This window comes from Globicephala melas, chromosome 8 (assembly GCF_963455315.2).
Source record: "Globicephala melas chromosome 8, mGloMel1.2, whole genome shotgun sequence".
NCBI lineage: Eukaryota > Metazoa > Chordata > Mammalia > Artiodactyla > Delphinidae > Globicephala > Globicephala melas.
The window spans coordinates 23,474,687-23,618,865 of record NC_083321.1 but is presented as its reverse complement, the minus strand read 5'-3'; the positions used below and the strand labels follow the sequence as shown (position 1 = coordinate 23,618,865).

Below are 144,179 nucleotides of genomic sequence, written 5' to 3'. Positions count from 1 at the left end.
CTTCCCACTTCTAGGAGATGGAGGCACCAGCTCTAAAGAGGGGATCTGGACAGATCACCACAGTGCCCACCACGAGAATCTAATCACAGAGCCATACATGTGAATGTCACACAGACACACACACACATACACTCATGCTTTGGGGATTGTGTGCCCCCAAATTGTGTGTTATGCTGATAGGTTCATGCCACTCAGAAAGTTTGAAGACCGCCAATTTAGAGTAGGGGGTACCCGATTGATAAAATGCCCCCTTTTTATCCGTTTACCCCTGCACTTCCATTTCTATCATGGGTCCTATGTTTCAGAAAATCTCCTCCCAAACTGCTGTGCTAAGTAATGCGTTTACTTCTCCATTTTGAAATTAATGATAAATGGAAACAACGCTGGGTGATAGAAACCAAGAGAAGCAACACCAAAAGCAACCTGATTTGGACTCTGATATGATTAAATTTTAGCTACTACAGTGGTTAAGAGTCTGGGTTTGGAGCCTGGCTATCTGGGTTCACATACCAGTTCTACTACTTACCCTGTGAACTTGAGTGAGTTAAATTGCCTCATTCCTGCTTCTTTATCTACAAAACAAGAATAACATAACAACTTACTTCATGGGATTATTGTGAGGATTACATGAACTAATGCATTCAAAGTGCTTAAGACAAAGTCTGAGACATAGTAAACCCTCAACAGATGTTAATATCATGAACCTGCAGTTTGTTTTTTTTTCCCCAGGGAAGTGGAGGCTTTTGCCTTTTGAAACTATTGAGGAGGCCCTTGTATCAGTTAAGATTAGGCTCGACAGTGAGTGACAAAGAATGCAAAGTAAGAGGTCGAAGTTTATTTCCCTTTCATGGTATGCATTGCCACCTAGTATGGCAACTCCATGGTTTTCAGAGACCAAGAATTTTTCTAGCTTGTTGCTCCTTTACCTTCAGCCTGAAGATCCTACCTCATAGTCTGGCATAGCTGCTCGAGCCCCAACCATCACATCTACATTCCAAGCCAATTGGAAGGAGGAGGGCACATCCCCTACCTTTAAGAACATTTCATGGAAGTTGCACACTGGCTTCTGCACCTATCCTGTGGGCCAGAACTTAGTCTCACGGCCAGCCTTAGATGCAAGGGAGGCTGGGAAATGTAGTCTTTGTTCTGGGTAGCTGCATGCTCAGGGAAAATGTGGAGAGTGGTCTTCTGCTTAGGAAGAAGGAAAGAATGGATATCAGGGAACAACTAGCAGTCTCTGACAATGTCCCGACTTTGCTCTTAACATTGGAAGGGCAGAAGGCACAGCCCATTACCTGCAATATTTCACTGATGACTAACAGTGAATCCAGGACACATAGAGCTGTTCTTTCCTTTGGTCTGAAGCTGACAGCTGTGCTCCCTCAGAGCCCAGGAATGGATTCTGCCTGAGCCACCAGTTGAAGGGCATCTCCTCTCCTTGCCCTGCAGGGAAACTCACTCTTTTGGGGACCTCTCTAGTCACCTATCACCCCCCACCCAAGAGCCCTGGACCCCTAAATACGTCTGCTCTCTTCCTCATCCCACCTTTTCCCTTCTTTGGCCTGTAAGCTGGTTTTCAGTGTTGTGGTTGTTCTCCCAGGCTGGGGCTGGAGAGGCCTTAGGACGGGGATGAGGCAAACCTGACCATGGGGGCTGTGTCTCCTACAGCCCCTCCTGTTGTCATTCAGGGTGGTCTCAGTCTCTTCTCTACCTTGAGGTGCTTTTGACAAAAGTCCCCTCTCGTTGGCGTGCCTTGATGTGCACCTGCCCCAGGAGGAGGTGGTGGGCTGTTCTCAGCTGTGTCCTGGAACAGGTTCCACACACCCCCTTTCAGGGACAACTGAGGACTCCAGCTGAGAGCTGAGCATATGGAGCTAGCATGGCCCAAGTTACCCAAGAAACCCCCAGAGGGCAGTAAACTTTATTCCTTATCAAGGCCCAGGCAAGTCCCTGGTCCTGCCAAACTTTACATGACCTTTTCCAATAATGTATTACTACAGGGAACTAATTGTTACTTGGTATCCACTATGTGCCAGGAACTGTGCCAGGGACTTAAATCAGTTCATTGAATCCTTACAACAGTTTTTTGAGATGGAGGGTTTTAACTCCACTCACAAACGAGGAAACCAAAGCTCAGAGAGGTTGAGTAACTCACCTAAGGCTATATATAGGTCTTGAAAGTGGTGGGGTCAGGACTAGAGCTCTGGTCTGATTCCAGACTATGTTCTCCAGTCCAGTAAGAGTTGCCTGTTACTTAAATGCATTTGATTAGTCAGTGGTGTGGGGGGTGGAGAATCAACTAAATTAACGCAACTTATATTTACTGAGCTACTCCTAAGTGTCAGGCATTGGGGAGACAAAGAAGAATAAGACACAGCGGGAATTCCCTGGCAGTTCAGTGGTTGGGACTCCACGCTTTCACTGCCGAGGGCCCGGGTTCGATCCCTGGTCTGGGAACTAAGACATGGCACGGCCAAAAAAAAAAAAAAAAATAGACACAGCCCCTCAAGGAATGTCAGCTTAGCCAGGGAGACAGTCATAGATACAGATTATTTGGAGTCAGTTTATTAAGGGCAAAGCTATAGCACAGGCTATTACGGCTACCTCACCGCATGATCCATACCTGGCTGGGTATTTAAGGGGTAAGGGGTGGTGGGAATCATGGAAGCCTGCCTGGAGGGCGTAATCTCTGAGTTGAGTCTTAAAGCGTGAATTTGATGTAGCCAGGTTAAGAGTGGAAAGGTCAGGCAGAGGGCACAACACATGCAAAGGTCAGGAGGTAGGGCCAACATAACATTCCAGGCACATGCCCCATAGGTATTGGCTCCTGTGTAGCATTCTACCACACACTCAGTAAACATTGTTCACCAAATAAATCCATTTTCCTCCTACAGTGCCTGAAGAAAACCTTTCCAATCGCTCAGTTGATTGGTCGGTCACGTTCTTCTTGAATTTTTCACCTGTTGGCCAGGCTCCTACTTCCACCTCCTCCCCCTACTCCCTAGCTCCTTATGGAAAGTGTTCTTTTTCACCAGCAGACATTTTTTGTCTGGTTCCTGGGACTCCGTCTTGCTTGCGTTCACTGGAAGCCGAATAGATAGTGTACTGCTTGGGGTTCTGCCGAGATGTTGGGTGAATGAAAGCTTCCACCTTGGGTGAGCAAGGTTTTCATAGGGACTTTGACTGACTTGAGAAAGACGGAGCCCATCTGCTTCCTCCATTCTTCTCAGACGTGGTTTCCAGGGAGCTCTCGTGTCCGCTCACCTCGTTAAGAGAGCTTTGCCTTCTATTGGTTCCCAGATTTCAGTTGCCAGGACACCTGAGGGAGAGATGGTTGTCTGGGTCTTCAGTTCCTCCAGCTTCATGTTGCTATGGCTTCTCCGCACCTCCATGGTGGGTCCTAATCTCTCTACATCCCCTTCTCAACTTACTCCAGGTTCCTTCTTACCTCTGCCCACCTGTGCCATCCCCACACACGTTGAAACCTATATTCAGAAAAATATATCTTACAGGCTTCAGTCAGAAGCAGGAATTTCCAAGGGTGGGATTTTACTGCCAGAGTTCCGGGTGATCTTTCCAGGCATTTTCTGGGCTGGTGGCCTCTTCAGACACCCCTGAAATCATAGAAGCCTGTCAAGAAGGTATATAAAGTCAGGAACATGGGCTCTGCCCTGCACAAACCTGAGTTCAAACCTGTGCTCTGCTGTATCATAGCTGGGTATCCTCGAGCAAGTGACTGAAGCTCTCTAAGCTTCTGTATTCTTGTCTGGAAAGTGGGGGTGATAAGAGTTCCACTTCAGTGACTTACAGGTGGATGAGGTGAGACCATGTATGTAAAGCACTTGACATGGAAACTATTATTATAGCACCTCTGGCCAGCTTGTAGACGGCTCGCACTCATATATTGATTCATTTAGCAAATGCTGAATGCCTACTGTGCATCAGGTGTTGTACTAGGCCCTGAGAACATAGGCGTGAACACAATAAAATGACCATTGATTGTGACCATATGATCACAATGGATGAAGACACTGGGAACAGGCTTCTGTGCCTCTGTGGCTAAATTGCTTATAAGAGTGAATGCCCCTACTCTGTGCATAAGCACATAAGAGAAAGTCTGCCCATCAGTGACTCTCCCAGTCTGACCTGGCTTCCTCCTGAGAGTTTCTACAGCCTTTTCTTTAATAGATTCTTGGATACATGAAAAGCATCCTAAGTAAGTTCAATTACATAGAACCATTGGTTCCTGTGTTCTTAGATGTCTCACAAGATTGAGAAACACACTCCTTGGAGCTCAGGAAAATGCAGGACTGTCATTTAGGTAGAAGAAACTCTGATCTAACTGAATGCGTGTTCACCTGGCATAATTATAATAAATACATTTAAAAATTATTCTTACATTTTGTGATTATAAAACCATACACGCTTATGGTAGAATGGTTGAAAAATACAGAATACAAAAAAATGTATAAATGATTTATACTAACAGTTAGTGGTTTAGTGCAATATTCTCAAAGTGTGGTCCAAAGACCCTCTGGGGGCCCCTGAGATTCTTTTAGGAGGTCCACAGAGGCAGAATGCTTTTAATAATAATAACACCAAACCATTATTTGTTTGTTTTACTCTTATTCTCTCTTGAGCGTACAGTGGAGCTTTCCCGAAACTACAGGACATGTCATGACATCATCACTCTAAAAGCTTATGTGCTGGTGCATACCTATGTTTTTAAACTTTCTAATTTTAACTTTGAATATAATAACCATCCATAGATATAATTCACAAAAACAAAAGTTCTTTGTGATAATTTTCAAGAGAACAAAGGGATCCTGAGAGCAAAATGTTTGTGGTTTAGTGATTTTTTTTCTAGTCTTTGGCCTATGAATATGTCTAATCATAAAAAAAATTGGCATCATATTATATGTACTTTGTATCCTGCTTTTTCACTTAGCTAATATAGTATAGATTTACATAAGACATTAATATACCTTTATGTTGTATCTCCTAAACAATAATAATAGCACTTCTGTGAGCTGGGCGCTGTTCTAAGTTCTTTACATAGCAACCCTCTGAGATAGGAACAGTTATAATCTCCATTTTAAGAAAAATAATTAATGTTAATTAACTCTCCCAGGGTTATAGAGCTAGGGAAAGACAAAATTGGAATTCAAACTTAGGCCATCCTCATGTACAGTAGTTCATCATCCGAATGTTGCAGAATTTATGTATTCATTCCATAATTTTTGGACATTTAAGTTTTCAACTGTTTTCAATTTTCCACTAACATAAAATAATACCACATGAATATCCTTGAACATACAGCTTTTCTGGGATCACTGATTATTCCCTTGTGATCAGTTCTTAGAAGTAGAATTATTGGGTCGGGGGAGGGATGTGTATCAATATTTTCAAAATTTTGATACATATTGCCAAATTATCTTCCAAAAAAGTCTGTGCTCATTCACACTTGCACCCTAGATACCTGAAGAGCATTTATCTCACTTCATCCTCACTGATACTTTGGCAAACGTGATAGACGTCTCTTTCCCCTCTAGGGAAGCCGAATGGCATTTAAAATCTTTTTTTGGCCATGTGTATTTCTTCTAGTGTAAATTATCCATATTATGATCTATTTTTATCTAATGAGAGTAACCTGATTTTCATTCACACATTCTTGTGTTTATGGCTCAAAGTAAGTGTTACCAACATCAGAGTGATCACATAGACACTTAGTCTAATGATAATATCACTTGATAAAAAGTATTTGGGACTCCTTTATGGGATTTGCATGCAGAGTAGTTTATAAGCCACAAAGGAAAAGAGGAAATTCTTTGTATAGAGCATTATTATCACCTTTAAAAATGTTATTTGCATTTTAAAAAAACCCCACAATACTATATTGTTCACTAAGCTAATTTACCAGGTTGGATCCAAATAACTTTTTGGCTATCTGCTAATATCAGCTCTTCTCCCACGAGAGTAGGAGTGATTACAGAAGTTATCTGGAGTGGACACAGTCAGTGTCCTGCCTATTTTCCCTTCACCTGGCTGGTGCGCCCACCCCCCAGGTTCTGTGGGTAAAGCTGCCCCTTCTTCAGAGCATTCTCTGCTGACAGAGAGTGGCCAACCCCATAGGTTAGACGCCCCTTCACACCCTGAGGGCAGCCAGTAGCCAATGACAAACATACAGATATAAAAGGCTGACGTCCTTGCCTCAAGGGAAACCCAATTATGGGGTGAAATGCCTGCTCCAGAGCTTTCTGAGGGGCCAGACTAATGCTAGTCTTCAGCTAAGACCATATCCTTACTTCGCTTTTTTCTCTTGCCCTATTCTGTTTCCCTCACTTCTCTTCTCCTGAGAGCACTTTTTCAATAGAGAATCCCCACCTTAGGCTCTGCTTTTAGGGAATCCTTCCTAAGACAGTTGGTAGCAACAGTGGCCGTGGTCTCTGGCTTGCTATAGCAGTGCAATGGCTAAGAATTCCACCTTCGGTGAGCATGAGGATGCAGGAGAAAATGTCCCTGGCATCTGAGAGGCACGGAGCAAAACCGAAGACTGTGAAATTGGGAGGCTGCTGCTAAGTGCTGTTGATTCACTGAAGAGAGAAAAGCAAGGCTCAGATGTGTCAGTCAGCAACTTAAAGCTGAGGGCCTCTTTGGTGGCACTTAGAGACAGTCCTCTTCTGCAACCAGAGGGCAGACAGAGCTGAAGGGCAAGCACAGAACCTAGTTACAAGGATAAGCAGGACTTCCACGTGGGCTGAATTCTCAGCTTAGGAAAACATCCTATGCCAAAGACCGGACCCTGGTAGGAAAAGAACCCTAAAAAGAACTCTAAGGCTTGAAATACAGACACCTGGGGAGATGCACTTGAGGACCTTGAACCCTCAGATTTTGGATTTCCCTGAACCCCCTGGGCATGCATAAATGGCCCACTCCCCATTGTTAGAAGATGGAGTCCCCCTCCCTCTTCTTGAAGATACTACTGAGTCTTAAATGAGGCTGGTGCCTTAAGAGAGAGCGCTTGCTCTTTGCAGGATCAGCTATCATCTTCTTCCTCCAGGTCACCGTACCTATCATTAAGGTCAAATCTCAGCATAACACCGCTGGGGGAGTGACAAGCCTGCAAAGGGAGGAGAGGAATTACATGTTAAAGAAGGTACAGAAACTGGTTAATATGTGCCAGTGGAACTGGGCGAATATGCTTAGGAGGGGGTCATGAGGATGCTGGATGAAGGTGGGAGGTTAAGGGAACACTTGTCAATACAGGGTGAAGGGCCTCAGTAGACATGTTTAATATACTGCTGTGGTAGTTGTTCATAGCTTAGAAAAAGTGATAGGTTGAATTAATGAGATAGAGATGCCAGACTGCCTGGTAACTGCGGGGAAGGGATCAAAAGTCTCAGAGAGGGGCTTCCCTGGTGGCGCAGTGGTTGGGAGTCCGCCTGTCGATGCAGGGGACACGGGTTCGTGCCCCGGTCCGGGGAGATCCCACGTGCCATGGAGCGACTGGGCCCGTGAGCCATGGCCGCTGAGCCTGCGTGTCCGGAGCCTGTGCTCCGCAACAGGAGAGGCCACAACAGTGAGAGGCCCACGTACCGCAAAAAAAAAAAAAAAAAAAGTCTCAGAGAACTGAACTTGCTAGAATGGGTCAACTACATAAGACTGCAAAACCAGGAGCTGACTCTGTTCCTCCATTTACTGAGGTGAAAAGGAATGCACTGGGAGGGGCTGTACCAGAATCACCGAGAAGCTCTAGAGAGGCTGTTTTCTTTAGGCTGCAGCTGATAATAGAAGATGCTATTCCAGAACTAGACTCCCTAGTATTGATGAGAATAATAGGGTCGCAGAAGAGCAGAGGCCAGATGGTAACTCTTAACCATCAGAAGCAAGGTGGATGTAATTACCGAAATGAGCCATGTTATTGGAATGTCACCCAGGGAGGTCTGACCTGAAGCTACCTATGAAGGTAGCTAATAGGTCATGTTGTTTCTAGGGCCAAGATAGACTGTAGTGAATAAGAATATTTGCTTAACACATAAAATCAAAAGAGATCAAGAATGGATGAAAAGAAGGCTGAGGTCAGCCATCCCGGTAGAAAATCAGGATTTCCTGCTCAGTTTCCAGACATGAGTCAATTCTCAGATCCAGAACCCATTGACAGCAAAAGGGGCTGGGTTCCCATGTGAGAAGATACTGCAGCATCATAATAAGTATGTATACTGTAGAGATTCCTCAAGACGTATGGCTATTTACCCAGGTAACTACATATGGGGAAAGGGAAATACCCAGTTCTTTCAAGTGCTATTGGACATAAGGTCAGAGGTGAGACTAATACTGAGAATCCAAAGTGCTATCATGACCCCTTTTAAAATAGGGGCATATGTAAGTCAGGTAATAAGTTGAATCCTGACCCAGGCTTGTCTCACCATTAGTAAACTGAGACCACCGATCAACCCAGCGATCACTCCCCCAACTCCCAAATGTATAAATAGAATAGACATTCTTAGCAATTTGCAGAATAATTACATTGGATCTTTGACCTGTAGAATAAAAGTAATTATAGTACAAAAGGCCTCCAGACCTCCATGTTCTTATATGTCAAATATGTGTAAGTCCCCAAAACTGCACCATTTGTTCAAGATAGTATATCAAAGCCCTGTGCATTCCCTAGGGGGAATGGCAGACTGGTACCGACCTAGAAGACAGAAAAGATGTAGGGGTGTGGCCCCCATTGGATGCTTATTTAATTTATCAGTCTGGCCCCTGAAGATGTGGGTCATTGGGAGGACAGTGTACTGCTGCAAACTTAGCCAAGTAAGACCCCCCAACTGCAGTTATTTCTCTCTAGAGTAGATTAATACATCTTCATGTGTATGGTATTCAGTTATTACCGGGCAAATCCGTGGTTTTAAATACCCGTCAGAAAGAAGGATCAGAAGCAGCTGACGTGTATATGCATTGAAAACTAATATACATTCACAGTTTGTGCCTCTGTCACAGTGTAGTCCAAAGGGACCTAAACCATCTGCCAATTATGCAGAATTATATTGATGACATCGTGTTATCCATGCTGAGAGGTGGCAAATTCTCCGGATGCCTTGGCAACATTCATGTGCTTCAAGGAGTAGGAGATAAAAACTATAAAGCTTCAGCGACTTACCACAATGGTGAAGTTTTCAGGGGTCCAGTGATCTGGGCATGCTGGGTTATCCTATCTAAAATCAAGGTCAAGTTTTTGCACTCTGTAACTTATACAGTTAAAAATAGGCCTTTTGGGGTTTAGGAGAAAGCATATTCCACCAAAAAACTGATCCGTTTATTGGGCGACACAGAAGGATCCTCCAATGTGTGGGGTCTATAACACTCTTCCAATAAATCTCTTATACCAGAATTCCCATCTCAGGCTCTGCATCCAGGGAACGTGACCTGAGACAGGTGCTTCAAATGAGGCCAAGTCGTTCAGAGCCAGAAAACGGGGCACTTGGGTCTTAGTTCTACTGAGTTTTCTTCTGGCCAAGAGATCCAGGCATGTTATTTTGCCCCTCCAGGCGTCCATGTTCTCATATGTAAAATATGGTATTAGTGTTGGTTCAGCATTTCTTAACCTTATTTCATCAGATAACAGACATGACAGAAAAGATTTACATGTATGACATACTCCCAAGGGTGTGCCCCTCAGCACGCATAAGAGAAGCTGCAAGTTATGTGCAATTCCCATTACTGGCTGTAACTCCGTCCCTCCCTCCCTCCCACTCAAGAATCCATATTGGAATGCAGTAGGGTAGATACGGGATAATGTGGTAGGGGTAAGCTTGATGTTGTTCTAATTGGGTTTTTTTGGTTTGTTTTTGTTTTTTGCAGTACGCGGGCCTCTCACTGTTGTGGCCTCTCCCGTTGCGGAGCACAGGCTCCGGACGCGCAGGCCCAGCGGCCATGGCTCACAGGCCCAGCCGCTCCACGGCATGTGGGATCTTCCTGGACCGGGGCATGAACTCGTGTCCCCTGCATCGGCAGGCGGACTCTCAACTACTGCGCCACCAGGGAAGCCCTGTTCTAATTGGTTTTTAAAAACATTATTCACAATCTATAGTACTTTAATGTGTTTTTAAAAACATTTTCAACGAATTTCACAATGTCTTGACAACATGGTTCAGAACTGGTGGTTAAAAATGCTCTTTAAGATTACTTTCCACCTCCAAACTTTTGGATTCTGAAAATGAGTCCCAAAAAGCAGAGTTCCAAAACTATGTTTCTATGTCAGTGCCTCTCTGATACTTGAAGCAAGAGCACTCATTTGTATATAAAAATTTGAATATAAGTTGAATGGACATTTAATGGGAGCTTAGCCTATTGTGACCCTTATATGGAGTCATTCACCCCATATTTACTAATTGCTTACTCTTGTGCTATTTCTAGACTGTAGAAGTCTACATTGTGATGAGTTGATTAAAACTTAGTGTCTTTATAGTAACATTGCAAAAAGTACAATGTTAAGTGTTAAAAAGTGCAAATTAATAAGTGTTAAGAGAGAAAACGGTTCTATGATCAGAGAATTTTGGGTCAATTAGGGATAATAAGATTTCCTTACTGCAGAACTTCTCAAGTCCTTTCATCTAATTTGTTAATATGTCTTGAGAATCTCCAGGAGAGAAATTTAGTTTGCAGTGTTTCCCAAAGATTTTGAACATGGAACTTCATAGAACAGATGTTTCCAGGAACACACTTTGGAAAAGTCTGTTCTACAGCCATACCAGGTTTCAATGGCGCCAAAGCAGTCTGAGATACTTCTGCAGTGACACCATCTGCGCTGGCTTACCCACCACCCAAAGGATGATGCTCCTGAGTGATATACAGTGCCGTCTACTAAATGTGCTTCACCGCCCTTCCCGCTACCTCCTTCCACACGTGTAGTCCGGATTCCATGAAAGCAAATACAAAGGGTATTGCTACCCCTCTGACAGATATTTGTGGGGTAATGTACCAGTGGTCAAAATACCCAGTTCTGGACCGAGCTCTGGCACCCAGTAGAAGGGTGACCAGGGGTTAGAGACTAAGAATGAATGAGATACAATAATTAAAATAACAGTGGTTTTGTTTGTGAAATGAGTTGATTTTTTGTGTGTGTCATTTAATAGGTGTATTTTTTAAAAATAAAACAAAGCACCTACTGCATTTTCAGGCATATGACCTAAGAGCATCTCGAAGATGAGAACCTGGAAAGTAATATTATTAATGGTTCCATTTATGGAACACTCTATGCTTGAACTATGCTAAATATTTTACAATCAGGTCTTTGCTCATAGGCCATCTCCTCAAAGAAGTCTTTCCTTACTATCCTATATCAAATTGTTTCCCTGTCACCCTCCATATCCTAATCAGGCTTTATGCTTTATAGAATGTATCTCTCCCCAACATTATGTTATTTTTCTGCTTATTGTTTATTTCCCCAGCTAGAATTTAAGCTCCATGAGGACAAAGGTTTTGGGTATTTTGTTCTGTTCTGTATCCCTAACATTAGAACAGTCCCTCAATAAGGTATTTAAACAAGGAAGATATAAATGAATGATCTCGTGGAATTCCAACCACAGCCCTGTGAACTAAGTCCTATTATTATCTCCATTTAGTAATTGAGGAGACTGGGCCACAAAGACATTAAGCCACTTGCTTAAGGACACAGGAAGTGGTAGAGCCTGTATTCAGACCTAGGTGTGACTCATGGCTTCAGCCACCAGGCTATACAGCCTTTTAATGAATACAATGTTGTTTCTCAGAAGGTGGTATCTGGCCTCCTGGTGACTCATTAAAATGTAGATAATTGGGGTTCACTCTGATACATTGAAACAGAATGAGTGAGGGAGGGCTGGGAGAATAAAAGGTAGGAAAAGGGAGGAGGCGGAGAGAAAAAAAAGCACATCTGTCTCAGATATCAGTTCCGGAATGGACCAGTCTGACCCCTTGGGACTCTGGTCTGAACCCTCCCAGAGGGCTGAAAGAAGGAGCTGTTTTCACAGGGGCTCAGTGACACCTGGGATGCTTTGTTGCCCAGATAAAAAGGTACTAACCATTTGGCCCCTTTCAGGTTAGCAGCTCTGACAGCACCATGAGACAAAGCCTTGGCCCAGACGCCAAGATTGCATGGAGCCCATGGAGGGAATCTTGGGAACTGGACATCATCAACACAGAGACTGGATGGAAAACAACAGAACTGTATGCAGATGCCTATGGAACCTCCCCTGGGGGCTCCCAGAAAAACTTGGAAGGTGGGCAGCATTTGCTAGGGTCTGAGGTCCCACGTTTAAGTAAGTGTGGGCAAGTGCTAGCTACCTACGATTGAATTATTATTGTTACAGTGATTCCATCAGTACCTACAAATACTATTTTTCCTCTTCTAAGGTTCCTGTTTTCCTTTGTCTGGCTGGACCTCGGGGGTTCTACTCCCTCAGGTCATGCTGGCCTATTGGGCTTTCACCCTGATGTGAACCAGAGGGCACGACAAAAGTTCATCATTGATCTCGTCCTCTCTGGAACTATCTGTAATGCGTAATGCTCTGGTGCTTTTAAACAGGAAAAAAGAGGTGTGGGGAATAGAAATGACATGGGAGGATTCAGAATCAGCTCTGGAGCGCACCTCCTGGCGTCCCATAGCTATGGACATGAGTGAGCTCCAGAGAGAGAAACGAGCCCTTTGTCCTCCACTTGGTCTGGGCCCAGTGACCTTGCTGAGCCTGAATTCCACGGTGTCACAGGATTTGAGTGAAGCTGCCCTTGGTTTCTAGTAGCTGAGCTTTCTTGAGAGGTCCCTCCAGTATTGAGCTGTTAACTCACCCCTCCTTTATTTACATATTAGTTAGATGAAGTACACCCACTCAGATTGTGAAACACCATTCATTGTTTTTGGCGAGCTGCTCTTGTCAAGAAGTCTTATTCTGAGAGATTCAAAAGTGTTTCACAGCAATGTCAACTCTGTAGTTATGACCCTAAGTAAAAACCTTGACCCGAGAAATGAGAAAAACTCCCGACAGGTGAGGTAAGTAATTAAGCAAGGGACTGCATTTTATTGTGTAAATTATAGTACATTTACTGTAAAGCTAAACTTCCAATAACCCTTATAAAGTCCTCACAGGTAATGACTTAACCATGAATAGTGAGTTCCAGGGCTGCAGAACAGAACACGTTTGTCCTTTAAATGCTATTGGGAAAGAGAAACTAGATTAAAATTGAAAAGTGCAGTTTTCCCAGGTTCCAGTCGTTGAAGGTTTGGCTTGGGTTCAGGGGTGGAATCATGGTTTTCCCCCCAAACGTCCCTAGTACTGTATGCAAATCTTAGGTGTAGCAAGAGTTGGGCATGAAATCAATTGCAGTGTTGGAATGTTCGTAACATACACGCGACTTGGTAGAATATTCTCTCTTCTCCTGGACCATTTTGTTTCTCATTTCCCTGGAAATGATAGGCCTGTGACCCATTGCTTTCAGACCCACAAGGTTGCCCAACTCCAGGGGGCACTGTGACCTTATGTGAATGTTGCCCCCTAGAGTTGTGCAAAATGCCAACCCCAATTCCTTTGAGCCATTCATACTACCACCTGCAAACATGGTGTTCATTCCTGCTGGATATTCCATTCCACTCTTCTTTTCTCATGGCCTGGTTCAGGTTAAATGATGTCTTTAGGGCTTCCCTGGAGGCGCAGTGGTTGGGAGTCCGCCTGCCGATGCAGGGGACGCGGGTTCGAGCCCTGGTCCGGGAAGATCCCACATGCCGCGGAGCGGCTGGGCCAGTGAGCCATGGCCGCTGAGCCTGCGTGTCCAGAGCCTGTGCTCCGCAACGGGAGAGGCCACAGCACTGAGAGGCCCGCGTACAGCAAAAAAAAAAAAAAAATGATGTCTTTAGCCTTAGTCTGTTTTTTTTTTCCTGTGCGTCATTCAGAGATGGGACCTTTCCTCCATACCAAGAGATGCGATACACAACACCTAGCACAAGGGAGGTTGAGGGGTGAAAAGGAGAAAAGGTTCTGAGTTGCTCCAAAGAACCTGGAAAAGTTATGAGAATTTGCTCTCGAAGAGGTGTAAGAATTGGCTCTGTGATAGAAACTAATATCTTAGATGCTGCATCTGTTACCGAGTGTTCACAGACTTTGACATGAAATGCGGGCATGGTGTTCCTGGCAGGTGACGAGAAAAGCACTGTGTCCTCCTCACCCACACCTCCCAACGGAAATAGGTTTTTTGTTATTTTTGCAACAGGACTTTACTTACAAAGGCAGTTGGTTCCCTTAGGAAGTATGCATCCAACTAATCCTCCACATAAATACTTGGCTTCAACAGAGAAAATAAGTTTGTCATATTCAGCATAAAGCTTGACTGCACTTGCCTCCAGGCCTTTGAACAAGCCAGGCTGTTTTGCCCATAGGCACCAGAGGCATAGTGCCTAGGCTGGGGCCCAAGAACATTTCAAGAGCTGATTAAAATACCTGAGACCGGGGGGAAAAAACAGAAAAGAAAGAAAGAAATGTTTTGCTTCCAAAATATGGCAACTGTGAAATCAGAATTTTAAAATGTTTAGTGACATTACTGCAAATTACAGCATATGTCAACTTTGGTAATTAAATTCAGTATTCATAAGCATCTCATTACAATTAAAACTTACTTGTGGATTAGATTTTATTACTTAAAATTTCTCATAGGTGCCCAATGATGGCTGAGAATTCATAATCAAGTGTGAATCAAAGGAGTTACTCATAGAAAAGAATTTCAAAAGCCAAAGTAGAAATTATCTTTCAAATTTATTTTGCCCCCAAATTAGGGTAGACGTGAGTCTCTTTGAAGGTTTGATAAGATGTATGTGGAGCTGCCTAGGACTTAAGAGGATCCTCAAGCGGCCCCGTACGTGGGTCATTTCCCCTGCCTGGGATACTCTTCCACCGTCTCTACAATCCTTGTTCTTTCTCTGATTTAAATCTTTAAAGGAAATTCCCTCAAGAACTTTTCTTTGTTCGGCTCCACTGGTCTCCTTGACTATTTTTTCAACAATCACAGATAGAAGGACTTTGTACTTGCTGTGTTACAGACAACTTATATTTCTTTATTTTTATTTTGAGGGCTTTCTTAAATTTATTTTATGTATTGATACTGTATTTCAACTAAAATGAGAGCCTTGGAACGGAAAGCGTTTATTCATTCATTTACTCATTCAAAGAAGCCATGAGGGCTTCCCTGGTGGCGCAGTGGTTGAGAGTCCGCCTGCCGATGCAGGGGACATGGGTTTGTGCCCCGGTCCGGGAAGATCCCACATGTCACGGAGCGGCTGGGCTCGTGAGCCATGGCCGCTGAGCCTGCGCGTCCGGAGCCTGTGCTCCGCAACGGGAGAGGCCACAACAGTGAGAGGTCCACGTACCGCAAAAAAAAAAAAAAAAAAAGAAGCCACCATGTGTTGGGCGCTTGGGAGACAAAATTGATGAAGCGCAGTATCTGGCCCCTTCTTTCTCCACGCTCACAGTCTAGGAAAGAAGATAGGAAAGGAGATAAATGATAGCACGGCTCCCTCCTGGTGTTTTTCTCTCTGTTGCTGAGACTGGAACTGGGTTCAATATGTTTTTATTTATATAATAAACATTTTCTGTGTGTCAGGTACTGTTCTCAACACAGGTACTGTTAACCGTTTTTCAACTATTAACCTATTTAATCCTTAAAGCAATCCTATGAGGCATTATTATTATCCCCACTTTACAGATGAGGACATTAAAGCACAGAGAAGTGAAGTAATTTGCTCAAGGTGAGTTGCACAGCAAATAAGCAGCCGAGCCAGGATGTGAACCCAGACAGCCTGGCTCCAGAGCCCACGCTACTGTCTAGGGTATGAACTGAACCACATGAGATCAGTACCAGAGGGGTTCGTAGAAAATGCTACATAACTAATCATGCACAGGAAGGATGAAACAGGCAGGGAATTCTTCACAAAGGAGATGATATTTGGATCGCTTTGTATGAAACAGGAATTTGCCCATCAGATAAATTTGGAGTACGGGATTGAGAAATGTTTTCCAAGTAGAAAGAAGAGCCTATTCATCATCTATATGTATAAAAAAAAAAACCCAGACAGATCTGAAGACTTGTTTTGGGAAATGCAAATAGCTTATTTGGCTGGAACTTTATGTTCTTGGAGAGGGTTTACAGAGATGGAGTTTTAAAAAGAAGCAAGGGAAACACAGACGTGGTTATTCTGAGGAGCTTGGCTTTTGTTCAGTTCTGCCTTTGGTCAGTTAAATGTTGATGGCCTCTCCCCGCTTCCACCCATTCAAAACCATGAAAGAAAAGCTTGGTAAATTCGATATGCAGAAGAAATGTTTTTAATATGCTTGGAAAAAAATGACACAAAGTCAAAAGTCAAACAACAAACTAGGATAAAATATTTGCACTGCACAGAACGATTTTTCTAACATACTAAGTGTGTTTACAAATCAGCAAGAGAACTACGTGTGATGATGGATGTTAACTAGATTTATTGTGGTGATTATTCCACAATATATACAAATATCGAGTCATTATCTTGTACACCTGAAACTGATATAATGTTATGTGTCAGTTATACCCCGATGGAAAAAAAAATAAGGAAAAAAAAAAAAAACGACCAACACATCGAGACAAAGACCCGAACAGACGGTTTAAAGAAAAGGTATCTAAACATTTGTAAAGGTGCTCTGCCTACTTACAATAAGAAAAAATCAAATGAAATCAAGAGTAAGATATAACTGTCATTGTTGGTTTGGCAAAAATCAAAAAGTTTGGCAAACACTGGCCCTGCCAGGGTTTGGGGAAGCAGCCCTTCTCATACGCTGCGGGTAGGAGGGTAAACTGGCACAGCTTCATGAGGATAATTAGGCAATATGTATCCAAATTACACAAGTGCGTTGTTTTTTTTTTAAGTGCGTTTTTTTTGTTGTTGTTTTTGTTTTTGCGGTAGGCGGGCCTCTCACTGTCGTGGCCTCTCCCGTTGCGGAGCACAGGCTCCGGACGCGCAGGCTCAGCGGCCATGGCTCACGGGCCCAGCCGCTCCGCGGCATGTGGGATCTTCTCGGACCGGGGCACGAACCTGCGTCCCCCACATCGGCAGGCGGACTTTCAACCACTGCGCCACCAGGGAAGCCCCTAAGTGCGTATTTTTTAACCTAACAAGTCCACTCTGAGAAATTTATTCTGCAGGTATATTCACACATGGATATGATGTTGTACATACAAGGACACATATATTACAACATTTTTTGTAATGGCAAAAGGTTGGGAGAAAAGACCTAAGTGTCCTTCACTAAGGAACTGGTTAAGTCCATTATGACGCATCCATACCATAGAATTCTTTGATGTCTTTAAAAAGAGCAAGTCTGTCCTGTATGTATTGATGTGGCAGAATCTTTAACATATAGTGAAAAAAGCGAGGTACAGAGCAGTGGGTTAGATTTATTACCATTTGTATGTACATGTGTGTTGAAGGAAATATATGTGCACGTAGGCTTGAATGTGCATTAAACACTTCTAGAGGAATCAAAAGAAATTTATAACACCAGTTGCCTCTAGGGAAGGAAAATAGGTAGCTGGGGAGAGAGGAATTATGAAGATCTACTTTTTTTTGTACAATTGTGGTGTCTTTGGCATTTTTTTGCAGTGTGTTTCTTTTTTTTTTTTAATTTTTACTGGAGTATAGTTGCTTTACAATGTTGGGTTAGTTTCTACTGTACAGCAAAGTGAATCAGCTGTACGTATACATATATCATCTCTTTTTTGGATTTCCTTCTCATTTAGGTCACCACAGAGCAATGAGTAGAGTTGCCTGTGCTATACAGTAGATTCTCATTAGTTATCTATTTTATACATAGTATCAATAGTGTATATATGTCCGTCCCAATCTCCCAATTCCTCCCACCCCCCTTCCCCCTCGATATCCATATGTTTGTTCTCTATATCTGTGTTTCTTATTTTTAGGGTTTTTTTTTTGCATATCTTATCTGATTTTTAATAGTGAAGTTTTAAAATTTTGGTTGACCGACTCCCACCCTTCACCATTACATTGTTTTGCATTTGGTAGGACGATCAATTGAGATATATGTTTCATAGTTTAATTTTCCATAAAACTCCAAGCTAAGTTATCTCCCTGCAGGAGGGAGGAGAGGGAAGAGCTTGGCCTCAGTGAGCTGGAGCTGCAGGCTGAAGATGGCTCGGGGAGTTGGCTGCTTCTGTCCACTTGGTGTGAGGCCAGATCCTCGGCCTCCCTTGCAGGTGGGGCAAGTGAGAAAGATCGTGTGTGGGGCGTTGGGGGGAGGGGAAGGTGTGCACCAGAGTTCGCTGGGAGTCTTTGGTTTAAACACTTTTCCAAACCCTGGCTTTCTGGTTACTTAAACCCAGAGACAAAGACTGTGAATCTCCTGTCTGGCTTCGGTTTTGGTTACAACCCTGGGTATGTGTTCACTGACACATTCCGGCATGGACATACTCTTCACTAACCTTAATTGGAGCAAAGCTCAATTTTGCTGAAAGGAATGAATTTATATATCTATTTTTTAGTGAAGTATCTGGTACCAATCTGCTTTGCTTTCATATGCTTACGTCACCTCACCAAAGGACTGATTTCCTCAGCAAATAAGAACGAGTGCAGAAGACCCAAGTGCCCAGAGACTGTGTTTAGACCTCTCAAGGTATAATTAATAAAGAGAATAAAGGATCAAAAGTGATTTTCAACTGACAAGGCCAGGCCCTTCTAATTGGTGAAAACTGCCCAACTGCTTTGCAATATTTTCTTTGCCAGGAGACAACTCCTCTCCTAAATGTTTAAGCGACTTCTTGTTGATCTGGTTTCGGAGGATTAAGTTCAGTGTAATTTCATCTTTCCCAGGTGTGAGACACTTGTGTGTGCAGTAATATGATTCTGTACTGTCAGGGAAAACAGTGTGTCTTTGTCAGCACTGTTTGACAGAGTCAAACCCCTGAATCACAACCTCACTCTCGACAGGCCTGAATTCTGTGTGGTTACCACTTGCCCCTCTGCTGAACGCTGCGAGGCTTCGGCGGATTGGCTTGCGGTCACACAGGTCAACGGGGCAGCGGTGGTGTGTGCCGGCAGCCGGGCTGGACTTCAGAAAGCATTTCCTGTCTGATGCCTTTGGATTCAGCGTCTAAGGGCTGAGCGATACTACCTCTATTTTCATCAAGGGTTAAAAAAAATGCTCAGTAATTAATTTGTGCTTGTGCTAGCTAGTAGTGAAGTCAAGTATTTTTCTGATTCTTTGGGTAATGCTCTCAATGATGATTTCCTGATGAATGTTTGCATTTTTGATATGTAATATGCACCCTGATATAAAAAGTATTAGCTACCGTTTATTAATAATAATAGCTAAATTTTATTGAGTTCTAAGAGTCACGTACTGTTCTATGTGCGTACATGGATTATTGCTTTGATGCCCACCACTGTAATTATCATGTCTACTTTACAGATTGGAAAGTGAAATACAGGGAAAGTTAAGGAACCTGACCAAGAGCTCAGGGCTGGTAAGTGCTGGATGTGGAATTCGAACCCAAGAGTCTGCGTTTAGCATTTTAGCACATCACCGCAAAGCTATCTACCATCATTTATTATATGCCAGGCACATGACAACCCTGAGAGGTGTTGATTGTCATCCCCATTTTACAAGTGGGCAAATAGAGTCTCAGAAAGCTTAAATAAGTTACCCAGGTCACACAGGTAGTAAATGGTTAATGCTACCTAGCTGAGATCCAGATCTGAGCTCTTAACACACAAATCACGTGACCAAGAAAGGCAAATCTCTTCTTGTCTTGGTCCACGTGGAACCTAGCACTTGCTATGGACAGACAGAAATGGGCCGTATGGCTATTTGTCTGTACCTGTCCACACAGAGGGGGAATTGGAAATGGGAGACAATTGTATTCTGAGCTGGGGATTACAGAAATTTATTTTAAGTCTTGCTGTCTTACAGGAGCAAGGAGAATCTTAAGGGATGGAACCTTAAATATCATAAGTCAAACCCCACAGTTTCACAGATGAGGAACTAATGCTTCAGAGACAGAAAGCAACTTATACAAAGTCACAGAGGAAATGTTAGTGGCCTTGCTGGGCTTAAAGCCAAAGTCTCCTGACACCCAGCATAGGGGGTCTTTCTTTTACACTTCCACAGAGTTTTCCTGACTCTTGTCCTACAAAAATACTGTGTGGGCCTGGTTCCTCACTGTATGGTTTAAGGTCAGTGTGTTCCTCAACATTGCACATTACAGTTCCTTACCTGAAGTCTCTATATAGGCAGCCCAGTCCACATGAATTTGCTGCTTTTATGATTCAAAAAGGTTGAATTTAGTCAGCTTCTTAAGATTCTACTTAATGGGTTTTCATTGAGAAAATAGCAACTAGCCTCGTCTGCCTTGAACTTAGCACATCAAGAAATCATATTCTCTTATTGAATTACTTCTTTGTCCAAAGGTTGGTTTTGTTCATTCTGTACCTCTAGCACTTAGCACAGTGTGCAGCACATAGTAGTTGCTCAACAAATACATGTTGAACGAATGAATAAACAAAAATAAAACCATAATACTTTGTTTTATTCCTGTCCTCATCATCCAGCAACCTAATGTTAGAATGTTTTATTTAAATTTAAATCCAACAGTGGAAATCTATAGGAAGATCCCATCTTAATACTTTGAGAGGCTCACCTGTCCCATGCCAGCCAATGACCTATACCAGATATCAATGTATGCAGAAGGCAGCCCTGGAAAAGACACACCTTGAAATTTCTTTGTATGGCCTTGAAGCCTGTATGTAGATTTAACTTAAAATTTGGATCTCAAGCTTCAGAGGGCTTTAAAACCCATCAGCTAGACATCACCACAAACATTTGGTCATGATGCTTTCTCACCATTGGGGCGAATATTCCGGCAACTTCCCTCACCACCCTGACTGGCACATATGCACACACAGCAGGGAAAAGGCAGATCCTGTGGTAAATCCAGCTATGTAGACACGGGCTGGTAGAGCCACTCCAGCAAACAAGGGCAGGAGTTGGAAGTGAGAGGAGGAGAAATGGAAGGTCCAGTCTCCCCCAGTGGAGTTAGACCAACTGGGGCACAGTGGAAGATGCTCTGGAATAGATTTGGGACGGGAGCCCAGTACTGTCTAGACTTTCTTTGAGAAAATGATCTTACCCTAGAGTTAATCCAAAGCATGTCAGTGATTTAGAAGGCCAGATCCGCACAAATAACCTAGATGTTGCCATACCTGCATTCCAGAGTAGGACCTGACGTGAAACCTGGTGTCACTGCAGAGACTTTTAGTGATTGTTTATTTGCCTAAGCTAAGGCATAGAAAGAATGATCTTTCCCCAGCTGGAACGAGGACAGTGTGACCTTGCACCATAACTACTCTTAACCACCTTGTAATCTTCTACTTACGATCAGTATCTGCGGGCTGGGCGTACTAGATGTCTTTCCGCTGACATCTCATCAGGGCTTATGACCCGCTCTGCTTCTGGAACATGAGAAAGCCAGGCCCTGAGAAACAGAGACAGATTGCTTGCTTGAGAAGCCAACTCATCAAACAGGACTTGGTTTAAGTAATTGGTCTAAGTTTAGGTTGAATTTGACAACAGCACAGCCAGAATTCTCTGTCTCTGCCTTTTTACTACTGAACTTCTCCAATTAGTGGTCTATGCCTGCTTCTCAAGGCCTTCTCCTTGACCCTCTGACATTAGCCTTCTAGTTTTCAGTCTTCCCCAGGTTTGGCCATCTCCTCATTTGGATCCAGGCTTGTTGGTTCTTTCTACACTTGCCCCTGCTGTTTCTCTTAATGGTTCCCTGCTACTATCCCTGCCTCCAAAGTCTAAGTAAGGGCAAGAGAAAAATACTTTGTAAGCTTCTAAATTGAGGTGAGTCTGATGCTTGTTTTATTCATATGCTGCCCTGGTTATGAGAGACAGAGTCCCATTCAGCTCCAAGTTCTGAGTTGTGAGGGCTACTTTGCTTAAATTCCCCAGCGCTGCAACTGAGCACATCCCCAAAGTTAAAAGGTTGAGGTATTTGGGCACTGAATGGGGGACCTAAATTATTATTACAAATGTCCCTTTTATTGCCCTTCTTCCTACATCTTACCAGACGGGTGCATAGTGGGAGATTCTCACTCTGAAGTACATAGACACTGGAAGGGAAGAACATATTGAATTTTGAAGCTTAAGGACTTTAGTCAAATTTCCTAGAATGCGCCAATTCTCCTTTTTGCCAAGTTCAAAAGTGCCCCCAAAAAGCAAAATAAAAAATGAAACTACTATTTATTAAGCAGTATACTTGACACTTTGCATACGTGATCTCATTTATGCAGTCCTTAAAGGAGGCATTTCCATCCCCACCAAAGGCACATCACCAATAAATGGTGGAGGTAAGACTCAGAGTTATGTATCTCTGAGACTAGAGTTCATGTTTTTAATAATATTACCTACACTTTTTTTAGCAGCAGATATTTTATCTTTTCTCTCCCTTTGAAACTCTCACATCTTAAACTAAATATTATGCTCTTCTGGTTTTCTACTTACTTCCTCTTTTTCTATTTCCTTTGCTGGTTTCTCTTCTCTCTTTTACACTCTAGAATGTGCCCAAAGTTTAGTGTTTCTCCACACCCTTGGAAAGATCATCTATACTCATGTCTTCAATGAACACTTCCATGATACCATCAGAGTCTAAATACCAGGATATCAAAGACAAGATCTGTCTTATTCACCGGAAAATCTCGAGGATCCTGCAGAGTGCTTGACACACGGTAGATGTTCAATAAATATTGTTGAATAAATGAATGGATGAATGGATGGAAGAATCACTGATCTGCTGAAAATTCTCCCATATTCTTTTTCCCAATGTCTAGACCCATATCTCTGGCTACCTACTGGATATTTTCACCATAGTTTCCTGCCATTGCTATGAAATGGCAGTAAGAGTTTGGTGGAGCCGTTGAGGGTTTAAACAATTTTCTGGGGCAGCCACACCAATTGGACTCTCTCATGGTTTACTGTTGGAGGCAGCCGTATTACTGTAGTGGGTTATACACTTTCTACCGGGGAGAATAGAAGCTTGGTTCCTGCCAGTGGTGTGGGTTTGGGCTCCTTTGGGAAGGCCCCAGTGCAGCTGCTGGGTGGAGTCCTTGCTAAGTAGACGTGGATGGAGAAAGATTGCTGTATCTGAAGCCACTTGTAGCTCATTTAAGGGTGACATTGGGTAAATGCACCTTTGTGTTCAGCGCCCAGGGAGACTTAATACCAGGTCAAGTCTAGGCATGGAAGAACAATGAGCTTATGGCCACGAAGAGTCATGATCCTATCAGGGCCTTCAGATCTGACTCTTGTTCCTCTTCCTGCTACAAGTCCTCAAATGTTCCTGTAAACCTTGGCCAAGAGTGCCAAAGTTGGTGGCTGTCCTTAGTTATTACGGGTGCAATCAACTGAAGATTTGTTTAGTGTGAAATAATTAATCAAATGACTTGTGGGAGGTGCTATCAGAGAAGCACATAGAAGCTGGATGACATCTACTGCCTGAGTTGTCCTGTCCACTTAATTGTCTCATACCTGTCCTACAGTACGTGCCCTGTGGTTGGCATTACCATGTGATTCAAAAATCTTTACACTTCATGCTGCTGTCATAGGTCTCTCCTTATGCTTCTACCTCAGATCAATTTGATCCCAGTTTTTCAGTCTTTCTGCTTCAGGCACCTGAGCAGCCAGCCAGGCCATTTGCCACTGCCAGTGAGTCTGTATATATTTTAACCTTGAGCCACTTCTTTTGTCCAAGCAAAGTGGGTGACCACATTCATCACCTGACACTCTCCCCAGGGGAAGAATCTTTGCCTCACCACTATTTTTCTAGGTTACCCCTGGGTGAGGATACAGTGCAGTCTATGGGTAATTTTGACTTGTACGCACATGCTAACTTAACCATACATAAGTCAAGCCCAGGCTTTTTCCTCCTCTGTCAGCTGGTTATGTAACTCACCACGTGACCATAGGTATGAGATAAGGGAGAAGTGCTTGTGCAACAACAAATGTATAAAAGCCTGAGCTCTCTGCTATTGCAACTGCCTCGTGACCTCTAGCCCAGCTCATGCTTGACTCCAGGGGTACCACTGCCACCTTATGAACTGTGGATGTGCCTAAGCGACGACTCGGTGGGTCTGACGAAACCCAGCTCATGATGATGATGGGTGTTCTGGATTCATGGTCACCTGATGTATCAGTCAGGGTTCTCTAGAGAAAGAGAACCAATAGAATGTGTGTGTGTGTGTGTGTGTGTGTGTGTGTGTATACACACCCACACATACATAAACACACATATATATATATATACACATTATACATATACACACACACATATGGACATGGAGAGAGAGATTCATTTTAAGGAACTGGCTCACACAATTGTGGGGCTGTCACGTCCAAAATCTGCAATGCAGGCCAGCCAGCTGGAGACACCTGCTAAAGCCAATGTTGCAATCTTGAGGCCAAAGGTCTCTGGAGGCAGAATTTCTCTTTAAAGCACTTCAGTCTTTTCCCTTAAAGCCTTCAACTGATTGGATGAGGCCCACCCTTATGTGGAGGGTCATCTGCTTTACTCAAAGTCTACTGATTTAAATGTTCATCACATCTAAAAATTACCTTCAGAGCAACATTTAGACTGGTGTTTTCCCAGCCCTCTGAGCACCATACCCTAACCAAGTTGACACATAAAATTAACCATCATCCTTGGTGTCTCTATGAGACACACCCAGGAGCACACTGTGGTTTTTCAAAAGGCAAATAATCCTCCATTGCAGAAGCCCAGGACCCGCATAGTGATTCTCCCACTGGGACTTGCCATAAACTACACATGATATCTTTTTCCACCATGAATTCTCAAATATCATAGGGTTCTGTGGGTCCTATGGCCCAAGTAGCAGGGCTGCTTCCACCACAAGCTGGAGTTGCTGCAGAATTCTTTCCTACTCTGGGTGTCACTCAAAGCCTTCTAAGACAACCAGTGTATGTGCTGGAGTAGTATTCCCAAGTGTGGAATATGTTGCCTCCAGAACCCAAAGAGATCTATGAGGTATTGTGCTTCCTTCTTCCTAGTGGGAGGTATAAGATGCAAAAAATTGTCTTTCACTTTGGATGGAATATGCTAGCATGCCTCTGACCATTGGACCTTTAGCATTTTTCCTCATGTGGTAAGCTCCTGAATCTTCGTAAGATTTATCTTGCACTGGAGCAGATGCTAGTTAGCTAGTTCTTGCTCACCTGGCTCATTTAGCATAATGTCATCAATGTAGTGGGTCAACACGATGTTCTGTGAGATATACAGAAAGTCCAGGGCTTCCCTGGTGGCGCAGTGGTTGGGAGTCCGCCTGCTGATGCAGGGGACACGGGTTCGTGCCCCGGTCCAGGAAGATCCCACATGCCACGGAGCGGCTGGGCCCGTGAGCCATGGCCGCTGAGCCTGCGCGTCCGGAGCCTGTGCTCCACAATGGGAGAGGCCACAACAGCGAGAGGCCCACACACCTCAAAAAAAAAAAAAAAAGAAAGCAAGTCCAACCCTCTTTGGACTATATATTGAGCGAGCGCTAACACAGCCCTGGGTTTGTGATCCTCTTTTCTGATATGGAAATTGATGGCTCCATAACGTGTATCTGAGGCCACGTTCATCTTCTTTAGCAAAGATGCCATATCTGTCATGGCAGCTGCAGTTGGGTTTGTGATAGTCTATTGTCATCCTCCAGGACATATGACTGATTTCTGTAGGGGTCCCAATGGATGAATTAGGTGGAGTTGAAATGGGGATCTCTACCATATCCTTTAGATCCTTAAGGGTGGCATTAATTTCTGTCATCCCTCTGAGGATATGAATTTGTTTTTATTTAATACCTTGGCCGGGAGCAGGATGGGAGTACGTAGCAGTTTCAAAGGCTTCTACTTGGTCTCCTCTACACTGATAGATGGTTTTTACCCCACAGGCCAAGGATCCAGTGTGAGGGTTGTATCATCCCCCAACTATGTCTGTTCCAACTATGCATCTGGAATATACAATGGGCCCACAGTCAGCCAGAGCCTGTCAACAGTCTGTTTGTAGCCGGCTCTTCTGAACCCACTGTAATAGAGGCCATGATACTGTGGGTCTCTAGCTACCAGTGTTACCTCAGACCCTGTGTCCAACAGTGGTTAAGTGCTTGAGTATTCTCCCTTCTCCTGCAAAATAAACCAACTCTCCCATAACCAGTCTCACATCCCAGCTGTCTTTGTCAAGCACCCTTGGAATTCATTCCCACAAAACTCCGATGGCTCCTGCTAGTCTCTGTAGCTCTGTGTTGCAACTCCTTGGGCATCCATTTCCTGTCTAACCTGACCCAGCAAAAACCCTGGCTGGGTTATTCTGTGACTTAACCCTACTTATGCACCTCGTGGCCAGGAGGCGAGGTAGGGACAAATCCTGGGGGATACTGTCTTGAGGGGGGAGAGGCAAGGGAGGAGTGCCAGCTCCTAAAAGGGAGGAGAGTTCACTTCTTCAGGATCAGAACGTTCCGGGTATCTGGGAATTAAAGATTTTCAGGGACATCACTACTGATTTCTCCACTGGATGTGTCGAGGTCCCATTCTTCCCTAACAAGAGCCTTGACCTTGTTATGGCAGACTGGCCTTAACTGCGAGTTGAATATTCTTTGAATCTGAGATACTCTGATAATTAAAACCTGGACCTGTTCTTCAGCTTGCTTTGTTTTGCTACTGCAGGAGATGAGAGTCTCCTGGCTACCAAAGAAACCCTCTGGCTTTCACCGTTGGCTTTCAGTTGCCTATTAATCACTGTCAGCATTTTGTTATCTTTCACTGAAGCAATTATCACAGTAGCCACCCAGTCTCATTGTTATGGTGACTATTTCCTCCATAATTTTCAAATGTCTGATATACCGTGTGTGCTAGTGTTTTCTCTTCCTTGGTATGCAATCCTACTTTACCATTGGTGAAAGTTCACAATTGGACTGTCCCCTTGTGTCAGGGGCTATTTGCTCCAACTATCACTCGATGGGGTCAGCAATGCCAACGTGGTGGTAAGAGATTCAGCTCTAAAACTCTATCTTATACCTACTTTCTCAGATCACCCTTGCTACTAACTGTCACAGGCTGAGTACCACGGGAAGCAGACTCTGAGACTGAGTTTGATGTACAGGATATTTATTGGGTGGTGTCCTCAGGATTAACACATGTGGTTAGGGTGACAAATTCATCCTGGTTTTCCTGGGACATTTTTTATTTTAGCACTGAAAATCCAGCATCCTGAGAACTCCCTCAGTCCTTGGAAAACCGGGACTGTTGGTAACCCTACCTGTGGTAGAGAGGGGGCAGAAGCAGGGTTGAATGAAGGGAGAAGCCAAGCTCTAATCCAGGCCTGATGGCCTCAGCTAACCCCATAGACAAAGAATTCTGGAATTAAATTTTCGCTTCAGACATGTCCAGCATCAGGCTAAAATGGCCAGGCATTTATACTCCTGTTGCCTCAGACATTGAATGTGGGCTGCCCTGGGAAGGGCATGGCCGTGGGTGGGCAGTCTCTGAATGGGGCTGACAGCTAAAGCTATCTGCTGACAGCACTTCTAGGAGTCCGGGCCACAAACCCTTCCATGAAAAGGGATCTGTGTGTTGCATCCCTGTGTCTAATACAGATGTATGTAGATATATTCTTATATTTGCATAGAATATCTGTGGAGGAATGCACAGGAAATTGGTATCAGTTGTTACCTCCAAAGAGAGGATATAGGTGGCCAGGAGAGCAGAGTGGAAAGAGGAAATGCTCTAAGGAGATAGTCCTTTGTACAGTTTGAATTTTTCTATCATGTTAAATGAATACGTACATTGCAAACATGAACTTGAGTTGAAATATCAGTAAATAAATAAAAACTGAAATAAATTAAGAAATAATTCAGAACCTAAGGAAATAAAATGTTTTGTTTCTAAAACACTTTCATTTGGCAGGTATTGATGGAATACCTATCACATGCCAGGATCCTGGAGACCCAAAAGTGAAATATAGACAAAACCCCTGTTCTTATGGATCTAAAAATATACCACATCCCTAGTTAACCAAATGGGTACAAATATTTAATTCTACCAAGTTTATATTCTTATTTTTCAATCCAAACCAACATATCCATTTGGGTTGTATGAATAGTAATATTAATAAACTGGTTTGTTATGGAATTGCCACCTGATTTTACACAAAATCCAAAGAGTATATCCACAACACAGTGTTTTACAACATTCGTTTTGTTTTAGCTTTAACATTAACCTTTGATGTTAATGCCTGTGTTTCTATTTCTTCCTTTCCCTCCCTGTTCCCCCACATCATCTTATTATGTAAATTTTATATGGTCCTGAATCTTTTTCAGAATGAGTGTGGGTATATATAAATGAAATATAAATGCTCTAACACCGTATTTATGGTCCATGCTGTGCTGAATATAATAAGGCATGTGGGATCAACAAGGTTGAAGCAGAACACTAAAAATTTATGGTACCCTGTAACCAGAACACCAGTAAAAGCAATACTACTACTAATAAAAATGCTAGCAGTTAGCTTTCTTCCAGTATTTGCACCAAGCCTCACTGTTAATCATTTACTTCCTTACAATTCCATGGGGTTTAAGACGTAGGCCTTAGAGAGCATTTGCTTCTGAAAGACCTTGTTTTCAACAAATTTAGAAATCTGATCCAGTCTGAAGCCTTCACACTTATTTGTAAGTTTGGTGAGTCAGAATCACTGTAATTGCTAAATGGTAATTCTTATGAAGCTACCTGGGGGAAAAGTATTATCCCTCACATAACACAGCAAGGTTTTAATAGGAATTCTTGGCTGGGAAGGGACACCACTGGAAGTAAGAATTCAATTTTGCTTTCTGGATAAAAAGAAGTAAAGGAGAAAATTACGATAGTTCTGAAATTTAGGAAAATGGAGGAAAGAAGTTTTTTTCAGAGACTTTCTATAAAAAGCACATGTGATTGCTGATATGACATTGATGAATATAGATTGAAATGAGTTTATTCACTCCATTTTGTGATGAGATCACTCACTAGTTAGAGATGCCATGCAATTAAATTAAATACAAACTTGCTAAAAAACAAGGGAATTGAAAGGGCAGAATTCTACGTGACATCCCGTAACATGAATGGCTTTGAAAGTGTCATTGGAAAGTGTCACTTAGGTGCAAATCCTTAGAGGTTGGAATTTAAAAGAGAATGAACACATTTCTAGGTTACATGAGACAGAGGTTATCAGGATCCTCATACCCATGAAGAACTATACAGGTTCATCAACTTGTATAAGTTCATTCTTAAATAACAATAGTAAATAACTATTCAATTAAAAAAAGGTTAAAAAAAAGAAAACAGATAATCAATCTGAAAATGTCCCTATGTACATTATCTTGAACAATTAAAAAATTTAGGAATCAAATGCATATATCTACATTTGCTGAGAGATATTTGTTCATCCAGGTTGGGCAAATGTCACAGAATTTAGAGTCAAAGGCCTAGGACAAATTCCCACCTCTACCACTCACAGGGCTTGGACAAGTTAACTGTTTGGAACTTATGTTTTCATTTGTAACGGGGGAATTCTTCAAGAAACAAACATTTTTGATCGCCTTACTACGTGTGGGCTCAAGGATATGGAAATCCACAAGACATGACGTTGGTTTGCCAGAAGCTTGTATTCTTTGGCAGATGGTGATACTGAAATCACAGGATTGTTGAGATGACTAGAAGAGTGAAAGTGTTTGCTAAACTATAAGATTTTATGCAATTGTTATTAATGAATAAAGTGATTCATAGTTTGCTAATGGGAAGACATAAAAATTAGGCATTTAATAAAGAAATGTTAGATAAACTTTATTGCCTCACAAGATTTTATAATCCTGTTCTTCCCAACCCCTTCCTTTACAATGTAATATAATACTGATTTGTTTATTTATAACTCTCCCTTTCAATTCTGTTCCAAACAGGGATTTAAGACTTTCCCAGTCCTACTCCATTAACCACCATGACCAACTATGTCCATAATATAAAAGCTAACATGACATTCATTCTTCCCAGGCTCAATTCTTTCTCTGTGGAATTGGGAGGACGAGGTGAGGCAGACATTTCATCTTACTCCTAATTCCCATCTGCTTTAATATTGCTGGGATGCGTAGAGTCATTCATTCAATATCTCTTCAAATCTACTTACTATCCTAGGTTTGCAGCAATATCATTTGAGGGGTAACGATTTCCCATTTGGGCAGGAACATTCAGTGCCCTGGGGATGTGTATTCCATTCTCTTGTCCATGGTATATTCTTGTGGCATCTTTTAGGTCATTTATATCAAACTTATAAGCTCACTGATGGTCATCAGTGCTTCGACTGGGAACCTTACATTTGACACCAAAACAACTGCCTGCTTCAGGAGAATATTTGCTACCCTAATATGTTGTTATTTCCTTGGGATATGGTATTTTGGTTTTCACCCAGTTTTTTATAAAATAATATAAGCCTAAATGAGCATAAGATTTTTGTATTTAGAGCATGGGAAAGAAAAGCTTATTAATTAGAAAGCATGCATAAGGGAAGAGGACGGATCTTAGCTAGCCAGTGAGTTCCAATTACAGTGGTATTGAATCATGTTAAAGTTGACTTAAAGGGGTCATACACCAGGGCAATCTCCCCTTTTCCTTACTTATAATAAAAATGATGGATGCAGTGAAATCAAGAATGAACATTTGTGAAACCAGTGGAAACATTTGTGGGTAGTTTTAAGACACAGTGTTCAAGTAGTAGATAAATGTTTGGTGATGGCGTGATCAATATCCTTAAGAAAGGAAACAAGTAGGATTGAGGGCCATCGATAAACACGTACTATTGAAAGAATGAAAGAAACTAGGTTAAATTCACAAATTACATGTATAAGACTATATGGGTGATTTAAAGGATTTTTAAAGGTAATTTTGACTATTGGAGATTTTCACTTTACTCATTAACCTTCAAACCTAAGATAAAGCTCCGCTGTATACCAATACAAACAAAAAACAAACCAATTTCTTGGTTTCGTTTTCAAAGATGTGGCTCTAATTGCAATAAAAAACAATATCAAGCATGAAAATAAAAGGTACTTAGTAAAATTATAAGTAAAATAATAGAAGGAAGAGAATATTTTATATTTTAAAGGGTAAAAGTTAATCATACAGTTGAATAATAAATGGAAACCCAATGCATGATTAATAAATGGTCCCCGGGCTTCCCTGGTGGCGCAGTGGTTGAGAGTCCGCCTGCCGATGCAGGGGACACGGGTTCGTGCCCCGGTCCGGGAAGATCCCACATGCCGCGGAGCGGCTGGGCCCGTGAGCCATGGCCGCTGAGCCTGCGCATCTGGAGCCTGTGCTCCGCAACGGGAGAGGCCACAACAGTGAGAGGCCCGCGTACCGAAAACAAAATAAAATTAAATTTAAAAAAAAAATGGTCCCCAAAGAAATTTTGGGAACTATTAGGTCAGTAAAGCCAGAGAAGCTTCTTTTCCTAAGTCCCTAATGCCTATCTCAGAAGCTACATATGCTTAAGGAGGAAAACTCTCTTTACGCCCATAAGAGCAATTAGTATCGTATTGATGAGATAAAACTGAGTTGACGTGGGAAAGTGCAGAGGGCTTGCTGGGTGGTCTTGGTAAATTTTTTACTTGGGTAGTTTAACCTCTGAATTTAATTTACCTCATCTATTAAATGGGGGTAATAATACCTTGAAGGGCTATTATGAGAATTGGGTGTAATGTATTTAAAGGTCCTTACCATAGTGCTTGGGCTCCTGAAAAGTAGAGACTGCTATGATTATTACATTAACACCTGGCCTGGGCTTCCCTGGTGGCGCAGTGGTTGGGAGTCCGCCTGCCGATGCAGGGTACATGGGTTCGTGCCCCGGTCCGGGAAGATCCCACATGCCGCGGAGTGGCTGGGCCCGTGAGCCATGGCCGCTGAGCCTGCGCGTCCGGAGCTTGTGCTCCGCAACGGGAGAGGCCACAACAGTGAGAGGCCCGCGTACCGCAAAAAAACAAAAAACACCTGGCCTGGGCTGGGCACCATTATGATGACTTGAAGAAATTCATTCACAACCTTTACTTCTAAATCAGGAAGTTTCAAGAACAATCATAGAGGAGATTGATACAATATTAATTAATGCAATATTTAATCGTCTTGCTTATTCTCTGGTTTCTAAAATTCCAATAAGAAAAAATTATAGAATTTTAAACAAGAAGAAAATAAATGGAGGAAAACTATATTTTTTTCTTTAGTCAGGTTTATTTAATTTTCAGAAAATATACTTTCAAACAATAAAATTACACGATTAGTGACAACTATGACAAAGAGATGAGCACAGCTTATAACTTATAACCACAAAAGAAGAATACTTAGTTCAGTGATTATCATCCAAAACGTGATGACTCAGTGATTATAGATTATAGGGCAATGAAACAAAAGCCAAATTCTGTTTGTCTTGTAGTCCTGTTTTAAAGAACTTTGGTGGGAGAATTCTTATTGCTTCTTGAAAAGTGATATCGATGTTATAAGTCCCATATCTGACTACCTTGACTGGAATTGCTGATGAGATATGGCAGTTTTCTTCATCAAAAGGGAAGTATTTGAGCCAGCTGAAATATAAGATGAAACTCTCCTTAAGGTTATGACTTTACTGTTCTGATTGTTTGGGACATTCTTTGGGGAACTATAGTATTTTGAGTTGCTTCTCACAAAAGAGAGCTGGGTTGGACCAGAAGGCTCTAAAATCATTTGAGAAACGAATAATATACTCTTGACTGAAATGTTAATTCCTTATTCAATCTGGGAGTGAATGGAATGTCCTGCACTTAATGAAATAAAAGTGTTTGATTTAGATCTCTTACCAGTTTAATCTTTCATTCATAACCCACCTTTCCCCTCCTTATTTAAAGAAGTGGGGATAATTGAGAGAAAAACAGTCATAAGGGCATGCAAAGAATGTCTATTGCTCCCTTCCACAAATATTCACTGAACACGCATGTGCCAGACGCTGAGAATAAGCCCTCCCTGAGCAGTATGTGTATCACCTTTGGACCTCAGCTTCTAACAATCACATTATAGGGATCATATTCTTCTTTAACAACAACAACTAACTAGGAGATACAGACTTCCACCAGCTACCTGTCCCCCCCACCTCTAAATCAGGTTTTGCTCATCTTTTCGGTGTGTATAGTAGTAAAAAAAAAAAAAAATACAGTCGGAGACAGGCTGTACTACAGCACAGCTTAAATGACTTACCTGCATTACAATTACCGCGAGGGTAGCTAAGTGAGGGGTGTTTAGGAAAGGAACTTTATAGTTTGAATGCACTTCTAGTATATGATAGGCACTGTGGTAAGCAGTTTACATCCTTTCTCTTAAATTCTACATATTATTCCTATCTGAGCTTAATTTCCTCATCTAAAAAAATGGGATAATACTTCGAAACCCTCTCAGGAGGATTAAATGGGACTTATAGAAAGGAAGGTAATTAATATTTATTGAATAACTACTATGGGTCAAGCCCTGCGGTTTGTTCCTTCACATACTTTATCTCTTTCATTAGCTCCATCTTAAGAAAAAGAGGTTAAGCAGAAGTGACCAAAGCTATTTTTCCCCAGTAGAGGAACCTTCACCAAGAACCCAGAAAACACATATTTACGAAGTGCTTACAATGTGTCAGGCATTTTTCTTGGTTGTAGTGAACAAGACAGAGGTCTGTCTCAAAGAGGTTTGGCATACTCATTCAGAAAATGTTTGGGGCTGAGAGGGGGCAGATAATGGCTCATACAGAAGAAAAATCAGTGGCACTGTTTTGGGCCAAGGTACGTTTCAGATGCCTATTAGACAGCCAACGGGTGAGGCTAGGAGGTGGAGAGATACGTCTGGAATGTAAGGGAGACATCTGGGCTAGAGATAAAACACTGTGAGTCATCAGCACATAGATAGTGTTTGAAGCTATGGTGCTGAATGAGATTTCCTGGGAAAAACGTGTAGCTGGAGAATACCGTTAAGGGCAGAGAGTCCCGAGGCCCTCCAACAATTAGTCATCTGAGAGACGAAAAGTATTCAAGAACCACAGAAGTGACCAATGAGGTAAGTAGAAAATCGCATGAGTTCAGGGTCACGGAAGCCTAGAGAAAAGTTTCAAGGAGGGAGTCATCACCAGTGAAGCTACCTAAAGGTGCATAAAATACAGAGAACTGGCCACTCATTTTGGCAAAAAGCTACCGTAAAGGCGCATAAAATACAGAGAACTTGCCATTCATTTTGCCTTTCACTGAACAGATATTTATTGAGTACCAACTCCGTACTAGATACTGCTCAAGGGACTAGATAACTGCTCAAGGGATAAAAGATAAACAATTAAAAGATAAAACAATTAAAAGATAAACAATTAAATTATAGTATGCTAGTTCATTCTGAGCCCTTTACAGGAAGCGCAAGCAGAGGCGAGCGCTCTGGGTACGGAGAGCGGGGCTGCAATGTCGAATAAGCACAGTCAGGCTCTGGACCGGGAGCTGGCACCTGTCTGTTGTTACATCAAGGAAGGAAGCTTCCCTTTGCTTCTGAACGGCACTCGGTCTCCTTCAATTGACTTGAAGGACACCGGGGTTGGGGGGAGCAGGCGGCGTGTGTGGAGTGGGGAAGGACCCTTACTGGGGCCCTACTTGAAAGATTCAAACTTAGCAAATGGAATCTTGCCTAGAGTGCTGGGAGGGCAAGCCGTCCTCGTTGTGTCGCTGGCAGTCAGAGGAGGATCTAATTCACACAAGGAAGACCTTTAGAAGATAACCGTGGAGCCACACATGGGAAGAGCATCCCAGGGAGAGGGCCCAGCAAGGGCAAAGACTCCGAAGTTATGGAGCATTTAAAAAAATAAAATAAAATAATCAGGGAAGACAGCACAGAAGTGATCTGTGAAGTCCTGAACGAGCAGAGGGAATGAGCGAGGCAGGTGTCTGGAGGAAGAGGTTTAAAGAGGGAAGAACACGTGTGAAAGTGCCCGGAAAGCTGTAAAGACTCGGAATGCCACAGTGGCTGCGGCAGAGTAGGTGAGGAGGAGGGTGACTGAATGAGGCGAGGGGATCGGAGCCTTCATTGTGAGACAGGAAGCCTGGGTTTTGAGCAGAGGAGTGCCATGCAGGCTACTGTGTTGAGCAGACACTGTTGGGACCAGGGATGAGAGTGGGGAGCAAAGGCTGAAGCAGGGAAATTAGTTTAGAGGCAACTGCTATAATTTAGGTGAGAAATGGTGGGCCTTGGGCCAGGTGGTAAGTGAATGCAATGAGAAGTTTAGAGCAGGGGTCCCCAACCCAGGTTCCAGTCCGCAGCCTGTTAGCAACTGGGCCACGCAGCAGGCGGTGAGCGGTGGACAAGTGATGGAAGCGTCATCTGCCACGCCCCATCGCTCGCATTACAGCAGCCTGAACCATCTCCCACACCCCGACCTCCTGCCGCCCCCGTCCGTGGAAAAATTGTCTTCCACAAAACCGGTCCTGGTGCCAAAACTGTTGGGGACCACTGGCTTAGAGACTAGTCTCAATGTTAAAGCTGATGGGATTTGCTGATTAGCTGGATGTAGCCTGTGAAAGAAACCGCCAAGCAGGATGCTAAGATTATCTGCCTGGGTGGCTGGAAGGATGGAGTTAAGGTGGGGAAGACGCCAGGAAACTGGGAATTGTTTTTGGAATTGGGAGATCTACTGCTTAAGGGGAGAGGCTGGCCTCAGTGGAAGTCATGGACAGTTCTTCACGAGAGTATATGCGGGCAGAAGAGGAGGCAAGTTCTTTCTTGGTGGTTTCTATTTTTTTCAGTGACATAGCAGTCAAGGTCATCAGCCAAGCGGGAGTATGCAGGGAGGTGTCTGAAGTTTGAAGAGAGACACAGTTGTCGAGGGGAGGAGGGGAATGAAGAAACCGGGGTAACAAAGTAAAATTCACCAGCAGCATTAAAGGCCCACTTGACCTTGACGTGGTTGTTTCCCTTCATCCATATTAAGGTGCACAGGTATGGGTTTGGAGTCAGAAGAGAGCTGGAATCATCTGTGACTGGCGGTTTGCTGAGTACAATGGAACAAGGAGGAGGGGAAAGACATTTAGAGTCCAAGGAATTCACTCACCTCACTGCCAGGGGTAAGAGAGGAAGTGAAAACAACCACCACTGACAGCTTCAGGGGAAACTGTATCCCCAGGGGAGAGACAGGATTCACTCAGAGCAAAGGAAGCAAAGGAAGCATTCAAAAGGATAAGGATACGGGGGATTTCTTATTCGTGGTAAAGCAGTTTCAGTGGCTGTGATGCCGCTGGATCGGAGCGGGTCAAGGAGCAAGGGAGAGAACAGAAGTTGACAGAAAAGCAGATCACTATTTCAAAAAGCGTTGCTCTAAAGGCGCTGGAGTTAGCTGAAGGGTGGTTGAAGGCAAGGTTTCTGTGTGTATTTTAACGTGAAAAGTATTACAGCATGTTTTTATACCAGTGGAAGAGGGTAAAAAATTAACAATGCAAGAAAGAAATGGGATAAATGTGGGGATCTTTGCAGAAAGCAAAGCCCTTGAGAAGGTCAGCAGACATTGGATCCAAGGCATAAGTGGAAGAACGAACTTAGAATTCGGCAGAAGGAAAGAGGCAAAGAAAGCTGAAGGCAGGAAGGTTGATGGAAACGTGAAATGGGAAGATTTGTTAGTTCTTGGGAATGAATCTACTTATCTCTGAAAGTATGAGGAGGTTACCATCTGAGAAGCGATGTGGGGGAGGAAGATTGGGTATTTGATGTCAGATAAATAGCTGTGAGGAGAAATGGTCACCAGGTAGGGAAAACGAACTAACTAGGGAAGTGTAGTAGGTTTGTTTGACAGCATGGAGTGCCCACCTGAGAGGTGTGGTCATAAATCTGAAGTGAGATCAGTCAACATAGTTGTGTACTTTTTCCCATCAGGCCTGGCTGCTTTGGTACAGGTGCCAAGTAACTGGCTCACAAGGACTGTGGGTTTTGCCAGGTGAGTATGATGCAGGGGGGTAAGATACAAGGGGGTTAGGATGTTTCCAATAAAGTGGTGAAAATGCTGGGCCATCATCTATGCTTCATAAGGAAGGAAGCAAGGATATGAAAGGAGTCATGGACAATGACAAATGGTAAGATCAAGGGACTGGAAGTCTGGATGAGGTTAAAGACTTGCTGGAGTGAAAGAACTGGGGTAAATGAACTCAAATGGTTCAAGACAATAAACCGAGAGGGGGGTGTATGAGGTTATAATTTAGAAGATGGTGTATTAGTTTCTCTCCCAATTAAATAAAAGCATTAACCAAATAAAACCTTAAGATCAAGATGGTGTTGCTTTTGGCTACATTAAAAAAAAACACTTTCTGATTACATCTCTGGGTTGGTCACAGTTTATTTGGCTAGGAGAGTTTGAGTTAATATCACTTGATTTGAATTTTACAACAGATCCCAATATAAGATGAGTGCCCTGGGTTACAATATAGGCAAGCACTACAGCATATAGGGGAAATCTATAAAATTGTTTTGACATCAACATTGAGGGATATATATGTCCTTGACTTTTCATATAAATTTATGATATCAATATTAAAATAAGAAAATGCTCATTCTGTAATTAAGTAGACATTTTCCAATGAATTCTATTATCCTAACAACTTTAAAGAGTAATAGGAATTCTCTGGGAGTATATATAAAAAAAAATTAAAGGAAAATATTTTGCTGTTAAGGGGTTTAGAAATAAACACAAAAAACATTCACTATAAAATTTTTATTCCATTGTATTGCCATTTAAAATACAAGAATAGGGCTTCCCTGGTGGCGCAGTGGTTGGGAGTCCACCTGCCGATGCAGGGGACACGGGTTCATGCCCCGGCCCGGGAAGATCCCACATGCCGCAGAGCGGCTGGGCCTGTGAGCCATGGCCGCTGAGCCTGCGTGTCCGGAGCCTGTGCTCCACAACGGGAGAGGCCACAACAGTAAGAGGCCCACGTACCGCAAAAAAAAAAAAAAAAACAAACCAAAAAAAACAAGAATATAAGCAAATATCATCCAGTTGTCAGAAGATCTGCAGCATTTAGTGACAAATCAATAGCTTCATGGAAATTTTCAATTCATTAAAAAAAATACCTGAGTCATTTAAGTAATAATTAAGATGAGCTTTGTCTCTACGTATAATAAACTTCCACTTGGCTTATACAATTCCATTTTCTCCAACGGGAAGCTGTGTAGGATCCAGTCCTACCTTCTTCATTGATACGGCAACATCAAATAAATAGTCATAACACTCACACCTGTTAAAAAATAAAAGCAAAAAGAACTAAAAGTGTTCAGTGAAAAGAGAGTTCTCCAATCCTAACGATCACATTTTTCCTCTGCATCAAGTTAACCCTGTTCCTAGCAGATTTTTTTTTCTTTCCTCAATTCTAGGCAAGTTTCTCTTAGTCTGTCTCCAACATTATTAAAACACGGAATCATACTGAATCATGCCACCATACTATACACTTCTCAGGAAATAAAAGGGAGTTTAAAATATACTACTTATGTGAATTTAAATTTTTTATTATGTGCCATTTTTTGAAATAAATACAGCAAATCTTAATGCAACTTGGGTTAGCTTTATTCTAGCCCTCAACTCAGAGAACAAGATCTGTATCTCCTTCTTTGTATCAAAGAGCATAGTGCCTTGCCAAATAACAGCTCATCTGAAAAATATTTCTTAACAAAAGAATATATAATACAAATAAAATATCTAGAAATAATTAATGATAAACTATTTAAATTTAAACCAATTTGACCAGTAACACACAAAAAAATCATACTCCGTTTTCAATCATAAAACACATTTCATTCTCTTTTAGAGTGTGGTGACTTGCCCCGGACGTTCTTTGGTTTCGGTTTACACTTACATGCTTTTAGCCTTCTCCCACGTCTCTCCCCAGACATAGACTCCATGCCGTCTGACTAGTACTGCACAGGAGTCTGGGTAATCATTCATTGCTCGGGCCATTCGCTCTTCGAGGTCTTTCTCCTCAGGTGTATTCTCAATAATGGGTACTACTAACATATCATCATATCTATTAAGACAAAACAAGCCATTTGCTTTCCTTTTTAAAACAAATAAAGGCATTCATATATAAAATTTATATTTCTCTCAAATAACAAGTTAGACGTTCTCTTTATATCTGAAAAGCCACTCCAAATTAGGAACAAGATGTTGCATGTTATTCTGTGTATCTTGTATAAACAACTGTATCAAGAGACACCTTGGGAATTTGGCAGGCATTGTTCCAATCCTAAGTATAAGTCGCAGAAATTTGTACAGGATACCAAAACCTAACAAAGAAATTATCAAGATCATACAAGTATTTCCCTGAAGGATAGAGAATCACAGTAGTTTTAACAGGAGATGAGAAATGATAAATTTCAGAATTAGAAGCACAGGAAGGATTAACAATTGAACTACTTATTAAGGCAGGAATTTCCCAACGATACAAAATCATTCTGTTCTATCTCTGCAGGACCCAAAAGTGTCTTGGATAGACAAATAAATAAATGCAGGTGTGGTTTATGGCCCTGGGATAGCAAAAACCTTTTGGAGCTAACTATTAAAGGTATGACAATATTTTCAGAACGTTCTCAAATCTGTGACATTAGAACTTCTTTACCTTATTTTTAGTAAGTACATGTGATGAAATCAGAATATGCATTTTTCATTTTTGTTTCTGCAGTAATATTTAAGCAAATAGCTTGTTACTGGTAAAACTATGTCTATTTGTGAGGTCATTCACAACCAATCAAAACTCAGACATGTTTTCCTTTTAACATGAATTTCTCTTGCCTTGTTAATGTTACATCTGCTTTTCAACTACCTCTGTGATGGCTAAACTTAACCAAAATAAGTTCTATCCATATATTATCAGAAGTTACTACTTTAGGGAAGGTACAGACTGAGTAGCTGTCATGTGATAAAGAACCTGGCCAACCATTATCAGGAACAGTACGAGGTTGCCCATTACTTCACTTAAGTAAAATAGAGGTAATTATAAAATATCCTTAAATGTGGAAGGAATAAATTGCTAGTCCCAAATCTTTCCTAGTATTGGCCAGGAGAACCACAAACTTATATTTTCCTCTACCATATACCGAACAGTCAGAAATATCTCCAGGTGCAAAATAATTCACAGCAAAATAAGACCTGAGGAACAGAGCCAGGGTAGTCCTTTGACCATCAAACAGTATTCTTTTCATTCTACCATAGGCATGTTGCATCCAAAAGGTACAACAATTATAGTTAACATGGTAACCTCCCCCGATAAGAATTAGGCATTTGAAAGTTATTATAGTTTTTTTTAAGATGGACTTAAAAATTTAAAAAGTAGAATAGAAAATGTAAAAACTCCATTCTTTCCTACTCATCCACCTTTTATTGCCCCTTCTTTTGACTGGACACTTAGGATTCTCCCCAAATACTGATGAAGCATCACTGCCCCTGAGCTGTGATAATGACCCTGTTACTGATTTCCCAGCCAGGTTCAAACAGAATTGCAAAAGCATGTCAAAAAACTTTGTACTCTTTAAATTCTGAGACATTCAAAATAATATATAAAGTGTATACATTGTGATGCATAACAAATGACATCTTTTCATTCATGGCATTTGTTTTTCCACAAAATTCCAAAGGCTCTCTATTGTGCTCCGCTCCTCTCCACCGTCTCACACGTTCTTCTGACTTTTTTTTTTTTTTTTTTTTTTTTGCGGTACTTAGGCCTCTCACTGTTGTGGCCTCTCCTGTTGCGGAGCACAGGCTCCGGACGCGCAGGCTCAGCAGCCATGGCTCAGGGGCCCAGCCGCTCCGCGGCATGCGGGATCTTCCCGAACCGGGACACAAACCTGTGTCCCCTGCATCGGCAGGCAGACTCTCAACCACTGCGCCACCAGGGAAGCCCCTTCTGACCTATTTTTATTTCTTCACCAAAGCAATCAAATGCCAATGAAACTGATAGCACACATAATGCCTCTCCTTCAAGACCCAGATATGGGAAAGGCAATATGCGGCTATGCTTTTTTTAGTATGTACACTTTCATAATTTAAATATTTAACTTTTGTAAATAGGTGTTTCCCAGTGCTGAGGAATGCTTTAGGCACACAATAAATATTAACTAAAATCAAGTCCAATTAACTTCTCAGCACACTAGTTTAAACACATACAGTCTATTATGTGCAGTAACAGTAAGATATTGCTGTAAGAACACTTCAGAAAAACTGGCACCCTTTTCCTCTAAACAAGGCAAAGTGGATTCAGCCCCTTTAGGAAATTGGGAAGGGTGAAGGCTCAGGAACAAGAATGCCTGTACATTCAAACAAAATGCCGAGCCTGTCCCTGAGCCCTGGGAACGTGTTTCTTCATGTCACTACTCTAGATTGACGAATAATTGCTACATTTTTGTGGGCTGGTGGGTTTAGCTGATTTTATCCAGAAGGCCTCTATTCTATACTATCTATGCCAGTTTCCACACTGAAAAATTATAAATGTATAGAGATCTACTTAATTAAAATAATTATAAAACTTTTTTAAAAATGAAAATATTCCAGAAATACTACATGAGATCAAAATGAAGCATAAGATTTAGTCAGAGCTGAAACTTCCTGAAGACAAAGTGAAGGTGAGGAGAGCTTGCTCTTGGGGTTCTTCAATAAAGGAACACACTCTTTCCAGCTCTGTAGCTATCTCAGCCAGGATTTTTGCATTTTACTCTGACAAACATTTAATTATTCATGTTGGCAATAATTTACCAAGGCTGGGTTGGGGATGGGGAAAAGGAGGGGAGGCATCTGATTTGTGTCACTGAGAATAGATCTGGAAGTATAATATTAAGGGGGGTACTATCTAACACAGATCTACAACATCTCATTAAATACATAAAAAGATCAGTATCCTGTTTATTACAAGAAGGAGAAATACTGTTCAAATTTTTTTTTTTTTTTTTTTTGCGGTACACGGGCCTCTCACTGTTGTGGCCTCTCCCGTTGTGCAGCACAGGCTCCGGACGCGCAGGCTCAGCAGCCATGGCTCACGGGCCCAGCCGCTCTGCAGCATGTGGGATCTTTCCGGACTGGGGCACGAACCCGTGTCCCCTGCATCAGCAGGTGGACTCTCAACCACTGTGCCACCAGGGAAGCCCTGTTCAAATAATTTAAGCAAAAAATAGGGGAAAATACCTGTAATACCCTCCTGAGATACATTTCTTTATTCCTTTGATCATCTCTTGATGTGTAATTTTAAACTCCCTTCCTGGGAAAAGAAGGGTGGCCATGACAGCAGCTTTAGAGTGGGTATGAATCACAGCACCTGCTCCTGGAGGGGGAAGAATACAGTTATATGCTCAGTGAAAACTAAATTGCACCTTTTAAAGAAAAAAATATATACACATAAACACACACACTTATTTGTATATGGCTCTGGACTCGTTTTTCTTGGCATGGAATAATAAGTTGGCAGCGGGTAGGAGGGGAGAAAGGAAGAGAGGAAAGAGAACTACTGATAGAGAAGTCAGAAAGCACAAGGAAAAAAAATTAAGCTTTATCCAGCATCAGGACAACGCACGATACTTTACACATGCTCAAGAAATATCCTTTACATGGTCTGAAATACAACTATAATGACTGTGGAGATCATAATCATAATACTACCACCACTCAATTAGGGATTCCTATGTGCCAGGCACTGGGCAAATCCCCTTTATAGATGTTATCTCTTCGTATCATCACAACAACCATCTCCCCCATTTAATGGTCAAGGACATGAGGCTCAGAGATGTTAAATAATTTGTCCATGGTTATTTAACTACGTTGTCCAACTAGACAGTAGTTGAAGAACTTGGATTTGAACCCAGTTTAGTCTGTCCCTTAATCATCAAGATATGCTTCATAGTGTAGGCCATATCTTAGTAACATAAGGGGATGGTAGGAATTTTAAGATATAGATGCAAGGGATTTACCTAAAAAAGAATTTGTATGCTATAAAACTCAGTAATGGCTACTTTTGCAATGGGAAGTTTATTTAGCTTTTTGCTAGGAAAGATTCTTCATGCTGTTAGAATCTGTTGCTGAAGTTTCATCCTTTCAGTAGTAGCTGATAATGTCTGGGAACAGCACATGGCATGATTACTAACTCTATATTGATTTTATTCAGGGGCTATACTAAAGCATGGTCCTAATGACTTCATTGCTAAGGCTGAGCCAGTACTTCAGTTATACTTTCCTATTTTTACATTGTCCTCTAGGTTCAACCTTTCCAGGTTGGTTTTCTACCACAATTTCTGGGAATTAAAGTAAGAGTCCTATTTTTATCATAAAGTAAATTTTTCAATCACTCCTACTGAAGTGAAGAAAAGGTCATGATTTTCCCTCATTTGTATTTTGATTAACTTCTACTACAAGTTCCCAGAGATATAACTCTGAACTAAGAGTAGGAATTGGATTGTAAATATAATATTTAGTTGGCTAACTTGACAATCTAGTGGAATCATATTGATCTAGGTTGGAATTCTGGCCCCAATACTCACTGGCTGTTTATTTTGGGAAAATCTTCCCAGAGCCTCTGTCCTCTCATATATAAAATGAGGTAATAATGGACCTCCCACAGAGGCTGATGTGAGGACTGAATGAGTTAACATATTTAAAGTCCTTGCACATAGCAGGTATTCAAGAACTGTGAACTACAACAACAATTGCCATTATTTACAGGAGCCTACTCTGCAAATATTCTTTACGTTGAATACATTTTCTGCCTACCTCTCATTGTGTAAGCATTCATGAAAAGAGGAGTACACTGGCTTTTTTTAAGATTCTTATATGGTGGAGGTCCACTTATGTCCTTTTCATTGATGTCACAAACAAACATGTCTTCAGGCTATTTAGAGGGGGAAAAAGAAAAAAAGAAGGCTTATACAATATCAATTAGAAATGTCCCCTTTCTTGTGTGTGTGTGTGTGTGTATATATATATATATACACACATATACACAATTCCATTTATATATAGTATATATAAACAGTGCTAATATATATACATATTTAACTCATATTTTAAATATTTATATAATTATAGTTTCTCTCTCAAAATTTTTTAGCCATTTTGAAAAATAAAAAAATGTTTTCTACTAATAAAAATCATCTCAAGAAAGTTAAAAAAATCGACCTTTAGAATTTGAAGAAAAAAGTGATATGGAAAATTTAATATGCATGTAATGATGTTGATGTCATTTCATCAACTTAGTTTCTCAGCTTTGCCATGTAATTTCACAACTATATTTCAGAGAGACTATATATAATCATTTTAGAATGGGTGTTATAATTTTTTTCACATTTCATAATATAAGAGGAAAAATACAGAGTAAAATTTTCTTATCCCTTGAGAAACTTAACTGCTACTGAGAAATGTTAATCTCGATGACGTACTTTATTTTTAAAGTTCTAAGGAATTATGTAGATCCACAGGTTTTTCCTAGTAATACATGCGTTATCTCTGACTTGTAACTTTCGTTTACCAGGGTTTATTACAAACTACAATATAAATGTTTTATTAATGAAGCACTATGCCTTAGACAGAATTAAGTATTATGTGCTTGTTTTAACTCTATTCTGGGTTTATTCTAGCATTAATACAGAATGGGTCTTCTCAAAATGTTGATACAAAGTTTTATAACTTTAAATTGAAAGAGCTTTGCCATTATTAAATATGAATCAGTTTGGTCCATTTGAGACCACCAATCTGATTACCCTATTAGCCTGATAAAGATGGTGTTATAATGCTGCAAAGTTAGAATCATTTTTTATTATGACTTAAGATTGCACTATTCGCTTTTGCCCTCTAGAGGCTGAATGAGAATTCAAAACACCTGATTGCAAGCAGGATACTTAACACCTTAAAAAATTTTAATAGTTACTTAACAAATGTTTGTTCATTAGTATTTAAATCATCACAATATAACCTCCCTTCAAAACTAAGATTTCTTTTAATATTAATTCCATTTCACAAAACAATAATCAAGTAGAGAAGAACAGACATTTGGGTTTAAGAAGTATCCCTTTACCATACCTGAATGCGTTCCTTTTGCACTCCTGAAGGAGCAATGTAGATTTCATTGCTGGTAACACAAAATACAGAAATTGGTATTTATTTAACTCTAACGTTCTGCTTTTGCAAAAAGAAAAGTATACCCTTGCAGTCCAATCATTAATGATCTTTATAAATCAAGTCATACAAATAGCTGCTTTATTTAATTAATGGTGTAGGCTGTATAGAAAGAATACCAAATTAATTTTATAATGCTGGTGACACAGTAAAATGTTGATAGTTGCTTTTGTTACATTTTCATATATATTTCTTTATTTCCTTTTATGGTGCAAAATCAATGGTAACCAGGCTTTTATCTGGTTAGGGGAAATACAAATCTGAAAACATAAGTCTTTAGCATCTTTAAGCATGAATAAGCAGAGTTTATCTTACTATACATGGAACACAGTTATTCTAAAGTCCAATCAGGGGAAATATGCTCACTTGGAGTAGATCTCTGCTTGCAAGAAATCAGGGTTAATTTTATTGTTTGAAATGCTCTTATTATAAAACATGACGCTCAGAGACCTCTGCTGGATGGTTTGTTAAATTACAGCATTAATACTGGGCTACTTTTTGGGTGGAACAGTATATGCTTCCTAATTGAAAAACACTTCTATCTTGTGAAAATATTTGGTAACAAAGCCAGAACAATTGCAGAAAGTTAGAAATATAAAAGGCATGGCTACATCTGGAGATCTCTGTGTTACACAGCACATTGTGCTAAGGGAGATGCTATAACAATACCACTTACCACAAAGTGCTTTCAAACTTGCTCTGGAAATTAATCTAAAATCTTCTCTAAATTCTCTCCACCCTCAAAAAAGGTCCTTTGGCTCATGTATCAGTTTCAGTTGCTGCCAGAGGGCGTTAAAGAACTGCCACATAATGCAAATGAAGGAAATACCAGCACCTGCGCGCTCCAGCGTCTGCCACTGAGGCATGGACATAGGGACACTGAATAAATATTAACTGTTTCCCAATGAAAATGAGGATGACTGCCTATATTGAATTGAGCTATCGAAGTTGGGGTTACTAATAAACCTATAGACTAGGAACTTAAAAAAATTTAAGAAAGCACCTTTAAGGATCTACTGGTAAATTAAGGTCTAGAAAATAAATGCCTGATAATGGGAGTGAAATCCAAAGCAGAGTAAGCTTTGTTCAAGCATTCATTTTCACAAAGTACCTATTGCTTTAGAACTTTGTTGCATAAGAAAACCATAAAGTGGCACTCCTCTGGAACCAGTGGGAATGCATAGGGATCATTACTGTTAAAACGGCCCCTTATAAATACCAGGGATCCAAATCTTTTGTCCTCATGTAACATGAAAGAGACTCTAGAATCATGTGTGGTACCTAGTCCAGTCACCTCCGCTGGTAAGTGGACTTGTAGGTCTTCTTGTGTGCGGAGATATTTATGCAGTCCTGGGAACAGACTCAAATAAAGTTCGAAACAGTCTGCTGGTAAATAAACTCCACCTACGAAGTGGGAAAATCCAGGGTTTTTATTCAGTTTGTTCAAATAATTTGGGATGCTAAATGTCTTTTCTTTTTTTTTTTGGCCATGCCACATGGCTTGTGGGATCTTAGCTCCCCGACCAGGGATTGAACCTGTGCCCTCAGCAGTGAAATCGTGGAGTCCTAACCATTGGACCGCTAGGAAATTCCCTGGTATGCTAAACCTATTTTTATTACTGCCTTTATAAAATGGAAATCAGTTTAGACTTTGATCAACTTTGAGTAATTAAAAGATTAGCTAAATAGGTTTTAGAAAAAAGTATACCTACAAAGAAGGAGATACATGGATAAAAATATGAATACAAAGATGACAGAGCCTTTATTTTAGGAGGGAAACATGCCAAAGACTAAAAGTGAAGTATTTACTTGGTACTGTAAGCCACAAACAAAAGCATTTTGAGTTTCAAGGTATTAAGCTTTAGAATTTATTTTCTCCATACTCCCTGCTCTTTCACAATGTGGTAAGCAGGTGAACAAAACACAAGAGTTTATAATACATGTTCAATTTTTATTTACTTAAAAAAAATCCTTTAAACCTTCCTATGATTCAATTATCTTGTCTACAATATAGGTTTATTAATTTTAATTCTAATAGCATACAACAGGATTAGTGTCTCTGACACATAAAAAAATAATGCTGTGAAAGACAGGAAACCAGCCTAAGTACAATGGCTGCTTAGTATCCTGGAATTGCCTTGATTACTGTTATTTTCTTGGTCCTCCATTTCTTCCTTCTGATTTAACTGTTATATGTGTCTTAAGCTATCTTTTTTTTTTTTTTTTTTTTTTTGCAGTACGTGGGCCTCTCACTGCTGTGGCCCCTCCCGCTCCGGAGCACAGGCCCCGGACGCGCAGGTTCAGCGGCCATGGCGCACGGGCCCAGCCACTCCGCGGCACGGACCCGTGTCCCCCGCATCGGCAGGCGGACTCCCAACCACTGCACCACCAGGGAAGCCCAAGCTATCTTTTATTATATACATTTTTGGCACCATACACCAATAGCACAAGCTGAACTGACAGTAGCCAAACCTTGGAATCAGTAAATAATTTCATATTCCCCAAAGGGCTTATTGCTAGAATTATTCTGGAAACACAATCTATTGGGTTTGTGCTTCATTCCAAATTTATTCGCTCTAAGCATCAGATAAAGAAAACCAAACTTTCACTAACATGAGAATAATACTGCTGATAAAATTATTGATATGGGTCTATGAAGTCATTTAAATATTAGGGAGAAAATTCAACATGTTACTACAAATTACCCACTCTACTCTGTAAAGCAAAAATTTAGTAAGATTCCAAATACAGTGCCATAAAACTGTGGCTGTTTTCACCTGTGACCTCCAGGAGGCTCCTCACCAATTAAGAAGCTGAGGAAAAAGCATTTTACAAACACAATGCAACTTCCCTATAAATTGACTGTAGTGCCATAAAGCCAATTAATTTTAAGAGCTGCCAGTGAGTGTTTTAGGGTGACCACACATAATTTTAGTGCATGGTTCTACAAAGAATTTTAGTTTTACAAAGAATATAGTCTTTTATTTCTTTATGATCAAAAATATTCCCTCTTGAGATCTGCAATGGTCCCTTACCTGCATTCTATTTTTAACTTAGCTGTTTTTTTTGAGCCAGTTGGAAAAGTTATTTTAACTCAGTTTGGTAGAAAGCTCTCTTTTGTACATATACAAACTATTTCTGCAAATGCAAAAAAAAAAGCAGTTAACTAAAGGCAATGTTTAGAATATAATTTATTATAAGTAATACAGGTGAGAAACCAAATTACTAGGACTCAACTCCTAAATGAAACAACAAGTGTTGTTATTATAGGACTTTGCTGTGAACAGATCAACTTGAAAGTTTTGGCAAAATAACTTGAAAACCTGCAAAATGCTGATTGACACATTAGCACTGGGTTGATGGTAAGAGAGGACGCACATGACGGATGTCCCATGTATTGATACCATGTGGAACAGAACGTTTCCAGACTGAGAGCCTCCCTACACATGAACTGTGACATTTGTTTACTAAGGGCTCCCCTGTCATTTCCCACAGTTTAATTAATATTTCATGAATTCCTTGGTAATTTGAAGCAGATGAAATTTCAATGGCATCATCTTGTGGTATGCCATAAAATCCCCTTTGTTCAAAATGTTCTGATTACATTTTACATTCTGTTCTTTTCTAAACAATTCAACATTACATAAATATTGTAGTAATCCAATTTTGTTAAAGAAAGTGAATTAGGATAAAGAAATAAATCAAGTTACTCAGTTTTAACATTCAGCCTCCATACAATATTATTCCTAAAATATTTCAGGAGCAAATACATTAATCCTGTTCCAGAAACACTTAAGAGAGTGAGATTCCACAACCTCTATTTTCATTGTTAGTAGGTTACTTATTTCTTCACCCTCTTAAAGGAAAGACAGTGAGTAAGTCTAAAGAACAATTAACTACTATTCATTCCTTCTGTTTCAAGGCCAGTACCTCTTGTTTTGTCCTGTGAACAACATGGACCTGCAGGTGCTATGTCCATTAATAATGATACATGCATTTAGAAAGGCATATTGCCTTTTTTTGGACTCAAAAAAAATGTAATTTTTAGCATTTTAGGTGGTTAGTAATCTATATTTAAGTGAGTTTAAAATATGTATCTGAACCTTTGAAACAAATCCTGTCTATCCCGAGGGGACCCTTGGTAGTTCCAGACATATGAACATACCCAGCAACATGTTATTTAACTTTGGTACTCCATGGACTGGGGACCAAATTATTCTGATTAGAAATTATGGTTCTTAAATCCTTAGATATTTATTATATCTGCAACATCTGCACAATTATTCCATTCAGTTATGCAAATACCTATTTCTCTATTTAGAAACTAAATACCTTCAGTATCATAAAACTGATCATTGGTTGTTCTTTGTACGTAATACATGTTAGGCTCTCTGTGGTCTACTTATATGGAGAATTCTCAGAAATGAAATCAGCCAGAAACTTACCCGTGCTTCAAGCTGATTCCTCCTCCAGTCCCAGTGACCCAGCCCAAATGGTAAAACTGTTTGCAGAGCTCTGGGATCAGGTATTTTGGATGTTCCTTGTCCTTAAAAAGAAGATAATGATTTCTAAAATAGACATTATTTTATCAAATGACTATTCTAGATGATATCTCTATTAAGAAACCAATTTAAGGAAGTTTAAGAAAATCTACCATAGAGAGGTACAGGGAGGGAGAAAATTATTACAAAATATATTTTGTTTTTAATGTTTGGAATGTGGATCTACTATATTATTTTGCAACCAGGAATTATTCACGGCCATACAGTCTAATATTATGGAACAGGTTGCAAGAACAAGGTGGAGAAATGCCCAGATTATATTACAAAGTATCTACTGAAATGGCTGAAATAAAATAGGATCTAGTGCTGAAAGGGACATGCTTCAGTCTGTCCAGAAAATTTCTTTACACATAACATCTTATTCAATTAAGGCATGATATACATGATATACTATGATAGTTATTTGTTTATTATCTGTGTTGGTTCAATTTTATTTTTATTCTAAAAATGTCCTTTTTTTCATAGCAATTGTATTGTTTTCTCTTATTACAAAAGCAATATATACATATTATGGAATTATAAAGTCAAGAAATAATATAAAAAGCACTCAGAAACAATCATAATTAATACTTTCTAGGCCCAATCCTATGAAGATATATGTTGGGATAAACACTGAGCCTTATTTATTTATTTATTTATTTATTTATACTGAGGTATAATTGACATAGAACATTATATTAGTTTCAGGTGTACAATATAATGATTCCATATTTGTATAAATGGTGAAATGATCAGTACGATAAATCTAGTTGAAATAAGAGCCTTACTTTTAAATGTCTAATGATTACCTCTTTAGAAAACAAAACAAGGCGTTTCCTCCTCTGTTTTAAAGCTAAAATTAATGGAAACAAAAACTATAATAAAGAAATACAATGAATTCCATTTTGGCAGTATAATATACAACCTTACCTTGAAAACAAGTAAAACTGCTGAATAAGTCATTCAAAAAATATTTCAAAATATACTGCTGAGCTGGCAAGAAAATAAGGTTTCACAGCCATAAAAGAAACAAGAGTGAGTCTACCTGGGAGGGAAGTGAGATCCAAAGCCCTAATTTCCCTGAAGGTATTTGCAAATCTCTGGTGACCTCTTCAATTTTGATAGCTATGCCTGTCACTAGAAACACAAGATAAAGCCTTGGGTGTGCTCAGAATAGGGCATCTAATAGAAAATCCCTACATACACATGGGACCCCAAGGGGCTATACCCTCCAGGTGAAAGTGAACAAGAAGTAGTCACACTGTGCAGAGAAGCACAGCTAGCAAACCTGCATATATAAATCTTGGCACTGGGTAAAGGGGAAAAAAACATCTTTGAGTCCAAAGAGGGATTATTATTGAACAGACTAAATTTTCAGCTATTTAATTGGATTTCTGAAATTATGGTATTTTCCCAAATTCATTGTTAATATTTTACATACACATTTTATTTTAGATAAATACTACGAATGATCATTTGATGGAGTAGACTTAAATATATAAAATTAAAAACATGGGAATGTTGACATTTTTTAAAAGTTCTGATTGAACACAGGCTTAGGAGTTAATGGACACAAAGGCAAATCTATATTACACCATTTATTGCCTACGTGACCTTGGGCCTCAGTTTACTCATCCATTAAATAAGAACATTATGAGGATTAAAATGAGATATAATGGATACAAAGCATGAAGCACAATGTGTGACACAGTCAACATTCGTTTCCTTCCCATTTTAACAAGTTAAAAATTCCTGAATTAAAATTAAAGTTATATTGGTCTTTCTTACATCTTTCCTTATGAAATCTAGCCAAAATTACCCATGCCCTGTATAATTTGCTATTTCCTTTTTTAGGGATATAAGTGATATTTTAATTACATATTAAATTACAGCTAATGAGAAGACTCCTGCAGTTTTCCAATCCTTAACCATCAACTTGCAGGGCACGTTGCAAACATTATAGAAAACAGTCTGTTATTAAGGGCCTCCCCTTTCCCTTTTGTCTTTCCAGTACTGAGGTATTAGAACAATTGGCCTGCTTCATGCTACAGGAATAACAATGGTAAGGCAGCTGTTGTTAATAAAATTTCATTCAATCGCTCAAACCCACAAAATTACAATTTCAAGAAAAATAATCACTTAGCAGCAGGAACCAACAGAGATATTTAGTAAAAATGCAGTCATTTAAGTTATCCAGAATAATAAGAAAAGTAAAAATTAAAATATGTATTTTAATAAGAATTCACAAGAAAGAAAAGGTTTAATTAGTATTTAGCTCTTCCCTGAATGTCAATATTACTTGCCTGTTATTGTTAGGTCTGTTAGAATAAGAATTTTGAAAGACATATCTAAAGATGGATTACAATCAACTTCTTACAGTAGAGGTTCCATACAGTGAGGAAGAAACATTTAACAGTATTTTGTATATACTTTCAAAACACTAAAGCCTAAACAGTTTTTGAATCAATACTTCATTTCCCCAATTTTTCAATCTAGTTATTTTAAGGAAATCAGCCTCGAATGTCACTGAGATACCTGCTCACAGCCAACAATGGCTCTAATCCCTTCCCCCACCTTTTCTTTCAATTTAAGCATAATAGAGGCATTATTCCTCAGATAGAGGTTTTCTCAAGGGACTCTTAACAAACATAAAATGAACACGTGTCAAATGTATTTAGCCCATCAATTAAATGAGGGAACCAAAAAGATGATACAACGGTGTCCAAAGAGAATTCAAAACACACACACATAAAAATAATCAGGAATCCTGGATTTACAAATAAATGATATAGAAAAACTGGACAATATCCGCTGAAGCAATAAGTTGAATCTCTATAAGACAACTTGCCTTTCTATGAAAAATAATCATCTGCATTACTGTCAGCATTCTACAATTCATAGACCTGTAAAATAGCGTAAAGATAGCCCCAAGACACCTAGTGGTCTTTTTTGATCATTTCAGTCTTGCAGAATTTTTCCTCGCACTGGCCTAAGAATGGACTGTATACAGGCACAGTCAAAGTGTCAGCATTTTCTCTGTCTCTGGTCTTTGTTTCCTTCTGCACTTCTGATTCATTCTCCTCGTTGCATACTGGTTTTCTTTGCAACTTCACCTCCACTCAAAGCCCTATTTCTCCCTCCTACCTTCACTACACTTAAAAACTCTTCTTACGGGGCCTCCCTGGTGGCGCAGTGGTTGAGAGTCGGCCTGCCGAGGCAGGGGACACGGGTTCGTGCCCCGGTCCGGGAAGATCCCACATGCCTTGGAATGGCTAGGCCTGTGAGCCATGGCCGCTGAGCCTGCGCGTCCGGAGCCTGTGCTCCGCAACGGGAGAGGCCACAACAGTGAGAGGCACGCGTACCACAAAAAACACAAAAAACAAAAACTCTTCTTACCAGTTAAGCACTGACTAGAAATCAGAAGACAAGGAGGCTGGCTTTAGCTTTGACCCCCACTACAGCGAGTCTGTGACCCTTTCTGGCTATCAGTGTCCTTATTTTAATAATCTGGATCAGTGATTCTTAGACTTCTGAATTTCAAGACCGGTAGTTTTTGTTGCTGCTTTTAAAATTTTAGGGACTGACATAAGGTTACCAGTTAATGACATTGGTTATATTTAACCATCCATTATCACATTTTTCAAAAAGGAAAGTGTATTTTTAACATAAAAAAAGTAGAAGGATAATGTTGGAATGAAACATAGTCCTTTAAATGAATGCAATTAATTTTGTGAAATTCACTTTACCATCGTCCTTATTTTTCTTATTTTGTAAGAATTGAGTAAAAGCTCTCACGGACACATATTTGGGGAGGATTAAAGTTATCTTTTCCTATTTGGTCTCCTTGCCTACAATTTCTCCTTTTTCTTCTTCTCCGGCTTACCCTTCACTCTATTATTAGTACAAAAATAATAACACTACTTTGATCACTGAACTCCCTTCCTCAAACCATTTAATGTTCAAATATCACCCCCTGGGTCTCTTATTTAAGTCCATCTGCTTTCTTGCTCCAATTTAACTTTTCACATATTTTCTTTCACTTTTTTACATACATCTCTCAGTTCTAGTCAACCTAGTTGTGGTAATCAACCTCCAGGATGGCTCTCCCTGCTTCCTGGTATTCACATCCTCATGTAGAGTTCCATCCCACATTGTACCAGGCTGGTCTGTGTGAAGACAGACTAAGATGTGACAGTATGTCACTTCTGATGGCAGGTTACTAAAGCCTACAGCTTCTGTCTTGGTTGCTCTCTCTTGGATCACCTGCTCTGGGGGAATCCAGCTGCCATGTTGTAAGGGTACTCAGCCTACGCAGAAGGCCATAGAGTGAAGAACTGAGGCCTCCAGCCAATAAAATGTGAGGAACAGAGGCCTGCCAATAACTTTGTGAGCTTGGAAGCAGATCCCAGCTGCAGTCAAGCTTTGAGATACCTGAAGCTCCAGCTGACAGCTTGACTGCCAACTCATGAGAAACCCTGAGCCAGAACCCTGAGCTAAACTCTCCTGGATTCCTAATCATCAGAAACTGTGTGAGACAATGATTGTGCATTAAGTCTAAGTTTTGGGATACTAGCTGTGCAGCAATAGATGACTAAGACACATTTTCTTGCCAGCCAAGAATACATCTTTTTCTCTTTGCACTGTTATTGCTCATGCTGGATCTCCAATTATCCCACCTCTAGCTGTCAAACTCTTGCTTGTCAGCCTTTACACCAGGCTTCCTACCCACTTCCCCTATGATTCCTTCTCTCATCTTCTCCGCAGGAAGTGATACTTCCTCAAACTCTGTGCCATGGCATTTGCTCTGTGTACCTTTTTTTGGTATCTATTATATAGCCCTCTCATTCATTCATTCAACAAACCTTTACTGAAGGCCCTGAATAAATAAATACGAGTAAGAGAAAATCCTTACCCTTGAGGGCTCAAACTCTAGTAAAGAAGTTAACAGCTGTGAAACGACAAAGCAATATATAAAACAAGATGGTCCAGGGCATTATGGGAACAGAAGCTACTGGTGGGAGGGGGCAGGAGTTGGGAAAAGCTTCATAGATCAAGGGATGCTGAGCTAAGTTTTAATGAAGGATGGCCAAGTATGCAGGTAGGTGAAGAGGAGAAAGGGCATTTCAGTCAGAGGGAACTCTGAGTAGTTGGAACCAGAATTAGGTTCTATGGGATGGAGGGGGGAGGGAAAAAGACTGTAAGGACCTTTCCTCTAAGGACCAACCATCTATGCTATAGATGGCTGATAACTGCTGAGTAGTTTTAAGTAGATAGGATGATGATAGGATCATACTTTGTTTTTGAAACGTATCTACAGTGGCAATAAAGAGAAGAGGCTGAAGCATGACAACCAAGGAAGCAAAAGACCAGACCAGAAGAAGGATGTGGAAATAATTTCAAACTGAAATTGTAAGGTGGTGATGGTGGAGATGGATTTGGAAGATAATTAAGAAGTTAAAAAGAAAGGGTGGGCTTTGGGTGAGAAGACTGAAAAAAAGGAAGGCTTAGAGGAATTCTAAGTTTCAGTTGGCTGAGTAGCTAAGTGGGTAGTGATACCAGTCATAAGTATTCCTTGAGTGTCTATGTACCAAGCACTTCCTGGGAATTCAGCCATGAACAAGACAAAGTCTCTGCACTAAAGGAGTTTATACTCTAGGGGGTAGTTTAAAAAAAAACGATGTCGACTGAAAAAAAATGCACAATGTGACAGTTAAGTTTAATTGGGGGCAAAATAACCCGGGAGGGAGCCTCTCAGCTCATAGGAACTGCTCCAAAGCGGTGGGGTGGGGGGGAGGTCAGTAGAGACGTGATTTTAGTGAAGGGGGGTTACATGGAATCAAGCACAGTGAGAGGCCCGCGTACCGCAAAAAAAAAAAAAAAAAAAAAAAAGTAACTATCTGAAGTCCTGTTCTTCCTCGAACATCTCATTCCTACCTCCTCTCTGAACTCCTTTCAGGGTGTGTTGAAGGTCAACCACTCCAGTAGATAGTGACCTAAACCTTGCAGAGGCAGACAGTGTACGACAATTTTAGTTGGCAGTGAAAAGAGGAAAAAATAAATAAGCTGTAATAAGTGGGAAAAAGGAAACAAGGGACTTTGCTAATCTGTGTTAAGCCACTTATTTGCACAAGATAGTGGTTGACAAGTATTTCCCAATAAAATATGTCATGTTACTACTTTTTAATTGGGGCGTTCAGCCCCGAAAGAGAATAACAGGAGGAATAAGGACTTTCCCTGTATCTTAAGCAAGGCTTCTCACATTGTAATTGTTTATTCGTCTAGCTCTCCTCCAAACCCCAGGCCATGGTCTTAATCACCACCCTGAGCACGTGGGTGTTCCATAAAATGCTTAGTGCGCAGAAGTGAATGAAAAGTTATGAGCAGCCTGAGGGTGGATTTTCCTTTGACTTCTGCTTAAGGAAAAATCCTTTTCACGATCATCCCATAATCAATCTAAACCGAGACAGGCAAAGAGCAACTGTGCAGATAAAAAGTGCCGGCTACAGTCCGCAGATCTGGCTCGGAGTACGTTTCCGAGTATCTACTGGGCGGCAAACGTCGGGCTGGTCGCCAGGGCGCAGAAAAGAAGCTCGAGAGCACAGTCTTAGCTTCATTTCCACTCCAGAGCTTCACGTTTCCCAGCTTGGTCTGTCTTCATGTTAAGTTGTTTTGAAACACACACGAAAGACGCCCGACGCTCTCCTCCGTTATTTTTCCCTTTTCAACGTTTGGTGCCCAACCCCCGCCATCCAAGAATCCCATCGCTGGAAGGAGGCCCGCCTCGGGGTCCGGGGCCTCAGGTCTGCACGAGGCACGGAAGCGGCGGCGCGCACGGGTCGCGTCCGAAACGGCCTGAAGCCCCACCCGACCTGCACCCCGCTTCCGCCGTCGCGCAGCGCCGGCGCCTCGCCTCCTGGGAATACAGTGCCCCGCCCCTACCTGCGCGCGACACTGCAGTGAGCAACAGTCTCCCTCCGGAGCGTGACAGCTAGACATGGCCCGGACGAGGGGTACCCGCGCCCTCCAACCTCACAGCTTTGCTTCTGGCGCTCCGCCTGGGTTGACGCGGCAATGGCCGAACTGCAATCAGGCGGCCCTGAGGGCACCCTGGGGGCGGGGCGGACAAGGCGAAAGGCGGGTCTGGGAGGGCCTCGCTGCCTGGAGACCCAACCGCGGAGCCGCCTGACCGGGAGGCGGGGCCAAGCTGTTGGAGGCGGGGCTAGAAGAACTTGATTCCAAGGCTCAGAGGGGCGGCTGGCGTCCAGGGGGCGTGTCCAACAGGGTGGGAGGCGGGGCCTGAGAGGGCCTTGATGACTGGGCGATCAGGCTGTGCAGAGGGCAGCCCGGGAGAAGGCCGGGAAGATGGCGGCCTCCTGGAGGCTAGGCTGTGATCAACGGTTGCTGCGTGGGCTGGTTAAGGGGGCTGCTGTGTGGTCTGCCGGCCGTGGAGCTAGTTGGAGATGGTTTCACAGCACGCAGTGGCTGCGAGGTGAGTGGCTGGGGCTCGCACAGCTTCTGTGTATCTGAGCAGTGGGCCTGGGGCTGGAGCTTTTCGATTGAAGGCCTGCATCTGGGTGTGAGTTGCCAGGGGCTCACTGTTCCCTTGGCTTTTTCTCGGGGAGGAGTCTGCTGACTTGGCCTACTGCATGCCGCAAAGGGCTTTTGAGGAAACTAGGAGAACTTGATTTCGTCCCTGGCCGCCTGGGTGATATGGCTTCTCCGTGACCTTGCCTTGGAATTTGGGTTGTGAGGCATCTCTCGGGCCTTTTCCCAGTCACATTTCAGGTTTCTTTAGAGTTGTTAGGTTGACCAAGTTTGTTGAGATTTAAACGTCACCGTTAGCCGTTTTTATTCATTCTCCTGACCTGTCTCTGTTGGGAGACCTTCGAGGCCAGTTGGGTTGCTCCACGCGACGACTGTGGTAAAGGACCCAATTTGTAAATGTCCAGCAATTAGACATAGGTCGGGAAGAATGTTTAACCAAAACATGAGCCTGAAAGAGTGAAAATTTAGGAGTGGAATCTTACCGAGAAGATGTCGACTTAAAGACATACAACATAAGAGTTGTGAGTTAAGTTTTATTCAGCGGCTTACTGCCGATTATAGCACGGGAGACAGCCACTCAGCTCCGAGGAACTGCTCTGCAGAGGTAGGGGGGAAGCCAGATTGTATATGAATTTTTTTGTCTAGGAAATACTTACAGTCAAGTATGTATCTTGGTAAAAGATTACTGCTAATCACAAAGAACAGATATCTCATGTTAATGGTTTTAGTATATTTCTACGAATAGGAAGATGTAAGAATCCAGGGTCATTGAAATTCTTCCTGAGATATGCTTCGAACTATCTAAGGGCCTGTTTATCCAAAGCAGAGTGCTTCATCCTGAATTACTCTCAGGTCGCACTGTGGCTGGGCAACTTGAGTGGGTTATGACTTAACCCTTGTAGAACTGGATAGTCATTGAAATTCTTCTTTGTTCACAAAATTTATTATAGAAAGTTGTCATTAAAGAGTGGTATTGACACAATTAACATAATTTTTACAGTGTTTAATACTATGTAATATAGTGTGCCCGGCATTATTTTTCTTCACATGGGTGGCGGGCAGGTATTGAGTGTATTACTACCTGCGCATCATTCAGTCACTCCACAGGATGAATTGTAATATAAAAAATTAGGTGCAGTAGGCATTGCCTACATATTCTGAGCTACTTGAGGCTCAGAAAAAAATGTTACACGAAGTTAATGTTAAGATGATTTCACTGAGATTTTAAGATCCAGTGATGAGACTTTTTTTGTTAATAAGTGATGTATTCTGGTAATATCTACATTGTGAAATGGTATTTCAGCAACCGTCATGATAGCATTATTTTAAATAAGGTACTAAAATTCCAGACTGTGTATAAAGGATGGTAAGACCATTTAAGAGTTAAAGTATATGTCACTGACCTCGCTGTAAGTTTCTAAGATGATATACTCTTAAATACACCTTATTGTTGTCTTGAGCATCTTTTGCCTTTGCGAAAAAATGTGTAAATCCCCAAACTCTTATGTATGTGTTCATTCTTTTCCTACACTCTTGAGTGGTGATTTCTTTTTGCCCTTGTTCCAAGATTGCAGAATAAACTAGGATTCATGTAGAATTTAAATTTTATAGTTTAATACCAAGAAGACCAATATTGCAAGCTGAAACCTCTTCTGAAGTGTTTGGTTTATTTCATCCAGAGAAAATAGTTCTGCAGCCATTCTGACATACCTTACAGTTCCAGCAGGGTCTTTATAAATGTATCATTCAGTGCTAAGTGTATGAAGGAATCAACAGATTCTGTAAATAAAATGGAGTGTATGGTGACTCTTTTTATTTTTTGTACTTGGTAAGCAATACATTTACTATAGCTGGTGATCTACTGGATACTTTTCTTCAATCAAGGCCTTTCTTGTGTTAATGAAACATTTCTAGGGAAGAATTAAGGTTGGTAAATTTAAATTCAGGCGAGTTTCTTTGGGAATCTACTAGCACTGATTTTTAGAGAGGCGTAAACCTATTTGAAAACTGATAAAAGCTATACCACTTCTTCAGAAAAATGCATACATGCAAAATTTTGTATGTGATTCTAGGGAACTTGTAGATCTCCCTGTAATTTATCTATAAATGCCACCTAGTCTCCAGGCTATTACCATGAACATTTTGGTCATTTCCTGCAGAAAATAATTGTGCTACTTTGCAAGGGTATTTGCCATATCTGAGAACAAGAAAGGTGCATTTTAATATAGGGGTTCGAACTGTAAACAAATGACTCTTGGATACATTTACACAAGTGACTACAACAAAGGCAGTTATCTGGAAATTTTTATTCATATCTGGGTTTGGGTTACGTTTGTGCGTTTAGGCTCATCCGATCATTCACCTTTACCTAAACATCTGTACTTCTCTTTCCTTTCTTTGCTCATATTGTTCCTTCAAATGGAGTGACCTTCCTTATGGTTTGAAATTTTTCTTGTTACTTCAATGCCACCCTCTTAAATCTTTTTACAGGCTCCTGGCAAGGGAATCGATGACACTCTAGAAATGGGTAATTTGAGGAGAGTTTTATAAGTGACTATTTTTGTGAATTTAGGCTGTAGAGATGGTGCTGTACTAATGGGCTGTTTTTTTGTATTTTTTTTTTTGCGGTAGGCGGGCCTCTCACTGTTGCGGCCTCTCCGGTTGCGGAGCACAGGCTCCGGACGCGCAGGCTCAGCGGCCGTGGCTCACGGGCCCAGCCCCTCCGCAGCATGTGGGATCCTCCCGGACCGGGGCACAAACCCGTGTCCCCTGCATCGGCAGGCGGACTCTCAACCACTGCGCCACCAGGGAAGCCCTAATGGGCTGTTTTGAGTAAGGTGCTGTGACCACCCCTTGGCTTGAAGAGGCATGGGAAGCGAGCACTTCCTGGAACTGGGGAGGAGGGAGCCTGTGGGAGGACCTCTGATGGAGCTGTGCCCTTCAGTTAAAGGATCCAGCCAGGCCAGGCAACCCTTCAAGGAGGGGGCTGGGGAAAAAAATGTCCTGACCTCACTATTCTCTCTCCTTTCGGTCTCCTGCTTATTCTGCTCATTGGCAGAACCCAACTGGAGGCCAAAGCAAGGAGGCCTGTTGATGTAGCCCATATAGTAGTATGGGGGAGGGTTGATGAATAGATCTGGAAGGGCAGATGGGAGATGCCTCCCCAACCCACCTGACTTACCCATCAGTCATTACACTTTATATTGATGCCTCAGCTTTAGCACTGATACGATCAAGTCCTGGCTCATGTGTGTCTGTATGGTAGGTCTCATGCTAACAGAGGGGAAGAGAGCAATTGTAGTTTCTACACTTGGAAGAATCAAATGTAGTTTCCTTGGGTTGTTTCCCTAGGCCAGTGCTTTGCACAAGAGTAAGCACAGGCTCTTTATAACTGCCCTGATTTTTAATGGGATTTTTCTTTCTACATTTGAATAGCTGAAAAGGAATCAAGTCTATGTAGGCTTCTGGGGCACTTTTTTTTTTTTTTCCGGTACGCGGGCCTCTCACTGTTGTGGCCTCTCCCGTTGCGGAGCACAGGCTCCAGACGCGCAGACTCAAGCGGCCATGGCTCACGGGCCCAGCCGCTCCGCGGCATGTGGGATCTTCCCGGACCGGGGCACGAACCCGTGTGCCCTGCATCGGCAGGCGGACTCTCAACCACTGCGCCACCAGGGAAGCCCCTGGGGCACTTTTTATAGAAAGAAAAATGTTCCTTTTGGAACTATGGCATCTAATTTGGATTTTGGGGTTTTTTTACTTGTACTCCTAACTCGAGTCATCCTTGACTCCTGACTTTCTTATGCCACATCCAAACTATCAGAAATTGTTCTTGACTCTACCTTTTAAATGTAATCTGACCACTCCTCACCACTTCTGCTACCAACTAGACTGGTGCAAGCTACCACCACCTCTAATCTAGATTATTGCAGGAGTGTCCCAATAGATGTCTCTACCACCACCCTTGGCCCAGTACCGGCCATTCTCCATGCAGCTTTCAGAGTGCTGCTTTTAAATTATAAATCAGATCATGTTACTCCTCTGCTGAAAACCCTCCAAGAGCTCCTCATTAAACTCAGAATGAAATCTGAAGTCCTTAACTGTGGTTTACAAAGCACAATATGATATGAATCCTCCACCTCTCTGAGTTCAGCTCTGACCATGCCTCACCTCACACTCACTCCACTCCAGCACACAGGCTCCCTTGGTGAGTTCTGAACACACCAAGCATGCTCCCTGCACATTCTTTTTTTTTTTAACTTAAAAAATTATTTTTAATTTATTTTTCTTATGTGGGTAAACATACAATTTATTTTTTCTATGTTCTTTTTTAATATTTTTAATTTATTTATTTTTGGCTGCATTGGGTCATCGTTGCTGCACGTGGGCTTTCTCTAGTTGCGGCAAGCAGGAGCTACTCTTCATTGCGGTGTGCAGGCTTCTCATTGCGGTGGCTTCTCTTGTTGTGGAGCATGGGCTCTAGGTGTGTGGGCTTCAGTAGTTGTAGCACCTGGGCTCAGTAGTTGTGGCTTGTGGGCTCTAGAGTTCGGGCTCAGTAGTTGTGGCGCATGGACTTAGCAGCTCTGCGGCATGTGGGATCATCCCGGACCAGGGCTCGAACCTGAGTCCCCTGCATTGGCAGGCGGATTCTCAACTACTGTACCACCAGGGAAGCCCTCTGCTCATTCTTGTGCTTGCTGTTTCCTCCGTTTCGAAGGCTCTCCATCAGAGATTTGCATGGCTTCCTCCATTCAGCTCTACTCACTTTGTCAGAGGATGCCTTCTCTGATCAAACAATAAAATAGTTCCTCTACTGCGACTGGGTCCCCTTACTTTCCTTTCTTTTCTTAGAAGGATCTGGTCCTTAACATGCCTTTTCAGTCTCTCAGGACAAGTGTTCTAAGTCAGTAAAGGAGAACAGGTGACATGTTCATGGGTATCTTCACTTTGTATTTAAAATCCCATTATTTTAGCTTTTCTGCAGGGTTTATAGTTGTGACCGTCTCAAAGCATGTGCAGTTTTTCTTCTTTTCTTTTTTGTAAATTATAGCCTTGTGAACATAGCCATGTCTGTGGAACTGTAAACAAGTTCAATTTTTTTATTGTGGTTATTTATTTTACTCACTCGAAATTTTTTTCATGGCTTTCCATTGCTATTTAAATAATGTCAAACCCATTAACTAGGTATTAGAGTGTACTAGAAGGTACTATGGCTACCTACCATAAGTCAGTAGTCCCAACATACTTTTTTTAACTTACATGGCCTACCTTTCATTTTCATTACATTCTACTCTTTAGCCAAACTAAACTGTAATTCCCACCTCTTTATTAGCATATGATGTTTCCCTCACCTGGAATATCTCTGCTGGTCCCTCACCTTGTTTTATTGCTCAGCAGATTTTTTAAATTAAAAGTTATTTTTTATTGTAAAATATATATAAAATCTACCATTTTAACTATTTTTAAGTGTTTAGTTCTAGGGCATTAAGAGTGCTCACATTGTGTGCAGCTATTACCAGTGTCTCCAGAACTTTTTCTTAATCCTAAACTTAAACTCTGTACCATTAAACAACAACTCCCCATTCTCCCCTCTCCCTAGCCCCTGGTAACCACTCTTCTTTCCCTGTGAATTTGCCTCTTCTAGGTACCTCATAAAAGCAGAATCATAAAATATTTGTCTTTTTGTGTCTGGCTTATTTCTCTTAGTATAATGTCTTCAAGTTTCATCCATGTTGTTGCAGATATCTGAATCTCATCCCTTTTTAAGGCCAAATCACATTTTATTGGATGTATATACCACAATATTTTGTCTATGCATTCATCTATCCATGGACACTTGGTCTGTTTTCTCCTTTTGGCCATTGTGAATAATGCTGCTGTGAACATGGTTGTGCAAACACCTGTTCGAGTTCCCGCTTTCAGTTATTTGGGGTGTATACCCAGAAGTGAGGTTGCCTGATCAAATAAATGGTCAATGTTTAATTTTTTGAGGAACCATTGGGTTGTTTTTCCACAGAAGCTGCATTGTTTTACTTTTCCACCAACAGTGCACAAGGGCTCTAATTTCTCCACATCTTGCCAACATCTTGTTTTCTGTTTTTTTTTTTTTTGATAATAGCCATTCTAATGAGTATAAAGTGGTACTAGCACACAAATCAAGATTTCCTTTTTTGAACAGCTAGAATCTCGACTCTCAGCTCTTTGGCATTCTCACAGCACGTTTATATGCTACCCTCTAGTACTTGTGTATTTGTCTTGACTTCCCATTTAAACTATAATCCTTTGAGGTCAAGATTCTGGTCTTATGTGGGTCTAAGGCTAGGATAGCAGGAGCTCAGAAAGCATTTGTTGAATGCCTAATTTTACCCTTTAGCTTTGGTAGTCAATATGACAGTACCACAGAAAGTAAAACATTTGCCAGTGACATTAATGAGAGTTTGGTTTTCAAATGTGCAATATAGTTAAAAGAGAGTTCAAGAGTTAGTGTACTTTAGCAATGAGGACAAGGCTGGATAAGGTAAAGAGTAGAAAGGAAACCTTCATGTTTAGATTGGGAAGGTGAAAGGAACCTGTGAATCCATGGCTCATTACTGAGGAAGGATTTGTAAAGTAGGATATTGTGATACATCTAGCCAACTGTCTGGCTGCCTTCAGAGTCTACTCTTAACCATTTCTGTGCTGCCTATTAATAATAAACAGCTAACAGTTTTGAGACTTACTTTTTGCCAGACTCCATTGTAATGACTTGGCATGTGTAACCTTATTTAGACCTTACCAAACTCTTTATTTTACAGAAGAGGCAATCAGAGCACAGAATGACTAGGTAACTTGTAGGTGCTGGATTGATAATTTGAACCTAGGCAGTTTGGCTCCAGTGCCTGTTCTCTAAATCACAGTGGTGTGCTGCTGCTTAAGTTAAAAAAAAAAAAAAAGTCATTTTATTAAATAATAAAATATTTTAACACAGTCGTGCATGCATATAGTTTAAATAGTCAAATGGTACTGAAAGTCTTATAACGATACGGTGGGTCTCTGACCCATCTCTCCCTGCTCCCCCCAGTCATCTTCCTCCTTAGAAGCAACAAGTTTTGTCTCTTGTTGCTTCTAAGTGTCCTCTGGCATTTGTTCATCTCTCTATTTTATGTTATATATTATATATGTTATATATTATCTGTGTATGACTTCTGATCAGTCATCCCCGTTTTCCTTCCACCATTCCCCCAATGTAGTTATTTTGCAATTCTTAATTAAATCTATATTCAGTGCTTACACCAAACAAATAATGCTTAACTGAGAATTGTCCTATATCGTCCCATATTATGATTGTTACCTTTCTTACTTTTTGCTTTTTTTCAAGTCGTTGCCTTTAAAATTTTTTCTTCAGTTTTCTCTGTAACTATTACTAATTCATCCCACACCATCTAATAGCTTTTTAGCACAATTTCTGTTATTGTCAGTCACTTCAGCTGATCTCTCAGTTAACTTACTTTTGCACTTTCTATATACAGTATCTCCAGGTGTGTAGGTTCAACCTCTGTTCCGAAGGTCTTCTCTTTTACCTCTGCAGAGGAAACAACCTCCAGTCTTCGGTTGAATGAGGGTTGTGTTACCCAGCACTTAAACAGCATTTACCCAAACCTGCCACCCCACCACCCCCAGTGTTTCCAGAGGTCCTCAGTACTGCCAGTTCTTGGGCCTTTGGGAAATTCTTGTATAAACCAGGTTGATTATCTCAGCTTTCTCCACTTCTAGTTTAGCATTCAGCTTTCTAGTCAATTATTACTATCTACATTATTTACTTTTCTGCTTCCAAAATTGTGTTCTATTGTTCCTTCTTTTCTCCCTGTTCTTGTGGGTTTTTGTTTAAAGGTAACAAGAAACAAAGAAATAAAAAACAGGTATAATAAAACCATCAACTAGAGATAGGTACTATTGTCATTTTGGAGTATATCCTTTCAGTCTTTGTGTACATACAAGCTAAGCAGGTGGAAATTGGATTATGCCATATATACTGTTTGTGGGCGTCTTTCATTACATTTATTACTCTAAATGATATTTTCTCACAAACTATTACGCATACATTTTCTATTGTTGTTCATTGACATTTTCAATGTATTCTTATACCAAAATAAGTATTTGACATTTTCAATCTATTCTTATACCAAAGTAAGTATTTGTGACATTTTCAATCATTCTTATGCCAAAATAAGTATTTGAACAAAGAAGACCCATATGACAAGCACTTATCTTTTAAAAAATTGCTTTACCTTTATTCAAAACTGCAGTATTAATATTATTCTATGCCCTGGTATTGATTTTGAAATTACCTTTACATCTTATGGCTTTATTTCATCCAGCCTGCAGATGGCAGAATTGTTTTATTTAAGCAGAAATTTTAAAGGTCAATTTTATTTAATGAGTTCTTGCATTAGAAAAGAGAGGTGATTAAATGAGCAGCATCTCTTCCTATTAAAAAAGAAGCAAATTAATATAAGGAACAGAGAGCTGCACTAAAAAAGTACAGGGTAATTTATTTCTTCAATTTATCTGTCTTCATTTCATGATTTTTGTGTTTGGATTATAGTCGTATAAATGGACTAGAGCATGACGTCCAAGCAGTACCATAAGTAAATTGTGGAATTTCCTTAATTACTTCAGTCAGAGTAATGGGGCTTAGATCTGTTTCATTATTAGCCACAAAGCTATTTGTTCTGCATTTGTATTTTAAGAGTTTGCTTATATTAATCTTTTTTTTTTAAATCTGGAAACCTTTTAGAATTGATGTATAGATCATCAGTTTAAAGCTTTTACAGGTTTTGCTGAGGTACGAGTGTTTTGAGATAAAAGAAATCCTCTAGAGAACAAGAAATTAGATTAGTGTAGTTTGCTGTAAGATTCAGTAATTGATCATTTGCTCATGTGCCTGAGAAGGAAGGTAAAGCAGCAATATACTGAGTGAAAAATTTCAACTTATTGTGTCATTATATTGAGGCAATAAAAAAAGAGATTAAGACAGTTGTGACGGATTTGTGAGACTCTGCTGTTAAAATCAGTATATTTAAATATAAACTGGAACAACGTACATTACGGTAGTTACCTTAAAAGTTTTTAAATATGTTTTTTAACTGCTATAGAAGGGCAGACTTTATAAGCCGTTAGGTATACTTTGTTAGCTTGATGAAAAGAAATAGAATTCTAAAATGACTACAAAAGGGTTAAAGTCTAACAAAATTTGGGGTATTTTTTGAGTACTAATTGAAATAACCTGTATGACCAGTGGAGTAAAAAACTGCATTTCCTTTATTCTTACTATAGTTTGTCCAGTTATGAGTAGGAACTGTAATTGGTGCCCATTTCAAGGCCTCCTCAGTTTGACAGGAAAAAGGTAGAATGTACTGCTTATTGGAATGAGAAGGGAAGCTCCGTATAATTCCTAATGAAATTAAACAACATTATGTGTAGGTTAAAATTCCAAGGAGTCTAGAAAAGCCCACACTATCTTCAGTAGAATTGATGGCAGCCATAAAGGCCAGATATTAGTTATATGCAGCCCTGTCATTCAAAACTGATATTATGATTATATAATTACTTTCCCACTGGAAAAAATATATTTGGAAAAGATGTATATAATGTTCAGGTTGAAAGAGGATATACTAGAATGAAATATGCATTATTATTAGTAAATTAATGCTTCCTTTTAAAAATCATTTTCTAGCATGAGCATCTGAGGATAGGTTAGTTAGATTTAGCAGAAAATACATTGCACATTGTGCTCTCCATATAAGTCAGTATAAGCAATCCAGAGATAGTACCGAATAATGGAAACGTCCAAAATGTCTTTCTTTGGTTTTTGTCACCTTCATTTCGGAGTAAGGATAATGATCTATTACAGAATTTTTATATTTTATTGTCATTCAGAGAAGCAGTTTCAACTCATCTATGAAGGGTGGCTGTATGAGGAGTGATTCTGTTCTTTTTATTTTTAAATTATGAAAAATTTTAAGATTCTTGATGTGGTAATTCATAAAACGCAAAAAGTTTCATAATGAAGTACTTAATGTCAGGAAAAATGTGAAGATCTCGTAGGTGAGAGAATCATAAACATTAATTGTATCATGGCAACTAGAATCAAGGTATAAAAATATTGAAGAGAGACTTTGTTTTGAGAGAACTGAGTTGATATTTGTCATAAATTGGAATCTGGACATAGAATCATAGAAGTTCATTTATTTTGCTTCTTTGTAGTGGAACTCTATTTGATGTATAAATTTACTGTGTGTATGATTTTGAAATATTGCATCTCGTAACGCCAGGCTTGAACTTTTTGATAGAGAGGGATTGTTAGGCTGCTTGATTGGACACGTGAAGAATGCTCACATGGATTTGATATGTCTGGTTCTGTTTGAATTTCTGGATGAATAGGCTATAAATAACCAATGATTAATTAGGTGATAATCCATATTGGTAAGGATAATCAGTTAACGATGAGCAGCAGTACAGTGTAGGAGAGGACAGCCTTGAGAGCTAGGCAGAATTCAAATCCCTGAATCAGTGGATTGTAGTTTTCTCATTGATGAAATGGGTGTGTTGACTTAGAATTTGGTTCAGGCTCTATCATTGTTGGGGTATTGAGAGTGATGATTCTACATTTCTACCCTTGTAGATTGGTACCAATTGAGAAGGCAAAAACCAGACAGATGGAGATCAGAGTAACAGTTTTAATGTTGATGGTTTTGTTGTATTGGAAAATGTGACTTAAATCTGTGGCCTTCTACAGTTGGACTCCTCAGCACAACCCCTGTTTAGACTTTGGGCTTTTGTTTGAGAGAGACAGTTTGTGTATACAAAGCAAACACACATCCTGAATTGCTTCCCAGCACCCACTGGGCCCTGATGGCAGGAATAGAGAGAGGTGGGCTTACTATCTGCCTTTGAAAGGCAGGTCCATTTAGGCCTAGTGCATAGAAGAACTGAAAGGAAAATACAGGTTCCCTATAGGCAGACAGGTCTTAAAATGAGGAAAAGGCTGAGGCAGTTTTATTTGCCTGGATCCTTTTCCCAGTCCTTTAGAGGGGAGTGAATGAACAGTGACGGGAGGATAAAAGCTTCCTTCCAAATGCTTCAGAAATGGTACTTCTTTACCATGAAGCCATAGGAACTCTCCATTTGAAATTACAGTAACATTAGTTCAGTTCCCCAAAGGAAATATTTAACTACATTTAACATTAGCATTCAATTCCCTTATTATTATTTTTTTTAAGAAGATGTTGGGGGTAGGAGTTTATTAATTAATTTATTTTTTTATTTTTGCTGTATTGGGTCTTCGTTTCTGTGTGAGGGCTTTCTCTAGTTGTGGCAAGCAGGGGCCACTCTTCATCGTGGTGCGCGGGCCTCTCACTATCGCGGCCTCTCTTGTTGCGGAGCACAGGCTCCAGACGCGCAGGCTCAGTAGTTGTGGCTCACGGGCCTAGTTGCTCCACGGCATGTGGAATCCTCCCAGACCAGGGCTTGAACCCGTGTCCCCTGCATTAGCAGGCAGACTCTCAACCACTGCGCCACCAGGGAAGCCCCCCTTATTTTTTTTTAGCACATCTTTATTGGAGTATAATTGCTTTACAGTTGTGTTAGTTTCTGCTATATAACAAAGTGAATCAGCTGTATGTATACATATATCCCCATATCTCCTCCCTCTTGAGCCTCCCTCCCACTCTCCCTATCCCACCCTTCTAGGTGGTCACAAAGCACCGAACTGATCTCCCTGTGTTATGGGGCTGTTTCCTACAAGCTATCTATTTTATATATATGTCAATGCTGCTGTCTCACTTCCTCCCAGCTTACCCTGCCCCCCACCCCCATGTCCTCAAGTCCATTCTCTACGTCTGCGTCTTTATTCCTGTCCTGCCCCTAGGTTCATCAGAACCTTTTTTTTTTTAGATTCCATATACATGTTAGCATACGGTTTTTGTTTTTCTCTTTCTGACTTACTTCACTCTGTATGACAGTCTCTAGGTCCATCCACCTCACTACAAATAACTCAATTTTGTTTCTTTTTATGGCTGAGTAGTATCCCATTGTATATATGTGCCACATCTTCTTTATCCATTCATCTGTCGATGGACACTTAGGTTGCTTCCATGTCCTGGCTATTTGTAAATAGTGCTGCATTGAACATTGTGGTACATGTCTCTTTTTGAACTATGGTTTTCTCAGGATATATGCCCAGTAGTGGGATTGCTGGGTCATATGGCAGTTCTATTTTTAGTTTTTTAAGAAACCTCCATACTGTTCTCCATAGTGGCTGCATCAATTTACATTCCCACCAACAGTGCAAGAGGGTTCCCTTTTCTCCATACCCCCTCCAATATTTATTGTTTGTAGATATTTTGATGATGGCCATTCTGACCAGTGTGAGGTGATACCTCACCGGGTTTTGATTTGCATTTCTCTAATGATTAGTGATGTTCAGCATCCTTTCATGTGTTTGTTGGCAATCTGTATGTCTTCTTTGGAGAAATGTCTATTTAAGTCTTCTGCCCATTTTTTGATTGGGTTGTTTGTTTTTTTGATATCAATTCCCTTATTTTTAACCCTAAAACATCAATGGGGGGAAAAAAGCCCTATTCTACCCTTTTCCACATTTGAATTATGTCAGATGTGGTGTATTTTGCTTTTTTGGGTCAGAGAGTTGAATAATCTGAGGAGAGAATAGGTTTTGTGGAAGATTTCAGGCAATGTAATTTGTTACTATGGCTACTGCTAAATAAGAACTGGAGCACTCTGAACTATTTTATTAGTATAAACTTTATGTAAATTGTAATCTAACAGCTGTGCGCTCTTTAAGTATGGTCCTGGACAGTGGAATTATCGGGAAGCACATCTGGCCAAATATATAGCATGTCTCCTTTTTTGATATCTAAGGAAAAAGTGGCTATGCTTTATTGAGAGGTCACCCTGGTTTGAGTCTATCTTTTTGGATCCCTAGCTGAACTGTGGTATGAAACACAATCTGAGATTAATTTAACTACTTAAGTTCACTTACCGTATCATTCTTAACAAAGCAAACCTCTGCTTTTCCCACTTAACAAGAACCTTTGATTTCTGAATAGTGTAATATTAGATTAAAGTAAAAACACAACCAGTTTCTAAAGTTTAATCTTGATTATTCTGTTGTAAGTCTAATAATTCTTCTGTTGTAGGTTATCAGAACTCTAGTTTTTTTGGTTTTTTTTTTTGTCTTTTCCTTTGGTCATTCTATTTGTAAATTTTTTTTTCAGCAACAAAAGGGGAAGGAGAAGAAGATGAAACATAAATCAGCTTTTCTTTTTTTTAATCTTGTAAGCACCTGGCTTGAAAATATGCATAGAGGGCTTGGGGAACTATGAAAAAGGAGTTGAAAATATTCCAGAAAAGATTACTGAACACTTAGTTTGACCAGTTGGGTGTCTTTCAGACTGTGGAATATTTTTTTTCTCAAATTGAATTAGATATTAATTTACTTGAACTTGTTGTTGCTGCCTCATGAGGTGCATTATTTTTTGTGTTTAATCTTTCCTTTTTTCAATTTCAGCTGATCCTATTACGATACTAATGCCATCACTGTCTCCTACAATGGAAGAAGGGAACATTGTGAAATGGCTGAAAAAGGAAGGTGAGCAATGCATTTCTAATACCTGTGTTATTTGATCATTCTGGTGTTTTCCTAATCAGGTGGTTTACACAATACATGATATACATGAAATGATTGGTTCCTTTGCTTATTAATCTTAATTGTTTAAATAAAAATTTCTCATGGTAATGTAGCAAACGTTTTCTGGGTTCAACCTGTATCTCTTCACAAGCAGAGAATGGTAAACTATTTTAATGCTTTTTTCCAAGTTTTAGTTCTTATTCTTAGCTTTTAGTTTCAACATCATAAATTTGTCAATCCCCTGAAGTTAATTTGTGACTTTATAATGATTCTTTGTGTCTGCTTCCTGTAGCTAGGCAAGCTGATTATAAATTTCATTGGAAAGAATAGATAAGTAAGAATAATAAGAAAAACTCTCATTAAAGAAGAGCAGCAGAGGAGAGCTGTAGACCTACTAGATATTGAAACATGTTATTAAGCCTTTATAATAAAAACTGTGGTATTGGTGCTTAAAAAGACAGACTAACAGAACTGAATGGAAAATGAGGAAATAGACATGAATATTTAGTGTTTAAATAATGAAGGAAGACGATATTAGATTTAGTCTTTGTACTATCCCAATGATAAATTACAAGTGAATCAGTCACTTAATATACAAAAATGAAACCAGACAAGTACTAGGAAAAAGGCTGGTGAATTCCTCTGAACCTGGAAGTGGATAAACACCCTAACTACAACTCAAAATCCAGATGCAATAAGGGAAATATAGATAAATTTTATGGTAAAAATAATAACTTTATTATAGCTGAAAACATAATAAATAAAGTAAAAAAGATGACAAATTGGAGAAGGGTATTTGCAGTTTTTAATCACAAAGGGTTAGTATTTCTAAAAAATAGAGAATAAGAAAACTATCAACTCAGCAAGAAAATGGGCAAGATATAAGAACAGATGGTTTGCAGAAAAAGAACTGCAAATTGCCTCTAACATATGAAAAGCTATTTAATATTTGTACTAATAAATATGCAGAGTAATACTACACTGATACATCATTTCTTACCAATCATATTGACAGAAATTAAAAAGTTTGACAAGTTATTCTGTTGATGAGACTGTGGAGGGAATGGGGGGAAGCAGGCACTCTCAAACATTGCTGTAGGAAATGCAAAATGGTATAAGACCTAGGGGAGAGAACTTGTCAATACCTAGAAAACTTACATTTATATTTACCCTTTCGCCAGGCAGTTCTATTTCTAGGGATCCTATCTAAAGGCAAAAATAAGAAAAGATGCACATGTGAGGCTATTTATCGCAGCAGTGTTTGTAATAGCAAAAGTTAGAAACAATCCATCTGTTGGTCAGTACACAATTTGATGAATAACATATACTATATCCACAACTATAGAAAGGAATGAAGAGTGTCTCTTTATACTATTGTAGAGTGACTTTCAGGGGAAGAAAGCAGGGTGGTGACTAATAGATATAGTGTGTATCATTCATTGAAGAAAGGGATGGGAATACTAATATTTGGAAATTTTTTTAAAAAAAGGATAAAACAAAAACTTAACAACAAAAAAATGGTTATTTGGAGTGTGATGGAGGAAACAGTGTGGTGGGTGGAGAGAGGAGCAGAAGCTAGACTTCTCTGAATACATCTTGTTTTGTCTCCTTAACTTGGAACCATATACATATTTTGCATAATTTTAACACAGAATTTAATTTTAAAAGATCCCTAAAAATGGAAACCAATTGAAACAGAAGAACCTAATTATATATTGAGTTGCTGATATAACAACCATGCAGGGAGGGGCTATTTCAGATGTCAACAAACTTGACTATCTATCGCTACTAGATTGTAATTAAAGGACAATGACATCTCTAAAAATATCTTAAACTGTTTAGAGTAATAGTATTATAGTGGTTATGTTGGTATTGTTATTCTAAGGTTTTTTAAAATTATGGGATAAAGCAAATGAGTGGTTAAGATGATATTATTGGGAATCCAGCCTTTGAGTGTGGTTTAAAGGAAAAACAGATGAAAGATAGCTAAGGTTAAGGAAAGATCCTGTGATGGTAAATTTTGTAGCTCTTTTTCATGGCAGGGCCTGGAAAAATGACAAACCCACTAGCAATGAGCACCCCTAACAATGAGACTTTAGTATCTAATGTCATTTCCTACTAAAGTAAACCAAAGCTCTTTGGAAAATAGCTACTTCCAGGTCTGGGGCAGGAAATGTACAAGATGAGCTTGGAACATCTTGTCAATTTAGAAAGGAAAACAGTTATCAAAAACTTCTGAGGGCGTCTTAAAGGACTCAGGAGCCAAAAATGGGACAATTTGAGGATCAGTAAGAATAATATCTACAGTGTATTGAAACACATTAAATATATTTAAATTTGAAGCTCACAGTAGTACTAAAGAAAAATACTAATAGTTGGTCTGCTTTGGGGGATGCTAGTAAATTAACTTATTTTGAAAACTGGTAATAAGTGGAAAGACTCAAGTATTTTTCCCTGCCTTTCCTATATGAACTGTAGCTTAGAGTAACCAAGTAGTTGGTGATGATAAGTTTCTAATTATTGGCATATCCCAACTCTTAAAAGATGGAGGAATGATAGAATGTCACTGTATCACAATTTTGCAGTCTCTAATGAATTAAGGGATATAGCCAGTGACCATCAATGGTTGCTAATATCACAGAAAGAGAGAAAACCAGATAGTACCACCAGCTATAAGGTTGTCTTGCCAGAAAATTGAGCTGAATTGATCAAGCCTGTAGTTCTTGCTACCAATTTCCAGGAAATATAGGGGAAAGAGGCATGTATCTAATGACACCGTGAGGAATATATCAGCATAACCCAGACTGTGGGGATTTCTACAGGCCAATTTCGTCAACAAATAAATGTCAAGGGATGGGAAGATGGGGAAAGGAAGGAGGTAGGGGAACCTATAGCTTCAAGGAGATTTAAGAGACAGGTTCCAATGTAGGGAACTTATTTTGTTGATGATTCAAACAAATAAAACATTTGGGGAATTTGAAAATTATATGTTTAATTAGATTAAGAAATTAATCATTTTAGAGGTTTAATGATACTATGCTAATAATTTTTAAAATCTTATCTATAAGAGATATGAGTTGAAATATTTATGTATGAAATGATAGTACATCTGGCCTTAACTTCACAATACCTCTGGTGGGAGGATAAGATTATAAGTATTCATGAGTCAGTTGACAGTGTAATAGTTGTAAAAGTTGGTTCATTAACTTTCCTTATAACTTTTTTATATGTTTGAACCTTTTGTACTAATATATATTTTCTAAAGTTGTCCAGTCAGTAGTCTTTGGGATATAACTTGGAGTGAGAAACTATTCTTTCCTCAGCTTTTTATAAGCTCCAAGTGAATTTGAATCTTGCTGTTACTAAGAAAATACTTGCTACAATACTACCTACAAAACTGTATTAATCTATTGTTTATAGCAACCATTTTGCCAGATTTTTTTAAATTTATTTTTTTACTGAGGTAACATTAGTTTATAACATTGTCTGTTTCACGTGTACAGCGTTACATTTCTACTTCTGTATATGCTACAGCATGCTCACCACCAAAAACTTAGTTTCCGTCTGTCACTACACAGTTGATCTTATTTGCCCATTTTGTCCTCCCCTCCTTCCCCTGGCCCTTCCGCTCTGGTAACCACTACTGTATTCTCTGTAGCTACGTGTTTGTTCCTGTTTGGTTTGCTTTGTTCATTTCTTTTGTTTTGTTTTGTTTTTTTATATTCTATACATATCGTGAAATTCTACAGTATTTGTCTTTCTTTGACTTATTTCATCTAGCATAATACCCTCAAGGTCCATCCATGCTGTTGCAAATAGCGAGATTTTCATCTTTTTTATGGCTGAGTAGTATTCCATTATATATATGCGTATATCTCACATCTTTTTTTTTTTTGGCAGTGCGCGGGCCTCTCACTGTTGTGGCCTCTCCCTTTGTGGAGCACAGGCTCCGGACGCGCAGGCTCAGCAGCCATGGCTCACGGGCCTAGCCATTCCGTGGCATGTGGGATCTTCCCGGACCAGGGCACGAAACCATGTCCCCTGCATCGGCAGGCAGACTCTCAACCACTGCGCCACCAGGGAAGCCCTATATCTCACATCTTTATCCATTTATCCATTGATGGGCACGTAGGTTGTTTCCATACCTTGGCTATTGTAAATAATTATTTTGCCAGATTTTAATACTTAGTATGGTGCTTAAAAAATAAGACTAAGCATATGAAGGCCAAAGAGATAAGGATGCTACAGCGCTCATGGTGCAGAAGGAGGACAGAGGAAAAATTACTGTGAAGGAAGCTGGAGAAGGAGACTTTTTATTTTTCTGACAGCTGCTTTCTTTTCCTTTTTCCTTCCTCTGGTCGTTGCCATATGTGTCTGTAGAGTAACCAGGTACTGACTGTGGGATGGATTCTTTTAGCCATCTCCCTATGCTTTACTCATTCTGCAACATGTTAAACTTTTGGGGAGATGAATCTCCAGTCCCTTATTAGGGCTCATTGGACAGATGCACAGAGAAATTGACCAGATGAGTTCCCCATAGCCATTATTATGCTTCAGCGTGAGAAATGGTCTGGGAGGATTTGACTGATTCCAGAGACTAGCCCTGGCAAGGACTTCTGGGGTCTCTATATGTGATTCAGTGGGCATGGGAGGTCATCCAGGCAAATGTTGGTATTGAGTGGTCCAGGCTAGCGCTCATAAAATTGTATAGATTAAAAGCTTTTGCACAGTAAAGGAAACCATAAACAAGATGAAAAGACAACCCTCAGAATGGGAGAAAATATTTGCAAACGAAGCAACTGACAAAGGATTAATCTCCAAAATACACAAGCAGCTCATACGGCTCAATATCAAAAAAACAAACAACCCAATCCCCAAGTGGGCAGAAGACCTAAATAGACATCTCTCCAAAGAAGATACAGATTGCCAACAAACACATGAAAGGATGTTCAGCATCACTAATCATTAGAGAAATGCAAATCAAAACTACAGTGAGGTATCATCTCACACCAGTCAGAATGGCCATCATCAAAAAAATCTACAAACAATAAATGCTGGAGAGGTTGTGGAGAAAAGGGAACCCTCTTGCACTGTTGGTGGGAATGTAAATTGATACAGCCATTATGGAGAACAGTATGGAGGTTCCTTAAAAAACTTAAAACAGAACTACCATATGACCCAGTAACCCCACTGCTGGGCATATACCCTGAGAAAACTATAGTTCAAAAAGAGACATGTACCACAATGTTCATTGCAGCACTATTTACAATAGCTAGGACGTAGAAGCAACTTAAGTGTCCATTGGCAGATGAATGGATAAAGAAGTTGTGGCACATATATACAATGGAATATTACTCAGCCATAAAAAGAAACAAAATTGAGTTACTTGTAGTGAGGTGGATGACCTAGAGACTGTCATACAGAGTTGAAGTAAGTCAAAAAGAGAAAAACAAAAACCATATGCTAACACATATGTATGGAATCTAAAAAACAAAAAAAAAAGTGGTTCTGATGAACCTAGGGGGAGGACAGGAATAAAGACGCAGACATAGAGAATGGAACTGAGGACACGGGGAGAGGGAAGGGTAAGCTGGGACGAAGTGAGAGATTAGCATTGACATATATACACTACCAAATGTAAAACAGATAGCTAGTGGGAAGCAACCGCATAGCACAGGGAGATCAGCTCGGTGCTTTGCGACCACCTAGAGGGGTGGGATAGGGAGAGTGGGAAGGAGACGCAAGAGGGAGGGGATATGGGGATATATGTATGCATATAGCTGATTCACTTCGTTATATAGCAGAAACTAACACAACGTTGTAAAGCAATTATACTCCAATAAAGATGTTAAAAAAAATTGTATAGAGAGAACTTAGGCAGTGAGTAAGAGTTCAGAGTCTAACAGAGTTATGCTGTGATTCTAGGAGATGAGCCGTTCATGGCAGTGAGGACAAATGTTGGGCGTTGGGAAAAAGGCTGCAAGTATTTAGTAGCTTGGGAGTTTGAGAGAAGGTCTCAGTTCTTGCAGGTGGGGTGGGCAGGGCTGGGGTGCTAGGAAACTCAACAAGAGAAATTACAGAATGGGCCTCACAGCAGGAGTTTGGGACTGTGGAATGGGCCACTATAGAGGATAGGAGGTATGGCACAATGAGGCTATCCAGATGACAATGACTGGTCCTTGATGTGCTATGTACCACCTCTGATTGGAAGCACAACTTAATTCTGTTCCTTAGTGGTGAACATGTCTGAGTTTTGATGTTTCCTTTTGTGGTTATGACTGGCATATTAATAATCAATAGAACAGACCCAGCAGCACTGTAAATGACTGATCAGTAAATATATTGGCAGAGGGGAGAGTAAGGCAAGAGCAGGAGATGTGACAGGCATCAAGAAGGCTTTACAGATGAGGTACTATTTGAGTTGGTCCTTATATAATACATGGGCTTTTTTTTTTTAAAAAAAAAAAAGAAGGACATTATAAGTAATGTAAACAATTTGTCAAAATCTTGGAAGTGAGATGTCATGACATATATTTTGGCAACCGTAGGTAGTTCTGGCTGCATTAAGGGCATGGTGGATGTGAAATAAGATAGGTTATAGGAAGGATCTTGAATATCAAGCTGCAGTTTATTAGTCTGTGAGTGTCCTTATCCTAAAGCCAAGAGGTAAGGACACTCATGGTTATTTTGTAGGAAGTGGTCTTTACGTGCTTTCTTGAGCCCTGACAGTAGCCTTGCACTAAATGGAACAGGCCCTAGGAGTGCTCTCGTATCAAAAGCTAACTGTAGGCAATTTAAGTAGTTCCCTTTACAGGCTCACATTGGAAAGGCCAGTCCTGAGGACTTCTAGTCAGTATGACCATCTAAACAGATGCGGTCAGGGTTCTGCTCACTTCGGGGTAGAAAATTATAAGACAGATTTTTTAAACGTAAGTTGAGCTTAAACACAGGAAAGAGGAATCACCAAATCCAGCAATGTCCAGAACGGTGAGCAGGAGTTGACTACATGCCCCGCTGGGCCTGAGCTGGAAGGGTGGAATAACTGAGATTGGGAAACAGTGGTGTTTTTTTGTGGGCAGGTGGGGAAATTGAGAATTAGGTTCAGGAGGAAACTTGCAAAAGCCTCTTAGCCTCATCCACCAGAGGGCAGATAGCAGAAGAAAGAAGAACTCAAATTCTGCAGCCTCTGGAACAAAAACCACATTCACAGAAAGAGAGACAAGGTGAAAAGGCAGAGGGCTATGTACCAGATGAAGGAACAAGATAAAACCCCAGAAAAACAACTAAATGAAGTGGAGATAGGCAACCTTCCAGAAAAAGAATTCAGAATAATGATAGTGAAGATGATCCAGGACCTCAGAAAAAGAATGGAGGCAAAGATCGAGAAGATGCAAGAAATGTTTAACAAAGACCTAGAAGAAATAAAGAACAAACGAACAGAGATGAACAGTACAATAACTGAAATGAAAAATACACTAGAAGGAATCAATAGCAGAATCACTGAGGCAGAAGAACGGATAAATGACCTGGAAGACAGAATGGTGGAATTCGCTGCTGTGGAACAGAATAAAGAAAAAAGAATGGAAAGTAATGAAGACAGCCTAAGAGACTTCTGGGACAACATTAAATGCAACAACATTCTCATTATAGGGGTCCCAGAAGGAGAAGAGAGAGAGATAGGACCCGAGAAAATATTTCAAGAGATTATAGTCAAAAACTTCCCTAACATGGGAAAGGAAATAGCCACCCAAGTCCAGGAAGCACAGAGAGTCCCATACAGGATAAACCCAAGGAGAAACACACCGAGACACATAGTAATCAAATTGGCAAAAATTAAAGACAAAGAAAAATTATTGAAAGCAGCAAGGGAAAAACAACAAATACAAGGGAACTCGCATATGGTTAACAGCTGATTTCTCAGCAGAAACTCTACAAGCCAGAAGGGAGTGGCATGATATACTTAAAGTGATGAAAGGGAAGAACCTAGAACCAAGATTACTCTACCTGGCAAGGATCTCATTCATATTCGATGGAGAAATCAAAAGCTTTACAGACAAGCAAAAGCTAAGAGAATTCAGCACCACCAAACCAGCTCTACAACAAATGCTAAAGGAATTTCTCTAAGTGGGAAACATAAGAGAAGAAAAGGACCTACAAAATAAACCCAAAACAATTAAGAAAATTGTCATAGGAACATACATATCGATAATTACCTTAAACATGAATGGATTAAATGCTCCAACCAAAAGACAGAGGTTCGCTGAATGGATACAAAAACAAGACCCATATTTATGCTGTCTACAAGAGACCCACTTCAGACCTAGGGACACCTTCAGACTGGAAGTGAGGGGATGGAAAAAGATATTCCATGCAAATGGAAATCAAAAGAAAGCTGGAGTAGCAATACTTATATCAGATAAAATAAACTTTACAATAAAGAATGTTATAAGAGACAAGGAAGGACACTACATAATGATCAAGGGATCAATCCAAGAAGAAGATATAACAATTATAAATATATATGCACCCAACATAGGAGCACCTCAATACATAAGGCAACTGCTAAGATCTATAAAAGAGGAAATCGACAGTAACACAATAATAGTGGGGGACTTTAACACCTCACTTACATCATTGGACAGATCATCCAAACAGAAAATTAATAAGAAACACAAGCTTTAAATGACACAATAGACCAGATAGATTTAATTGATATTTATAGGACATTCCATCCAAGAACAGCAAATTACACTTTCTTCTCAAGTGCGCACGGAACATTCTCCAGGATAGATCACATCCTGGGTCACAAATCAAACCTCAGTAAATTTAAGAAAATTGAAATCGTATCAAACATCTTTTCTGACCGCAATGATATGAGATTAGAAATCAGTTACGGGGTAAAAAATGTAAAAAACACAAACACGTGGAGGCTAAACAATATGTTACTAAATAACTAAGAGATCACTGAAGAAATCAAAGAGGAAATCAAATACCTAGAGACAAACGATAATGAAAACATGATGACACAAAACCTGTAGGGTGCAGCAAAAGAAGTTCTAAGAGGGAAGTTTATAGCTGTATAAGCCCACCTCAAGAAACAAGAAAAATCTCAAATAAACAATCTAACCTTACACCTAAAGGAACTAGAGAAAGAAGAACAAACAAAACCCAAAATTAGCAGAAGGAAAGAAATCATAAAGATCAGAGCAGAAATAAATGAAATAGAAACAAAGAAAACAGTAGCAAAGATCAATAAAACTAAAAACAGGTTCTTTGAGAAGATAAACAAGATTGATAAACTATTAGCCAGACTCATCAAGAAAAAGAGGGAGAGGACTCAAACCATTAAAACTAGAAATGAAAAAGGAGAAGTTACAACAGACACCACAGAAATACAAAGCATCTTAAGAGACTACTACAAGCAACTCTGTGCCAATAAAATGGAGAACCTGGAAGAAATGGACAAATTCTTAGAAAGGTATAACCTTCCAAGACTGAACCAGGAAGAAATAGAAAATATGAACAGACCAATCACAAGTAATGAAATTGAAACTGTGATTCAAAATCTTCCAACAAACAAAAGTCCAGGACCAGATGGCTTCACAGATGAATTCTATCAAACATTTAGAGAAGACCTAACACCCATCCTTCTCAAACTCTTCCAAAAAATTGCAGAGGAAGGAACACACCCAAACTCATTCTATGAGGCCACCATCACCTGATACCAAAACCAAAGATACTACAAAAAAGAAAATTACACGCCAGTATCACTGATGAATGTAGATGCAAGAATCCTCAACAAACTACTAGCAAACAGAATCCAACAACACATTAAAAGGATCATACACCATGATCAATTGGGATTTATCCCAGGGATGCAAACATTCTTCAATATATGCAAATCAATCAATGTGATACACCATATTAACAAATTGAAGAATGAAAACCATATGATCATCTCAATAGATGCAGAAAAACGTTTTGACAAAATTTTACACCCATTTATGAAAAAAAAAAAGACTCTCCAGAAAGTGGGCATAGAGGGAACCTACCTCAACATACTAAAGGCCATATACGAAAAACCCACAGCAACCATCATTCTCAATGGTGAACAGCTGAAAGCATTTCCTCTAAGATCAGGAACGAGGCAAGGACGTCCACTCCCGTCACTGTTATTCAACATAGTTTTGGAAGTCCTAGCCATGCAATCAGAGAAGGAAAATAAATAAAAGGAATACAAATTGGAAAAGAAGAAGTAAAACTGTCACTGTTTGCAGATGACATGATACTATATATAGAGAACCCTAAAGATGCCATCAGAAAACTACTAGAGCTAATCAATGAATTTGGTAAAGTTGCAGGATACAAAATTAATGCACAGAACTCTCTTGCATTCCTATACACTAATAATGAAAAATCTGAAAGGGAAATTAAGGAAACACTCCCATTTACCATTGCAACAAAAAGAATAAAATACCTAGGAATAAACCTACCTGAAGAGACGAAAGATCTGTATTCAGAAAACTATAAGACACTGTTGAAAGAAATTAAAGATGATATCAACAGATAGAGAGATATACCATGTTCTTGGATTGGAGGAATCAATATTGTGAAAATGACTATACTACCCAAAGCAATCTACAGATTCAATGCAATCCCTATCAAATTACCAATGGCATTTTTTACAGAACTAGAACAAAAAATCTTAAAATTTGTATGGAGACACAAAAGACCCCGAGTAGCCAAAGCAGTCTTGAGGGAAAAAAACAGAGCTGGAGGAATCAGACTCCCTGACTTCAGACTACACTACAAAGCTACAGTAATCAAGACAATATGGTAGTGGCACAAAAACAGAAATATAAATCAGTGGAACAGGATAGAAAGCCCAGGGATAAACCCACGCACCTATGGTCATTCAATCTATGACAAAGGACGCAAGGATATACAATGGAGAAAAAATAGTAAGTGTTGCTGGGAAAACTGGACAGCTGCATGTAAAAGAATGAAATGAGAACACTCCCTAACACCATACACAAAAATAAACTCAAAATTGATTAGAGACCTAAACGTAAGACCGGACACTATAAAGCTCTTAGAGGAAAACATAGGAAGAACACTCTTTGACATAAATCACAGCAAGATCTTTTGATCCACCTCCTAGAGTAATGGAAATAAAAACAAAAATAAACAAATGGGACCTAATGAAACTTAAAAGCTTTTGCAAAGCAAAGGAAACTACAAACAAGACGAAAAGACACCCCTCAGAATGGGAAAAAATATTTGCAAATGAATCAACAGACAAAGGGTTAATCTCCAAAATATATAAACAGCTCATGTGGCTTAATATTCAGAAAACAAACAACCCAATCAAAAAAGGGGCAGAAGACCTAAATAGACATTTCTCCAAAGAGGACATACAGATGGTCAAGAAGCACATTAAATGCTGCTCAACATCACTAATTATTAGAGAAATGCAAATCAAAAGTACAATGAATGAGGGGGCTTCCCTGGTGGCGCAGTGGTTGAGAGTCCGCCTGCCGTTGCAGGGGACACGGGTTCGTGCCCCGGTCCGGGAGGATCCCGCATGCCGCGGAGCGGCTTGGCCCGTGGGCCATGGCCGCTGGGCCTGTGCGTCCAGAGCCTTTGCTCCACGGCAGGAGAGGACACAACAGTGAGAGGTCCGCTTACCGCAAAAAAAAAAAAAAAAAAAATCCTACAATGAGGTATCACCTCACACCAGTTAGAATGGCCATCATCAGAAAATCTGCAAATAACAAATGCTGGAGAGGGTGTGGAGAAAAAGGAACCCTCTTGCACTGTTGGTGAGAATGTAAATTCATACAGCCACTATGGAGAACAGTATGGAGGTTCCTTAAAGAACTAAAAATCGAATTACCATATGACCCAGCAATCCCACTACTGGGCATATACCCAGAGAAAACCATAATTCAAAAAGACACATGCACCCCAATGTTCAGTGCAGCACTATTTACAATAGCCAGGTCATGGAAGCAACCTAAATGCCCATCGACAGATGAATGGATAAAGAAGATGTGGTACATATGTACAATGGAGTATTACTCATCCATAAAAAGGAACGAAATTGGGTCATTTGTAGAGATGTGGATGAATCTAGAGACTCTCATACAGAGTGAAGTGAGTCAGAAAGAGAAAAACAAATATTGCATATTAATGCATATATGTGGAACCTAGGAAAACGGTACAGATGAACCGATTTGCAGAGTAGAAATTGAGAGACAGATGTAGAGAACAAACGTATGGACACCAAGAGGGGAAAGCGGAGTGGGGTGGGGGTGGTGGTGGGATGAATTGGGCGATTAGGATTGACATGTATACACTGATGTGTATAAAATGGATGACTAATAAGAACCTGCTGTATATATACCAAAAAAAAAGCTGGAGAAAAAAAAGAATTAGGTTCGGTTTGGATGTGGTAAAGTTTGAGTTCCTTTTTAGATATTCAAGGGAATGTGTTCAATAGACAGTTGATTATAGGAGTTAAAGTTTAGGAGTGAAGTCTGACTTGATAGACATTTTAGAGTCACCACCCTATAAATGGAATTTAATGCCATAAAATGGCTAACAGACAAATATATTTATTTGTCTTGGAATAAAAATGCTTACCTTGTTGAAAATGTTCTCTCATCGGCATTTCTTCATGAGGCTTTGGTGTTCAGATTTGTGGTATTTGCATTTTCTGGAAACCCATACGTAGAGGTAAAGTGGTCCTGGGCTGATAATCTTCCTTGGTTACTTGGCAGAAGCCATTATTCTGGAAGAACATAGTCTCTAATCCAACTCACACAAGATTCCCAGATAAAGTCCCACTTAACCACAGATTCACAGTTCCAAATTTAATAATTGACATGGAAGCTGCCCTTTAGGGGCAAACGTTATTAGGCATAACAAGTAACAGGATTAGACCTCCAGGAACTTCAGCTAATTGGAATTACTAGATACGTAAAAACGTATGTTTGAAACGACAAAACGTGTAAGAGAAGGAATTGAAAATATGAAAAAAGACAAACACTATCCAAAAAGTCCAGACAGGTTTGAAAAGAACAAATAGAACTTCTAGGAATGAAAAATGTTGTCTCTAAAATTAGAAAATGAAAAACTCAAGGTTGGATTAAGGTGTGATTAGACGTGTCTTACCAAAGGATTCGTGAAGTTCAACCTGTTAGCCTGCATGCAGTAGCAGTAGAGAATATAAAAGAGAAGCTAAGACACAAATAATAAAATGAGAATCCTCTGCTAACCCAATAGGAAGAATTCCAGAAGGAGAAAAAAGAGAGAATGAGGAAGAGGTAATATTCAACCAAAAAATGGCAGAGTTGTCTAGAATTTGAGAAAGACACATGTCATATAAATGAAAGAGACAGTGCTTCATTAGGAAGCATTTTGAGCAATCGGCTCTGCATGGCTGCTGCCATCTTCTAAAATAATTATCAGTATCTAAGAAAGTTTCACCTTTATAAATAATGCAGTCAGTTGGAATCTATTTTTAAGTTTTTTTCCTGATGAATTACAGAGCTTTGGCTATTTCCATATCCAGTATGACAGAGTGTTGGTGTCATTAAAGAATGATTCAGACACAGACCAGCCTTTTAGGATTATTATAAAATGATTAAATTTCTTCACACTTTGAGACCTTGATAGGCAAGTAGATAGGAGGATTCTTTGGACCACATTTATCTCTCAGACTTCTAGCTCGCTGGCAGTCTGATAAGTTATTCACACCCATTAGAATATGGTGAGTATAATGCAGAGCCAGGAGACAAATGGTTTCATCATTCTATTCTTTTTCTTTTGATTACTTGTGCTATTTTCATGCAGGACAAGCCAGGGTGTACTTTAAGCCCCTGGAGCATGTTTCCTTGAAGGTTGCTTTTAAAATTCTGTGTTCTGCCAACTCAGGAGAAATGTTGTTTACCAGTACACATAAGTAATTGAGAGCAATCTAAATCGTTGGTTCTCTGTAATTCACTGGCTTCATTTTTAGTTCATCACCTTTGTGATTTTTTTGAGCATAATTTAGTTCCTTTTTTAAGATTTTTTAAAAAATATTTATTTATTTATTTGGCTGCGCCGGGTCTTAGTGCACCACACGGCATCTTTGTAGTGGCGTGTGGGATCTTTAGTCACGGCATGTGGGAATCTTTTAGTTGCAGCATGCAGGCTCTTAGTTGCAGGATGTAGTTCCCTAACCAGGGATCGAACCCGGGCCCCCTGCATTGGGAGTCTTAACTACTGGACCACCAGGGAAGTCCATCGTAATTTAGTTCTTTAACATTTATGTATTGTTACACATGGGTATGACTATATATGTCTAAGTATGTTTGGTGCTTGGTACATAACTTGGTTCAGTCGTTATGTATTAAAAACATTTATATTCTACAAGAAAACTTTTTTTTTTTTTTTTTTTTTGAGGTATGTGGGCCTCTCACTGTGTGGCCTCTCCCGTTGCGGAGCACAGGCTCCGGACGCGCAGGCTCAGCGGCCACGGCTCATGGGCCCAGCCGCTCCACGGCATGTGGGATCTTCCCAGACTGGGGCACGAACCCGTGTACCCTGCATCGGCAGGCGGACTCTCAACCACTGCGCCACCAGGGAAGCCCCCTAAGAAAGCTTTTAATATACCTTTTTTTCTTATTAGCTATGTTTTTAAAAATTTTTATCTTGAGATCTTTATTGTATGGTCACTGTTATTTAAAACTGAGTTTAGACCTTCAAACATTAAGGGGATTGAATTTTTTTCATGAAAATGAATAGTGTTGTATATAATTTTGAATCTAGTTTATTTTTAAGCTAATGCTAATGATCTGATAACCTTTAGTGGATGGCAGTTCGGTCTTACAAATCTTTAAGATTTCTTGAAAATCTGAGACTCTGTAATTCACAACTGTTACTAATGTATGTGTGTGTGTGTGTGTGTGTGTGTGTGTGTGTCTGTTTTAAGCCAAGGCAATAAGGGTGCAGTGAAAAGAACTCTAGTCTAGGTTTGTCCTTTGGGGTTCCCACTCTGTCATGAAATATCTGGGAGTGAGTTGAATTAGATGATTTCTAAGATATATCCTTGACTTTAGAATTCTGTGATAACTCAGTTTCCTTTTCTTTTTTGAAGTCATAGTGTTGTATCACAACCTCCTCAGAAGCTTCCTGGGTGTAATCTGAAATCGGCCTCATACATGGAGGATAGGGAGTGATGGAAGAAAGAGGCTCCAGGTTGGTAGGTGGCAGGTTTAATTAAGCAAAGGGACTTTCATGGGAGGAGGCCTTAACTGGGCTTGATCACGTATACTGTCCAGGTGGTCTCAGCACCACAGTACTATCTCAAGGCTATGTCCTTGGGCAGCTTCCAGCACTGGGAAGGCAAGCGGAGCACACATTTCACAGATGGGGAGGGGGTGAGGGACCTCCAGTTACTCTTGCCCAGCTAAGTGGCCACGTCCTCTTGATAACCTGTCTCATCACATGGAAACATGCAATAATATAGCATGTAAATTATTCCCATCTTCGTTGATCTAATGAATGTTAGAAAAGTAGTTTTGTAATGAATATTAGAATACTTAATTTCAGTCTGAGAGGATTAAGTAAAGAATATGCATTATTAACTTAGTAGAGAAAACAGTTCAAAAATGCCAGGTAACATGTACAGTTTCAAAACCTGAAAGGTGAATTGAGCCACATTCCACATTTTTATTACAAACTTGTTATTTGGTGGGGGAAGTGTGTGTCAGATTATTTTTAGTTTAATTAAAGTGTATATAGATTGTTTTTCATCAGTTGTAAGGTCATATCTGTTAAAATAACAAAAAGGAAGAAAATATTCTTGTTCCACCCTTTTGTGAGAGAATATTTGAGGGTATGAAAAACATTGTTTTCTTTCTTGAGATATTTAAGAGCTTATCCTGAAACACTGGAACAAAACTAGACTGAGGTAGTTACATGAGGTACTTGGCCACACATTGTCTGGAACAGCGTAGAACTTGCTTCATTAGCCATGTTACTGCTGCTGCCCTTGGTGTTTGTTATCCTTCAGAGACTGTCATTTTATGTGGGCTTTCCTTTTTTCATGGGACTGGGAATCTTGAATATTTAAAACAATTTTTGTGTAAATCTTAGATTGTATAATTAATACAGTGTGTAAAATTCAGAAGTAAAACTGTCTTAAAGGTGTTGTTCACTATTTGAATTGTTATCACCAGGTGCTACTAGAGAGTTAAATGGGTCTCTGGCTTCTATTGTAGATGAGGCTTTGGTTTCTGTTATTTCTGGGGATTTGTATACATGTTTGGATGCTAAAATGGAAAACTTCTGAAGTGTGCGTTTCACAAATAACTTGAGTGTTTTTTCAGTACACTACTATTTTAACAGCTTTTGAGGTATAATTTACACACTATTAACAGTCACCTATTTTAAGTGCTCAATTCAGTGATTTTTTAGTGAATATATAGAGTTCTTCAGCCATCACCAAAATACAACTTTAGAACGTTTATATCACCCCCAAAACTCCCTAATGCTTGATTGCAGTCACTTCTTTCTCTTATCCCTATCTTGATCTGCGTTCTATCTCTAAAACTTTGCCTTTTCTGGGCATTTAATGTAAATAGAATCATGTATTATGAAGTCTTTTGTGACTGGCTTCTTTGATTTAGCATGATTTTGCAGTTCATCCATGTTGTAGCATGTATCAACATATCAACAGTTCATTCCTTTAGTTGCTGAATAGCATTCCATCATTATGCTTTTTTACGTTTATTGTTAATATTTCTATTATGTCAGAATTATAGAATTGGTGAGTGGAATTGGTGAGATTACAGTATTATTCAATAGAGCTTCCTGTAGTGATGGAAATGTTCCATGTCTGCACTGTCCAGTGTAGTAACCACGAGCCACATGTGTGTTGGGCACTTGAAATGGGTAATGCAGTGAAATTTAAGAGCCAGAAGGATGTAAGGGAGGTTAACTTTGCCTAGCAGTTTCCTTCTCAAACAACTACTCCTGCCTTGAGTCCTCAGAGCAGGATGCCCTAGGAGCCGGGTTGCCTGGGGTCTTGGGCCATGCAAGTAATATCTTTTCGTGTGTGATGAAGAGTTGGCAAACACTGACTAGGGCCCCCTTCTCTATCCTCCCACGCTGCCGTAGGCACTGACTGTATGAGATTGGCATTGCCTGCTTGTTTGTACTCTTCCTCAGTCAGACTCTGTCTTATTTTATCATTATTTTTGCCATAGGGTCTTGCACAGTGTCATGCACATAGGGGCAGCCAGTAAATATTTGTTGGTATACGATTGAATTATCTTTGTCTCTAATCATAGGTGTCATTATGGTTTACCTTAGCACTGAGAAGAGGTTTCTTTCTTTAGTGTTCATATAGATGTGACTTGGCCTCCCACCATTACCACCACACACACCTTTTAAATAAAGACTTTTATTCTTAACTTTTGGCAGAACAAGATTATTTTGTGAAAGTCATAGGATGTGTTTAGTTGATAAACATCACCATTAACTGTGTTTGATCAAGACTACACTTCATACCCAGAATTTACAAGAGAAAGGGAAGCCTCTGTATACTCCAGTCCTCAGCTCTGGCAGCTGCCCACCTGGACAAAGGCACAGGATGATGATGATGCTGGCTTCGGTGCTGGGGAGCGGCCCCCGGGCGGGCCTCTGCTCTGGCCCCTCCTGGGGCCCGCACTCTCGCTCCGGGCCCGCTCCACCTCGGCTGCTGACACGCACCACGAGGAGATGGCACAGGGACACGCAGGAACACGGCAAGGCTGCCATCTCCTTCTACAACCAGTCAGCCCTCAACGTGGCAGCTGAGGAGCCGTCTGTCACCTCACACCAGCCATGATGCTCTGTGCTAGCTTCTAAGTCTTCTCCTCTAGACTCTGAACTTGTTGTGAACAGAACCCTATCTTATTGTTTTGTTTATACCCAGTGCCTACCTATAAATGCCTTATATACTAATGTATGCTGAATGGTCTGTCTGAAATGATGGCGTATGGAGTAGGGAGCTAGAATGAGTCTTGGTTCTTAATGGTTATTAATAACATACATAAGTTTTTAATCTAAAGATGTTGTGAAGTGTTATTTGAAGAGGTTTGTGAAGAGTTAACATTTACAGTTCCATGATTTTTTTATAATAGCTGCACATTCAAAACTTTCCTTAGAGTCAGAGAGATTAAATAACTTAGTCAGGATTACCAGTAAGTGTCAGAGCTTGGAATAAACCTGTGTCTGAGTTGGAAGAGCTCCTTATAACTACTGTGCCTTGCAGGTTTTCCAAGATACAGCACTAAATTGTTGACCAGGGCTGAAACTGAGTATATTTGGAATCTTCATGGCTCGTTATTTGTCTCAAAATTTTTCTTTGGCATTCATATTATGTTTGATTATTGACAGATAGAACCCTAGTTTTGTGATATTAGGGGTAATGTGCCTTATATAATAATACAATGTTTTAAACCTTGCTGTGGTTCCTGGGGAAGGTTCACCACACAATAGATGCTTTTCTCTATGTTTCTTTACATTTTATCTCTCTCTCAGGATTCTCATAGCTAATATATATATATGTTTTGTGAATAGGTGTACCTTTAATTAAAACAAAATAAAAAGGAAACAGGATACCTAAGTTTTTAAATGTCAGAAACATGCTACAAATCAAATGTTAGAAGTGAAAGAAACATAAAGGACAGTTTGATGTATACCTTATGAGGAAATGAGGACTTGTGATATTATTGCAATTTTTTTCTGAAGTGTTTTAATCTCAAACTCATTATGTATGAGGCAATAGCTGGAGTCCTAGGGAATGAGGTAGAATGTAAAACACTTAAACTGTGTCCTGTTCCTATTATGAAGAAGCTCATAGTTTGGTAAATAGAAGAAAACCAATTTTTAAAAAAGTAATAGAAGTTAACATAACATTTCATAGTACAATTTGTGATTCATTTCAAATTAATTACAATTACTATAGGAATTCAGGAATAGGAACAAAATCATCTAGGTTGATCTATGGCTGAGGTAGAATTTGTGAATCATTCTCAAAGGGTGTTTGGAATTTGAAATAGGCAAGCACAAGTGATAAAACATTATTTTATTGTTTTCCTATGGGCAGAATTTCTTTTCTAGGTGTCCAAAAGAAGTATTTAATTGCTAGGTTGCCTGGTTCAATTGTTTTTTCCATGGTTACAGCAGAAACATATTAGGGTGTGATTCCTTTCCTTTTGAAATATAATCTGTCTTAACTGCCCTAGGACATCTGTCATATAAAGAAGTGATGTGAGATTGTATAATCTGGCACCATAGCTTTCTCTGTATGACAGACAAGTTTCCTTTTTGGGTGGGATTCCTGCTTACCTCACCAGCCTAATCTCTCATCACTTCTCTCAGGTAGTATTAGCCAGATCCTCCGAAGTTTCCTGTTTTCTTTCGCCTTGAGAGCTTTGGGTGTGTTGTGCCTTCTGCCTGGATCACTTGCCCCTTTACTTGATTGTCTCCTCCTCATCTTTTCAGGCTCAGACTAGATGTCTTTTTTTTTTTTTTTTTTTTTTAAGGAAGGCTGCTCTCACCTTTTAAAAACTGAATTAGATACCCCTGCTGAGTGTTCCCATACCATCCTGACTTCACCTAATTCCACTGCTATTTCCAATTAATTTATCACAAGATAGTGAGGATGCTTCTTGAGGTCAGAAATCTTAACCACTTTTTTCCTCCCACTGCTGTATCCTCAGTGCTCTAATACATTTTCAATAAATATTGGTTGAGTAGGAAAATCTCTTTGGGGTTAGACTGAGCACCTTTCAGGTGTTTGATAAATATCTAACAGATAAGTTTATTTCATTAAAATAGTTTGTATTGGTGGTTCTGAATTATTTTAACTGAGATATAGTATAACCATCTGTGTGAAAATCTTGATATACAGTGAAGGAGTTTCAGTACAGTGAACTTTTAGAGCGTATTTGTTATGTCAGCGCTTTAGATTTTCCTTCATGTTCTTTTATTGAGTGTGCCTATTCATATTGCTGTACCAGCTGTTTTTGGTGTGTATGTGAGGGGGTGTATTTGTATGCTTCACATTTTTCTATATCTTACTTTTTATTCTGTTTTTGTTTATGTCTGTCTCTTATAAGCAACATTTAACTAGATTTTATTTTTTTATTCATTTTGATATCTCTTTTAGTCGGTGGTTTTAATCCATTTATGTTAATTGTAATTACTGATGTGTTTGGACTTCTACCATTTTTGTGTTTTCTGTTTTTATCCTTTGCTTTTTTCTTTTCATGCATCTGCCTTCAACTGGATAATAGTTTTTGTTATTTTCTATATTTCCTGCTTTTATGAATGCTGTAGGTTATGTTTCCATTTTTATATTTTTTGGTATACACCATTAAGTTTTTAGGATACATATTTAATTATATTTTGCCAGTGCAGTCTAGAGTTATCCAGTATTTTCTCCTCCTATCTGTATCAAAGTTCTTAGCATGTTTTATCACCTAAAAATATCCTTATCTGTCTTATTGTTTTTTTTAATGTTTGAGTTGTAAACTTTTTTAACCCCTCAGAAATTACCTTTTAAATGATTAAATGTTAACACTTTATCGGTTTCTATGGTAACTTGTTTTGTGTAGCCCATGGGTCCCCTCTGTGTCTACCTTTCTTTTTGATAAACTGCATTTTGTAAGAGCTCATCAGTAAGTGGTAAATTTTCTTAGCTTTTATGTCTGAACTTTTCCTTCGTTCTTGAATGATGGTTTGGCTGCATATAAAATTCTAGACAGTTATTTTTCCTCAGCTTTTTGAAGATATTACTCCGTTGTCTTCTGACCTCTATTGCAGCTGCTGAGAAGTGTGCTCTCAGTCTGTCATTCCATTGAGGTAATCTATTTTTTTCCCTCTGATAGCTTTTAAAATTGTGTTTCAATTGTTGAAAGTATGTAATTTCTCTACAGTGTATGATGTGGAGTCATGTTTATACAGTCTAATACTCTTTTTTTCTGTTGAATTCTTTTTATCAAGGTATTACCTGCACAGTGTAAGCTCAATTAATTTTTACAAACACATATATCCAGGTTACTAATACCTAGTCAAGATACAGAATATTTCCAGCAAGTTCCAAGGCTCCCTGTGCCCCCTCCTAGTCAATACACTATAGATAACCACACTCTAAACTCTTTCAGTGCTCTTTCATTTTGAGGATATATATCTCTTTTTAACTCTGGGAAATTCTCAGCAATTATCTCTTCAAGTATTGCTTGTCCACTATTCTCTCCCATCTCTTCCCTTGGAACTCCATTGGACAAACACTGCAGCCTCAATTTATGTCCCTTAACTGCTCTTTTCTACTTGTCCTTTTGTCTGCCCATATTAAGTTCCAGTTAGTTCATTGAAGCTATCTTTAATTTACTAAATCATTCTTTCACTATGTCGACTGTAGAATATATCCCATTGATTGTTTCTTGTTATTTCATTAATTGTATCTTTCATTTCCAAGATTTCTAATTAGTTTTTTTCCTTTCAACCTGATGGTGCTTTATATCTGTACATTATTTTTCTTTTTAATCTCTTGTTCTTGTGATGGATCTTATACCTTCATTTCTATTTCTGAACATCCTTAAGATACTTATTTTAAAATCTTTGGTGGGTTGCACTAAATAGATTGCATCTGAAATGAATTTCTGTTCCAATTACTGATTTTTGTGGTTTTCTTTCTTAGCATTAAATTTCTTCATGTTTTGGAACTTTGTTTTGCAATTTACTTTTGAGTGGAATGTTTCTGTTTTAGTTTCGATGTCTTCCTACCTGTCCCCTGAGTCTCCCTTTCCACGCCCCTCAATCCAGGGATTTTGCTATTGATATTTGGGATATTGGCAGATAAAGTAATGGAACCAGAGGGTGGCTTGACTCTGTTCTGGTATTGAGGTAGTGTTTTTGTCCCCTACCTTCTTAGACCCTCATTTCTGATATAAAGCCATAGTTCTAGTCAAAGGTTTTGGTTGCAGCCAGCCCTAGCTTTAAGCAGAGAATCGATTTGAGTCCCCTGCTTCATCAGGCCACTTTTAGTTCCCTTTGCTCCAAAGGAAACTACTGTACTTCACCCTTCCTCCCCACAACCTGCTTTTAGCTCCAGAAACCAGCAAGTCAGGTCCTGCTCAGCATTTTTGAATATCTATACTGTTTCTGTTGCACAGAAGTGTTTCTTATTTGACTTTAGCTATGTCTTTGATTTTCTCTCTTTATGCTTAATATGTTTTTATTCATTTGTGCTCTGTGGTGCAGACAGGGTTTCTGAACTCGCGTACAGTGTTAACCCGGAGGTGTTATTAATTGTAAAACTGTCTTCTTAAGGAATAATAATCAAAATATATTAAAAAGGAAGAAATATGGGGTCTGGAATTGATTTGTTTGGAGGAAGATATGCATCCCTTTCTATTCTCTATAAAATGCGATTTCATTTTTAATGTTTGCTTAATAATCTCTATAATCACTTTTTTATTATAACAGATATAATTTAGGTTCATTATTGAGCTTTTGGGAAATGCAACAAAGCATACACATATACACCACAGAAACACACACACAATATGAGAATTACTTGTAATTCCACAACCCAGAAATAGCTATTGAGTGTTTTGGTACTTATTATCGTGTTTTACACACTTTACACACACCATCTCACATAACTAATATTCATATTTTAAAAAACAAAACAAACCCAGTCTTGTTTTGTAGGTGAAGCTGTGAGTACTGGAGATGCCTTATGTGAAATAGAGACTGACAAAGCTGTGGTTACCTTAGATGCAAGTGATGACGGCATCTTGGCCAAAATAGTGGTAAGTTTTTATTTTGACTGTCTTCAACAGGATGAAGATTTCTTAAATGTAAAGTTCCTTGAAATTGAGTTACTGTTTATTTTTACCTCTTTGTTTATAGTGTTATAGTATACATAATACATTTTAAATTCAGATGTTTAAAATATTTTAGTGTTAAGGTCTAATAGTAGCCAGTAATGATCAAACAACATAGAACTATTTCAACCATGATAAAGATAACTCAGTGTTTTGGGTTCCCTAGTGGAAAATGAGAAGCATTCTGGCCTGAAGGATGAGAGAAGTCTATTTGAGGTGGAATTTGAAGACAAAGAAAGCAATAGGTTAAAGCTTAGAGCTAGTAATTTCCAAGTTTATAGTTGGTAAAATTTTTAAAAAGAAATGTTTTACTCTAATCTCATGAAAGCAAGAAACCCTGTCTTCATCTATCCCCAGGACTCCGAAACCTAGAAAGTGTATAAAGTGACTGTCTGCTCAGCTCCTTTCTCTAGATGAGACTATTTGAAGTTGTCCTATGCATAGTCTTGCTTGTGGGTTTCATAGCCACACTCAGTGTCCTGGTCTACTTCTTACTCTTTCTTACAGTTTTATTCATCCTTTACATTTTTATAATTATTTAAAAATAGAATTATTTAAAAAGATATGTGTATGGAATATTTCATATACTTGAATGTAGTTGACAATCTTATCTTTTGATAGCATATTTTCTGCTTCATGAGCAAAAGGAAATATACTTGTGGGGCTAGCAAAACCAAAGTCATTTCCTTTTAGATCTACATTTTAATACATTGCAGTAATTTTCAAGGCTCTTCTCTGAACAAACTTTGCTTTATAACTAATTAAAAATATGAAGCTGTAACTTGGATACTTTGGTGGCATTATTACAAGCTGAAGTTAGTACAACCCTTCAACCAAAATGTGTAGCAATACAAGAGAGGTTACTTAATTAATGGAAGGAAATACGGAATATCATATAGCCAATGAAAAATTGTTTCTAGGAAAAAAATGTGATTTCTTTATAAGTTAACAAAAATTGAAAAAAATTTTGGAAAAATGCTTTTACAATTGTGTGTGGACAGTGATTACAATCTTGTAGAACTTTAAAAACATAAATACAGAAAAGATTAGAAAGAAGTGTTATAAAAATTTGAGTATGTGTCTTTGGGTAGTGGAACTAAGTGATTCTCCTGCTCTGCTTTTTTCTGTTTTTCTCTATATTCTAAATTTTCTATAATAGGCATGTTATTTTTATAATGGAATATTAGAATTTATGTGAAAAGTAAAGTAAAATGAAATGCTTAAAGCCTGTTTAAGGTTACATGGTATACTCACTGATGGAGCATGTTTGTTTCTTAACATGTAGGACATTTAGTAGACAGCATGGTATAGCAGCTAAGATTGTAAGCTCTGGAGTCACACTGCTGCCTGATTCATATAGCTAATAAGTTCTGCGGGTTACTAGTTATGTCATGATTAGCAAATTCTTTTACCTTCATAATAAAGTGGAGATAACTATAATACCTAGGTCATGGGGTAGTAGTAGAGATTGAGTGAGATAATGCATATACACTCATCACAAGACCTATCACCCACCAGGTGTCAATAAATATCACTGTTCCCATTATTATTAAAGTTATTCATTCAGTCTTGGTGACCATAAGCCCCCATTTCAGTCTGTATATTTTTCTAATAATTTGTGTTGGTTGTGACTAGACACTAAGCATCCATTTGTGCCTCTGTAGTTTGATTTGTACAGATAAACTGCACGTCTATTAGTAGTCCATTGTTGATGTGGTTTTAATTCTGGGCTACCAGCTTACCTCTGCTTTGACCATGCATATAATGCCTTCCTTCATACATTCTATTCAAAGACCATACCTTGGGATGTCATACTTGATATTTTATCTTTTACATTCTAATTTGTCAAACTTCCTTGTCATCTTCAATATTAATAGCCATGTTAAAACACATTGTTGAACATACTTCCTAGGAGGAAATGTGAATGGAAGGGTAAAATTTCTATACCTTTATAACTAGGAAAAAATAAATGTTCATACCAAAAGTAGTTTCTTTCACTAATTTATGCAGCATTTTGAAATGGAAAAAGGTTGTTTGAATTACCATATGTAATAAACGCAACTACATTTTATTGTGTGTGCTTTTGGCAAGCTGTGTTTTTGACCCTAGTTCTGGATTGTTTGGCTGTGAAAGTCTTCCAGAATTGACAGCATTTTCCACTCAGGTATTTAGTAATGCATTTCAGATTACTAATGATGTCATAGGTCAGTAGTGACTGTTCATCTGGCCCCAGAGCTCTGAAGCGGTGTGGGGGGTGTGATTGACGGCAGCTTTAGCGGCACAGATAGCTATTTCCTTGCCAAAGACTGTATGTAGTTTAGGGCTTTGTGCTTTATTATTATTCCACATGCATTTTGGATAATAGGAATAGGAGTATATTCATGTCACAATGTGTGCAATTTTATGGGAAAAAAATGGAGAAAAAAATTACGGTGGTTTTACTGATAGTGTTTGGTTTTTGTCTTTTTTTTTAGCCTTTCACCCCACTCCATTCTCAACCACCCCACTAGCAAGTTACAACTTTGTCTTTCAATGTGGAATAATCCTCATATTTTAGCACACATAATAAATGATTTTTAAAGGGATACATATAAGAGATTTTTACTTTCAGCATCAAGGAGTTGGATAATTGAGCTTGTTAAAAGGCAGGTGATGATATAAAACTCTAGTTTTTAGTTTGCCCCCATTTTGAAAGATTAGGAATTATAACCTATTTTGCTATTCATAGGGATTTACTTCCATAGTCTGTGAGAGGTTTTTATACTCTCCCTCTCCTCCCAATCTTATTCTTTTCTTTGTACTCATAATTTTTACCTCTGAATTCCATTTTAAATGTAAAATAATATTATTACATTTCAATTAGAGCCAGAAAAAAAGCTTAGAAGCTCTTAATAATATTAATAAAGAATAATTGGTATCAGTGTAATTTTATGATTTATTTCCAATTAAGTTAATTGGAGAGTTGTTAAATTCTCATTTAATCACTAGTAAGTTGTCATGCAAAAACCTTACATTATTACACATATATCAGTTCATAAGTTTAGTCTTAAATTTATTCAGCAAATTGGATAGCAGGTGTTTTACATGGTAATATAATAGAATATTAGGATGACATTTTTGGAGAGTTTATTAGAGATTGTGTAGTTTGGCTTCAAATGTATTTAGGGTTACTATATAATTTGTCATACAAGTCAGGATACTTTTGAGGGTGAGGAGGGCGTAGGATGTTAGGATTATTTAAACTTATATAATTAAAAAAATATTTAAACTTACATAATTTTAGAAAATTTTAGTTTATTGACTGGCAATGCATTCATTGATAGAGTTTTATTTTATTGGTAGGCCGTTACTCTTCAAAACAATTTTCAAAAACAGAATTCTTTCTAAAACCTACCATCCATGGATATTAAAACAGATTTTTAAAAAACTCTCTATTGATCATCTGAATATTACAAAAACAACAGATCATAATTATTTTTGGTATTGTTCGTCAAATTCAATCAATTTCTTGATTGTTTCCCACTCCAGTACTGTGTCACTGATGTTTTCGAAAGAATGGATTTTTTCAATAAGGTTTTATGTTTTTGTTAGATTCCCTCCTCCCCTCCATTATTTTTTATTAAATTGCCTGCAGTCTCCTTCAGCATTGCATTTTGTAGTTTGAAAGTTAATGGTTGAAATTTGAAATTGTAAGACCTTCAGTTGATTCTTCTCTGTAGACTATAATATTTTTAACTGAGAAAATACCCTCTCAAAGCTCAGAGCAAATTCTACTAATTGGGAGATACTCTCAGTTCTAATTTTTTTAATACTGAAATGGGTAAATGACATTGAAGTAGTAAATGAGTCTACGTTCCCCATGAATTAAAAGCTAAATCATTTATAATCTACTCTTCCTTTCTAAGCTTCTTTGTAAAAATAGTAGCAGTGTCTTGAGGTGCTGTATGATCATTTTGATTGAGCTAATATAATTTACAGATTGGGTACTGATCATATTGAATGTTGTCTCTAGTGTCACACTGCATTGACTCCTTGCTAACTAGCCCTGTGACCTTGAGCAAGTTATTTAACCTTTCTCTGCCTCAGTTTCCTTATATGTAAATGGGAATAATAATAGCACTTCATAAGGTTTTTAAGAGAATTAAATGAGTTAATACTGTGCTAGCACAGTGCCTGGCACTTGAGTACCAGGCAAACTGGTATTCAAGGACTTAGTGGATGTCTCTCCTCCCCTCTGCATTTTAGCTTGTTATTGATTTGTTTTCTGCTTCATTGTTTCTATGTGTCTTCCTTTTAAACCAAAGTTCATAGTGTATATAAGTTAAATATATATATTAAAGAATAAAAGCAAGTTAAAACTGTATAATGGTTCAAACTATGATGGAAAATCTGTACTGTTTGCAAGCCAACTAAGCCAGTCATGTGACTCAGCTTATCTCCACTAACCATTGTGCATGTTCCTTCAGTACTCACTTAGCAGCTCTCAAACTGTTCTGTTTTAAAGAAGAAAAATATTTAAATAATTTCTTAACTTACTGATGATTTTTTAATGCCAGAATCAAAGCAGACAGTATTTACCAGCACCTTTAATGGCATGAACCCTCTCAAACAATTTCTCTGTTGCGAAATACTGCTGTAGATATTTTGTGTCTTTAGCATCTCATATCCTTGGGTACACTGGAGCTTATTAAGGGGGCTGTATTTAGCACATCTGCAGATAATACATTTCAGCTTTGGGGGATGTCTCTGGTAGAGAGGACTCATACCAGGGGTCTGCGCCTAGGGATAGAATTCAGACTCTATAGGTATATGTATATTGAGAAATAGTTTGTCACAGAAATAGTTTGTATCAATGTCTCACATGTCGCTGTTTACCCAGCCTCATGCTGGGCCTTTCGATATGAATTTCCAGTCCTTCCCAATGGGGACAGTCCTCTGTAGTTCAGTCTTGATCCAAGTTGAGTATATTTTTGTTTTAAAAATAACTTGGAGGAAAACAACACCGCAATCATAATAATAGCATCTTTCCAATTTATGTAGTACTCACTAGATGTCTGGTACTATTCTGAGTGTCTTGTATATAACTCATTTATTTCTTATGATAATTCTGTGAAGTAGTTAGTAGTATTATTTCCATTTTACAGATGAAGAAACAGGCATGGTGAGATAAAGAAACCTCACCAAGGTCACATAACTAGTAAGTAGCAGAGCCAGCATTGAAGCCCAGGGAGCCTATAGAAAACTGCGAGGGAAGGCTAGTAGTTTAAATGACAGACTCCAGATCGAATATTTGAGCATTAACGGGCTGTTTTAGCAGAACTAAGTGTAAAAATCTTGCATTTAATATTAAATCAGTGACACAAGAGTAAGGGAGAATTTTGATCAAGTAAGTCAAATGCCTGGGAAAAGACCTGGGCCTCTGAGGTGTCGCAAAGCTCCAGATGCTGTAGTGGAGCAGAGCGCATCCACAGTGCTAACTTAGAGGGAGCAGTAACAAAGGCTCATTTGGTTTCTCAGCACAGTTTTGAAAAGAGCATATTCTTCTGTTACTGAGTCTACACAAATTTTAAATATTTGCTGACCACAACATAAGCAAATATCTACAGGAAACTAGCATGCCTCTAAAAGATCTCTTATTGCACTAAGGGAATAGAAAAAGAGAAGTGATTTTAAATTGTATAGTGATTTTAATGACTTTAAATGGAACTATAATAGGCATTATTTTCTTATAACTTCTATTAATATGTTCAAGTTGTGTGGTAGTATATCATTGTTCATGGTATTTGGATTTCATGTTTCATCGTGTCATTTTTTAATGGAAAAATATGAGTAGTTAAAAATAAAATCTACTTGATATTTAGATATGGTAAAAATGGAAATGATACTAAATGCTCATTATTGCCCACTTGTGAAGGTGTCAATAAGTAGGGTATATACGGAATCATTTATATGATTTATTGTAGTAAATGAAACAAGGTGAGGTGTCAGTTTCAGATTCTACATTGTATCTGATTCAGGTTTTAGAAACCTATTGATATTTTTAAAATAAAACTTTCCTTTTTTTAAAGAATGCTTTTTATTTGAGTGAGGTTCTTTGAACTTGGATATTGATCCTATTTCTGGTTCAGTTTTGATAGGAATTAACATCAAGTGTACTTCATATCACTTAATGCTTTCTTCTATCAATTTTTTAAGAAAATTGATCATTTTACTTTGTGATTTTGAGTTAGCAGTTCATAAGCAGGTAAATAGACATTTTCAGAAGAAGAAAAAGTGTTAACCCATTAGTAATCTTAACTCATCTTTTTGACATAGTAAAGAAAAATGAGCAGTCCACAGAAGTGAAACTTTTTAGTATGCGATGAACAACTAAACAAATTGTTCTTGGGTTGTTTAGCATTTTTCTTAGCCACAATTCATTAAACATCCTTATTTAGTTTTACGTACCCATTTCTTTTATATATTTACTGTTCTTCTCCATCAGTAGTTAGTAAACTTAGAAAGCTTCCTAACTCTCAGAATTTATGCCTTATTATTTTAATAGTGCACATATTAATAACCATGAAAATTACTGTTACTTAGAAAATGTCAAACCCATTCTAAGAGTTACGCTTTTACTTATAATTACTATACTAGTGACTGTCCTGCAGTCTGTCATTCTATTATTCATTAGATTACATCTCTAATGAACCTTATTTAAAGTAATTGAAAGGGAACAATAGAAAACTTTGAAGGAATGACATTTTCTTCCAGTACTGAACTTATATTATCATCTGAAGGTTCTCTAGGGACTTCTTTTAATAAGTAAATAAGAATCAACTCTTTCTTTATAAATTAATGCTGCTGAAATGCTTCAAATATATTTGAGTTTAAAAAAATCATCTTCGATCTTATTTATGTTTTTAGTTGGCAATATCTATGAAAAAGTGGTCAGCTGAGACACCACCATGTTTCTTATGTACTTACAGAAAATTCATGAGGTTTTTATTTTATTTCTTAGGTCTTTCAAATATACATACAGGGAAGAAATTAAATATAGAGAAATGTGGAAAGTATATTTAACATTATTAACCACAGTAGTTAACCAATTCTGTCTATACAATGGGATGTCCTTTTTTCCAGAGACTAAGTTTACTGAAAAGATCTTACTTTAAATTAATTTTCATAAATATGACTTATTTGAAGGAATTAATCCCTTATGAAATCTTGGAATTCTCTAAGCCATTGTGGAAACTGTCTGAGAAAGACCAATAGTTAAGATATGTTACTACAACTCCTGTTTTGGATTTGTACTGAATGACATCAAGAGGAAGATGGTAATGGTAGCTCTTATATATTTGAAGCCTGTGGGAAAGAGAAGAGATTCTAGATTTTTGGTTTGTTTTTTTTTTTTCAGGAGGTAGAATCAGTAACTGGAAGGAGGAGAGTAGTGAAAAAAGGGGTAAGTGCGGGAAGGTAGGCAAGGCACATGAAAGGCGGAGGCAGGCTAGCTCAGGTGTAGATTTTAGCTCACGTTAAGAGAGATTTCCAACTGGTACAGAATTATCCAAGGAATAAACTACTTCATGAAGTCATGAGTCTTTCCATCTCTGCAATTATTTTCTTTTTAAAATATAGGTTGCAGAAGGATCTAAAAATATACGGCTAGGTTCACTAATTGGTTTGCTAGTTGAAGAAGGAGAAGATTGGAAACATGTTGAAATTCCCAAAGATATAGGTCCTTCGTCACCAGCTTCAAAACCATCAGTGCCTTGCCCTTCACCAGAACCGCAGATTTCTACCCCTGTCAAAAAGGAACACACACCAGGAAAACTACAGTGAGTATGTTTATTTGAATGATGTTATTTAAAAAAAAAAAATGTTACAGCAACTTTTTGAGTATTTTAATCATTATCCTTTTTAAAACTCCTTTGTACATTAAGTAGGAAGTTGCTGCTCTTCCCTTTTTTTCTCTTAGGAAACTGAGGTCTAGGAATGATTATTTTACCATCATTGTTTATTCCACAGACAAATAGTATTGAATACCTACTATATTCCAGGTACTGTGAAGGCCCTGTACACCTTGTGGAGAAAAAGACAAACATCCTGTGTCCCCACTGAGCTTGAGTTAGGCTTTAGGATTCCAGAATGGAATTCAGTGTACCAAACTTCATATTGTGTTCTCATTCGTGGAATCCTAATTACTGTAATGTGAATTACAGTTTCAAATGTATAGCTGATATAAAATGAAATTAGCATTTTAACATGCCTTCCTTTTCTAACTACCCTGCATTTGAGTTTCTGACATGTATTAGAGCTCGATTTTGTCCAGTTGTTCTGTAACAACACAGATACTTAGTAAACATCGTTTCACTTTAGCTTTCCATAACTTTAATCGATGGACTCTGAAAATTATGTTTTATTTATTTACTTTAATATTCTCTATAATTATATGAAATTCCTTTTTTATTATAAAAAAAGTTCTTTTTAGAAAAATGGTCCTATTAAGAATGCTTTTGAGCATAAATAAAAATGCAGACGCTTTCATTTTTATATTTTTTTCCAGTCATTTACCATTGTCAGTTCTTGTTAGAAGAAGTTGCCAGTGTGTTTGAAGTACTGAGTTTTAACTTTCCATTATCATACACAGTATTTCTGACTCCATTGCCTTGACTCTTTATTTTCCATGAAAATCACAAGGTAGGCTCATGGATGCTTGGTACTTAATGCTCTTTTCCCTTTTGCAAAGGTAGTATACTCTGTGATTTTGTTAATATCCAGTGTTAGAAATTTTCATGGGTCTGAAACCCCATGGTGTAGTTTAAAAACAGCTGACCTGTGAACCTGCACAGTGTTGGCCCATGTAGTGATTTAAAAAAATTTTTTCAGTTGGTTTGTTACTAGCTAATCTTACATTAAAACCTAAAATTTCAGGGCTTCCCTGGTGGCGCAGTGGTTGAGAGTCCTCCTGCCGATGCAGGGGACACGGGTTCGTGCCCTGGTCTGGGAAGATCCCACATGCCGCGGAGCGGCTGGGCCTGTGAGCCATGGCCGCTGAGCCTGCGCATCCGGAGCCTGTGCTCCGCAATGGGAGAGGCCACAACAGTGAGAGGCCCGCGTACCGCAAAAAAAAAAAAAAAATCTAAAATTTCAGTTTCTCTTGAAAAATCTGAAGATTTGGTACCATTGAGCCCATATCAACTAGAGCTGTTTCCCAGAAATGCAGAAAATGCCACATTTGTTCCTCTCCTTTTCGGAGTTATAAACTTCTGGATCTAGCCCGTTTTACTCATTTTTAAAAATATGACTGTGTAGTTATTTGTGTTTGCTATTAGGCTTAAAGGTCTTATTTGAAGAGTAGACACTTATTCATGTGACCTATTGGTGTGTGTCTCAGTTTCCTTGTCTGTAGAATCAACATAATTGTGTTTGCCTCTCTTCTTTATATATGAAGTAAAAATGCTTGCATGTAAATACTAAGGACTTGAAAAAATATGTTAAGATGTAATTCAACAACAACAACAAAACAACCCAATTTAAGTGGGCAGAGGACTCAAGTGTGCATTTCTTCCAAAGAAGATGTACATATGGTCAGTAAACACATAAAAAGATGTTAGGGAACTGCAAATCAAAACCACATTGAGATATCACTTTGCACTAATTAAAGTGGCTGTTATCTAAAAACAAGAAAAAAAAAACCCAAAACAGAAAATAACAAGTGTTGCTGAGGATATAGAGAAATTAGTATTTCTGTGCACTGTTGGTGGGAATGTAAAATGGTGCAGTCACTCTGGAAAACAGAATTGCTGTTCCTCAAAATATTAAAAATAGAATTACCATATTATCCAGCACTTCCTTTTCTGGATATACTCAAAGGAATTAAAAGCAGGGTCTTGAAGAGGTATTTATATACCCATGCTCATAGCAGCAGCATTCACAATTGCCAAAAGATGGAAATATCCCGTATGTCTAAAATGTGCTATATATATACAATGGAATGTTAGTCTTAAAAGGGAAGGAAATGCTGACACATACTGTAACGTGGACGAACCTTGAAGATATGCTAGGTAAAATAAACCAATCACAAAAGGACAAATGATGAATGATTTCACTTATATGAGTTACCTAGAGTAGTCAAATTAGTAAGGATAGAGAGTAGAATGATGGTTGCCAGGGGCTGGGAGGGATGGGGAGTTACTGTTTAATTGGTACAGAGCTTCATTTTGGGAGAATGATAAAGTTCTGGAGATGGGTGGTGGTGATGGTTGTACAACATTGTAATTGTACTTAATCCCACTCCATTGTAACACCTAAAAATGCTTAAAATGGTAAATTTTACATACATTTTACTATAATAAAAAAAACATGAAGGAACAACATAGTTTCTTATTGATGTATGTGGTGAGGAGCCATGTGAAAAGTGATTAGTCAAAATAGAAGCTTTCCCCCTATGAATATTTATTCTTATTAAAAGTGTTTTGAAATAATAACTAGTTAAATTTGTATGAAAATGTTTTCATAGTAAAATAAACCAGGTTAGTACAGATTAATTTATTTGACTGTCACTATGGGAGTCATTTTAGCTTTATTATGTTTTAATTTTTCTAATTCTCAGCAAAACTGTGGACATTTAGATATATTTGAATCAAATATAAGTGTTCATTGGTTCCATTAATTTTCATGTTTTCTTTAGGTTCCGTTTAAGTCCAGCTGCCCGCAATATTCTGGAAAAACACGCACTGGATGCTAACCAGGGCACAGCCACTGGCCCTCGGGGGATATTCACTAAAGAGTACGTGTGTGCTTTTTTTCTGAAAGTATTTAAAGAAGGGCTTATTTAGCATTAAGATTTAAAAGGAAATACACTGTTCTTTTGTACTTTTAATTGCTTTTGTCAGCATAAAATGTATTTTATGCAAGCGTTGTTTTTTGAACAATTGTAGCGTTACTGAAAAATAGTTCTAATTTGATAACTAAGCCAGAACCTTAGAAATGATGATAAATGGAGAAAATTAGAGTGCAAAATGGTGAATCTTTATATTGTTTTTAAGTTTGTATGAAATAATCATGCAATCACATTTAAATTTCTGAAGCATAGTTTAAGAAAAAAATTCATTCTTAACCCATTTGGATTTTGCTCACGTGTACAATCAAAGCAATTTCCATAGGCAGTTGGGTCTCATTTTAGATTTTCTTTTCTATTCCGTTTCTCAGTCTGTCCGTGAATTAGTACCTCACTTTTTTAGGACCACACTACTAATTAGAAATATCTTATAGTAAGCTTTAAAATCTGATAGAGCTATCCTTTCTCTTCTTTTTCAGTAAACCAGTTTTCTTGGTTTATTTTTATTTTACTATTCTTCCAAATGAATTTTAAACAATTTGTCTAGCCCTACTGGTGGGGTTGGGCAGGAAGACTATGTTCTTTTTATTGGGATTGTAGCACATTTTAAATTAACTTTGGGAGAAGTGAAATCTTTATGATGTTGAGTCTTCCTGTTCAAGAACACTATGTGTTTCTATTTGTTTAACTTTTGTGTCTTTCAAGAATATGTTAAAACAGATGACCCCTGCTCTATTGAAAATTAGTCTGGTGAGGAAGACAGGTTAATCAAATAGGCATATGAGCTAATGTGAAATTGCTATAGTGGTGTCTGCCACATTTCTACTAGAGTAATATTAAATTTTCAAATTGAGTTAATGTTTTAAAGCAATATGCTTATTCCCTGTTTATCTACTATTGATAAAAGTGATCAGTAGTATTTGGCAGAAATTTTTACAAGGTGAGGTAGAGCAAAGTTATGAAATTATTAAGTGGCAAACCAGGTGACTTTTCTTTCTTTTCATTGGATTGTTTTACTCTTCATTAAAGCATTGGTTTATTGTTGGATATTTCTTTTAATGAAAGCAATACCCTTTAATTCTTAGATATTCTCATTTATCTGTACTTCAGCCTTACTGATTTGTTAATCAGACAGGTGTGTGTGGTTTTCTTAAACATATAGTGTGAAGTTTGTGCCAACATACTCACATGAGTTGGAAATCAGCTGTTCTGACCCCTGGCTGAAACGCAACATCCTGGACTGTGGATTTTTAATTAAAAGACTTAAAAGTTTCACTTAGCCATAAAAAATTAAAATAAAGAATCCTGATAGGTAGTTAAGCCTAGTTTTTTCCCCACATTAATCCTTATTTAGTATATACTACTTGTATCTTAATTTTGTTAATCTTCTACCAGTCCATACCTTATGAAAAAGTCTCTGTCTGTAAAAATGGGAGAAAACAACTTTCTTTATAACATGGTAGACTTACCCATATATATCTGAGGGATAAGATAAAGAGTCTATATTTAATTCATTAATTGTTGAAGATTTGATGAAATGTAAAATAATCATAGATGTAACTTAGAAAGATCAATTTTGCAAATTTGTGAAAGATAAATTGGAGCAGAAAAAGACTTGAGGTAAGGAGATAAATTAATAGGCTCATAAAGTAGTCTAGCTAAGAGAGAATGAATACTCAAATGTGGGTAGGAACCTAAAAGAGAGATCACTGATGGATACAGCATTATAAGGAGAAAATCCAGAAGCCTGTAAAGGATAGAATGTAGAGCACAGACCAGGATAGCAATGAGTCAAGGGAGGAACTTGGGATTCTGTTCCAGGTGATGACATTTTGGCCCCATAAATAGAAATAAGGGATTTGCAGAAGCATTTGTCTTGGTGGAATAACTAATGTGTTTGGTTTGAAGCTTATTGTCAGTGCTGACAAACCAGATTCCAGATATTAGAATCAGTGAGGTGAAGATGCATCTTGGGAGATAGTTTGGTACTAGAGAGGAAGGTTTGATAAAGTGATAGTTACAGTTGAGATCATCAGTAGGTAAACATTTTAGAAGGCAAAAATTTCTGTATTGGAGGATATCTAGGAGATGGATATAAGTCAAGGAGGAAGGGCTCTGAGAAAAGGCTCTTGAAGTTGGTGATTAGTGACCGTTTAGAGGGCAAATCAGTGGTGTGACGGCAGTGGGGTAAAGAAGTAGAGTTTTCTTTTTCTTTCCCTTCTCTTTCCGTATGTGCTTAATACATATACGATGAACAAGTATCTTTTTTAAACCCAAGTTGAAAGTTATCATAGTAGTCTGACATCTCCTAAGGAGGACAGAATGGTGTTATCTTGTTGGATACCCTAAGGAAGCACTATTACAGAGTTATGATTTTGATATCTTTGCTATCTTTGTCTGCCTATTACCCAGTCCTTTCCCTGCCCTTTAACTCCCTACTATAAAGACCCTTCGGTCTTTAAAATATGACATATTACAAAAGATTTCATGAGGAAAATGGATCCTTAAAGCATGCATTATTGAGAATATTTACTTTGTATACTACTAAAGATACCTTGTTTTAAGTTAAACACTGAGGTGAGCTTTGGAAAAAAAATTTGTCCTCGTGTCATCTACAGAAATGTCATCTTCTGGTAAGACTGACAAATTGCAGCCTTCAGCATAAGCTGTGCCCCAAATACCTTAGCACACATTCTTGAAATAATGAGAGACATCCTTCCTTCTTACCTTGTCAACTAAAAGTGCAAGTAGAAGAGAAAAGTCAGTTGCAAGAGCTGAGGAGGTGTCTCTGACCCATTGTATTTATGAAGAAAACCATAAGTGTCATGGTTGCTATTTTAATGTTTCATGAAAGCAAGCATATTGCTCAGAGTATATGTTGTGCAAAAGCATGTAGACTTTGCTTTGCCTGTACATGTAACTGTTTTAGGAAAACAAGTGCCAGGGACACTGTTGGAGGTTCTTGGCCTATAGCCTAACTTCTTTGGCATATCTACGTCTTAAGTCATACTTGTAGCTAATGTTTGTGTTCGTGTCACAGCATCACAAATATAGTAGGCATGACAGTCATGTCTAGTATGTTTTCAGTGATACTTCTTTTTAAAACTAATTCGTAGCACACCCAAATGACTTAAGGGATCTGGTAGAGAAGGTTCTGCCTTAAGTGAATGCCCAAAGCAGAAGTGAATGGTGTATCAGTTTTTCTCTAGTTTTTATAGCTTTTAATATCTACCTGATTCTTCAAGCTTAGACTGATTAATTACTTAATGGACAGAAATCATTAAAAATCTTTCTCTGCATTACAGAAACTAAATTATTGGCTGTTATTAAACAATAATTAACATTCATACTTTATGAGGTATATAAGTGTAAAATCAGCAATAAAAGTTTACTGTGAGCCCATGGCCAGAATTGCTTTTCTGCTTGTTTATGATTCATGACTCCTACTTACTTTCAGGGATGAACCTAAACTGCCTTTTCTTGATAAAAATAGTAAGTAATAGTAATGCTGATAGTGAAATAAGAATATGTCTATTTAGTGTGACCAACCTTTTTTAAAGTACAATGTATTCAGGCATTATTTTAGATTTTTTTAGTCTCCTCAAGTGTTCATTGTTTTCTGTTGTTGTTGTTTGTTGGTTTGTTTGTTTTTAACCGATTACTGCGGGTACACTAGTGATCCCTGTATAAAGAAATCAGTGTGTTTTGTATATGCCATTCTGATGCTAAACTTTAAAACCCAGATTAATAATAGATTTTGTTAGAGAGATGTATTTAATTACCTTATATGATGAAAGGGGACTAGTAATGTTAGACTGTAACAGCTCTTAAACGTGAAATATCCTTTGTTAAAGGTATTTTTCTAAAACAAAAGGCCTTATCTTATATCAGTGCTCACACTTTTATCTATGTGGCCAAGGTTTTGACTCATGACATAAATCCCCAGGAATTGTAGGGCAGTCATTTACTTCACATGTAAATATTATAACAATTAACTGGAAAAATGGTGCTTTGGGTTAGAAATATCATAAGTAAATTTAAAATTAACTTCCAAATAGGAGTAAGCTTGCTGTTAAAAAGCCGTAAGAGCACATAAGCTCATTCCCCAGGACACTCAGTCTTTCTGCCGTTACCATCAGGTTTGTGGCTCACCCTTGGAGAACCAGGCTTGCCTCTAGTTATGTTCCTGTTACTTTTTGTGTGGTAGGTGAAGGGCCTTTGTCTGGAGGTCCTACTTTTAGCTACTTCAGACTGGGTAGATAACTATTCTTCATTCAATCACAGAATTGCTGTTAATCTGAGATATGCTCATTTAATTCTTTCTATTCTAGCCTTTTCTTCTGAGAAAAAATTGTTCCGACTCTGCCTAGTTTAATTGGCATACTCTACACAGGTATTAGAAAGGTAGTAGGAAATACACAGGCTTTGGAGTTGGCCATACCCAGGTTTGGTCCCAGCCCTGGCAGCTCCTAGCTGCCTACCTCTTCAGCTTCACCTTTAAACCCTCTCCACTTTGTTCACTGCCCTCCTTCTACGCTGGGCTTCCTTCTGTTCTTAGAAGCCCTAATTTCCCTGCCTTTACACTTGCTGTTCTCTGCCTAGAAACATGCTTTTCCCAGCTGTTCTTGAGACTTGCTCCTTCATGTCCGTCCACAGAAATATTATTTCTTCAGTCCTTCCCTGACCGCCCTGTTTTAAAGTAACACCTCCTCTCACTCATGACTCTCAATCTCATTACTCTGCTTTATTTTCTTCACTATCTGTTCATTTGTTTACTTGCTTAATGTATGACTCTCCTATAGAATAACACTCCTTGTTGGGAAGTGTTTTAACATTATATTTTCAACACCTAGAGTAGAGTAGGTGCTTGAGAACTACTGACTTAGAAATGGAATTTAACCTCTTTGAACCTACTTACTCATTTATAAAGTGGGAATAATAATACCTCCCTCACATGGCTGGTGTAAGATTACATTAACATAACCACAGTACATACACAAGAGGCTCACTTTTCCACTTCTATTCCCTCTTTCAGTACTTAAAGATCAAGGATGATACAACCTTTAAGATTTCTTTGTCAGTCTGACCTCTTATCTTAAATGTCAGCTCTTTAATTTTGAAACAAGTAACTTACTTGCACTTAATGTTAAGTTCATGTATCCCTTTCTGGACCTGATATAAAAATCATAGACTCTCCTTCCTTAAAAATGTACCAGTATACATTGGGAGATCCCTCCCATGATGCCTCCCCAAGCTAGAGCATTCCTGCCTGTGTCAATTTTCTATTGCTGCATGACAAATTGCAACAAACTTAGTAGCTTAAAACAACACCCACTTATTATCTAACAGTGCTGTGGGTCAGAAGTCCTGGTCCAGCATGACTGGGTTTCCAGCTCATGGTCTCACAAGGCTGAAATCAAGGTGTCAACCAGGGCTAGGGTCTCATCTGAAGGTTGGAGCCCTCTTCCACGTTCACATGGTTGTTGGCAGAATTCAGTTCCTTGGGGTAGTAGGAGTCTGAGCCCTGTTTTCTTGCTTGCTGTCATCCAAGGATTGCTGTCACCTCCTGGAGGCCTCCTTCAGGTCTTTGCCACGAGGTCACCTCCATAGACAGTTCATAAATGCCTGTTTGCTTCTCCAATGCAAGCAGGAGAATCGCCATTCAAATTTCTTCTTTTAGGAATTCCCTGTTCCTTTTAAAGAACTTATCTGATATGTCTGACCCTTTCAGAATAGTTTGCCTTTTGATTAACTCAGTGTCAGCTGCTTTGGGACCTTAATTATGTCTACAAAATCCATCACCTTTGTCATGTAATGTAACCTAATCATGGCAGTGACATCCATCATATTCACAGGCCCACCCACACTCAAGAGAGATTATATGGGGAATGTACACCAGGAACAGGAATATTGGGGCCATCTCAGAGTTCTGCCTAGTATGTGATAATATCAAATCATTAACTGTGTTTAAGAAATTTTAAAAATATAATTTGCCTTTAGATTTGTGTTACCCTGAAGTTGTTTTTAGACTATGTAAAACCTTTTTCATTTAAAAAAATTTTTAGATTTAAAACATTTTTAAGTACTTTAGAATTGTCAGATTAAAATTTTTGAAAAAACTGTTTTGTTTAAGGAAGTACATGACTTTATACCACTGTAACTTCGAATGGATTGAGAGTTTGAATAGTAGTCTAATTATATCCTTGTAATAAACAAAGACACCTTTGTTTTGCAGAGTAATACAAAGGCAAGTCTGTTACTTGTTTAGTTATTTTTCATTCTAAATGCTGCTATGGCTTAGGTTTATTACATTAGATTGTGCTGATAGCATTTGAGGTATGATTTCCTGGCCATAAACAAGCTAATTTGTACCAGGATAAACAATGCTTTAGTAAATATTCTAATGAAAGTCATAGGTACAGTAAGCTTGACACTTTCTGAATGCTATATGAAAATTATTTCACAAATACCATGAATGAGGGTATAGCTTAATTTATGAATTGCTCATCTACCAAAAGACACTGCCCCCAGAAAAAAAGACTGATTTTCCTTTAAAAAATAACTGTCTACACCCAATACTTTGATAAAATCTGTTTGTTGTTTTATTTTAAAAATGTGCAAATATTGTAGCCATTGGACAAATATGAATCAGTAGAACAGGTAAGAGACAAGATTTTCTTGTCTAGCTCAAATCGTTTTGCATTGTAGCCTTGACATCAGTGTATTTCTTTATTTTCCCTTCACATCTGGCCTCCATTTTCTGAACGTTCTTATATTCCTGGTTGCTAATCATGGTTATCTAACTCCCTTCTTATCTCTAGGGATGCTCTCAAACTGGTCCAGTTGAAACAGATGGGCAAGATCACTGAATCCAGACCCACCCCAGCCCCGCCAACCATTCCCACAGCGTCTTTACCCCCACAGGCCACAGCCAGGCCATCTTATCCCCGGCCAATGATCCCTCCAGTATCAACTCCTGGACAGCCTAATGTAGCGGTAATGTCATCTGAGTAGATTTTTATTTTTCAGATTTAAGCGAGAGAGAAAATAAGAACCATTGCTCTATGTTTCATGAGTTCTTTTACCAGTCCATTATAGTAGTAGCTCAAAGTGATGAAGACAAAAATTCTCTAAATGTTTTGTTTTGCACATTTCCATAAACCAGATTTGTTTGTACAGTGCTAATAACTTCCAAATAGAATTATGATTCAATTTAAATTTGCCACAAGTTCCACAATGTCAGTGCCATGTATATGCTCTATAATCGTGATACTTTTCATATCTTTTTTTTCTTGGGTGTGATACTAATAATTGGTAGCTGATACCAGCTCCCTTTTGTGCATATGTTTTATTTTTTGACTAAGGGAGTTGATAGTCTTACTGTGAATAACTATAGAGATTGTATAGCTAATCATTCTTTACTTCTTGGATACATGTAATAGCCCTTTTTTGTTTTCAAATTACTCCATTTTGCCTCTCTGTCTCCCTTTCTTAGTACCTTTTATGTCATTTGCTTCCCATCAGAAGAAATGCAAGATAATCAGGTTTGTTATAAAGCTGAATGGGCACTGAAAAAAATAAATAAATAAACCTACACTGCTTTTTCTGATGGAGAAATATATTCCAATATAGTATTTTAAAAGAATTAAAAACAGTACAAGTTTCATGAGAAACAGATTTTTTAAATGTACATTAATGATTCGTGACTACATACACAAAAGTTTATGAGTAATCAAATCTTATTTGTTTAAAAAGTAAGTTATTCAAATTTGAAAGATAAACCTTTAAAATTCTTACAGTATGTAGACAGCATTTATTTTATTTGATCAAGTATTTTGCTAACATAAGATGTTTAATTCCCACAGAAAGCATTTATAAAAAAAGAAGTCAGCTGTACTTTTGGCTGATTTGTATTATCCTGAGTGATTGTAATCCAGTCCCAGAATGGAGTGAAGGACAAAGAAGGAATTAGACATAATTTAAGGTCCATCATATTTTTGTTAGAGGTTCAAGGAACAGAATGGAAAAGCTACAGTAAAGTTACAGGAAGATTTTATTATCCCATTCATACTTTATGAGTTTCTTGGAAATAAGATGCTCATGTGATTTTTTATTTTTAATTACAAACCAAAATAGAAATAATTTGGCAGATTATCTAGTATTTTGAATTACCTTTTTCTCATGTATGCCATTTTTACAAGTAAAAATTGCCTGTAGTTGTTGATTTATTGATTGCTTTGAGTTTTATTAAGAAGTGATGTTTGTAACAGAAGCTACTTACAGGCTTGTAGGTGATATCTCAATAAGCACACCCATGAGGGGTTAATTCATGATTTGGTACATTTCTTTTTAATCATCTTAAACATGGTAACATAGATGTTCCATTCACAACTGAAACATGAATTTTTCTGCTTTTTTCTACAGTCATATACTATAAAGTTAAAATTCCTCAGATTTCTTATATTTCTTCTTATACTAAGAATTTTTCATAACAGTTTTACTGTATTAATTTTTATTTTCATAAGTTAGGTCATTGAGACTGGATTTCAGTTACAGTTTGTTTGCTTGTTTTTTCCAATTCTATTTATGGTTTAACGGACATGTTATTCTTTGCAGGGCACGTTCACTGAAATCCCTACTAGCAATATTAGAAGAGTTATTGCCAAGAGGTTAACTGAATCTAAACGTACTGTACCTCATGCATATGCTACTACTGACTGTGACCTTGGAGCTGTTTTAAAAGTTAGGCAAAATCTGGTCAGAGGTTAGTAAAGTTGAGTTTATTTAATGTAATACACATGCTAAACTAACTATTATGAGATCTTTTATTTATGAAATGTACATTGTGTAGCTTTTTCCATCAATTTCATCATCTGGGCATATTTTAGCCCTAGAAGAGAATTGGTTCTCTTTTCCTATAATAAATTGGTTATATAGTATTGAATACGTCATACTTTTTGGTACGATATCTGAAGAAGCAGTTCTTAACATTTTAGAAAGTATAAAATCCAAAACTGATTTAAGAATGTCTTAGATTGTAAATATATCTTAGATATCACTCTTTATACATTTTAACTTTTAGTTCCTCTTCAAAATGTACTTTCATGTTATTAAATTTGTAATGTTCCTTCTCCAAATCTATTAAAACTAAGGTTGCTGAGAGACATATAAATTTTTAGAATGATCTGATGTTTTATTTTTTTCTTTCCAATCTGTATGGCTTTATTTCATTTTCTTGCCTTATTGCACAGTCTAGGACCTCTGTTACAGTGATCAGTATGTGATAAAAGCAAACATTCTTGCCTTGTTCTTGATCTTGGGGGAAGGCATTCAGTCTTTAACATTAGCTGTTGATTTTTTGGAAGATTCTCTTCTTCATGTTGAAGAAATTTGTATTCCTAATTTGCCAAGAATTTTAAGCATGAATGGATGTTAAGTTTTTTCAAATACTTTTTCTGTATCTTTTGAAGTAATCTTTTCTTTCCTTGTTAATATGATGAATTACATTGGTTGATTTCATGTTGAATCACCTTTGTTTACATGAGTGATTCCTCATTAGTGAGTGAGATTAAAATTCATTTAATCATTAAAACTTTTCTCATATATTGCTTGATCCCATTTTCTAAAATTTAGCTAAGAACCTTTACACCTGTGCACATGAGAAATACTAGTCCGTCGTTTTTCTTTTATTGAGTTTTTTTTTACTGGGTTTGTTATCACAGAATAAGTTGGGAAATGTTTCTTACTCCTTTATTTTCTGGAAGAGTTTGAGTAGAATTGGTTTTACTTGTTTTTTAATTGTTCGGTAGAATTTACCAATGAAGCTTTTTAGGAATGCCATTTTCTTTATGGGGATTTTTAACTACAAATTCAACTTTTAAAATAGATTAAGAGTTATTATTTTTTCCTGAATGACCTTTGGTAGTTTGTGTTTTTCAAGGAATTTGTTTATGTCTTCTAAGTTATCAAATTTATTGGCATTAAGTTGATCGTATTACCTTATTATACTTTTAACATCTGTGTATACAGTTGGCCATTCATATTCACAGCTTCTGCATCTGTGAATTAAACCAACCATATTTTTTTTTAATTCCTGAAAGCTCCAAAAAGCAGAACTTGAATTTGCCATGCACTGGTAAATATTTACATAGCATTTACATCATATTAACTATTACTAGTATTCTAGAGATTTAAAGTTTACGGGAGGATGCATGTAGGTTATATGCAAATACTACACCATTTCATGCAAGGGACTTGAACATTCTCGGATTTTGGTATCCAAGGCATGTCCTGAAACCAGTTCCCCTCGGATACGGAGGGATGACTGTAAAGGAGATGAGATTACCATTTTTTATATTAGTAATTTGTCTTCTAACTTTCTTGGTCAGTCTGGCTAGAGGTTTATCAATTTTATCGATCTCTTTAAAGAATCAGTTATTTGATTTTACTAACTTTTTCTATTTCTATAATTTTGTTTTTATTGATTTTTACTCTCATCTTTATTATTTCATTTTTTCTATTTGCTTTGGGTTTAATTTGCCCTTTTTTTCCCTAGTTTCTTAAGGTGAAAATCGATGTCAATATAATATAATAAACTTTATTTCTAATGTAAGCATATAATACTTTTAATTTTAAGTTCCCTTTAAGCAGTGCTTCAGCTGTATCCCATAAATTTTGGCATGTTTTATTTTCCTTCCTACTCAGTTCAAGATGTTTTCGAATTTCCCTTGTGATTTCTTTTTTGATTAATCAGTTATTTAGAAGTATAAGTTTAATTTCCAAATATTTAGGGACTTTTCAGTTTTCTTTCTTTTATGATTTCTAGTTTAACTCCACTGTGTTTAGAGGAGACACTTTGTATGATTTAAATCTTTTTAAGTTTGTTGAGATTTATTTTATAGTCATAATGTTACCTGGTCCAAGCTCATACTGCTCACTGCACAACAGGCCAATAAATTGAGAGACGAGATGTTAGGGCAAGTAATAGCACGTTATTCAGAAAGTCAGCAGACCAAGAAGGTGGCAGACTGTGTCCCAAAGAACCATCTTACCCGAGTTAGAATTCAGGCTTCTTTTATACTAAAAGGGTAGGGGATGTGACTGGTTGTTGCAGTGTTTTTGGTGCTGGAATCCTTTGTTCTACAGTGCCAGGGTGGGTCTGGTCACAATGTTCCTGTAAACCTCCAACAAGGCAATTGCTTTCTGCTCTGCAACTTTTTATCTCTATGTGAATGGAAAAGTGTTACACCTTTAAAGTTCAAGCCTCTGCCTGCAGAGCATTGAGAAAGGGCTATTATGTATATTTCAGGCTATAGGCAATATTCTTTTACAAAGATGCAGAGCCAGCACAACTAAGCACAGGCAATGGAGCACAAAGGTTAGTGTCCTTGAAAAGAATGTGTGTCCTACTTTTGAGGAGTGTTTTATGAATGTTGGTTAGGTGAAGTTGGTTGATACTATTGTTCTTACCTTCTGTAAACTTACTGATTTCCTGTCTCTTTGTTTTATTAATTCTTGAAAGACAAGCGTTAAAATCCTTAATTATAATTGTAAATTTCTCTGTTTCCCCTCTTAGTTTTTATCAGTTTTTGCTTCATGTATTTTGAAGGTCTGTTATTAGGCGTATACACATTTAGGATTTTTATGTTTTCTTGGTGAATAGACCCATCATGTTATGTCCTGTCTGTTCCTGGTATAATATTCCTTATCCTCAAACCTCCTTTGCCTGATATTTGTATAGGCATTCCAGATTTCTCTGGTTAGTGTTTTTATATTATGTCTTTTTAGATCTTTTTACTCTGAATGTATGTGTATCTTTATGCCTCACAGATATCATGAGTTCAGTTCCAGACCACCACAATAAAGCAAATATTTCAATAAAGCAAGTCACACTTTTGGGGGGGGGGTTTCCCGTGCATATAAAAGTAATGTTACACTATACTATAGTCCGTTAAGTGTGCTGTAGCATTATGTCTAACAATACTTTATTGCTAAAAATGCTAACCACCATCTGAGCCTTCAGCTGGTGGAGGGTCTTGCCTTGATGTTGAGTGCTGTGGACTGATCAGGGTGGGAGTTGCTGAAGGGTGGGGTGCTTGTGGGCATTTTTAAAAGAATAAGACAGCAGTGAAGTTTGCTACATTGATTGACTGACTCTCCTCTCACAAACGACTCTATGTAGCAGCGATGCTGTTTGATAGCATTTTGTCCACAGTGGAGCTTCTTTCAAAAGCGGAGTCAATCTTCTCAAACCCTGCTGCTGCTTATCAACTAAGTTTATGTAATATTCTGAATCCTTTGTTGTCATTTCTACAGTCTTCACAGCATCTTCACCAGTAGATTCCATCTCAAGAAACCACTTTCCTTCCTTATCAGTAAGAAGCAACTCCTCATCTGTTCAAGTTTTATCATGAGATTACAGCAATTCAATCATATCTTCAGGTTCTACTTCTAATTCTAGTTTTCTTGCTGTTTCTTCCACATCTGCAGTTATTTCCTCCACTGAAGTCTTGAACCCCTCAAAGTCATTCATGAGGATTGGAATCAACTTCCAAACTCCTGCTAATGTTGATATTTTGACCTCTTTCCATGAATTACAAATGTTCTTAATGGCAGCTAGAATAGTGAATCCTTTCCAAAGTTTTTCAACCTACTTTGCCCAAGTCCATCAGAGGAATCACTATATATGGCAGCTATAGCTTTATGAAATGTATTTCTTACAAGGACTTGAAAGTCGAAATTATGTTTGATCCACGGGCTGCATAATGGATTGTTAGCAGGCATGAAAACAACATTAATCTTGTTGTACATCTCCGTCAGAGCTCTTGGGTGATGTGGTGCATTGTCAGCGAGCAATCATATTTTAAGATGAATCTTTTTTTCTGAGCAGTAGGTCTCCACAGGGAGCTTAAAATATTCAGTAAACTGTTTTGTAAACAGTATGTAAACTGTATGCTGTTATACAGGCTTTTTTGTTCCATTTATATATAGAGCACAGACAGAGTAGATTTAGCATAATTCTTAAGGGCCCTAGGATTTTCGGAATGGTAAATGAGCCCTGGCTTCAACTTAAAGTCACCAGCTGCCTAACCGGAGAGTCAGCCTATCCTTTGAAGTTTTGAGGCCAGCACTGACTTTCTCTAGCTATGAAGTCCTAGATGACATCTTTCAATAGAAGGCTGTTTCATCTACATTGAAAATCTGTGGTTTAATGTAGCCATCTTCCTTAATGTTCTTAGCTAGATCCTCTGGATAACTTGCTACAGCTTCTACATCAGCACTTACTGCTTCACCCTGCACTTCTATGTTATAGAGATGGCTCTTTCCTTAAACCTCATGAACCAACCTCTGCTGGCTTCAAACTTTCCTCTGCAGCTTCCTCACCTCTCTCAGCCTTCACAGAATCGAAGAGTTAGGGCCTCGCTCTGCATCGGGCTTTGGCTTAAGGGAATGTTGTGGCTGGTTTGATCTTCTATCCAGACTACTCAGACTTCCTTCCTATCAGCAGTAGGGCTGTTTTGCTTTGTTATCATTCATGTGTTCTCTGGAGCAGCACTTTTAATTTCCTTCAAGAACTTTTCCTTTGCATTCATTTGCAACTTGGCTAATTGTTCAGCACTAGAGGCCTAGCTTTCGTCCTACCTTGTCTTTCAACATGCCTTCCTCACGAAGCTTGATCACTTTTTGCTCTTGATTTAAAGTGAGAGATGTGTGACTCTTCCTTTCACTTGAACACTTAGAGGCCATTGTATGGTTATTAATTGGCCTAATTTCAACATTGTTGAATCTCAGGGAATAAAGAGACCTGAGGAAAGGGAGAGAGACAGGGGAACAGCCAGTCAGTGGAGCAGTCAGAACACACGCAAATATTTATCAATTAAGTTCACCTTCTATGTGTGTGGTTCGTGGCACCCCAAAACAATTACAATAGTAACATCAAAGATCACTGATCTCAGATCACCATAACAAATATAGTAATAATGAAAAAGTTTGAAATATTGAGAGGATCACCAAAATATGACACAGAGACATGAAGCGAGCAAATGCTGTTGGGAAAATGGCACCAGTAGACTTCCTTGAAGCAGCGTTGCCACAAACCTTCAATTTGTTAAAAAAAAAAAAAAACAAAAAAACCCCATCACAATATCTGCAAAGGGCAGTAAAGCAAAGCACGATAAAATGAGGTATGCCTGTATTTAGATGGTTCCTTGCAGACAGCATATAATTGGTTCTCACTTTTTTAATCCAATCCTGTGGTTTCTTTTTATTAAGATTTAAACTCTTCACATTTAATGATTTGTTCTTTGTTTTTCCTTTGTAAAATTTTCTTTTGTACCATTTATTGTCCTTTGTTTTTGTCCCATCATTCTTCCTGTTTTTCCTGTTTCTTATCTCATTTTGGATTATTTATGATTCCATTTTATTTCTTTTTACTCTCTCTCCTCTCTCATTATTTATTTATTCATGTTTGTTTATTTTTGTGGTTCCTTTAGGGTTTACAGTATAATTCTTTATCACATCTACCTTCATATTTTTATTGCACCACCTCATGTATAATGTAAGCACCTTACAGTATGCCTGTATTCCCTCCCTCATCCTTTATGCTGTTATTCTTATGCTTTACTTCTACATATGATGTCAGCAGAATATATGTATAATTTTTTTTTACTTTAGCAAATCAACTATATTTTAAAGTTTTAAAAATGAGGGGAAAAATGTCTTTTTATACTTGTATGTATTTTTACCAGTTTCATCATTCTTCATTTCTTTGTACAGAACCAGAGTGCTAGCTATCTGCTATCATACTTCTGCCTGAAGAACTTTCTTAATGTTTCTTGTGGTACAGGTTGGCTGGCAAAAAATTCTTTCAGTTTTTGTCTGGAAAAGTCTATTTCTCCTTCATTTTTTTCCATCCCTTGAATTATGAATTCTGGTGAAATATACATAACATAAAATTTACCATCTTAACCATTTTTACATATACAGTTCTGTGGTATTAAGTACATTCATATTGTTGTGCAGCCATTGCCACCATGCATATTCACAAAACTCTTCATTGTGTAAAACTGAAGCACTATACCTGTTAAACAGTAACTCCCTGTTCCCCTTTCCCCTCAGCCTCGAGCAGCCACTATTGTACTCTCTGTGTGAATTTGACCACTCTGTATCTCATTTGAGTGGACTCATACGGTACTTGTCCTTTTGTGACAGGCTTATTTCACGTAGCATATTGTTCTCAAGGTTCATTCACAATGAGCATATGTTAGAATTTTCATCCATTTTAAGACTGAATGATATTCCATTTTATGTATATTCCACATTCTATGTATTCATTTATCTGTCAATGGACAGTTGGTTGCTTCCATCTTTTGATTTTTATGAATATGCTTCTGTGAACATGGATGTACAAATATCTCTTTGCATCTCTACTTTCAGATCTTGTGGTTGTATCCCCAGAAGTGTTACTGCTGAATCATATGGTAATTCTAACTCTAACTTTTTGAGGAACTCACATACTGTTTTCTGTTGTGGCTGCATCATTTTACATTCTTATCATCAATGCAAATCAGGGTCCCAGTTGCTCTGTATCCTCACTAACACTTGTTATTTCTGTGATTTTGATAGTGGTCATTCTAATGGGTGTGTCTCCTTCATTTTTGAAAGATACTTTTGCTGGGTATAAAATTTTGAGTAAATAAGTTTTTCCCCCCAGTATTTTTACTTAAAGATACCATTCCATTATCTTCTGACTTGCAGAATATCTGCTGCCATTCTTAATCTGTGTTTCCCTGTATATAATGTTTTCTTTCTCTCTGGTTGCCTTCAAGATTTTCTCCAATAGCAGCTTGACTATTATATGCCTAACATTTTTTGTTTTTTGTTTTTTCCCTATTGCATTTATCCTGTCTGGGTTTCTCTCAGCTTCTTGGATTTGTGGTTTGTTGTCGTTCATTAATTTTGGAAAACTCCCAGATACAGTTATTTTTAACTATATCTTCTGCTTCATGTGTTTTCTCCTTGGAACTCTAATTATAAATGTTAGACATAATTGTAACGCTTAGATGTAACCTCAGCTCCCTAATAAGCTCAAGAAAGTTATGATTTTGTAGTTTATGTTGCTTTTCCTCCCACCCTATTTGGATGGGTACAACTTTCTCTTGTGGCTTTCTGCATCCTAAGTGAAAGCAGAACTGAAAAATCCGTATAGGTACAGGCTTTCAAACCTGACAGATTTTAATAGTCCAAGGAACTAAGTGGAAAGCTGTTTTAGACAGAGTGATCAATGTTCAAAAAGTTAACCCTGAAAGCTCCCCTTACAGGTTTCAAATCATACTTGCTAGTTATGATATAGAGGTTATTGTGGGAATAATTTTCCTGATTCCTTCCTCTCATGAGGCAGGAAACAGTACTATTTCATTGGAGGTATGGATTAGTGTAGTATCTTTGCATGGACCAGGTTTGGTATGTCCTTTCAATTAGGGATTTTTTGATGAGTCTTCAAAGGGCCCACATTAAAGGTTATAGTATATAACATTCTATAAGTATGTTCCACACTTTGTTTTGTAACAGTATGCAAAGGAGAATATTTGATATTCCCTCACAATGTATTTCCTACTCTCTTCTTAATAAATGTTACCAATGGTCTTTCTGTATGTTTGAAAATGTCCACAAAAAAAAAAAGCAAAAAAAACTTTTCTGTAAGTTTTAAATTTTATTTTAAAATAAAGGAACTTGAAAAAAATATCCTTTGCACATATTAGATTTGAGATGCCTATCAGACACGTAAGTAGAAAATGTCATGTGAGAAAGAGGGTGTATGAGTCTGAAGCTCCAGATACACCAGGATTCAAGATAGAATTTGGAGGAATCATTATCATATAAATGGTATCAAACTGAAAGTTCTCACCTGGCGAGATGTCAACATGGAGAGAAAGGGACTGAAAGTAAGTAAGCAGAGAGTGGAATAAAACCAGGAGAGTCTGTGACACAGAAATCAGAAAGAGAACATGTTTCAAGATGAAGAAAGTGGTCAAATGTAGGAGTATGATGAAGGCAGGGAATTTTAAGTGAGGCCTATGGACTTGGGCAGTAGATTTGGAAACCATCAGCTGGTAAATGGTTTGGGAAGTCTTCACTGTGGACACCTATGGATAGTAGGTAAAGTGAGAAGGAGGCAGAGGGAGGCATGAGAGGTAAGCAGAGTGTGTTCATAAAATATTCTGTCTGCATATTTGAATTTATGCAGACCAAATTTTCTGTATGTGGGTATCATTAAGTCTCTAAGCACTGGAAATCCGTTTGTTTTTCTGCTCCCAGAGGAGTTTTAAACAAACAAAAATGCTTGTGTTTCAGGAAATCTGAATTGTAAGAGCTGTGTATTAGAAGAGCAGCTGACAATTACCATGACAGTTTGACAGTATTTAGGTTTATGGTAATACATCTAATCCCTTTCTGAAATCTTAGCATGCCTTTGGAATGAGATATCATTCATGTAAAATTCCATCATAGTAGAGTAACAGGATTTGTGTATCCTACCACATACCATCAACTGACTAGATACCATCTTAAAGTCTTTTTATAGAAGCCGTTGCAATAAAGAATCAAATGTAGTTTACATTTTCAACACTTTCATACGCACTGGGAAAAGCAGAGGTATAAACCAAATGCTTCATTAAGATCAGCTCTTTGGGAAGGGAGGGGACCCCAGCTTTATCTTAAAACATTATACTGGAAGGAAATTGATTTAAATGGATTCACCATAAAACTAGACAGAGAACCTCATTTTATTCATTGCATTAAGACCCACGCCAGCATTGCTTCATCTTTGGCATTTGCTGTATCCTGTTTTGTTAAGTTAAAAAGCAGCTCTTATTTAATGCAGTGATCTTAAATTTTTTGATTGTACACTTTGTTAGTAAAAAGAAATTTCTGAACATCCCTGCTCTGAACGCTATTTAAAATTTGTTCCTTTAAAGTGACTACAGCTGCCACTGTTCTAATATAATCCATGTATTATAAAGAATACACAGAATACGGACATTTGAAAAGGATGTGGGAAAAAAATGAATCATCTTGTAAACTTCCTGACTATATATGCCATGGACAGACCATTTGTCTTTTTCAAGACATGGGACTTGGATCTTTTCTCTCTGATTATGGTTGTCATGTGTCTTTTAAGTTCTTGTGTATGCTATCTGAGCAGTTTAAAAGAACTGTAAATCAGGATCAGGAGAAAACTTTTATATTCATGGTTAATATTAATCCAGGACCTCATATAATGCAAGTTTTTCTACTCAGAGGAACCATGACTAAGCGAACAAAACCTGTAATATTTTTTATCATTGTTTGTCAGTGCAGTCCATAATTTAAAAGTTTGAAATCATAATGGTTAATTTAAAAGTTTTATTATGAACATTAATTTTAATACACTTGTTTTTCTTTCAGATGACATCAAAGTATCAGTAAACGATTTTATCATCAAGGCAGCAGCTGTTACCCTTAAAGTAAGTAGCAAACCCCAAATAATTTTGGCTTCCAAAGTAGTCTCACATTTGGGATTTTAGATAATAAATAGAACTCTTATTTTTAAGTGACAAAAATTTTACAATTTTAATGCTAAAAATATTCTGTTATTTAATCTCACTCAGTTTTGCAGATGGAGAAACTGAGAATCACAAAGGCTTCCAACTAATTACAGCAGAATAAAGACCATTTATTCTACAAATACTAATTGATCCCCTAGCATGTGCTAAATACTAGAGATATAATAGTGAGCAAAAGCCTACATATTTTCTGCTCTCATGGGGCTTATATTCTAGTTGGGAGAGGCAAACAAATATATATGTCAGATAGTGAAAGTGCTGAGGAGAAAAAGAAAGCAGGTTAAGGGAACAGAAGAACTAGAGGTGTTATTTTCAAAAGTTAGCCAAGGAAGGCTTCTCTGGCAGGATGATAATTGAGACAAGTCCTGTGGAAAGAGAGGGAGAAAACCATGTAGAGATGTGGTAGAAGATGCTCCAGGCAGAGGGAACAGCAAACACAGAGGCTGTGAGGAGTGGATCGTGTCACCCAGAGACATGGTGCTGGGGATGAAGTGTGCCTGGAGTGGAATTAGTGAGACTAGGAGGGTAAGAGATGAGATTAAACATAAAAGAAGAGGGAGAGGGGCTAAGGGGGTCCCGAAGTACACGAGGCCTTGGTGACCATGGGAAGGAGGAGGAATTTTATGACAAATGAGAAGGAAGTCTTTGGAGGGTTTTGAGCGAAGGATTAACATGATCTGACTTAAAACTTTAAAAAGAAAAAGGAGAGCCTGCTGCGGCGGTTGTGTGGAACACAGCTTGCGGAGAGGCAAGAGTGGAAGTGGTTACGTTTCAAAGGCAGAACCACCAGGGTTTGCTGGTGGATTGGATGTGGAATGTGAGAGAAAGAAGGACAAGGGTTTTGGTCCAAGCAGTGGAAGGAATGGAATTTCCCATGTGCTAAGACTGGGAGAGGAGCAGGTTTGAGGCAGGGAATCTAGACTTCAGTTTTGGACAAATTAAGTTCAGGAAACCTCATAGTGTCCCAGTGGGGTGGCAGGAAGGCAGGTGAACGTCAGAGCCTGCAGTTCAGCGAGGTGTCCGACTGGAGATGTAAATCCAAAGCCCAGGCTTCCTGAATCCCTGCTCAGCACCATTTGCTGTCATGCCTTCTTTCTATAACTACGCTATTTTCTGCATCACTGCTTACTAAATGCTGTATTTAAAGTATTTTTATAAGGAGTTTATTTTTAGTTCTTGGAGAGTACAACTATAGAGAATTTTAAAGGCATGCCTTTTCAGTCGTTTGGTATCTCAGTGTTCGTATGTTTTTTCTCTTTGGACCAAATAATATTTTGATTTATATTAACAATCTTCTAATTATGAATCATTCTTGCCTTCTTCAAGTGAGTCTCTAGTGGTCCATTAACTATTTGTTAAGATTTCATTTTATAATTTTGTATCAGAAACCATAAGTAATTGTAATTTAAATTGTGTGCTTGCTTTTTCAGACTTTTCTTTTTTCTAAATCATTTGCTTCATAAAATGAATTTGGTTGTGTTTTTCCCTTTCCTTTCTCTGTGCTTGTTTCAGTATTACAAAGATTTGTATTTCTTGAAGTTTTATAGAATTCACCAGTAAAACTATCGGAGCCTAGTGCTATTTTAAGGAAGGGGCCTTGGCAGCTTTCCCATTTTTTTCCCCTATAATTATCAAGCTGTTTGGTTTTCAGCTTTTTCTTGAATCAATTTTAGAAATTTACATATTCCCAGGAAATCATTCATCTCACCTGGATTTCCAAACTTATTAGCCTAGAGTTATTTGAATTTGTTTCTTATAATTATTTTAATGTCCTCAATGCCTGGGTTTATTCTGAACTGTCTCACTTTTATTATTGCATATTTGCTTTATCACTCCTTTTACATTGTTTCATTATGTGTTCCCTCCTTCTTTTCCCTAGGTTTATTTTGGTTAGAAATATCTTGTTAGAAAACTTGAATGTGTAATTCCTTATAATTATTTTTTATTAATAAGAAAGTTTAAGATGAATTTTCCTTTGAATACAACCTAGGCTTTATCCTAGAGGTTTTTGTTACATAACTTTCTAATTAAATTTATTTGCCAGACGTTCTTCATTTGTGAGGGTTTGTTTGTTTTGTTTTGTTTTCTTCTTTTACTTCATTGTCCATGAAGAATTTAAAATCTTCTGGGAGATTGGGACTTTATTATTTTGACACAGTGGCATTGTTGAATGAAAGAGTTGAGCCTTGAAAGAAGAAGTGAAAATTGCAGTTGAACGATGGTGAAATAGAAATGAGTGTAGCATAAGAATGAGAAGGCTGAGTAAAGTGGAAATTCATCTTAGGGGAGTGGTCAGGAGTAAAATTAGATTGGATGGAATCAAATTGTGGATTGCCATGCTTAAATGACATGCTGGGAGGCTTGGGTCTCACTCTGCAGAAAGCAATGAATTTTTGAGAAGAGAAATTAGTTTTTGATATCTGTTTTTCAGCATCATTTTCTCCAGTGATGTCTGGCAACATTATCAATACATACTGTTTCCAGGCATTTAGTCATCTCCCGGTTTTTTTCATCCTCAGTGTAGTTGTATGTATATTAAATATATACATGCTCATATATAGTATATAGCATATGTTTATGAAGCCTAGGAAATCTCTCTTAAATAGGGAAGTCATTTATTAAGGGCCTGCTAATATTTCCCAGGGCTGCACTAGAAAGTCAGGCTTCCTCATGCCATAGAAGTAATGTGGTTGGATGTCACTACCCCTCTGCCCTCCCCTCTTCTCCTCAAGATCATGTCGGTCATCATATGAGACAGGAAGGTTAACAAACGTTAAATACTTCCTAGCAATTAGGTTTAACAAAGGAAGCCCTTTTCTTAACCATGATATAAAGAGATCAAAACATGTGTACATCATCAGAATTTCCTCAGGCTTGCTTCAAAAAGGATGGTATGTTTAATTATTCTTCCCAAACATAAAAGATATTTAATATAGAGGTCCAAACCACTTTTTTCAAATCGAAGTTTTATTTATTTCCTTCAGTCTAGCTGTATTCCCTTTCAAAACTACATAATAATGTTAGTTATTTTTCCATAACAACCTTGGTCTAAAGCCACTTCTTTAGCAACATTTTTCTCTACTTTTGCTTTCTAGCAAATGCCGAGTGTTAATGTAAGCTGGGGTGGAGAGAGCCCAAAGCAACTGCCCTTTATTGACATTTCAGTGGCTGTGGCAACAGATAAAGGGTTAATTACACCAGTCATCAAAGATGCTGCTGCTAAGGGTCTGCCAGAGATTGCTGACTCTGTGAAGGTAGGTTAGCATAATCTGCCACGCTGTGAGATACGTGTGTGTGCATGCACGTAATGTATATTTTTGGTATTTCCAAGTGCTTATCAATTACGTATATAGACTTTTAAGCTTTTATACAGGTACAACCCATTTTAAGAACATTTAACATTTAAAAATTCAGAAATAACATGTGTACAAGTTAAGGCCAGCTGTGTTCAAGTTGGCTGCTTTGTTTCCCAAAGTCTATAATGCAACTCTAGAGATGGTATTTTAGATAAATTTTAAAATTAAAGCTGAAACTATATTTCTATCAAAGTGGTAATGGACAGACCTCACTTTTCACAGCATTTTATTCTTAAAAGTTTATTCATTTCCTCTCTACAGTCGAGACCACTAGAAGTACTTGGTATTCCAGAAGCGAAAACGCTTTCCTTTTCCTGGGGTCCTATATGGAAGAGTCAGCTCTCACCAAAAACATCACATTGAATAGGCGGAACGCAGGCAGTAGGCCAGCTTCAACAGTTTTAAGAGGCAGAGGCAAAGTTTAGCTCCTTAGTACCCAGTAAATTTTTTGAATAAATTAGTAAGGCATGTGATATATTTTAGAAGTATTTGCTAGTCAGCTTGTATTATGTCTTGTCAACTGGATGGTTCAGGAAACATGAGCTTTGATTTTTACATTCACACTCCCGGGAAATACCAGTGAGAATTAGTTACTTTCAAAACCAATGATCCTCATCAGAATCTATTCTTATTCCACACTCTTAGGAATTCGTTGACAGGAATATCCTGCTGATGTTTTGGGTCTATAGAGATTTTCTTAAAGTGTATTTATTACGTGTGCTTATCATCTGTTTTTTTTTTTTTTTTAATGAATATGTTTTTTATTTGTTGTAGCCTGGTAACTCATCAGGATGTGTTATGATCATCTGCCTTTAGAGAAATGCCTTTTAAAGTTCATGTGATACGTGCTTGTTCAGATCATGTGAAGTTATTATATTGCTTAAGGCAGGAGAAATGCATTTGTAGATTGTCCTCTCTACTTCTAATATTCCAAGGACTATACAAGTCTAAATTCATCTCTTATTTTTTTCATTCTGGATCTAAATAGTTTTGTAAGTAACTATGTCCAAATAATATAAATCTGTAATTGATTCATTTGGCAGTAAGTCACAGTGATATGTTGAGATCGTTTTTTTGATTTTTAAAGAATGTTTTATTTTTCAAAAATTAAATCATCTATGGTTCAAAATTAAGTAGTTTTCAGTGGGGATTGTAATTGTACCTTTTGTTAGCTATACAATATAGAATATTAAGTAAACCCCAGATTTATATCATCTACCCAATGACAGTAGCTTATCTCTATTGTCCCCCTCATAAAGTAATTCTTCATTAATTTTTCGTATGTAAAGACTCAGTCTCTGTCCCCTTGCTTTTGAAGCATTGAAAAATAAAAATTAAGATGTGTGGTTAATTCCAAGTAGAGGGAAATTCAACTACTTTTCCTCATATAGCTCTCAGAGTGTTATCTGTCTTTCCCTCTGTAAGGTTTTAGACATCAGTTTTGTCAAGGGTGTAGTGAAATTACTGCATTTTTACATTCCTTGTAGCAGGGTAGACTAGCTCACAGGAAATGTTTTAGCTATAGGATCAAGAACCAAAAAAAAAAGTTCATTTTCTAGGGCTTTGTAATTCCATTTCTGAGAACTTATATGAAGGAATTCAAAAGAAACAAATGAACCAAATTACAGCACTAGGAAAATGACTAAATTGTGGCAGGTGCAGTATTTAGAATGTTAAACAGACATTTAAAAATCAGTTGCAAAGACTAACAATACAGAAGATGCATATAATACTGAAAAGTAACTATAAAATTCTCTGTTTTTTTAACAACTGTTTGAAGTTATATATATGTTATGGGTGAAAAAGAAGCAAACACTGAAATGAAAATCGATGCGTTGGTTGTGAGATTGTTGCCGTTGAATAATTTATTTAAAAGCTACTAGAATAACAAGAAAGGCTCTTCTAATACTTTGTCTTACAAGAAAAAATTTTATAGGCAAAATGGAAAATTTCACTGTATATATAAAAACCACTGAAACATTCTGCACAGTGTACAAGGTAATTCCAATATTTGAAGAATTTTTAAAGGGAAATGATTTTTCTAGAGTTCTGATTCACATGTGTATAGCTTCTTGGATTATCTGTGCTCTAACTTACTCATTTTTTTAAGTGTGTTAGAGAAAATTTTATGTATATAATTAAAAAAATATATATATATATATACACACACACGTATGTATATATAGTCTCTTATAAAGTCAGGTCAAGGCATATCAAAGATGAGAGTGTACCCTATAAACATATTTTTAAGTGACAAAATCAGCCATATAATGTAGTGTTGGTTGTCATGCTCTGTTTGTATTTTTCTCAGGCTCTATCAAAGAAAGCTAGAGATGGAAAATTGTTACCTGAAGAATACCAAGGAGGATCTTTTAGGTAAAATTTAAACTTAATTATTTGTAGCATCAGACATAAGACTTATGAAGTCCTTGTTAACCTGTTTTCATTTATTTTCTGAAGCATTTCTTTAAAAATTTAAGCTAAATATCATACTTTATTTAGACAAGAGAATATGTGAAAATGTTCTTCAGACAGTTAGTCTTTGATATGAATCAAAGCTAGTAGGAAGCCATTAGGGTTAGCTAGTTAACCCATTTAGATGTTCATAGAATGACATTCAGGGTCTGACATACAATAGATTTATAAATGTCAGCTATTTTTTTTCTACTTGTGATTTATTTTAAGGTCCTTTGGGGTAAAATATTAACACATAGACTCCTGAGTTATTATCAGCTCTATTTTTGTTTATAACTTACAGTACAGTACACGGAGTGTAGCTGCAATGTTTTATAAAGTGAAGAAAGCTGTGTAACCAACCAAAGCAGAATAATAAACATTATCTGCATCCCATAAGCCTCCCTTTACCCTTCCTAATTCTCACCCCCTTGAGGGTAACCATGATTCTGAAAATTATCACCGAAGTTCTTGTTTTGCCAACTTTGATCTTTACATAAATACATATTTTTCAGTGTCTGACTTCTTTCGCTCAACATTAATGTCTGTGAGGTGAACCACGCATGTAGTTGTGTGAAGCAGTCATTTATTTATTATTGCGTTATAGTATTCTGTAGTATGCTGTATAAATATGCTAGTGTCCATTTCACTGTTGGGCATTTGTGTTGTTTACAGTTTGGTGCTCGTGAACATTTTTGTTAGTGTCTTAGGGTGACTATATGTACATATTTTTGTTGTATAGACCTGAAAGTAGAATTGCTGGGTTTATAGCTTTGGTAGATCCTGCCAGATAGTTTTCCAAAATGGTTCTACCATTTTTTTCTTCCATCAACAGTGTATGAAGAATTCCCGTTGCTTCATATTCTTGTTAACTCTTAATATTATTAGGTTTTAAATTTTAATGAATCTTAGTGTGTGTAGTGGTACTCTTTGTGGTCAGAGAAATGCAAATTAATGATGGTGAATACTGTTTTCATTTATCTGTCAGCCATTTGGGTATCTGGTAACTCATCGGATAAAATACCTGTTGAAGTCTTGTGTCTATTTTTAAAAATGTTTTATAGTAGTTCCTTTTTCCTGATACACAGACTTTTATAGGATATATATTATTTGAAATACCTTTCCCACTTTGTACCTTGCCTTTGAAACTTTCTTGATGGTGTTTTTTAATGAACAGAAGTTCTGAATTTTAATAAAATCCTATTTATCAGTATTTTTCTTTATAGTTAGTACTCCTTGTTTTCTGCTAGGAATTATTGTCTATCCCAGAGTCATGAAGTTATTCTTCTGTGTTATCTTCAGAAGCTTTGTAACTTCTCACATGTAGGTTGCAATTCATCTGAAATTAGATTTTTGTCTTTGATATGGAAGTAAAGGTCACGATGCTCTTTTTTTCCCCTTTGTGGATAATTAATGGACTAAGCCTCAATTATTGAAAAGATTACTACTTGTCTGTAGCATTGAGAAGGTAACCAAGTGTGTTTGGTCCTTTTCTGTATTCTCTCTCCTTTTCAGTTGACCTGTTTGTCCTTCCCTTGCTTAATACCAGCAAACTATAACTTGATATATGATAATGAAAGTCTTCCAAATTTGTTCACCATCAAGATTGTCTTTCCTGGCTTTGTACTTCCAAATAAATTTTAGAATCAACTTGTCATTTTTCATACACACACACACACACACACACACACACACACATCTTGCTCAGATTTTTATTGGGATTGCATTGAATTGTTTGATCAATTTAAGTTTAAGGAGAATTGACATCCTTATAGCGTTGAGTCTTCCAGTGAATGAGCGTGGTATAAACCATTGTTCACTTGTTCTTTGATTTCTTTCAGTTGTGTTTTATAATTTTTTGTTTAGAGGTCTTATATACGTTTCATTAGATTTAGTCCTAGATATTTTGTATACTATTGTAAATGGTATTATTTTCTAATGAAAGCAACTTGTATATAGATATAAATTTTTATATTGACTTATTATCTAGTGACTACGCTAAATTCATTTATTAATCTTACTAGTTTATCTATAGAGGCTTAGATTTTCTTTGTACACAATCAGTTCATCTGTGAATAATAAAGTTTAATTTCTTTTTTCTAGTCTTCATACCTTCTATTTCTTTTCCTTGCCATATTCCTCTGCCTAGGACTTCGAGTTCAATGCTGAATAAATGTTTATATTAGATACAATATTTGTGTGTTGATACTTGTTTTTTTGATCCTACTGTAAATGGTATTCTTTGTCTTTGGTCTTTGAGTAACTTGGAATAAGGTTCTGTGGCACAGTTTTTTAATAAAGTAAAAATATATGACTCAGGGAAAGGGTTCTTTGATTAAGGACATGCCATCTTCAGAGCTTTTTGTTTTCCCCTAGTATTTCCAATTTGGGGATGTTTGGCATCGATGAATTTACTGCAGTGATCAACCCTCCTCAGGCCTGCATTTTGGCTGTTGGGAGATTCCGACCTGTGCTGAAGCTCACTCAGGATGAAGAGGGTAATGCCAAACTGCAGCAACACCAGCTCATAACGGTCACAATGTCCAGTGACAGCCGAGTGGTAGATGATGAACTGGCTACCAGGTTTCTGGAAAGTTTTAAAGCAAACCTGGAGAATCCTATCCGACTTGCCTAATCCTCAAAGATGAGAAGTTGGTCTTTGGCTTAGTTAATTGTATCATTGTTACTGAGAAACATACACTATAGGAAAACAATTAGGTATTTAAGTGTAAAGTGAATGAAATGTTTATTTAGGGTCAAAGAGTTTGACCTGAGTTGTCTTCATTTTCATTTTGGGTTCAGAGTTATATAAATAAATAACAAACTGTAACTAACGGAAGGAAGAGAACATTTGGTTAGTCAGATGCATTTTTAATTTAACCACTGGTGCTGTACAAAAGGGATGTTCAGCTAGATGTAAATTAAATTAGATATTTGGCTCACTGGAGCATTTTAGAATATTTGAGGATGTATGATAAGTTGTAAAAGCAAAAAATTTTAGAACTCTACCTTAATTGTGTTGAAATTAGAAGTGGTCTTCAAAGAGATGCCCATTAATGTAGCAGTGGGACGTCACTTTTATAAGCACTGCTCTAGATATACTTGAACAATTTAGTATGTACAGAAGTTTATTCTGGATACTAGCAGATAAATAAGAATCACTCTGTATTAGGGGTTGTGGCAACATTATTGAATTTTTTATGTATATAAAGCCATATGTTTTAGAGTGGTTTCTATCAGTCTTATTTTACACTTCTGTGACACTGTGAACTAAAGAAGAAGAATTAAAAAGAATCAAAGGTGAAGAAAGAGACCAAAATATTTTGTTTGCTTTGATAATAAACTACAGTGAAAACATCTAAACCTTCAGAAATAAACTGCTCACCTTCATACTGAGTTGGGATATATTAAAGTAAGTTATGCTATTTCCTACCTAACATTTTAAGTTAGTGTTGATTTAAACACATGTTGTTACTTAGTGCATTTTAATCAAGTTTATACTGTGCAATAAAATATGAGAAAATATAAAAATTTCTATTGTATTTTAAATGTCATGACACAGAAGTTTAGTACCTGGATGTATATTAGTAATTTCCCTGGAATAGCTTAAAAGGGATTCTACAGGAGGAGAGAAAGAATTTAAAATCACAGTTAACCCTTGTGAGGGTGAGGGGAGCTGATCCCAAGCAGTTGAAAATCTGCGTTTAAGTTTACAGTTGGTTCTCATATCCATGGTTCTGCATCTGGGGATTCAATCAACCGGGGATCAGGTAGTACTATACTAGGTATTTACTGAAAAAACTCCACGTGTAAGTGGACATGCACAGTTCAAACTCGTTGTTCAAGGGTCAACTGTAATATGACATTAGGAAAAAATGGATGTGAAATGTAAAACTTCAGAAAGAATAGAAGGCCTGTGAAGCAGGTGAGAACTATCCTTTTTATTCCATTGATAATATGAAAATTTGACTAATTGTTGTAAAGGTTAGAAGAGCTTATTTCTCTCTTTTAACAACTCTGCTATGACTGACAAGCTAACTGTAACTGGAATTGGATGGTGATTTAATTAACTAGTCACAGAGCCGTGTTACTCTCTGCTGATGAGAATCACCAGAAGAAAAACTATGTGGTACAAGTTGTATGCTATGACATGATGAACTACTTACGCTCTAACAAAAGAGCTTTCTAAAATAATTAGAGCCCCAGTATATCAATTGCTAAGAAGTTGCTTAATCCAGTTAGTTTTGACAAGCTATTCTTTAAAAATAGTCTTCAAAACTTTTGTCATATTACTGAAAATTGTAACCAAATGCTGTTTTCAAAATAACTTTCATGAGTTACATTATTTTCAATCAGTTTTAACTGAAATTATTAATTTTTTTTTCTAATTTTTAAATCTGAGGAATAGAACGTGAAACAGCTGTAAATCACCCTTGGCTTGGAGTTCTGTTTTTCCAATGGACTGACACGCTTAAACTGTAGTGCATCTGTTTCCCTGTAGGTGAAATGGGTGGTGATACCCGCCCCTGCCTGCCTTACAGAGCTGACATGGACTGCACAGGAGAAATGCTCTGTAAATTCAAGACATTTTAATTCTTCATGGACATCACAGCCAGGCTTTTCATATAATCAGTTGCTTCTCATGGTTTGACTTTTCATGGTTTGACTTCTCAGCTGTTGGAACAAATGCCCGTTCATTCTGACCAAAAAATATTTTCTATACTATTTCTATACTGCTTAGGTTTATGTAAGAAAATCATCATTTCTAAAAATAGTTCTGTTGCAGCGTGAGGTCAGAGAATAACACTGATTTGAGAAAGGGGTATGGTGTCTTGACTGGGATCCTTAAACAGAGGATGAACTGTGTGCTGTATGAGCAGGCTGTCTTCCACGTTATAAATTTATACTTACTTGTAGTACTGATAGGGATCACACTGAGAGCATATGAAAATGAAATTTTATACCTTTTTTTTTTTTTTTCTTATTTAAACAAGGAAAATGACCAAAATGTTGGGAAGACTTCTAAGGAAAAGGCAACACACATTCTAGTTAACGCTTGGGCATGAAAATATCAATGAATATTAAAATTTATAAGTCAAAACGGCCCTGCTTCTCCCTGATTGCGACTTCGAGTTAACATCTTCAGGCACAGTTCACTGTCTATTTTGTGGCAAATTAAAATCTTCAGTATACTGCTGGCCAGACTCCTTTGTTTGAAACATTACTAAGAAATTGATACATACTGGTATAAGTGTTTTATATACATGTCAAATGGAACTTCTATTTTCAGATTTTTTTTTTTCCTTCCTGCATTTTAGACTTAATTTCACACTAAATTGTACAGGCCAGATATTTGGGCATTATGCTAAAAGTAAAACTAGTTTCCTAACCTTTTATTGAAAGATAGGTGGTGCTGTGAGTTAATATATTGTAGTTAGAGTGTGGGAGAAAAATAAAACTGACAATTCTCAGTTTTCAAGGAAAATTTGTCCTTATTACTCATTGCATCATGGTGGACTTTTTCTCAGGTGAAGTGAGGAAATGAAAGAACCAAGCGTTTTGCTGGTAAGAATTAACCATTATTTTAAATGGTGACGTTATTAATGGGAAACTTTTGTTGACTTTTGAAAAAGGAAGTAACAGGGCAGAATTACTTTCAAGTTAATCTGGCCACAATATGCAAGGTAGGTCAAAATGGAGAGGACAGCCATCAGCAGGACCAGCTGGAAGCTTTTGCTATAATGAAAGTGTCCATTGGTTAGATTCTGTACCAGGTCAGGGGCTTTAAAGACGGGAGAAACTTAAGAATATTCGACATGTTCATTTGCTGTGTATATTATGAATATGTGGGGTTGGTGTGTGCTATCAGATAATGCAGCAACAGTGATGCAGTTTCCCAGTCCAAAACACCACCCTCCATGGCCCCCATCACCAGTGTACAAAAGGTTAAGATTCTGATAAGTTATGTACAGCAAGTGGTATATTTCAGGAAACATTTAAGCTTTTTGTAAATGGGAAACACAACAGTTTTCTAATAAAATCATTTGAAATAGTTTTGTGGATTTTTAAAATTTATTTTCTAGTGTCTGTTGATTTCAAGAGATGGGGCCGGGGAGGACTGAAGGAAGGTGTGGTTTCTCTAGACTTGTAATATTGAAGACACCATTGAATTGAAATTGTAGGGTACAAAGATGTATTTTGAAAAACCATTTGCCTCTGTTAGTGGCAGTCTTTTATTTCTTTGACCATACAAAGTTTACTTTCACATTTACTTATATTTTTTGCAACAAATCCAAGCAACCTTATTCTTCCTAGCAAAGTGGCTACTTTTTAAACCTCTAATTTAACCTCTTCTATATATGATATATACAGTTAAGAGAAACTTGGGCTTTTATTAAAAGTTGAGAAATTATAGCAAAATCATTAATTAGTCATGATTTTCCTTTATTCACACCTAAAGTAATTTATTTTTTCTGAAATTTCTTAGTCTATGAAATTACTACTATAACTAAAAAAATAGGTCTTTTAAAGATAAGGCTACTGTGGTCAGATTAAATTATATTAGTCATAGCACTTTATAAAGCATAAAGTATTATATGAATATGTTAAATTTTTAATCACATAAATTGCACTTGTTCTACACTTATGGCATTTATCAGGCAGCTATAATTTATTATTTACTTAATAAATTACTATCCTTATCGAATGGAGCTACTGGTCTTTAGTACATACTTCATTTCCCAAGTTTGCATGCTTAAGTCAAGAGTATTTTAAGCCTAGTTTCAACTTTATCTGTAAACTACTGTGCTTTTGGTAAAAACTTTATCTCTGTGCCTCAATATTCTCTTACCTATAAAATGAGGAAACAGGAGGGAAAATCATACTAATGGTTGCTTACCTTGTTTAATCTTCTCAGTTTTATAAGGTAGGTATATCTTACTTTATAACCTCATCACAAGACAGGATAAGGAAAGAAACTCAGGGATTATGTTATTTGGCCAAAGGCACACAGCTCAGAAGCGCCACAACTGGGATTTGAACCTAGGTCTTTGTAAGTGCCAAAATTCAAGCTCACCACACTGCAGTATATAACTTTCTAGGTTGTGTTATTGCTGCAGGTATAGTTCTGTACTAACAGATAGCATATTCTACTTGCAATAATTGGAAGGTCCTGTTCTTCAATAATAAAATGTGTCTACTACATGGCCACTCTTTTTTTTTTTTTTTTTTTTTGCAGTACGCGGGCCTCTCACTGCTGTGGCCTCTCCCGTTGTGGAGCACAGGCTCCGGAGGCGCAGGCCCAGCGGCCATGGCTCACGGGCCCAGCCGCTCCGTGGCACGTGGGATCCTCCCGGACCAGGGCACGAACCCGCATCGCCTGCAGTGGCAGGCGGACTCTCAACCACTGCGCCACCAGGGAAGCCCTCCCTACATGGCCACTCTTAATTCATATTTCTCTGTAGTGTAGTAGTTCGCTTTGTGCCTTTCTGGTGATTGATGCAGAAAGTGCTGGGGAATTTTTGTTTTCATTATGGACAACTATTAACCTGCAATGCTGAAGTTAAGGGTTGTAACTTCTATCTCCAAATAGAAGGCTTGGGAAAATAGAAGCTTAAAAAAAAATTAGGGGCTTAGTTTCTCTAAGGATAAAAAACATGATATAGGACATTTTACCTTAATAAATATCTTTGGTCCGAGTTCAGAGCCAAAGGTAATTAATTACCTCAGTTTTTATTTTGGAAGCTCCAGGCTTCTATATTGACAACTGTATCTCAGGGTGAAGCCTTCTATATTGACCACCTTATCAGTCAGCATCCAGTATTTGCAGCCCACTGGGTGTTGGAGAAGTTCATTGCATTGCCCAGGACAGATCTGTCTGCAGTCGCCAGGGAACTATGAAGCCACCCTCCAGGGCGCGGGTCAGCCTCAGCTGAGAGGGTCACCGTGCCACTGCGGGTGGGAGGCCTGGAGCACCTGCTGTTTGTGTGGGGAGAGCCATGTGGGAAGGTAGTCATCAGGCTGAGCTGGGGCTGCCATTCTGGGCACAAGGCAGGGGCAAAGCATCACTGGGTGTTCTACGCCCACTGAGCAGTCCGGCAGCAGCTAGAATTTGGCAGTGTCTCCCAGGCGCCTTCTCAGAAACTTACTGTGCTTGCTGTAAAGGAGAACTGCTTAGAAGAATCATCGATTAGTGCAGAAGTTCAGAGCAGGCATTGAAGGGTACAGTTGAATCTGAGAAATTAATTAGTGGCTGGCACAACAACCCAACCAGATAGGCTGGGAAATAAAATGCGATCTTGTTATTTGGAATAACTCCAAATGATAAGACATCTTAGTAAGGGATAGCAGTCTATGTTAGATCTACTTTGTGGGTAGGAGTTATTTCAAATAAATTCCCCTGTTAGGTGAAACATTGATTAAAATGTGAAACAAAAGAAGATGTTGAGATATTATTCATTCAACAATGGTGAGCATCTACTGTGTGTCGGCACTGAGGATTCATAGTAATGGCCCTTACCCTCAAGCAGCTTAAACTACAGATAAATGAAATGCAATTCAGAGTTGCAGTAATCAGCATAGGACCTGGGCTGAGAGGCCAGTGTCACAGAGGAGGTAACATTTGAACCAGGTTTTTACATTACTGGTTATGACCAGCTCCTTACGGTTTCTGGTTTCTCTAATTTTAGTAACCAAATATTTAGCACTTGTTATACAAGCTCAGCAGTTCATTTTCCATGACCTTGACTCAGTACCTGTACCTATTACTATAATAACTTTAATCCCAGCAAAGCTTAGAAACTTAGTTGGGAGGAAAGCTACCTAGTGGCAAGTTGCATGGGCAGAGAGAACTTTACACACTACTGCTCGCAAAGAAAATATTCTTTGCCAGCTCATCATGCCTAAAGAAAGAGGCTGAGTTTGGAAGAAACGGTCACGCTTTGTATGATGGAAATGTGTTTCATGCCTCCACTCCTCCTACCTCTTCTCCAGGCCCGACTTTTCTGAAGGTGTCTTGTGTGTGCAAACGCATTTTATTAATAGAATAAGTCACCTGCCAGGACAGCCACTTCTTTAGGTAAATCTTCACGCCCATTGTTTTGCTTCTCAAGGGACCATCAGTCGAATTTATTTTCAGAGAATCAGGATCCTATCTTTTGAGTTCTCCAGCTGAGCAAAAACATAGGAGCAGGTAAAAATCAAGTTTTACTTTTACCATTCGGTATTTCTAATGCTAAATATCAAGCTAGTTTGTTCTTTAAATGTATTAGTTGAGAACGAATGCTTGTGAAGTGGAAGCCAACTTTACTCAGCAGTGAGCACATGCAGCTCTTGCCGTGCTACACAGCCACCACCGTTAACTAGGTTTCATTACTTAGTAAATAATTTGTGGGCATTCCATTTTGACGCCAAATCATCTGTTAATTATTGATGAATTAATAAGAATGTATCTTATCTCAACCTGTTAATTAAATACTAATTAGAATATCATGATGAGTTTCCAGGTATTCTCTTTATACCTATGCTTTGATGCAACTTTAGAAGAATGGAAATAGATGCTAAGATATATAGATGTAAGTGTTCCTGAGAGCAAACTCTGTCCTTTTAAAATTTCAATTTCAGTCATTTTTCAGAGAATGCTTAAAGTCATTATTCCTTGCAGGTGAGAGTATATGAGCCTATGAATTAGGCAAAATTGGAAACTTAATATTCAGTGGTGTCACGGGGCTTTTGTATGTTTTGTTTCCTGAATGAGTCATCACAACTTTGGAAAATATTGGGAGGAATAGCTTCCTAAAAAGCCTTAAAAATGGAAAAACTGGTAAAATAAATTAATGTTTTAAAAGGATCATTTGAGAAATTCTCTACAGTACTCTTATTTTCTAGGTAGATATTTCAATATAATTTTCTGGTTACCTAGTTAACTTCATTCCCACTAAGTAGATACAGACCTTTTCTTCAAACTATACGTATGCTGACCATGAAAATATAATAATACAATAGTAATAGCTAACTTAGTGTGTTTCAGGCACTGTTCTCCATGTTTTATACATGTATTATTAACTCAGAAGTTTTCATCATAACCTTGTAAGATAGGTATTAGTATTATCAGCATTTCACAAAAGACATGTTAAGTAACTTGTCTAAGATTACACAGCTAACAAGCGGCGATGACAGGATTCAGACAAGCAGGTTGGTCCCAGAGCCTCACAAGAGATTCTTCTTTTAAAAACATCAATTTAAAAGGAAATCCTGGAGGTTAGCACATTAAAAAGACTTATGAGTTGGGGAAATGCCTCTCTATTGTAGTGAAAACACCTTGCTGAACTTCTCGGTAGCACCTGCTACAGGACTATAGAAATAAGAATATTACAGAAATAAGTCTGTAGCTAAAGCCTCAGAAATCTTAATGTCCTCTAGATTTTAATATTAATGAATGATATATTCCTTTAACCTTCCGATTCACAAAGAGGTGGTAACTGGTGTGGATTAATAATTAAGGGTCCAACAGGAAAACACCTCAGTGTTCTCACTTAGAGGGCAAGTTATTGGGTGATGACCAAAAAGTTCTTTAGTTTTGCTATGAGATAACGAGCTATGGAAAAAGAAATGTCTGATAAATTTTAATTTAATAAATGTCTCTGTGGTTGAAAGTACATGTTCTTTCTATACAGATACCAGAGCTTGGTAAGTAGAAATATCTCCTCGATTTTCCCCAGATGGTTTTGCAAGTGTCTTGAATATGTTTTTCTTTGAAGTGTATTGCTCCTCCACCCTCATCCTTACTACCACCAATGCAGTTATTAGTTTGTAAAATATAACACAAGGCTCATACCTTGTAGGATGCCAGGCTGATTGGGTTTCTCCCACTCTTCATCTGTCTCAGCTTCTAAATGTGTCAGTTTAACCTTCACCAAACACATTCCTTTTTTAAGGACCTGAGGAATCTTGTTGGAGCAGTTCTGTGCCTAGGTTTCAAGAACATACCGATTAAGTAGAAGTATTAGCATTTGTCAGGACTAGCCCATAACCTTGTGTTTTCTCTAAGATGTTCTGAGGCCAGTTTCCCTTTTATGGTGGGTAAATATGTGAACATTTTTATGACGGTAGCATTGACTCACCTTCTATTAAGAGGTTAGAGAAGTCTTTTTGTGCATTTATATTTGCAATACCATAAGACATTCAAAAGGAATTTACCGGAAGACTCCTTATCTGCATCAGTTGTGTTTTTTCATAATTGAAAAATTACACTTTAATTGGAGGATGACTCTTTAGTAGAAGTTTCTACCACATGGTACTCAGATAAAAATAACAGATATTCGGTGGACTTCTGCTTCTTTTGTTTTTAAAGAAAAGAAGTTGGAGGGGGGATAAGACTGTGACAAATGTAAAAGTACTCATAATATTGAGTAGATTCACGGACTAGGACACACCAGTAACATGGACAGTCAGAGATCTGATTTGATTAGGGACAAATTTTGTTAAAAGAAACCTTTAAAGTTTCATTGCATTTTTTTTTTCCAGCACTGAAGGAAACTCCTCAGTAGTTAGTGTTGGCTATTGGCAGTGGCCTAAAGTTTCAAACAACAGGATTACCACGCAACGGAATTTTTAAAATTTCTATACATCTTGGTTTGGTAATTGCATTTTATTTCACCTTTAGAAAGATATGTTTAAATCATAAGCAATGACAACATTCGTGTACACTTCGCTTGGTGAAAGGTGGAGATGCTCACTGACCCTCATGTACCCCAAACATGTTCCAAATTTGACAAAAGATCAAACTCCTTGTTCACTACTTTGACGCCTCTACCCACCTCTCTGCTCCCAAGGAGCCATTGATGTGGATTCAAGGGGGAGGACATTTATTAGGCTATGGTGCCAAGACTGCCTGCCACCTGTTAGGATTCTCTTATCCTTTCCACATGGCATGTGTGGTCAGATCAGCCTAAAGCCGTCCCTACTTGGAAGGCAGCCTCCTTAGGAAAGGCTGGATTAGGCGGATTCACTTATCTGCTTTGCATCTTCAGGAAAATCTCTTTTCCTTTTGATTTGTGTTCTTGTACAATTCTTTGTGTTTTTCTTGACAGGGGAATGGTAAACTGAAGAGCTGAGATAAGGGCGTGGACCTATAGGATAGAAGGTGTAGAAGCTGTTCAACCTGTTTTTGTTCTTGGGTTAGGCAGTGGTGTGCTGGTAAATGTTTTAACAACCAGCTCTCTGGAAAACAAATGTATATACATATATAATCAAATGTAAGTCTATTAGAAATTCTACTGATATACAAAAAATATACAATTTGCAAATTTAATGGAATATACAATACTATTAAACAGTATATTATAAATACAGTAAGAATTCAATAAAATATACAGTTCACACACAATAGAATGTACAATACTCTATTGTAAATTTTTTATAGCTCACCAATTCTCCAAGAATGCTTTCATTGATTTTATGGAAGCCTTGTATCTGTAGCCAAGCTATGATTGCAGTTGATGAATAAGTGTGGTTCCTGACATGAATGCTGGTTGATGTTTTTCTTTACATGAAAGAGTAAGATGATAGTTAAAACAACAAAGATGTCATATTTTGGAATTTCGCTTGTTAATGAAGAGAGTAGCATCCTTTCTAAAACCAGACAGTTTTCAAATATTTAAAGAACATTTCCTCAAATTTTGTGCTATTCACAATGTACCAGCTACAGGCATGACATACTTTAAAGTTTAATCTGCATTATTTATATTTTTCCATCACTTTAAGTCTATAGGCAACAATAAATCAAGCCCCAATTTTTTAGCGTTTGCCGATTTCCATGATATAAATGTTCTGATCTCAAGCTACCAATGTGTTGTCACTGAACATGGAGTTGGGAAGAGATGCATGGCCATGCACCATTATATAGCATTTCCCACCAGTGCCTATACAACAGATGTAAAAACCTCAAGAACATAGATAATAGTAAAATGTAGTTAAGTGATTAGGACATGATGAGCTTTGCATATTAGCTTTGTTTTTGATATAATTTATTTAATAGTAAGCTTATATAATTAACTTTTGATAAGGGTTTGCAAAATTCAACAGTCAGCTTTTGTGAGCTGGTACAAGCCAGTTTCAGCACACTACTGGCCTTACACCTTCCGACTCAGATTAGTGGTCCCCTAATGCCAGTGGTGATGGGGGCAGGAGAAGACATGCCAATATGCCATGCTTTTTAAAATACAGAATCCTGGCCCCCACCCCTGGAAATAAGTCTGAGATGAGACTTGAAACTGCAGTTCAGAACAAAACCAAACCTCCCCGGGTGACACTGATGTGCGACTACATTTAAGAACTGTCCCTCTGTAAAGAGTGCTTATAGTTCAAGCCAGCTCGCCAGGGGAGTCTTGAGTCAGGAATCCCGTTAACAGTATGTCTTTCTTTGCCTGGCCTTGCTCTCTGCTCATGTATTGTTTCCCTTTGGAACCTCAGCGGGGAGAGAGGAGAATGGGGTCTGAGGAGAGCGAGTTCTCTTTTTTGAGATTCTGGGGCTCAGCCACTTTTTCTTCCCCTGTTAACATGGGGTATCTTGGCTAGCACCACTTCGGATCCTACAGAAGTAGAATCTAGCCCGCTTTCTCAGTTCTTGACCAGAAATTAGACTCTTAAAAGATACTCAAAAAGCAGAACTAGATATGAAAGGCTGTGGGCTCATTAGTTGGAACCATGAGATCTTTGGCTGGCTGCTGACTCATGGGGAAGTTCTGTCTCAGTAGCCCCCATTTTCATGTCTTTGTTTAGTAAAGCTTAACAGCAAAGCGTGATTGGCTCTTGTGTTGGCGTAGAGCCTGCTCAAACAAATGTAAAACAATGGTCGCCTCCATCACTTTTTTTAAATTAATTCATGAAAACCTGAAATTAGAACACATGAAGTAGGGAATGATGTCATTGTTTCAAAAGGGCTTTTGCTTTATGAAAAGGAGAAAGTCACCTAGAAAATACCCTTCAGATAATTTTACACGGTGCTTACAAAATCCTCACTAATGTATATATTTGTGGAAATACTATAGCATTAAGCATACTGAACCTATATGTTCATTGTACAGTATCCAGAACCTGTTTTCTTATAGCTGGGAAATAGAAAATATGGTCCAATTGGGGCGGGGTGGGGGTAAGGGGGAGAATAGGGGAATTACATACTAGCATAAGTGTATCTTTGGAGACACTCACACCACCAAAACCTTCTTCTTTGCTAGGCTGAGAGTTATTTGCAGGCAACGAGACTGAGCCAGCAATTTTGAAACTGCTTTTGTCCCTGTAACACATCCTGGCCAATGAAATTACTAATGAAAATTAAGGAACCTTAGCTTGAGTGAAAGTTTTAAACTTTTCTTTTAAGTTCTTGAAAAATCCATCATAAAACATATATATGAGGGAAAAGATTATGGGTTGTGGAGCAGGGAGGCCAGTGCATGAAGTCAGATAAACCTAAAATTGCATGTACTCATAAAATTCTGTTATTTATTAATTCACTTTACCCAAAACTTCTCATGGACAATTTAAAAAGCCAGTGTCCAGGGGTGGGGGGCGTGATCTGTCCGGGACCATTAGGAGTCAAATTGTTTTCCTCATCAGTTCCCAAGTCCTCTGGTGAGCCTTAAGTACATTAGGGCACATGAGCTATGCTACAGATAGAAGCGAAAATAGGAGATGATTAGGGCATTACATTTTTTTTAAGTAATGACATTTCTATCTAAAAGCTTCCTTAAGACCTGTGAATGCATAATTTCAAAGGGAGAATGTCTAACCTGATAATGACAGGCAGGCTGCTCTTGGGCATGGAGAACAGAGATTGGAAACAAAAGCAAGCAAACTATGTGATTGGTTTTACTGATTTGCTAGTGCCTCACATTTGTGCTGAGACCATTTACTCTATTTCCTTCTACCTTAGCTACTCCAACTTGGA

At 38.2% G+C, this 144,179-nt stretch overlaps 2 protein-coding genes across 4 annotated transcripts; one reads left to right on the top strand and one right to left on the bottom strand.

Annotated features, from left to right (window-relative positions):
• Nucleotides 1-32,361: 32,361 nt before the first annotated feature.
• APIP (APAF1 interacting protein) lies at nucleotides 32,362-56,934 on the bottom strand. 2 transcript variants are annotated; one of them, XM_030864730.3, is made up of 7 exons: nucleotides 56,778-56,934; nucleotides 49,743-49,843; nucleotides 45,202-45,250; nucleotides 43,897-44,014; nucleotides 42,322-42,457; nucleotides 39,008-39,175; nucleotides 32,723-38,392 (listed from the first exon to the last, which is right to left on the bottom strand). In XM_030864730.3, the coding sequence occupies exons 1-7, from the start codon at nucleotides 56,832-56,834 to the stop codon at nucleotides 38,293-38,295; spliced, it is 729 nt and encodes a 242-aa protein (XP_030720590.1). In that variant the 5' UTR covers nucleotides 56,835-56,934; the 3' UTR covers nucleotides 32,723-38,292. The 2 variants fall into 2 exon arrangements, with proteins under 2 accessions (XP_060159346.1, XP_030720590.1); XM_060303363.1 differs by lacking the exons at nucleotides 32,723-38,392; nucleotides 39,008-39,175 and adding an exon at nucleotides 32,362-32,713.
• A 246-nt stretch (nucleotides 56,935-57,180) lies between these two features.
• Nucleotides 57,181-134,537, top strand: PDHX (pyruvate dehydrogenase complex component X). Of its 2 annotated transcripts, XR_004041280.2 has the most exons (12): nucleotides 57,181-57,327; nucleotides 70,948-71,028; nucleotides 93,826-93,926; nucleotides 101,619-101,818; nucleotides 104,674-104,772; nucleotides 111,645-111,819; nucleotides 113,440-113,587; nucleotides 123,268-123,326; nucleotides 126,521-126,679; nucleotides 129,093-129,157; nucleotides 131,612-132,647; nucleotides 133,737-134,537. XR_004041280.2 is itself a non-coding variant. In XM_030864729.2 (11 exons), exons 1-11 carry the CDS (start codon nucleotides 57,201-57,203, stop codon nucleotides 131,868-131,870), a joined length of 1,473 nt encoding a protein of 490 aa, XP_030720589.2. In that variant the 5' UTR covers nucleotides 57,181-57,200; the 3' UTR covers nucleotides 131,871-134,537. The 2 variants fall into 2 exon arrangements, 1 of the variants encoding a protein (XP_030720589.2); XM_030864729.2 differs by having other exon boundaries at nucleotides 131,612-134,537.
• Nucleotides 134,538-144,179: the final 9,642 nt, after the last annotated feature.

Excerpts from the sequence above, each read along its gene's own strand:
- APIP (XM_030864730.3), bottom strand. The coding sequence starts at position 56,834 with ATGTCTAGCTGTCACGCTCCGGAGGGAGACTGTTGCTCACTGCAGTGT. Across the intron at positions 45,251-49,742 it reads GGAATCAGCTTGAAGCACGG|CAATGAAATCTACATTGCTC; the intron begins GTAAGTTTCTGG and ends TTGTGTTACCAG. Across the intron at positions 44,015-45,201 it reads TGCAAAAGGAACGCATTCAG|CCTGAAGACATGTTTGTTTG; the intron begins GTATGGTAAAGG and ends CCCTCTAAATAG.
- PDHX (XM_030864729.2), top strand. The coding sequence starts at position 57,201 with ATGGCGGCCTCCTGGAGGCTAGGCTGTGATCAACGGTTGCTGCGTGGG. Across the intron at positions 71,029-93,825 it reads GAAATGGCTGAAAAAGGAAG|GTGAAGCTGTGAGTACTGGA; the intron begins GTGAGCAATGCA and ends CTTGTTTTGTAG. Across the intron at positions 101,819-104,673 it reads CACACACCAGGAAAACTACA|GTTCCGTTTAAGTCCAGCTG; the intron begins GTGAGTATGTTT and ends TGTTTTCTTTAG.